Consider the following 127699-nt stretch of genomic DNA (forward strand, 5'->3'; position numbering starts at 1 on the left):
GAGCTTCCGATATTCCACCCAGAACCGGACCGACCCGTCCTTTTTGTGGACCAGCACCACCGGCGAGGCCCAAGGGCTGGCAGATGGCTGGATCACCCCCAAAGCCAGCATATCCCTGACCTCTCTTTCCAGGTCCTGAGCAGTTTTCCTTGTGACTCGGAAGGGGGAGCATCTTATCGGCAGGTGCGACCCTGTCTGCACCCGGTGGACAGTCAGATTAGTGCGTCCAGGCTGGTTGGAAAACAGCTGTCGGTAGGGATGCAGCACCCCCCTGACCTCAGCTTGCTGGGCAGGGGTTAGCTGATCCGAGAGGGGAATTGTTTCCAGGGGGGAACCAGCTCTGGTCCCAGGGAATAGATCTACTAAAGGGTCATCTCCCTGCTCCTCCCAATGTCCACACACAGCTAACACCACATTCCCCCTGGCATAATATGGCTTCATCATATTCACATGGTACACCCGGCGGTGGTGCGCCCGGTTTGACAGCTCCACCACATAGTTTACCTCATTGAGCTGCTTGACGACCTTGAAAGGGCCCTCCCAGGCGGCCTGTAGTTTGTTCTTTCTCACGGGGATGAGAACCATCACCTGATCCCTGGTGGCGTAGGCACGGGCCCGCGCCGTGTGGTCATACCAGACCTTCTGCTTCTTCTGGGTTCTGGCCAGATTCTCCCTGGCCAGGCCCATGAGTTCAGCCAGTCTGTCTCGGAAGATCAGGACATACTCCACCACTGACTCTCCATCGGGAGTGGCCTTCCCCTCCCACTCGTCTCTCATCAGGTCCAGGGGGCCCCTCACCCTCCTGCCATATAACAGTTCGAAAGGCGAAAATCCAGTAGACTCCTGGGGCACCTCCCTGTACGCGAACACCAGGTGAGGTAAGTACTTGTCCCAATCCTGCGGGTGCTGGTTCATAAAGGTTTTCAGCATCATCTTTAGCGTCCCGTTGAACCTCTCCACCAGCCCATTGGACTGGGGGTGATAAGCTGAGGCCCAGTCGTGCCGGACCCCACATTTCTCCCACAAGCACCGGAGCAGGGCCGACATGAAGTTGGAGCCTTGGTCTGTCAAGACTTCCTTGGGGAACCCCACTCGGCTGAAAATGGTCAGGAGCGCATCGGCCACGGTGTCTGCTTCAATGGAAGCTAAGGGCACGGCCTCGGGGTAGCGGGTGGCAAAATCTACCACCACCGGAATGTATTTCTTCCCCAACCGGGTTGTCTTGCTGAGAGGCCCCACGATGTCCATGGCCACCTTCTGGAAAGGCTCCTCTATGATGGGCAAAGGTCTCAAAGCCGCTTTCCCCTTGTCCCGGGCCTTCCCCACCCTCTGACAGGGGTCACAGGATCGGCAATACTGCCGGACCGTGGTAAAGACCCCAGGCCAGTAAAAGTTCTGTAGCAACCTCTGCCAGGTGCGCCGGATTCCCTGGTGCCCTGCGAGGGGGATGTCATGGGCCAGGTACAGTAGCTTGCGGCGATATTTCTGGGGGACCACCAGCTACCTCCTGATCCCACAGGACTCTACTTCCCTTGTGGGAGCCCATTCTCGGTACAGGAACCCCTTCTCCCACAGGAACCTCTCCTGGCAGCCTCTCCTCATGGTCCGTAGCACCCTGAGGTCGGCCAGGTCCCTGAGCTTCTGCAAGGAGGGATCTTTCCTCAACTCGGCCTGGAACTCAGCGGCTGGGGAAGGGATGGGGACCGGTTCCCTCTCATTGGCCGGGTCTGAGGCCTCCGCCTCTCTGAGCCGTGCCCCTCGGCACTCCCTCCCCACCAGGGTAGGGTCCTGCGCCTCCGGTGTGGTACCCTCCCCAAGGTCGGGGCGCAGTGCCCCTCCCTGGCTCTGGCTACGGGTCACAACCAGGGTGGTCTGGGGCTTGCTTGGCCAGTCCTCTAGGTCCCCCCCCATCAAAACCTCAGTGGGCAAATGGTGGTGCACCCCCACGTCCTTGGGGCCCTCCTTGGCCCCCCATTTCAGGTGTACCCTTGCCACAGGCACCTTGAATGGGGTCCCACCCACCCCCGTCAGGGTCAGGTAGGTGTTGGACCCCACCCGATCTGGGGCCACCACCTCGGGCCAGGCCAGCGTCACCTCCGCGCCCGTATCCCAGTACCCATTGACCTTCCTCCCATCCACCTCCAGGGGAACAAGGCACTCTCTCCGGAGGGACAGCCCCGCGCCCACCCTGTAAACCGAGAACCCTGAGTCCAGAGCCTCCAGCCCTCTGGCGGAGCTGGCCTGGGGTACTCTTCCCTCCCGAGCAGGTAGTAAGCTGGCAGCCCCCCTTGCCTGGGCCGTCTGCCCCTCATCCAGCTGGGTCCCTCCCCAGTTAACCCAGGGTAGGTTGGGTCTGCTCAGTCTGTCCCTGAGCCTGGGGCACTGGGTCCGTATGTGGCCTCTCTGGCCACAGTGATAGCAGCTCAGGTCACGTTGGTCCCCTCGAGTGGGTTGGAGGGTCCCGACGCCAGGCGTTCCCCTTGGAAGGGGGTTCTCCCTATTTCCCCGCTGGGAGGTCCCAGGGTGACTCTCTCTCTGCATCGTGGGGGACCTGTTATTTTGGGACTCCTCCCTGCTACCCCCTGACCGACTGTTCACAAACTCGTCGGCCAGCTGCCCTGCGTGCTGGGGGTTCTCGAGCTGTTTGTCCACCAGCCACAGCCTCAGGTCGGACGGGCACTGATCATACAGTTGCTCCAGTACGATTAGGCCAAGCAGGTCCTCTCTAGCTTGGGCCCCAGCTGTCCACTTGCGGGCATATCCCTGCATCCGGTTGACCAGTTGTAGGTAGGTGACCTCAGGCATTTTACGCTGACTCCAGAACCTTCTCCAGTACATCTCGGGGGTCAGCCCAAACTCAAGGAGCAGGGCCTGTTTGAACAGTTCATAGTCCCCTGCCTCCGGCCCTTTCATCCGGCTGTACACCTCCACGGCTTTGGGATCCAGTAAGGGGGTGAGGAACTGGAGCCTGTCTGCAGGGTCAACCCTGTGCATCTCGCAGGCATTCTCAAAGGCCGTCAGGAAGCTATCCATGTCTTCCCCCTCCTTCCGCTGGGCCAGGAAGCACTTATCAAAGCTCCTTGCAGTCTTGGGTCCCCCCGCACTCACCGCAGCCGGGGCCCCACTGCTCCTCAACATGGCCAGCTCCAGTTCATGCTGTCTTTGTTTCTCCTTCTCCTGATGTTCCCTCTCCTTCCCTCCTGCTCATGCCGACGTTGTTTCTCCTCATGCTGACGCTGCTTTTCACAGTCCTCCAGCTTCCTCATTTTCATCTCCCTCTCCCATTCCTTCCACCTCCGCTCCAGGGATGGGGAGCTCCGCCGGGAGGATCCCCTGCTGGCTGCCGGGGTCAGGGTGCCTTCGGTCTTCACTGGGCTTCCCCCAACCCCTCCCCCAGGCATAGGTAGGAAGGGTCTCGGGATGTCCTCGGCAGCAGTCTGAGGTGAGGCTGACTGGCCTGTAGTTTCCAGGATCCTCCTTCTTCCCTTTTTTAAAGATGGGCACTACATTAGCCTTTTTCCAGTCATCCGGGACTTCCCCCGTTCGCCACGAGTTTTCAAAGATAATGGCCAATGGCTCTGCAATCACAGCCGCCAATTCCTTCAGCACTCTCGGATGCAACTCGTCCGGCCCCATGGACTTGTGCTCGTCCAGCTTTTCTAAATAGTCCCTAACCACCTCTATCTCCACAGAGGGCTGGCCATCTCTTCCCCATTTTGTGATGCCCAGCGCAGCAGTCTGGGAGCTGACCTTGTTAGCCCTGGTCTACACTAGGACTTTAGGTCGAATTTAGCAGCATTAAATCGATGTAAACCTGCACCCGTCCACACAATGAAGCCCTTTATATCGACTTAAAGGGCTCTTAAAATCGATTTCCTTACTCCACCCCTGACAAGTGGATTAGCGCTTAAATCGACGTTGCCGGCTCAAATTTGGGGTACTGTGGACACAATTCGATGGTATTGGCCTCCGGGAGCTATCCCAGAGTGCTCCATTATGACCGCTCTGGACAGCACTCTCAACTCAGATGCACTGGCCAGGTAGACAGGAAAAGAACCGCGAACTTTTGAATCTCATTTCCTGTTTGGCCAGCGTGGCAAGCTGCAGGTGACCATGCAGAGCTCATCAGCACAGGTGACCATGATGGAGTCCCAGAATCGCAAAAGAGCTCCAGCATGGACCAAACGGGAGGTACGGGATCTGATCGCTGTTTGGGGAGAGGAATCCGTGCTATCAGAACTCCATTCCAGTTTTCGAAATGCCAAAACCTTTGTCAAAATCTCCCAGGGCATGAAGGACAGAGGCCATAACAGGGACCCGAAGCAGTGCCGCGTGAAACTGAAGGAGCTGAGGCAAGCCTACCAGAAAACCAGAGAGGCGAACAGCCGCTCTGGGTCAGAGCCCCAAACATGCCGCTTCTATGATGAGCTGCATGCCATTTTAGGGGGTTCAGCCACCACTACCCCAGCCGTGTTGTTTGACTCCTTCAATGGAGATGGAGGCAATACGGAAGCAGGTTTTGGGGATGAAGAAGATGATGATGAGGAGGAGGTTGTAGATAGCTCACAGCAAGCAAGCAGAGAAACCGGTTTTCTCGACAGCCAGGAACTGTTTCTCACCCTAGACCTGGAGCCAGTACCCCCTGAACCCACCCAAGGCTGCCTCCTGGACCCAGCAGGCGGAGAAGGGACCTCTGGTGAGTGTACCTTTTAAAATACTATACATGGTTTAAAAGCAAGCATGTGAAAGGATTACTTTGCCCTGGCATTTGCAGTTCTCCTAGATGTAGTCCTAAAGCCTTTGCAAAAGGTTTCTGGGGAGGGCAGCCTTATTGCGTCCTTCATGGTAGGACACTTTACCACTCCAGGCCAGTAACACGTACTCGGGAATCATTGTAGAACAAAGCATTGCAGTGTATGTTTGCTGGCATTCAAACAACATCCGTTCTTTATCTCTCTGTGTTATCCTCAGGAGAGTGAGATATAATTCATGGTCACCTGGTTGAAATAGAGTGCTTTTCTTCAGGGGACACTCAGAGGAGCCCATTCCTGCTGGGCTGTTTGCCTGTGGCTAAACAGAAATGTTCCCCGCTGTTAGCCACAGGGAGGGGGGAAGGTTGAGGGGGTAGTCACGCGGTGGGAGGAGGCAAAATGTGACCTTGTAACGAAAGCACATGTGCTATGTATGTAATGTTAACAGCAAGGTTTACCCTGAAAGAGTGTAGCCACTGTTTTATAAAATGTGTCTTTTTAAATACCGCTGTCCCTTTTTTTTTCTCCACCAGCTGCATGTGTTTCAATGATCACAGGATCTTCTCCTTCCCAGAGGCTAGTGAAGCTTAGAAAGAAAAAAAAACGCGATGAAATGTTCTCCGAGCTCATGCTGTCCTCCCACACTGACAGAGCACAGACGAATGCGTGGAGGCAAATAATGTCAGAGTGCAGGAAAGCACAAAATGACCGGGAGGAGAGGTGGCGGGCTGAAGAGAGTAAGTGACGGGCTGAAGAGAGTAAGTGGCGGGCTGAAGAGAGGGCTGAAGCTCAAATGTGGCGGCAGCGTGATGAGAGGAGGCAGGATTCAATGCTGAGGCTGCTGCAGGACCAAACCAGTATGCTCCAGTGTATGGTTGAGCTGCAGCAAAGGCAGCTGGAGCACAGACTGCCACTGCAGCCCCTCTGTAACCAACCACCCTCCTCCCCAAGTTCCATAGCCTCCACACCCAGACGCCCAAGAACGCGGTGGGGGGGCCTCCGGCCAAGCAGCCACTCCACCACAGAGGATTGCCCAAAAAAAGAAGGCTGTCATTCAATAAATTTTAAAGTTGTAAACTTTTAAAGTGCTGTGCTTAAAGTGCTGTGTGGCATTTTCCTTCCCTCCTCCACCACCCCTCCTGGGCTACCTTGGTAGTCATCCCCCTATTTGTGTGATGAATGAATAACGAATGCATGAATGTGAAGCAACAATGACTTTATTGCCTCTGCAAGCGGTGATTGAAGGGAGGAGGGGCGGGTGGTTAGCTTACAGGGAAGTAGAGTGAACCAAGGGGTGGGGGGTTTCATCAAGGAGAAACAAACAGAACTTTCACACCGTAGCCTGGCCAGTCATGAAACTGGTTTTCAAAGCTTCTCTGATGCGTACCGCGCCCTCCTGTGCTCTTCTAACCGCCCTGGTGTCTGGCTGCACGTAACCAGCAGCCAGGCGATTTGCCTCAACCTCCCACCCCGCCATAAACGTCTCCCCCTTACTCTCACAGATATTGTGGAACACACAGCAAGCAGTAATAACAGTGGGAATATTGGTTTCGCTGAGGTCTAAGCGAGTCAGTAAACTGCGCCAGCGCGCCTTTAAACGTCCAAATGCACATTCTACCACCATTCTGCACTTGCTCAGCCTGTAGTTGAACAGCTCCTGACCACTGTCCAGGCTGCCTGTGTACGGCTACATGAGCCATGGCATTAAGGGGTAGGCTGGGTCCCCAAGGATAACTATAGGCATTTCAACATCCCCAACAGTTATTTTCTGGTCTGGGGATAAAGTCCCTTCCTGCAGCTTTTGAAACAGACCAGAGTTCCTGAAGATGCGAGCGTCGTGTACCTTTCCCGGCCATCCCACGTTGATGTTGGTGAAACGTCCCTTGTGATCCACCAGTGCTTGCAGCACTATTGAAAAGTACCCCTTGCGGTTTATGTACTCGGCGGCTTGGTGCTCCGGTGCCAAGATAGGGATATGGATTCCGTCTATGGCCCCACCACAGTTAGGGAATCCCATTGCAGCAAAGCCATCCACTATGACCTGCACATTTCCCAGGGTCACTACCCTTGATATCAGCAGATCTTTGATTGCGTGGGCTACTTGCATCACAGCAGCCCCCACAGTAGATTTGCCCACTCCAAATTGATTCCCAACTGACCGGTAGCTGTCTGGCGTTGCAAGCTTCCACAGGGCTATCGTCACTCGCTTCTCAACTGTGAGAGCTGCTCTCATCTTGGTATTCATGCGCCTCAGGGCAGGGGAAAGCAAGTCGCAAAGTTCCATGAAAGTGCCCTTACGCATGCGAAAGTTTCGCAGCCACTGGGAATCGTCCCAGACCTGCAACACTATGCGATCCCACCAGTCTGTGCTTGTTTCCCGAGCCCAGAATCGGCATTCCACAGCATGAACCTGCCCCATTAGCACCATGATGCATGCATTGGCAGGGCCCATGCTTTCAGAGAAATCTGTGTCCATGTCCTGATCACTCACGTGACCACGCTGACGTCGCCTCCTCGCCCGGTATCGCTTTGCCAGGTTCTGGTGATGCATATATTGCTGCATAATGCGTGTGGTGTTTAATGTGCTCCTAATTGCCAAAGTGAGCTGAGCGGCCTCCATGCTTGCCTTGGTATGGCGTCCGCACAGAAAAAAGGCGCGGAACAATTGTCTGCCATTGCTCTGACAGAGGGAGGGGCGACTGACGACACAGCTTACAGGGTTGGCTTCAGGGAGCTAAAATCAACAAAGGGGGTGTCTTTACATCAAGGAGTATTTCAGGCAGGACTTCACGGAGGGTTCCAATAAGAAATGGTGCACCTAAGTTATCGTTCTTATTGGAACAAGGAGGTTAGCCTGGCCTCTGATTGATACATGGCTAGATTTACCTTGCTGCACCTTCTCTGTGAGTGACTGCAGTGTGACCTAGAGGAATGAGTCCCCTAGACAGGGGAGGAGGCAAATGAGTACAAAACAAATCTGGTCTATTTCTTGTTTTGACCCACTCCATCTATCTTTTACATCTTTGGCTGGCAGCAGACGGTGCAGAAGGACTGCATGCCATCCACATCTCATGGCTGCTCGGCAGAAGATGGTACAGTACGACTGCTAGCCATCCTCATCTCTTGCCTGCCTGGCATAAGATGGTACAATACGACTACTAGCAATCCTCATCTCTTGCCTGCGTGGCAGAAGATGGTACAGTACGACTGCTAGCAGTCCGTATCGCCTGCCCGCTCACCATAAGACGGTTCAATAGGACTGACTGCAGGACTAAAGAGAATGACCTGGTCAAGTCACTCCAAATTTAGTCCCTGCGCCCATGTCTGCCCAGGCGCTCCCAGCCGACGTGGCCAGGAGCACCTCAGACATGACGATAACGGCTACCAGTCGTACTGTACCGTCTGCTGCCACAAGGCAAGGGGTTGCTGCTACTGTGCAGCAAAGCCGTACCACATCTGCCAGCACCCAGGAGACATAGGGTGACGGTTACCTGAGCGGGCTCCATGCTTGCCGTGGTATGGCGTCTGCACAGGTAACTCAGGAAAAAAGGCGCGAAATGATTGTCTGCCCTTGCTTTCACGGAGGGAGGGAGGGAACGGGGGCCTGACGATATGCACCCAGAACCACCCGCGACAATGTTTTAGCCCCATCAGGCATTGGGATCTCAACCCAGAATTCCAATGGGCAGCGGAGCCTGGGGGAACTGTGGGATAGCTACCCACAGTGCAACGCTCCGGAAGTCGACTCTAGCCTCGGTACTGTGGAAGCGCTCCACCGAGTTAATGCACTTAGAGCATTTTCTGTGGGGACACACACACTCGAATATATAAAACCGATTTCTAAAAAACCGACTTCTATAAATTCAACCTTATTCCGTAGTGTAGACATACCCTTAGTGAAAACAGAGGCAAAAAAAGCATTGAGTACATTAGCTTTTTCCACATCCTCTGTCACTAGGTTGCCTCCCTCATTCAGTAAGGGGCCCACACTTTCCTTGGCTTTCTTCTTGTTGCCAACATACCTGAAGAAACCCTTCTTGTTACTCTTAACGTCTCTGGCTAGCTGCAGCTCCAGGTGCGATTTGGCCCTCCTGATATCATTCCTACATGCCCGAGCAATATTTTTATACTCTTCCCTGGTCATATGTCCAACCTTCCACTTCTTGTAAGCTTCTTTTTTATGTTTAAGATCCGCTAGGAAAATGTTCCCAGAACCCCAATCCCCCACGGATACTCACGTCCCGAAACCCCACTCTGCCCAGGCAGCCAGCAGCCTGGAGAGGAGACGGCTTGTTAGGGACCAAATCCCAGAGCAACTGGATCCTACACCCTGGTCTCAGATCCCCTCCCCCATGGACACACACCCTGGTCTCAGATCCCCCCATCATGGACACATGCCCTGGTCTCAAATCTCCCCCATGGAAAACATGCCCTGGTCTCAGATCCTCCCCCATGGACACCCACCCTGGTCTCAACCCCCACCCCCAATGGGCACACGCCCTGATCTCAGATCCCCCCGCCCCCGCGACGGGCACACACCCTGGTTCTCTCCGATACTGACTGAGGAGGAGGATGGTGAGAGCAGACGCCATGATGGGGCCAGTGGGGGGCCCCTCAGCGCTGCCACCAACGCCCCAGTGCCCAGCTCCACCCATCCAGATGCCCGAGTGGGAGCAGAATGAGGCACTGAGCCAGGGGCTGCAGCCGCGGGAAGCCGGCGATGGCTTGTCTCTTACTGTGTCCTCACACCTTTGTTCTCTCATCTGCCAGCAACGTCTACATCGGTCAAAATAGCCCCAGCAAACCACGTTCTTGCCCCCACGCTGGGCAGGGGGCTCTCTGGAGATGTGGGGTCACTGTCACCAACACCCCCCTGCACATCAGGGCAGAGTGATGGGCCCTCCTGTCCTGTGTCTCCCTCCCTGCTTGTTGGGGGTCTCAGTGGTGAGAGTGGGGTCTGGGAGCCAGGACTCCTGGGTTCCACTCCTGGCTCTGGGAGGGGAGCAGGGTCTCTCCTAGTCCTAGGGCAGAGACCGACTGGTTCAGTGGGGTGGGGAATGGGACGTGGGACCTCTCCCCTCTCAGGGGCGCCGGCTCCGATCCTCAAGGCAGGGGCACAAGAAGACTCAAGTATCCTTTCTCCAGTGGGTGTGGGTCCCGTATCCCTTTGATCCCCACAGCCCATGTCCCCTCCTGACCCGCAATCCCATCCGCGTTCTGCCCCCTCCATGTCCCCTCTGCCCACCGTCCCATATCCTCTCACACCCCTGTCCCCTCCCCTGTTCTTCCCCCCAGCCCATGTCCCCTCATGTCCATTCCCCCTCTCTGACCCCCTGGCCCACGTCCCCTCACACGCTTTGTTCAGCTCCCGAGCCTGTCGCCCCCACACCCCCGCTAGCCATGGCCACCGTCTCCCATTGCTCCCCAAGGGAAGGAAGCCCGCGGGTGCTCTCAGTTAACGTGGCCGCCCCCTCGCCCCCTGAAGCCCTGGCAGGGCGGCCATGCTGCCCCAAGCTAAGATGACCGATGCCTCAGCCTGGGGGTGGGCCTGGTGGGGGACAAACCTGCCCCACCCGGACTGTCGGGGTGGGGTGATGGCTGCCTGGGAAGGAGCCCCCCGGCTTCTCTGACTCTAGACTGACCCCCAGCTCATGCCCCCCCAATTCCCATCTCTTGATCCTGCCCCATGGCCATGGGGGGTTGTTGCCTCCCCCCCGACACCTCCCCCTGGCTTGAGCTGCCCCATCTCAAATGGGGGTTAGTGTGAAAACAATCCTGCCCCTTACACTGAACAGGGTTAAACACGGGCCGGGGGCGGGGTCCAGAGCCCGCAGCCTGCTCAGCCCCACGGCAAACCCCCCAGTGACCCCTGGGACCGGCTGTGACAGACCCAGCAGAGCAGGAACCAGGGAGCCGTGGCAGGCGCCATGTGAAACGAGGGGTTTGTTCTGGCCCCAGCCCCGTTCGCTGGAGTGAGTCTCTAGCTGGAAAATCCCCCGGGTTTGGGCGTCTCCCCACTGGCCCCGGAGACGCTAGCGACTGTCCTGGGGGGCAGAGGAGCCGGCGGAGCTGGGCTGGAGCCGGCATCGCCGCGGCTGCTGTGAAAGTCCGACCCCGTTTCCTCCCGGGTTGGGGGTTCAGCCGGGGGAGGGGCGATGGCGTTGGAGTCCCTCTCTCCGGCCGCTCTGCTCAGGACGTCTCCGCGGAGCAGGGTCCGGAGGGCCCGGGGGGCCCAGGAGACGGGGGGTGGCAGCCGGGAGGGCGAAGCGAGTCTCTTTCTTTAAGGCCCCAAAAGGAGGTGGGCGGCACAGCCCGTCCCCCCAATATTTTATCCACCAATGAGGCCTCGTTTCCGACACCCCAATTTTGGGTCACGGATTTCTGCTCCCCCCCTTCTCCCATGTCCCAGGTGGGCCCCAGCCCGGCCCGTGGGGTCCGTCCTGCAGCCGGTCGGGTTGGACGAATCCCATCTTTGTGTCTCGCCGACTTTCCCCCCAACGTTCAATTGTCCAGGTTCTCGTGAAGCTGTCTGAACTTCTCACTCGCCTTCGTCGGCTGAACCCACCACGGGGGGGACATTGGGAGGCTCTGGTATCACAGCCCCCCCTGGGGTGGGGAGATTTGGGGGGCAGGGGAGCAGGAAACTCTGGGGGTTTGTACAATAGAAATGCAGGCAGGGGAGGTCTAGGGAGAAAGGGGGAGAGAAAAGGGGCTGGGGGACCCCGCTGCAGAGAGAGGAGGGGGACAGACCCTTGGGGGCAGTAAGTGCCATTAGTACAGCGCCAGGGTCAGACGCAGCGTCCCCACACACAGGGGGCCAAGGGCTCTGTCTCAGGGCACTGGAGTGTGTGCGATTCTGCGGGTTGAGGGGCCTGGCTCGGGGCTGGGCAATGAGCCCTGGTGGTCCTGTGGGATTTAACTACCCAGCCGCCGGTTGGAAAAGCGCGAGGGCCAAATGCACGCTGCCCAGTGAGATCCTGGATGCCATGATGGGGCCCCGGGAAGGGGGGGCCGGTGCTGCTGCCAACACCCTGGTGCCCAGCTCCACCCAGCCCTGAATGAGGCACTGAGCCAGGGTTGCAGCTACAGGAAGCCAGCGCTGTCTCATCTCTTCCTGTATCTCTTACACATTGTCTCTAATCTGCGGGCCAAATCTACCTCGACCAAAGCAAGCAGAGGTCCCTGCAACACCCAGGAAACCTTGGGACCATCAGCCTGGCCAGGCATCATGCCACTTGCAGCTTGTCTGTGTCTCTGTGCGGAGAAGGGGACAGCTCACCCTCAATGTACCCTGCAGCCTTGGGGATGGTGAGGTGGGCTGGAAGCCAGGAGACCACAGGGGCTGGTCTTCAATCTTTGACTGACCACTATTTCCATGCAGATTCCCACCCCATCAGCTGGTGACCCATGTAGGTAAAATTAGTACATGATCATGCAATTAAACGATGTGTGGCACATGGCCAAGTGGGCAGAGTTAAGGTTGTTCAGGAAACTTTAACTCTGGCAATTGCTGATTCTGGAAAGTATGATGTTGCACCTTTCTCTCTCAGCCTGCCAACCTGCCCACGTGCGACACAAGCCGTGGCACCGTGTGAGGAGCGGGCGCGATGGGGGACGCCTGGGTTTGCCTCCCCTTCTGCCATAGCTGAGCGGTGATGATGGGTATACACTGTAATGCCTGATTCTAAGGGGCTTTTCTCAGTGTGTGAACTAAATAAACCAGATTCAGAAAAAAATTGGAGAAAGAGAAATTCCATCCCGGGCCCCCCAACGGGTCACCAGCCGGGAGAGACTATCGATATTAGGCATCAAAACGACAGAAAAAAAACCACATTAATTTCCGCCCCACCTGTGCGCACTGAACGTCGCCGGAACTGCTCCGGTGTCCCCCTCTGGACACTCACTCTGCATCCCGCAGCGTTTTAAGATACCCCAGTAGCTTAAACCGCCCCTTTCCCCGTATCTCACCGAAGGCAGCCGTCTGGGAGACAGCTTAGCACTCTCCGGAGGCAGGGGTACGACGCACGCAGAGGCTTCGCCCGGCGCCGGGGCTCTGCCTGGAATTACGCGACAAACGCACCGGTCCGTACAGAACCAAGAAACCCTGCCTGCGTTTCCCCGCTCCTGCTCGCCCGTCCTTGAGGGACGGTGATCAATGGCTAGTGATCAATGGCTCCATGTCTAGTTGGCAGCCGGTATCAAGTGGAGTGCCCCAAGGGTCGGTCCTGGGGCCGGTTTTATTCAATATCTTCATAAATGATCTGGAGGATAGTGTGGATTGCACTCAGCAAATTTGCGGATGATACTAAACTGGGAGGAGTGGTAGATACGCTGGAGGGCAGGGATAGGATACAGAGGGACCTAGACAAATTGGAGGATTGGGCCAAAAGAAATCTGATGAGGTTCAATAAGGATAAGTGCAGGGTCCTGCACTTAGGACGGAAGAACCCAATGCACACTACAGACTAGGGACCGAATGGCTAGGCAGCAGTTCTGCGGAAAAGGACCTAGGGGTGACAGTGGACAAGAAGCTGGATATGAGTCAGCAGTGTGCCCTTGTTGCCAAGAAGGCCAATGGCATTTTAGGATGTATAAGTAGGGGCATAGCGAGCAGATCGAGGGACATGATCGTCCCCCTCTATTCGACATTGGTGAGGCCTCATCTGGAGTACTGTGTCCAGTTTTGGGCCCCACACTTCAAGAAGGATGTGGATAAATTGGAGAGAGTCCAGCGAAGGGCAACAAAAATGATGAGGGGACTGGAACACATGAGTTATGAGGAGAGGCTGAGGGAGCTGGGATTGTTTAGCCTGCAGAAGAGAAGAATGAGGGGGGATTTGATAGCTGCTTTCAACTACCTGAAAGGGGGGTCCAAAGAGGATGGCTCTAGACTGTTCTCAGTGGTAGCAGATGACAGAACGAGGAGTAATGGTCTCAAGTTGCAGTGGGGGAGGTTTAGGTTGGATATTAGGAAAAACTTTTTCACTAGGAGGGTGGTGAAACACTGGAATGCGTTACCTAGGGAGGTGGTGGAATCTCCTTCCTTAGAGGTTTTTAAGGTCAGGCTTGACAAAGCCCTGGCTGGGATGATTTAACTGGGGATGGGTCCTGCTCTGAGCAGGGGGTTGGACTAGATGACCTTCTGGGGTCCCTTCCAACCCTGAGATTCTATGTTTCTATGATTGATTCTATGACCATCTGCGCCCAGGGGACGGACGCTTAGGGCCCCTCCACCACTGGTTTATCGCCGCGTCCGGGGCGATTCCATTGCAATGGGTGGACACTTTAAGTCAACTACCCTCTTTTGTTAGCCCTTTGACACCCGCATTAAAGCCCAGCCTGGATGCCCGGTGTGACAGGGCCGCCAATCTTAGTCAGTGGGGGGGTCTGTGCAACGCCCGGCACGATGGGGACACTTACTCTGTCCCAGTGGCGGCCCTTTGCACTAACACTGGTAGTGTAAGAACAGGGTGTGAGGGAGGAAGGGGCCGGGGAGACACAAGCTGCCAATCACCAGACACCCCCCCCCTGGGGGGGGGCATCACACTTTCTTTATTGAGGCCCGGTCCCTGGTCCGTATAACCAGGGCGGGGCTGTATAAATACAGGAGGTGCCGGGCAGCGGTGAAGCCCAGCGCTCGCGGCTCCAGAGGGGGGGCGACGTGTGGTACCATCCCTCAGCCCCCTCCCGCCAGCAGCTCCCCTGCCCACCTTGTGGGGGGGCTTGACCGACCATTCCAGGGACCAGGCGGGCTCCCCCAGGGCTGCCCCCGCTCCGAAACGTCCGCTCTCCCTTTGCCAGGGCGATGGGGGACCCACCCTGGAATCTGGGGCGGCCATCGGCTGGGATGGGGGCAGAGCGGGGAGCTGGTGGGAGGGGCTGAGATAGCCCAGGGTGAAGAGGATGTTGGGGGGGCTAATGGGGGAGGGGGAACAGAGAGGACTGGGTTGGACAGGATGAAGGGGTGGTTGGCAGGTGGGGGCTAGGGGGTTGGAATGGATGGGGTGGGATAGACCAGGCGGGGGGCGAGGTGGAGTGGGGGGGTGAATCCCAGCAGAGGGGGCTGCATGGAGTGGGGGGGGGCTATTCCTTCCCTTAGTTGCCTGCGAGCCCGTGACGGCCTGTGAGGGGAGAGAGAACCCCGTTAGCTGCACTCCTGAGACCCCCCTTCCTGGACAGAGGGGCCTCCCCAGCCCCCCCGGGACAGATGGGGTCTCAGTCCCGCTCCTCCCACCCCAAACCCCAGCCTTTCCCCTGAGTGTGGGGAGACGCAGGAGAGTGTCAAGTGTGAAACAGACTTGGGGGGGGCAACTTCACCCCAAATCCCCCCTGAGAGCTGGGCTGTAGCGGGAAATCGAGGTGGTTGTGCTGGGGAGGGGGCGCAGGCACCTGTCAGGACTCCTGGGTTCTCTCCCCGGCTCTGGGCAGGCAGTGGGGTTTAGTGGTTAGAGCAGAGGGGGGCTAGGAGCCAGGACTCCTTGGTTCTCTCCCCAGTTCTGGGAGGGGAGTGGGGACTAGTGGTTAAAGAGGGGGAGGGGGGCTGGGATTCAGGAATCTCCAGCATGGCCTCGTCCCCACCTCCCCCAGGACCAACTCACTGGCCTCAGCCTTGCAGGTGTCTCTCCTCCCAGCAGGCCTGGGCTACAAAGAGCAGAGCCAGCAGCAGGACGGCGGCCCCCAGGCCCAGCCGCAGTGCATTGGTCTGGCTGTAGTTGGTGCCCTCAGAGCACGAGCCTGTGGGGGGGCAGGAAGGAGACAATGGAAAAAAAATACACGGTTAGAGATCGGCCCTCGCAGCTAACAGCTTATGGGGAGAAGGGGGAGAAAATCCACCCGCACTGCTCCCGCCCCCGCCGTGAGAGGAGAGAACCCAGGAGTCCTGATCCCCACCCCTGGGCTCTAACCGCTGGACCCCACACTCCTCCCAGAGCTCGAAATACTCACCCATCCGTCCATCCCTCCCCCACAACCCTCCATCCCTCTGCGTACACACCCCTCTATCCCTCCATCCCTCCCCATACACACCCCTCCGTCCATCTGCCCCCAACCCTCCATCCATACATCCCCATACACACCCCTCCGTCCATACATCCCTCCATCCATCCATCCCTCTGCGTACACACCCCTCTATCCCTCTGTCCATGCCCATACACACCTCTCCATCCATCCATCCCTCCGCATACACACCCCTCCGTCCATCTGCCCCCAACCCTCCATCCATCCATCCCTCCACGTACACACCCCTCTATCCCTCCATCCATGCCCATACACACCTCTCCGTCTATCCATCCCTCCGCGTACACACTCCTCCATCCATCCATCCCCCCAACCCTCCATCCATCCCTCCCATACACACCCCTCCATCCATCCCCCCAACCCTCCATCCATATATCCCCATACACACTCCTCTATCCCTCCATCGCTCCCCATACACACCCCTCCATCCATCCATCCCCCATCCCTCCGTGTACACACTCCTCCATCCATCCCCCCAACCCTCTATCCATCCGTCCGCGTACTCACCCCTCTCTCCCCCCACACCCCTCCATCCATCCACCCATCCCCACACACCTTCTCCATCTGTCCATCCATGCCCAGACCCCATGGTCCCTGGCCAGTTCCCAGGCAGGACTGTAGCCAGTCCACATCCAGCGCCCCACTTCCCCCCGACTTAGCCCAGCGCACATATGGCCAGACTGATTAACCCTTGAACTGCTGGATGCCCCCGGCCGCGCACTCACCTTGGGTCTGCACCTCCGTGTCATTGAGATCCAGGTTGAAATGGGGGCCCGGTTCCTCCGGCCCGTAAAGGCAGCTGAAGATCCCGCTGGGGCCCAGGGCCTGCTCCTCCGGGAGATTGAAGCCGGCCGGCCCATTGTCCCCATCGGCTGCGATCCAGGCCAAGGGCTCGGGATCCCCGTCTCGGTACAGGAAGAACCAGCCACCCGGGGCATCGGGGACAGAGCAATTCACCCGGAGCTTCCCGCCCACATCCACGAACCTCTCCCGGGCGCTGGGAACGTCTGGAAGAGCGAAGAGCCCCCATGAGATGCTGCTCCGGCCCCGCATGGCCCCGGTTGTACCCGTGCCGGGGCAGGGTCGTCGGCCTGCAGGGGGCGCTTCCACCCACGGACCCTATGGCACCACCCCACAATGCACTGGGGTGCATTACCCACCAGCCCTACACACACCTCTATCCATCCCTCCCCATAGACAACCCTCCATCCATCCCTCCCTCCCCAGACACCCCCCTCCATCTCTCCCCCATTCCTCCATCCCTTCCTCCCTCAATCCTCCCATCCCTCCCCATACACACCCTTCCATCCTTCCCTTCCTCCCTCCCCAGACACTCCCTTTCATCCGTCCCCCATTCCTCCATCCCTGCCCAGACACACCCCTCCATCCATCCCTTCCTCCATCCATCCCTACAGACAACCACCCACCCCTCCATCAACCCTCCAGCCATCCCTCCTTCTACCCTTCCATCCCCACACATGGCTCTCCGTCCATCCAGCCGCCCCCATACACCGCCAGCCAGCCGCTGCCATAGACCTCCAGCCGTCCCCATACCCGCCCCCCGTGACACGGAGCCAGAAAGGGCTAAGCACCTAGCAGGCTACATGACCCAAGTTCAGCCTTTAGGGACATATTAGTGCCAATGTCAATGGGGATTGGGGCCATTCCACGTGAGATACACTAGAGCTTCGAAACGTGGCCTTGTCAGAGAGTTAGAAGAAGCTAGTGAGTGTCTTTGGCTACGGTTTCCCAGAGCAGCAGTTCTCACCCTGCTGTCCATGGCCCACTTGCAGCCCAATCAGCACACAGCTCCGGGGCTGGAGCACCCACGGTGGGGAAAAGTGGGGGGTACGGAGCACCCACCGGCAGCCCCCCATCAGCTCCCCACCAATGTCCCCTCTGGTTTTTGACGGGCCGGGCGTGCAAAAAATTGCTTCTCTGCCAGTTGTTAGGCGCGCGGTGTTTCGCCGTGTGCGTGGGGTTTAGGATCTGTGTGCGCGCCCAGCTTAGAGGGACCAGTGCTCCCCATCACCACCACCCCAGCGCCTCCGGCCCTGCGGATCAGCACCTCCCCTTCCCTCCCCGCGCCTCCCACCTGCTGCCATCAGCTGTTTCTCGGCATGCAGGAGGCTTGGGGGGGGGAAGAGCGAGGACGCACCATGCTCGGGGGAGGGGGGAGAACTGGCCGGGAAGAGGTGGGGCGGGGGTGGAGAGGGGGCAGGAAGAGGCAGGGGTGGAGTGGGGGCAGGGCCTGTCGCAGAGCTGGGGGTCGAAGACCCCTCGGCACTTTGGAAAATCAGCACCTGTGCATATAACACATTGCAGCCCACCGTGGTCAATAGGTTGAGAACCACTGGCCTCTATCTTGTTAGGTGTTAGCAGCTGTGACGAAGCAGGACTGTTCTTAATGTTTCCTCTGAATAGTGTGGGGGTGCCTCAGTTTCCCCTAGGCAGTTCTTAAGTATCTGGGTGGTGGGGTAAGGGTGTATGATCCTTGCAGAGCCCTAGAGGGCAGGTGTGTGCAGGGGTCTGGACACAGAGAATGGCCAACACCCTGTTTCCTGGCCACTGATGGCCTGGGCCCTTCCCCCCTGCAAGGTGAGAGCTAAAGGGCTGGAGAACAAAGGAATCTGATGACCCCCTAGCCCGGGAAAAGGACAAAGCCCGGGGGGATGGTGGGGGGGGCTGGAGAGAGTTTCAGTTTGGGGCTGGCTGGGGACATGGAGTGAAGGGCAGACGGGGTTGTCTGGCTCACTGCCCCCCAAAATGGACCCTGCTGAGGCGTCCTGTTCTCTGCACCCACAAGCTCTGTGTTAGACCATGTCCCTGTCGTCTAATAAACCTTCTGTTTTACTGGCTGGCTGAGAGTCACGTCTGACTGCGGAGTTGGGGGGCAGGACCCTCTGGCTTCCCCAGGACCCCGCCTGGGCGGACTCGCTGGGGGAAGCGCACGGAGGGGCAGAGGAGGCTGAATGCTCCGAGGTCAGACCCAGGAAGGTGGAGCCAGGGGAGCTGTGTGTCCTGCAGACAGCCTGCTCCCAGAGAGGAGACTTCCCCAGAGTCCTGCCTGGCTTCGTAGGAAGCAGTTCCAGAGCATCGCCCAGGGACTCCGTGACAGCAGTGTAACCAGCCGGTTCCTGTCCGTCTCTATGCTCTACTGATTCAAAGAGCAAACGGAAATATTAACATTTAGATGGAACTTGGCTGTAAAAATGTCCTTGTCTATATTTCTCTTTGAAACTCGTAATAGATCATCTAGGAACCGCTTTAGGGATAATTACCTTATACTGCTGAATGCACCTAGTGACCTGGGTCTACTGAGTCCAGGACATCTACATAGAAAACAGGTGATTCTACTTCAAAGCCACCATACTTCCCCAAGGACTGCAGGCCGCTAAGAGGCTCCCAGAGAGCTAGGAAAGGACTTGTGGGCCCTGATCCTGTCGTCTCAGATCTGCTTAAGCTTCATCAGGGGAAGTTCGAGCCGCCAGGCTGGGGTCTCCAGCTCCAGTCAGGGGCACCCGGGCATTGGACTGAACCAACGGACTAATTCCAAAAGAACGTTTTGTGACTCTAAAGCTCACATCTCTCCTATGAACCTGACCTAAGAACTGTATTCGGGTCTGTACGGATACCGATCTTTGAACCCATGCGCTCGCTCGCTCTCTCTTTTCTTTTTTAGTAAGTTTGAGTTTAGTTAACAGGAATTGGCTGTGAGCGTGTATCTGGGCAAGAGCTGAGATATTCAGAGACCTGGGGCTGATGTGTCCCATCCTTTGGTATCGGTAGAACTTTTTATATGAGGAACAAGATTTTCAGTCATCCTCATCATACGTGAGTGGGAGCCCAAGGCTGGGTGGCTTTAAGGGAGCTCTGTTTTGGCATCTGGGTAACCAGGAAGGTGTTGGAGAAGCTCTGGGTGAATCAAAGTAGTTGAATAACCACCAGCTTTGGGGGCTTGTCTGCCGCATTCTTTGCAAGTTGCCCTGATTGAGCAATCTCAGTGTGGCCCCCCAGGAACTCAGTCACCACCCTGCCATCCATCCCCCCATCCCCCCACACCCTTCCTCTATCCTGCCATCCCTCCATCCATCCCTCGCACCCTCCTCTATCCCCCATCTCCCCATCCATCCCCCCACACCCTCCCTCTATCCCCCATCCCCCCATCCATCCATCCCCCCACACCCTTCCTCTATCCCCCGTCTCTCCATCCCCCCACACCCTCCCTCTATCCATCCATCCCCCCAGATCCTACCTCTATCCCCCATCCCCCCATCCATCCCTCATCCCCTCACACCCTCCCTCTATCTCCCATCTCCCCATCCATCCCCCCACACCCTCCCTCCATCCCACACACCCTCACTCTATCCCCCATCCATCCATCTCCCCAGACTCTACCTCTATCCCCCACACCTTCCCTCTACCCTCTCATCCCCCCATCCATCCCGCCACACCCTCCCTCTATTCCCACATCCATCCCATAGACATTCACATCTATACAAAATGAGCTGAAAAAATTGTGCCCTAGAGGGGAGAGGCCCCAAGCCCCATTCCCCGCCCCCTGAGCCAGCCAGTCCCAGCCCTGGGGCCGGATGGGAGCCGGCGCTCCCTCGAGGGGAGAGGCCCCGTGCCCCTTTCCCCCCACCTATGACGCTGAGCTCCAGGGGGTTGCTGGCATTGGACCAGGCGAAGGGCTCGCTGGTGGTATGATAGTAACAGGTGTATCTCCCCGCGTTGGCGGCGCCGGCGTTCCCCAGGTGGAACTCGGCCGTGGGGGGGTCTCCACGAGGCGCCCGCTCAGTCCAGAACTCCCGGGCCCGGTACAGCACGAAGCTCATCCCCGCATACGGAGCCCAGCACCGGATCGTCCAGGTCTGGCCGGCCGAGACCTCCGCGCCGGGGCTGACGGCGATGGATGGCTTGGGGTAGCGATCTGGACCGGGCACAAGGGAAGCAGAGCGTTGGGGTGGGGTATTGGGTACCCCGAGCTGGGGTGGGGACTGTGTGTGTGGGGGGAACTGGGAGAGCCCAGTATCCTCCCACCTGGCTTAGACCCACGGGCCCATCTACCCCGGTATCCCGTCTCCTCCCTTCCCCCAGGATCAGACCCATGGGCCCACCTACCCCGGCATCCCGCCCCCTCCTGCCCCGCGGATCCGACCCCCGGGTCCATCTTCTGGCATCCCGCCCACTCCCTGCCCCTGGGACCAGACCCTCAGGACTCACCGCTGGTGACGTTAGCGGGGTCGCTGAGCGGGGACTCCACCCGCCCCCCGGCCGCATCCCGGTTCCAGTAGCCGCAGCGGTACCGCTCGCCAGGGCCAACGCTGGGCAGCAGGAACGTGACCTCTGAGCCCTGCGCTGGGGCCCGCTCCTTGGCCACAGGGCCCGGTGTGCCGTCCCGGTGCAGGGTGAACCAGCCGGCCCCGAGCGGCCCCAGGACAGAGCAGCGCAGCCTGATCCCCGCCTCGGCTCCTGTGGCCCGGTCCCAGACAAGGGACGGCTTCGGAAGAGCTGGAGACACAGAGTGGGGGGGGGAAGGCCTCTGGGTGACCCCCAAACAACCCTCCTTCCCTCCTCCCTTTGCCCCCCACCCTACCTGAGCCCTCCATACACACAGCCCCTCTTCTGGCCCTACCCGTCACAGCTAGCACCTTACCCTGCCCTCTCCCCTAGAGCCCCTGCCCTGCATTGCCCCACCTCACCGAGGGGTCTCCATGGGCCCCGGGGTGACCCCCTTCTTGATGGCCTGTACAGTCCTCATCTGCTCTGACAGAAATAGAACCCAGGAGTCCTGGCTCCCAGCCCCCAACCACTAGACCCCACTCCCCTCCTACAGCCGGGGAGAGAACCCAGGAGTCCTGGCTCCCAGCCCCCCTGCTCTAGCCCCCTTTCAGCTGTAGGGCGGGCAGCGACACTCACCAACCGTCAGGAGCAGGACTGGCAGAGTCACGGCCATGGTGTGCAGCCGCGCGGCCAGCAATGGGGAAGTGGCAGGGCTGGGATGGAGGCACTGGGAAAAACCCAGCTCTAGGAAATGAGCCACTGGCCACAATGGAAAATCTCCACTTCCGATTCCGATGGGGGCCCAAACGCTGCGGGGGGTAGGGGGCCTGCACCTCTGCTACATGTATTACGGTAGTGCCAACCAACCTCGGGGGGGGGCCCGTCGCGCCAGGCGCTGCACAGACCGACCCCCCCCCACACACACACGCTGAGCTCAGGACGTCACGCCATGTGCTGCATAGACACCCCCCCACACACAGATCGCCCCCCCCCCAGACTGAGATGAGGGGTCCCATGGCACCGGGTGCTGCACAGACAGGCGCCCCCTTCCCCTGACCAAGATCAGGCCCTGCCGTGCTGGGCACTGGACACAAAGTGAGGGACACTCCCTAGAGCTCACAGGTAAATAGACAAAGGAAGGACTGTTCTCCCCATTTCACAGATGGGGAAACTGAGGCACAGAGAGATTCAGTGATTTGCCCAAGACCACATAGCACAGGGGCAGGAGCGGTAGAGCCAGGAATTGGACCCAGGTGTCCTGAGCTGCAGTGCTATGCCTTACCAAGACCAGCCTTAGGCTACCTTGCACTCGCCCTGCCACCCAGCCAGCTCTGGGAGGGGAGTGGTGTCTAGTGGTTAGAGCAGGGAGGGCTGGGAGCCAGTACACCTGGGTTCTCTCCCTGGCCCTGGGAGGTTAGAGTGGTAGAGGGGCCATCTCCACCCCAGAGCCAGGAAGGGAACCCAGGAGTCCTGTGCCCACTTCCCAAGTGCTGGGGACTGAGGCCGCTGGGCAGGGAGCCTGGCTACCCCAGCGCGGTTCATCACGCCCAGGCGAGCCGTGTGCTGGGCGCTCTCTCCCTCCCGAAAGTCCCTGGTGACTCAGAGGAAGCAGATGTGTGATGGGGGGGCTGTCCCCTGGGGGTTCCCTCTGTGGTGTGGGGCGATGGGGTGGCTGGCAGGGGCACTCAGCTGCCTCTGCTGTGGGGTCTGGGGGTTTCTGGGACCCTCTCAGCCCCCCCACACTTCCAGCCCCCCCATCCCACCGGGGACGGGGGCCTCAGGACTGCCTCAGCTCCCCCTCCCCCGCCCCTCAAATCGGAGTCTGGAGCGCAGATGCCCCCAAGAGCTGTTACTGGGGTTCAAGTTTCGGGGTGGGGGGGGGAACCCAGGAGTCCTGGCTCCCGCCCCAGAGCCAGGGCTAGCGGTTCCGGAGGTGGGGGGAGGGCTGGGAGCCAGGACTCCTGGGTTCTCTCCCCGGGGGCGGGCGGGGCCAGCGGCCCCGCACTACAAGTCCCAGGCTGCCCGGCCCGGCCCGGCCCGCGGTTTCCTTCCTGTGCGGCGGGAGCGAAGATGGCGGCGTTGAGCAGTGAGCGTCTCCTTCAGGGGGTGCCCCAGCGGGGGGGGAAGGGGGATTTGCGGTGGAGGGGGCTGCCCCAGCGGGGGGGGATTTGCGGTGGGGGGGGCTGCCCCAGCGGGGGGGGAAGGGGGATTTGCGGTGGAGGGGGCTGCCCCAGCGGGGGGGGAGGGGGATCTGCGGGGGGGGGGCTGCCCCAGCTGGGGGGGGATCTGCGGTGGGGGGGCTGCCCCAGCGGGGGGGGAAGGGGGATTTGCGGTGGAGGGGGCTGCCCCAGCGGTGGGGGAGGGGGATCTGCGGTGGAGGGGGCTGCCCCAGCGGTGGGGGAGGGGGATCTGCGGTGGGGGCTGCCCCAGCGGGGGGGGAAGGGGGATCTGCGGTGGAGGGGGCTGCCCCAGCGGGGGGGGAAGGGGGATCTGCGGTGGAGGGGGCTGCCCCAGCGGGGGGGATCTGCGGTGGGGGGGGCTGCCCCAGCGGGGGGGGATTTGCGGTGGGGGGGGCTGCCCCAGCGGGGGGGGAAGGGGGATCTGCGGTGGAGGGGGCTGCCCCAGCGGGGGGGGATCTGCGGTGGGGGGGGCTGCCCCAGCGGGGGGGGAAGGGGGATCTGCGGTGGGGGGGGCTGCCCCAGCGGGGGGGGATCTGCGGTGGGGGGGGCTGCCCCAGCGGGGGGGGAAGGGGGATTTGCGGTGGAGGGGGCTGCCCCAGCGGGGGGGGAGGGGGATCTGCGGGGGGGGGGCTGCCCCAGCGGGGGGGGAGGGGGATCTGCGGTGGGGGGGGCTGCCCCAGCGGGGGGGGAAGGGGGATTTGCGGTGGGGGGGGCTGCCCCAGCGGGGGGGGAAGGGGGATTTGCGGTGGAGGGGGCTGCCCCAGCGGGGGGGGGATCTGCGGTGGGGGGGGCTGCCCCAGCGGGGGGGGAAGGAGGATTTGCGGTGGAGGGGGCTGCCCCAGCAGGGGGGGATCTGCGGTGGGGGGGGCTGCCCCAGCGGGGGGGGGGAAGGGAGATTTGCGGTGGAGGGGGCTGCCCCAGCTGGGGGGGGATCTGCGGTGGGGGGGGCTGCCCCAGCGGGGGGGGAAGGGGGATCTGCGGTGGGGGATCTGCGGTGGGGGGGGGCTGCCCCAGCGGGGGGGGGGAATCTGGTTTGGGGGGCGGGCTGCCCCAGCTGGGAGGGAGGGGGGATCTGTGCTGGGGGGGACATTAACCCTTCACGCTCCGCTCTCCTCCCCTCCCCCCAGAGATCGGCGCCTTCCTGAAGGACATGTGGGCCAAGGAACCCGTCATCACCGTCTCCTTCGCCATCGGCATCCTGGGTGAGTCGCCCCCATGACTAGGACGTGGGGAGCCCCCTGCCCCGCTCTTACACAGCGCCCCCTAGTGCTGCAAGGGGGCTGGCACTGACTGCCAGGGGAGAGCGCCCCCCGCCGAGCCCCACACACTGTTCCCCGCAGCCCAGCGCCCCTTACTGAGCCCCTGCGCGCCTCGGCATCCGTGGGGCTGCGCTGACGCTGTCCGCTGTCCGTGTCTCTCTGCCTGCAGCCACGGTGGCGCCCCTGCTCAGCCCCTACACGAAGTTCTCCGGCATGATCAACCGAGCGACGCCCTACGTCTACCCAGGTGAGGGCTCCTGGCCATGCCGCCCCCCGGGGGGCCTAGCTGAGAGAGAGGTGCCAGGCGCTGCACTGGGGCATCAGGCCTAGCCCTGACTGCCAGGGGAGAGCGCCCCCTGCTGACCCTCCCCACTCCCTGCGGCACAGCGCCCCCTAGCGCTGCCCTGGAGCAATTGGGCAATGCACTGACTGCCAGGGGAGAATGCCCCCTGCTGACCCTCCCCACTCCCTGTGGCACAGTGCCCCCTAGCGCTGCCCTGGGGCAATGCACTGACTGCCAGGGGATTGTGCCCCAACCCACCCCCTACAGCGCCCCCTAGCGCTGCCCCGGGGCAATGGGGCTAGCACTGACTGCCAGGGGAGAGCGCCCCCTACTGTGGGCCTCTCTTCCCCACACCAGGCAGCTGGATCAAGTCTCAGCTGGTTGGTTCCCCTGGCCAATCCTCATGGCAGCATCACAGTGCACCTTAGGCAGCGGGTAGCAGCTAGGCTGATGGCCGTGGGGTGCTGACCCCTGAGGGAGGGGGGTGAGCCCCAGCTGACTCTGCAGAGGTGAAGGGGTTAAAGCCACCCCTGCACTCTGTCCCCTGGGGAGAGCCCCCTCCCCCTAAGCCACCTCCACCTCTCTCTAGTGCCCGTGCGAGATGACGGCAAGATGCCCAACATCCCCTCCCACCCCTGTGATAAGGAGGGGCCCAGCCTGGACTGGCTGAAGAAGCTGTGACATGGCCGGGGCCCTGACGTGCTGGCTGCAGAGGGAGCCTTCCCCCTGGGCTGGGTCAGCGCACTGCCCCCTGCTGGCTACAGGGGGGTGTGGTTCTCTCCGCCTCCCCCCATGGATGTAATAAAGGTTTTGACTTACGGAACCAGCCTGGGTGTGTGTTAATCTGTCCCTGGTGCCCCCTACTGGCAGGATGGAGCCCTGCTGGCTGTGAGATAGTGACATTGGCGCCCCCTGCTGGCTGTTAGTGTGTTGCTGGCACCCCCGGCAGGAGGGACAGGGCTATGCTGCCTCTGTGTTAGCGTCACTGGTGCCCCCTACTGGCGGGATGGAGCCCTGCTGGCTCTGTGGGTGTCCCTGCCCCTGCCCCAGGGGGAGACCTGGAGCGTGCACAGCTGCTGCCCTCTACAGGAGGACATGGGAATTGCATGCTTGCACGCACAGTTTCATTGCACTGACCAAGGGGACCATCTACACCTGGGGGGAGAGGCAGTGCCCCGTCCCAGTGCTTACTCGCTCCACCTACCCACAGATCACGCAGTGTGAGGGGAGACATGGGGGAGACACAGGCCAGGGGGCCCAGTAGAGAATCAGGGACTAGAACACAGGCGTCCCAGACTCCATTTATTATTCATTAGGGGGGTAGCAACGATGGTCCCATCAACGCAGGGACCAGGGGGCTGTGCAAACAGCAAACAAAGACTAGACCCCACTCCCCTCCCGGAGTCAGGGAGAGAACTCAACTGTCCTATATCCCAGCCCTCCCTGCTCTAACCACTAAACCCCACTGCCCCCCCCCCCCCCCCCCAGGGACAGAACCCAGACATCCCGACCCCCTGCTCTAACTCAGTACAGCAGAGTTCACTCAGTGTTTGTGCGCTTTGGCCCAGACCAACGTCTCTATTTCCTCATCATGAGACCTGCCCTACTCTGCGGGGCTTTTAACCCTGAAAGATTCCGGCAGGAGTTTTACCCACCCTGGGAAAGCTCCTTCTCCCAGCCGGCTGGAGGCTTCCTACCCTGTCCCCGCTTAGCTGTCGGTCCCACAGCACAGGGGCCTGGTGTACAGGGGGTTAACCTCTCCCAGTCCACAGGGAGGGACCGCACCCCTCCTGGTTTAACCCCTTGAGGGCTGGAGCCAGGGGCCTGGTCAGTTTCAGAAGGGTTCAGTCGAAATCAGCGCAGGCCCCAGGGCTGGAGAACTTGGGGTAATGGATGAATTTGTCCCGGGGCTGGGGCCAGCTGACGGTGTCCTGGTCACAGGGGAACTCGTCCTCTTCTTTGAGCTGGAGGGGGGAAGAAAAGGGTCAGACCCACAAGCCCCGAGCCCATCTAGCCTGGTATCCTGCTCCTCACCCACATCAGCCCCATCTAGCTACCACCCAGGAGCAAGGGGAGTGACCGGTACCTGTGCAGGGAAGTCATCCATGGGGAGGAGGGCAGGGGCCAGCCGCCTGCCCCTCTGCTCCTTGTCCTCACGCCCATGCCGGCGACGCTTCTTCCCCATGGGGGTCTCCGCCTGGGATGGGCTCTTGGGCTCTGGACCAGCTGGCGGGGGGCCAGGGAAGCGCCGGGGGGTCTCCTTCTCTGGAGGTTCATTCTCGGTATTTCCTGGGGTGGGGGCTTCTGTGCTGGGGCTGCCTTCGTCCTGGGGACGGGGGGGGAACAGAGCCATTCAGTGGGCTCCCACCCAGGGCTCTCCGAAGTCGAGCAGGGCCACAGTAAAGGGCTGAATTCTCTTGACAGCTCCAAAACAGAATCTGCCCCACTCCAGGGAGGGACCCCCTAGTGGGGAGAGGGGCTCCTACCTCTAGGACAATGGTGAGCTGGCTCTGTCTATAGTCATCCCCATAGGAATCCAGGACCCTCATAAGGAATCTGTAGGGGGAACAAAGAGAGACACATTCTGACATCAGGGCCCCTTGGGGACGGGCGCTGCCCAGACCCAGACTCACAGAGATCGCGGCCCCGTCGCACCGGGCACTTCCCAGACTCACTGAGATTAGGCTCCCATCATGCCAGGCGCTGCCTGGCCACAGAATCACCGAAACTGGGGCCCCGTCGGGCTGGATGCTGCCCAGACACAATGTCAGTGAGATCAGGGCCCCACTGGGCTGGGTGCTCCCTGGACAGGGAGTTGCTGAGGCTGTCGCGCTAGGCCCAGCTCCCGTCCCGGAGCTCTTACCTCCTCTCTTGCTTGAGCCGCCGTGTGATCTTCTGCACGTGGTGGAGTCGGTTCAACACCCTCTCGTTGACCTGGAGCCAGGGAAACAGACGCATCAGGCCGGTAACTCACCCAGGCTGGAGCCTTCTCCCCCAGCACCTCCCGCCTCTGCCCAAGCCAAGGGGTCGTCCCCTGCATTAGATGCGTCCTGTGGGGGGTCCAGGGGTCGAGTGTTCCGCAGTGCACCCCTGTGTTCACACCCCACACCTGTGAGACTCAGACCAAAGCTTGAGAGCTGCTTTAGTGTGTCTCCTTTGCAGCATGAGATGAAAACAGGGATGTAAGGAATGGTTCTGAATGGAGACTGGTTAACCAGGCTGCTTTCGCTGTGTTGTTAACCAGTGATTAACTTGCCCTAAGTTCTTCAGAAGTATGCATCTGACAAAGTGGGTTTTTTACCCACGAAAGCTTATGCCCAAATAAATCTGTTAGTCTTTAAGGTGCTACCGGACTCCTCGTTTTTGTGGATACAGACTAACACGGCTATCCCCTGATACTTGCCCTAAGTTATTAACTTTGCTGTGAGAATTATCGATAAAACATACCGTCGTACAGTCAGTGGAACAAGGAATTCACACAAGTGTGGTTCTTTCCGCTCTGGAGATCACTAATTTGGCTCCTGAACCCCTGAGGCTGGCATATCACTGCCCTCCACCCTAGTGTAATAAGCTTGGTGCAAGGCATGGCTGGGGAGCTGAAGACTGTCTGCTTGCGAAGCAGTGATATCATGGCAAAAGGCACCTAGCAGCACTACGTGTAACGAGCTGAGATCCCGACGGACGCATTTCCCAGCTAAGTCTGGGGAGTGGCTAGGCTGGTTTCTCAAAGACAAGGGAGGCCCAGCCCGGCGGCAACGAAGCCGATGGGCCACCACCGAGCAAGCAGCCAGTCTTGGGCAAGAAAGGGGAGCAGAGACAAAGGCCGGGTCTACACTACAGACCTATATCAGTATAACTACATCGCTCAGGGGTGTGTAAGCGCGTGTCTGCGCCGGTTTGGTAGCGCCGTCTCCCCAAGCGGCTGACAGTCCTGCACGACGTAGTTAGGTAGATGCAGCATCGGCACGGACGCCGTGATATTTCTGTCGACCGATGACTTTCAGGAGCCATCCCACGCTGCCGGTACAATCAACACACCCCGAGGCACCAAGTGTGCGTGCCCGCAAACAATTGAATAACCACAGCGACCGCATGCCAATGTGATTGTGTAGCGTAAACATGGCCTTAGCAAAGAAACAATGTGAGGTCTACTTCCTCCGCCAGCCCCCTCGGCTCTCAGCTGGAAAGGTTTGTCAAATGGGGGCTGACACTATCCAAAGGAGGGACAAAGACCCCATGGGAGCTCCCTCTCCCCCTGCCCATCGCATTCGCCACACCTGAGAGGACAAAGAAACCAGCCCTGCATTCGGCGGTGGGGGTCTTGGCCTACAGAATTCGGTCAGCTGGAAGCACACGGGGAGAAACTTTGCTTTGAATCTAACCTAGCTGAAGCAGGCACTAGAGAGCATTTTGATCCCTTCAAATCTCTCTCTCCTCATAGTTAATAAACTTGTTTCATCTACTCCAGGGTGCATAAGATAAAGCATCTGGTAACTTCACTTAGCACCGTGAGCTGGTGTATGTTATTCCCTTAAAGGAATAGTGGAGGGAGTGTTTCTGGCCAGGAGAGGGCAGCGCAGCTGGGATTGGGGATGCGTCAGGGGGCACTCTGGGGTGTAATCAGGGCCGGTGAGCGCCGACTGGCTGGCCAGATGCAGCACGCGAGTGTCTGCAGGCGACCGGAATGGTGGGGGTGGGGCAGGTGAGGGGGCAGGGCCCAAGGCCCACTGAAGGGGGACAGTGGGTACCCTGGGTTGGTGGGGCAGGGACTGGTGGTTGTGAAGGAAGTGGGGTGGGATGGGGCTGGGCACGTGTGGGGTGATGACTTAGGTAGAAGGGCTGGGCCATGGCTTGGGGCACTATGGACCAGGGGGGCTGGTGGTTTACAGGGCACGGCCAGGCAGCGGCCAATGGAGGGAGTGAGTTAGGGGGCACAGCCAGGCCATGGCCAATGGAGGGAGTGGCTCAGGGGGCGGAGCCAGGCTGTGGCCAGTGGCGGGGGGGAGTGGCTCAGAGGGTGGGGCCAGCTTTGGTCCCCAGCCCTGTGTCCAGCTCCAGCCCCCCCTCCCCACCTGCTCGATCTCCTTGCAGCGCCGGGCCAGGGCCTGAATCTTCCGGCGGCCCAGCTCGCGCTGCCGCTGCTGGCTCTCCTCCTCCTCCTCGTCCTGCAGGTTGTCCCCGCTCAGCCCCCCGTCCACGAACTCCACCTCCGTCTCCAGCTCACTCTCCAGGATGTTCCCCCCGAAGAGCGGGGGCAGCGCCAGCTCCGAGCCCGGGGGCACCGAGAACTCCTCGAAGCCCACCCCGGCCATGGCGCTGCAGGGGGTGGGGGGTGAGGGCAGTGATGAGACGGGGGCAGGAAAATGGGGAAAACGGGGTCTCCCCCACCAAGCACTAAGCTGCGACCCCCCCAGCACACACACACACTTCTCTGCTGTTAACACCCCCCACTGGGGACCCATCCCCCTTACACGGACCCATCTTCCCCTTCTGCTAACACCCCCCACCAGGGACATGACCCCCCCTTACAGGGACTGACCCCTCCTGCTGCCAATACCCCCCCCCGCCCACGGGGATCCCCCCTCCTCGCTTTCCGGCCCCTCCCCCGCCCACGGGGATCCCCCCCCGCTTCGCCCCCCCTCCCGCCCACGGGGATCCCCCCTCCTCGCTTCGCCCCCCCTCCCGCCCACGGGGATCCCCCCTCGCTTCGCCCCCCCCGCCCACGGGGATCCCCCCTCCTCGCTTCGCCGCCCCCCCCCGCCCACGGGGATCCCCCCTCCTCGCTTCGCCGCCCCCCCCCGCCCACGGGGATCCCCCCTCCTCGCTTCGCCGCCCCCCCCCGCCCACGGGGATCCCCCCTCCTCGCTTCGCCGCCCCCCCCCGCCCACGGGGATCCCCCCTCCTCGCTTCGCCGCCCCCCCCCGCCCACGGGGATCCCCCCCTCGCTTCGCCGCCCCCTCCCCCGCCCACGGGGATCCCCCCTCCTCGCTTCGCCGCCCCCTCCCCCGCCCACGGGGATCCCCCCTCCTCGCTTCGCCCCCCCCCCCGCCCACGGGGATCCCCCTCCTCGCTTCGCCGCCCCCCCCCCGCCCACGGGGATCCCCCCTCCTCGCTTCGCCCCCCCCGCCCACGGGGATCCCCCCTCCTCGCTTCGCCCCCCCCGCCCACGGGGATCCCCCCTCGCTTCGCCCCCCCCGCCCACGGGGATCCCCCCTCCTCGCTTCGCCGCCCCCCCCCCGCCCACGGGGATCCCCCCTCCTCGCTTCGCCCCCCCCCGCCCACGGGGATCCCCCTCCTCGCTTCGCCGCCGCCCCCCCCCCCCGCCCACGGGGATCCCCCCCCTCACCTTCCCCCCGGGCCCCGTTCCCCGACTTCTGCCTGAAGGCGACGTCCCGTCCCGCAGGGGGGCGGGGCCAGGCCGGACGCGCGCTGATGACGCCACGAAGGGGGCGGGCGGAGGTAGCGCGAGGCGGGCTCGTTAACGGGACCGGGGTGACGCCAGCGGCGCGGGCCGGAAGCGGGGACGTGACGCGCGGAGACCGGGGAGTGGGAGGGGCGCGAGCAGGTAACGGACAGGGGGGCGGGGGCGCGGGGCAGGCAGAGGGAGGTGGGGCCCATGGGGAGGGAGGCGGGTGGGGTTGCAGGGGTGGGAGTGCAGTGGGGCACAGATACAGTGAAGGGGGGGTGGGGGTGCAGTGGGGCACAGATACGGGAGAGCAGAGGTGGGGCAGGGGTTGGGGGCAGGCAGAGGGAGGTGGGGCCCATGGGGAGGGAGGCGGGTGGGGTTGCAGGGGTGGGAGTGCAGTGGGGCACAGATACAGTGAAGGGGGGGTGGGGGTGCAGTGGGGCACAGATACGGGAGAGCAGAGGTGGGGCAGGGGTTGGGGGCAGGCTGGGGGAGGTGGGGCCCATGGGGAGGGAGGCTGGGGGGGTCGTAGGGGGCAGGGGTGCAGTGGGGCACAGATACAGTGAAGGGGGGTGGGGGTGCAGTGGGGCACAGATACGGGAGAGCAGAGGTGGGGCAGGGGTTGGGGGCAGGCTGGGGGAGGTGGGGCCCATGGGGAGGGAGGCGGGTGGGGTTGCAGGGGTGGGAGTGCAGTGGGGCACAGATACAGTGAAGGGGGGGTGGGGGTGCAGTGGGGCACAGATACGGGAGAGCAGAGGTGGGGCAGGGGTTGGGGGCAGGCTGGGGGAGGTGGGGCCCATGGGGAGGGAGGCGGGTGGGGTTGCAGGGGTGGGAGTGCAGTGGGGCACAGATACAGTGAAGGGGGGGTGGGGGTGCAGTGGGGCACAGATACGGGAGAGCAGAGGTGGGGCAGGGGTTGGGGGCAGGCTGGGGGAGGTGGGGCCCATGGGGAGGGAGGCGGGTGGGGTTGCAGGGGTGGGAGTGCAGTGGGGCACAGATACAGTGAAGGGGGGGTGGGGGTGCAGTGGGGCACAGATACGGGAGAGCAGAGGTGGGGCAGGGGTTGGGGGCAGGCTGGGGGAGGTGGGGCCCATGGGGGGGGAATGGGGTTGCAGGCAGGGAGGAGGGGTTGGGGGGCAGGGGGAGAGGTTGGCTCACAAAAGGAGGTCTGACTCCAGCCCTGCCGGGGCCCTGGGTGGGGTCGTTAGGTGGCCAGTGGGGTGGGGTAACCCCGAGGGCAGAAGGTGTCTGGGTGGGGTGTGTGGAGAAGCCTCCCCTGCTCCAGGCTCTGCTCACCTCCGCTCCCTGCTCTCCCCGCGCTGCCCCAGACCTGAAGGATGTCTCTGGCGGACGAGCTGCTGGCCGACCTGGAGGAGGCGGCGGAGGAGGAGGAGAACTTTGTAGATGAGGAAGATGAGCCGGCCATTGAGGATGTGCAGGAGGAAATGCAGCTGGACCTCAGCGTCGACTCCGTCAAGAGCATCGCCAAGCTATGGGACAGCAAGATGGTGAGAGATGGGGCCTTTCCCCTCCAGGGGGGCACTGGTTCCCATCCAGCCCCCGGGCAGGGACTGGCTGGCTTGGGGGTGGGGCATGGGGCCTCTCTCTTCTAAGGGGTGCTGGCTCCAATCTGGCCCCAGGTTGGGGACAGGCTGGCTGGCTTGGGGGCGGTGAATGAAACATGGGGCCTCTTTTCTCTAATGCCATGCTGGGGCATTGGGGTCAGCCCTGACTCAGAGGGGAGAGCACCCCCTGCTGCCTCCCTTTCCCCCACTCACTTCACCTTTTCCAAGTACAGAAGAGCCTGCTGTGTTTTCTCTTGGCAGTTTGCGGAGATCATGGTGAAGATTGAGGAGTATATCAGCAAACAGTCGAAAGCCACAGAAGGTACCGGAGCGGGGGTGGGGTGGGGTGAGAGCGAAGCTAACCTCTCTGCTCTGACTGCAAAGGTGGTACCACGAGCATCCCAGCACCTCCTAGTACTGGGGTCAGCACTGTCTGTGTGGGGAGAGCGCCCCCTATTGAGCCCCCACCTTGCTCCCTGCAGCACAGCGCCCCTTACTGCCATACAGGGCATTGGGACCAGCCCTGACTCCTAGGGGAGAGCACCCCCTAGCGCCCCAGGCAGCCCCAGGGAGATCCTTATGTGCGTTGTCTCCGCAGTGATGGGGCCGGTGGAAGCAGCTCCGGAGTACCGAGTCATCGTCGATGCCAACAATCTGACGGTGGAGATCGAGAATGAACTGAGTGAGTGGCCCGCCTTGTGGCGGGCATTGCTGAAAGAGAAGCTTGTGGGGTGGGGGTGCAGAGTGTGTTTGGGGGTATGGGAGGTGCCGTGCGAGGGACAGACTCCATCTCCTTTGGCTTGTGCTCCCCCAAGGCTCTCCATGGCGAAGTCAGGGAAGTTCTCTGGCTTGCCTTGTGCAGACGATCACGGGGGGGCCCCTTCTGTGAGCATACAGAGCACGCGCCCCAGCAGGGATGCGCTCCTGGCGTACACAGCTCTGCTCTCTGCCATGTCCGTGGCTGGAGGAGGTCCCTGGCACACAGTCGGGCAAACAGACTCTCCTTGCTCTGAGTCAGACTGAGTAACCAAAGCTTCTGATTTGGGACCTTCCGCTTGCGAGAGCAGAGAAGGGGAAGCAGAAGGGTTAATTCAGAAGGAAAGGGAGGTTGTGTGGCCTTGTGGTTAGAGCACCGCAGACTTGGGAGCTGGGTTTATTCCTAGCTGGGCTGCTGGGTGACCATTTCCCCCCCCCCCCCCCCCGTGCCTCAGTTTCCCCATCTGTGAAAATGGGAACTGCTCTGCCCTTCTTTAAGGGCTGTGAGATTGAGTTTGTGAAATAGCCAGGTGGGATAATCCCCAGCTCTTGTCTATGTGCAGCCATACAGGGCCTGGCTGGGGACACGCAGCTGCTCTAGTGTGGTCTGGGGGCTTCTGTGACAGAAGACAGAGGGCCCCCAGATGATTTCCAGGTCTGCTCCCTAGTTACTAACAGGGGTCTCGTCCCTTCCCCTCCCCCTTTGTGTCCCATCAGACATCATCCACAAATTCATCCGGGATAAATACTCCAAGCGATTCCCCGAGCTGGAGTCCCTGGTCCCCAACGCTCTGGATTACATCCGCACGGTCAAGGTGTGCGCTGTTCCCGCCTGCTGCTGCTATCGGTGGGGTAGGAGGGACAAGTGATGGGCAGTGCTGGGCGGAGGGGAGGGCAGATAAGGTGCTGGGGCTGGGCATAGGGTGGGGGGTGAAGGGCAGGAACTGAAGGGGTTGGGCAGGGGGGTGAGAAGCAAACAGTGAACATCCAGGTGCTTGGGGTGACCCAGACTTCTGTGTTGCTGGAGTTAAGTGGCAGCAGGACCAAGGGTCTGGCTGCCAAAGGGTGGGCACTGAAGGCCCAGATGGTGGGGGGGTTGGGGGGAAGCCAGGTGGGGTGGGCATTGAGGATCTGGGTGGTGATGGGGGGTGGGCACTGAGGGTCCAGGTGAGGGAGGTTGGGCACTGAAAAGCCAGACATGGGGGCAAACTGAGGGGGGCACCAGGGGTCTGGGTGATGTGGGGGGTAGCCAGGGTTGGGCAGGGGCAGCAGGCTCTGGCTGGCGACCTGCCATCTTCTGTTCTCTTCTCTCCTTCCCCCTCCCCCCCCCCCTCCTTTACGGTGCCCTTGGGGCTGGGGCTAGGCTGAGCAGGACCAGGGCTGTGTCCGTGTGTCTGTCCTAGCCCAGCTATCTCACACACACACACACCGTGTTTGTCTGTGTCGTCCCTGTGCAGGAGCTGGGCAACAGCCTGGACAAGTGCAAGAACAACGAGAACGTGCAACAGATCCTGACGAACGCCACCATCATGGTGGTGAGCGTCACGGCCTCCACCACACAAGGGTACGCTGGGCTGCGGCCCCCCACCCCTCTGATCCCTGCCATGGGGGAGGGGCGGGACACCAGGCCGCAGGAGCCCCCATCCCCAGTTCCCCCACCTGCCACTGTAGTCGGGAGGCCTGCAGCGGATCCTGCCTCCTGTGTGGGCAGTGGAGCACTGGGCCCCTCCTTCCTTCCTGTCTTCTGTTCCCGGCTGCCCCTCCCAGTGCTCCGTTTCCCATTCGCAGGGACCTGACCCCTGAGCTGGAGGGCGGGGGGAGGCAGGACTCCTAGACTCTATCCCTGGCTCCAGCTTTCAGTGGCTCCAGTCCCTGCTGCCCCTGAGCCTGCCCCGGCATAAGAGATCCCAGGGGGCTGCTTGTGAGATCTGGCAGGAGGAACCTTGGCCGGCCTTTCCCTTTTCCAGCCTATTTGTATGTTCCGCCCCAGAAGTAGCTGCATCTCGGTGGGAGGGCTTGGGCTGGGCCCATTTGAGACGTGGAATCACCTGCCCTGCATCTGGGGGCCCCTGTTGGAGCCCGAGCCGGGTGCCAGGGTATCTGTGCAGCCCCCCCCGGGGGCCGGGGCCTGAGGGTCACCTGTCATTCTCCACCCCATCCCCCCCCCCCCCCCCCACGCAGGCAGCAGCTGACAGAGGAGGAGCTGGAATGCATCGAGGAAGCCTGTGACATGGCCCTGGAGCTCAACCAATCAAAGCACCGCATCTACGAGTACGTAGAGTCCCGCATGTCCTTCATCGCCCCCAACCTGTCCATCATCGTCGGTGCTTCCACTGCTGCCAAGATCATGGGTGAGGGGCTGTGGGGCGGGGGGCGGGGCCTCTCCCTGCTAGGGAGCACCGGCTCCTATCTAGCCCAGGCAGACGGCGGGTGTCTAACGCTGCCCGTCCACCCCGCAGGCATCGCTGGCGGCCTCACCAACCTCTCAAAGATGCCGGCCTGTAACATCATGCTCCTGGGAGCCCAGCGCAAGACCCTGTCCGGCTTCTCCAGCACCTCGGTGCTGCCCCACACGGGGTACATCTACCACAGCGACATCGTGCAGTCACTGCCCCCGGTACGGACCCTCTGTCCCCTTAGGTCCCAGCGCCACATCGCCTGTCCGCTCTAGTCCCGTCGTCGTCTTTTCCCCCCCACCACACACACACATACCTGGCTTCCCCCCGCCTCCCCTCCGCTCTGTCCCCTTAGGTCCCAGCACCACATCGCCTGTCTGCTCTAGTCCCGTCGTTGTCTGTCTTCCCCCCCCCCCCCCACACACACACACACATACCTGGCTTCCCCCCGCCTCCCCTCCGCTCTGTCCCCTTAGGTCCCAGCACCACATCGCCTGTCCGCTCTAGTCCCGTCGTCGTCTTTTCCCCCCCACCACACACACACATACCTGGCTTCCCCCCGCCTCCCCTCCGCTCTATCCCCTTAGGTCCCAGCACCACATCGCCTGTCCGCTCTAGTCCCGTCGTCGTCTTTTCCCCCCCACCACACACACACATACCTGGCTTCCCCCCGCCTCCCCTCCGCTCTGTCCCCTTAGGTCCCAGCACCACATCGCCTGTCTGCTCTAGTCCCGTCGTTGTCTGTCTTCCCCCCCCCCACACACACACACACACACATACCTGGCTTCCCCCCGCCTCCCCTCCGCTCTATCCCCTTAGGTCCCAGCGCCACATCGCCTGTCCGCTCTAGTCCCGTCGTCGTCTTTTCCCCCCCACCACACACACACACACCTGGCTTCCCCCCACCTCCCCTCCGCTCTGTCCCCTTAGGTCCCAGCGCCACATCGCCTGTCCGCTCTAGTCCCGTCGTTGTCTTCCCCCCCTCCCCACACACACACACCTGGCTTCCCCCCACCTCCCCTCCGCTCTGTCCCCCCAGACCCCGCACCCCAATGTTTCTCAGTGCTCGGAGTTCTTCCCCACCCCCCGCCCCCAGCATCCTGATCCCAGTATCATGACAACCTTGTCTCCCCATCTAGCCTCCCCCGCCCCGCCCATCTCAGGACACTGATGGTCATCTGCATTTTCCTACTCTGGTCCCCTTCTCCTCCTCTTCTCCCCCCTTCCCAATCCCAGGGCCCCCAAGGCTCCTCTGCACCGCCCCGCTCTGTCCCCGTCCCCCCGGATCCCACACCCCAACGTTTCTCAGTGCGTCTGAGCTCTTCCCAGCCGACACCCCTCCACTCTATATCCCCTCCCGCACCCCAATGTTTCTCAGTGCTCCGAGCTCTTCCCCCACCCCCAGCGCCCCGATGCCCCTCCACTCTGTCCCTCTGGATCCCACACCCCGACGTTTCTCAGTGCCTCTGAGCTCTCCCCTCCCACCCAGCTCCCTGACGCCTGTCTTCCCATCGCTCCCCCCTTCCCCAGATCCCCGCATCCTGACAACCTTGTTTCCCCATTTGTTGTCCCCTTCCACTCTGATGCTCATTTGCATCTCCCCACTCTGTTCCCCCATATCTCAGCCCCTGACACCTGGCTCACCATCTGGTTCCCTTCTCCCCCCGCACTCTGATCCCAGGGCCCCGAAGCTCCTCTGCATCTCCCCGCTTTGTCCCTGGATCCGATATTTCTCTGCGCTCTCACACACACCAGGTCCCAGCGCCCTGACACTCATCTGCATCTCCCTGCTCTGCCCATCCTCCCCGCATCCCGATGCCCCTGTGCTTCATCCCCCAGGCTCTGTCTCCCAGCACCTTGACACCTCTCTCCCCAACAGGACCTGCGAAGGAAGGCGGCTCGTCTTGTTGCTGCAAAGTGCACACTGGCGGCTCGGGTTGACAGCTTCCATGAGAGCCCAGAGGGGAAGGTGGGTATCAAAAATATGAGGAGTGGGGTTTAGGAGTAAGAGCAGGGGGGCTGGAAGCTGGGACTTCTGGGTTCTCTCCCTGGCTCTGGGAGGAGAATGGGGTCTAGGGGTAAGAGCAGCCCCCTTCGTGTGTTTGATCTGGCCCCCTAGCTGGGCCCTCCTTGTGCGCAGTGGGGCGTGGCGACTGCCTGGCTAGTTCTCAGTGTCTCCCCTCCCCTGGCAGGTGGGCTACGACCTCAAGGAGGAGATTGAACGGAAGTTTGACAAATGGCAGGAGCCTCCCCCTGTGAAGCAGGTGAAGCCCCTGCCGGCCCCCCTGGATGGCCAGAGAAAGAAACGAGGAGGCCGCAGGTGAGAGGGGATTGAGTGGGGGCCTTCACGGGGCTCTGGCTCCCATCTGGCACCAGCGGGGGAGGCTGGCTGAGGGGCATGGGTAATGGGGCACAGAGCCTCTCCATGCTAGGGGGTGCTGGCTCCCATTTGGCACCAGGGCAGGCACTGGCTGGCTCAGAGGGGCAGGGAATGGGGCCCTGGGGCCTTTCCCCTCTAGAGGGCACCCCAGTCTCTTCCCAGAGCTGGGAGTAGAACCCAGGTGTCCTAGTCCCATAATTCAACCACACACACATCTCCCCCCTCCCCCGCCCGAGCGCCATGGTCAGTCCAGCACCAATCCACCAGCCGTTCCCTCCCAGGTATCGGAAGATGAAGGAGCGACTGGGGCTCACGGAGATCCGGAAACAGGCCAACAGGATGAGCTTCGGGGAGGTGAGCAGCCTCCAACCTTCGTCCCCCTCCCCACAGAGATTCTATCCCTGGCTCTGGGAGGGGAGTGGGGGCTAGCGGTTAGAGCAGTGGGGGCTGGGAGCCAGGACTCCTGGGTTCCTTTCCCCCAGTTGTGGTTGTTCAGGCTGGTCTGTGCATGAAGCAGAGTGTGAATGAAGGTCGGGAGTGAGCTGGCAGCTGCCCCTGGTGAATTCCTTGTGGATGCTGATTTTGGAGTTAATCCAGAGCCGCACTCTGTGTAGACCAGCACTCGCTAGAGATGTGCAAGTTGTTCCCTACCCCCACCCCAAAATAGAACTTGTACCCTCCACTCCAAAGCAGGTACTTGGTGCTAGTCAGGGCCAGTCTCTAGGGTGCTTTGAGCTCTCACCACTTGCCTTCCCCATGTGACTCCTGGAATCTGCCCCTGCCACCGCAGATCGAGGAAGACGCCTACCAAGAGGACTTGGGCTTCAGCCTGGGCCACCTGGGCAAGTCGGGCAGCGGCCGGGTGCGGCAGACGCAGGTCAACGAGGCTACCAAAGCCAGGATCTCAAAGACCTTACAGGTAGCAAGGGAGACGGGATGGAGTCATGCGGGCCGGGTCCTCCTTCACGCCTTGGGGTCCCATAGTGCCATGACACTGGAGCCGATCCCACCGCCCCACCCCAGTGGCGGCCACTCTCTGCGCCAAGCAAGTATGGCGGATCAGAGCCCTTCCTCCCATGACGGACCAGTAGAGACCCCCTCCTCTCAGGAGCAATGGGGTTCCCTTTCCCCACCACAGAGGCAGTCGGGCTCCCCCCAGTACTTGCCCACTGAGAGCTCCCCACTCTGAGCGATGGGCTCAGGTTCCTTGCAGACTTGGACTGTGTTGGAAACAAAGCCATGATTCCGATCGCAGCCCCGCTCCCTGCTGGCATTCCCCTTCCCAGTCTAGGTCGTCCCCCCGTACCATCCTTATGCTAACCCCGCGTCCCTCCATCCCCGCCCAGCGCACGCTCCAGAAGCAGAGCATGGTGTACGGCGGGAAATCAACAATCCGGGACCGCTCCTCAGGCACAGCCTCCAGCGTGGCCTTCACTCCGCTCCAGGTAAGCCCCATGGCTGCCAGAGATCTGGGCTCGTGAAGGATGCGGCACCTCCAAGAGCAGTTGGGGAGGTGATATTGATGTGGCCTTTGACCCTCTCCTGCCCTGAACAGCCCTTCATGAATGAGGGGTAGGAAATTTCCTTCAAGTGGGTGTGGGGCGTTTCTGGCCCCTTCCTGAGGCAGCTGGCTACAGGCAGGTGGCAGACAAGGGATCTTTCAGCTCTTGTCCCAGCTGGAAAATTCTTTACCGATGTCTCCCATAAGGACCCCTTCCTGTCCTAAACTGACATGCAGTGCAGCTGTTAAAAGCCTCCCACCCCAGCACTGGGCAAAGGGTCCCTGTATAAACACCCCCCATGCCTCACCCCACAGGGGCCATGTCTCGGGATCAGGCACGCATGGCAAATCCAAGTCCCCTGTCTCTCTGTCTCAGGGTCTGGAGATAGTTAACCCACAAGCGGCAGAGAAGAAGGTGGCGGAGGCCAATCAGAAATACTTCTCCAGCATGGCGGAGTTCCTAAAGGTGAAGAGCGAGAAAAGCGGCATTATGTCTAGCACATGAGCCTCTTCCCCACAGACTCCCCCCTCGCCTGGAGCCCTGCCACGCCGGGAAGCATCGGGGAACTTCTGGGGCTTTCACTCTAGCTCCCCCGCTCAGCGGGACTGGGCCCTTCCACCTCCCAGCTGCCAAGAAGCTGGGCAGAGCCAAGCATCTTTCTGTTCCCACGGGGACCCACACCTGAGCTCCACACAGGCTTGGGAGCTCTGAGGGTGTCTGGGGAGGGGTGCGAATTGTGTGGGGAGCCCTAGCCCTGTTCTCTGTATAAGGTGTGTAGGGGTGTGTGTGAGAGAGAGAGAGACCCTTGTTACCTGTATAAATTAGCGGGCGTGTGCATGAGATGAATGCAGAATGGCTGGTGCATTGATTTCTCAGTGCTCGTGTTGAAATCTCCCTTGGCTTGTGCCTGAGGGCAGAGGCAGGGAGCGGGCTGGTGAAGGGCGGGGTAGAGGGATGTTTTGTGGGAGCAAACATGCGGGCTGAATCGGTGTCTCTCTTTTTAACTTTGTTTTTTGGAAGAAATATAACAGGCTGGAGGCGAGTATCTCTGGTTTTTGTCCAGGGCGATTCTCTGAAAGGGAGAGGGAGGGAATGCGTTATGAGGGAATTAGCACGCTCGTGGCAGCCCGCTGTGCAAGGTGTTGTCCAGCTGCAGAGCAGCAGCGGCTGGGGGGCTCCGGGTGGGGTATGAGGTCCCTTTGTGCTAGGAGCTCTACATGTTAATGGCATGAATGACCCTGCAGCCCCTCCCAGAGCGGCTGGACTCTACAACGCTGGATGCTGCTCAACAGTCACTACGATGGAGGGGCCCCTTGCACGGTGTGCTTAAACACTGTCACTGAAATTGGGGCCCCAGTGTGGCAGCAAGAGTGACCAAGAGGGTGAACCAGCAGGCTGGGTGCCTGACCTAAAAAGCTTAGTCTAAATAGCTCTAGAATAGGAGAAACTGAGGCCAGGGGTGGATGCCACTTGGGGTGGCTGAGCTGGGACTACCAGGTCTCAGGAGCCCTGGGCCGGAGCACTAGCCCACAGGGCCTCACCGGGGCCAGGGGAAATAAGGGTGGTGACTCACACCGCACCTGCTGTTCTCTGTTGTCTTATACCTTTTTCTGGATCGCTCTGATTTGCTCGTCTCCTTGCTGCCATGACCTGGGTGCAGGAACGGGTATTCATCTGGCTGGCTCCTACCCCTAGCTCTGGGAAAGGAGTGGGGGCTACTGGTTAGAGTAGGGGGTATGGGAGTCAGGCTGGGGCCCCCTTTAGGGCAGGGAAGGGGCATCGGTCCTTGATGTTAGCCCCTCCCCCAGTCAACTGAGGCCTAGGCCCTCTTGGGGGTAGGTGCAGTGGCCCTGTCTTGTTCTGTGGGCCCTGGACCAGGCTGGAGCTGTCCCAGCCTAAGCACCATCATCCAGTCCTCTTGCAGGTGGGTGCTCTCCTGGGTACAGGGTCTGTCCCCACTGTGTGGAAACTCCACCACCCCCACATTCTGCTGCCCCAGCCCCCCTCCCAGGGGCTGGATCCCCCCACACACACACTGCTGCCCTAGGGCTGGGGGGTTCTTCAGGCCTAGGCTGCTCCAGGCTCCCCCTACCCTTGTTGGTTGGATTCCCTCAGGGGCCAGGGTTCTCCTATGCTCCTTCCCCTGCTGCCTCGGTGGGGTCACTTTGCACCCTGGCCCTGCTGGGGCCCAGCTGCCCTTTAAGGCCTGGGGCATATAACGCAATATTGCCCTGAGTACCCAGGGGGCGGGCCCTTCCTGTGGTCTTCAATCCTATTGGGCCTTAGGGGTTTGAGTGAGAACCTCAGTGGGCAATAGCTATCACCAATATGTTTTAAGTCCACCTCCTCGTTGCACGCTACAACTATTGGTCTTTCGTCCATCGTCTCAGCCAATCAGTGTCTGGCGAATCCATCAACCCGCCTCCCCTACTTCAACTAATCGTTGCGATCGAGCTATCCACTGCCTCCGGGCTGGGAGCCAATCAGCTGCAAGAGTGGTTTCATGAGCGGCTCCCCCGACCACTGGGGGAGACCGAGCTGTGACGGGTGTCGCCCCTTCCTTCCTTCTCTCATGTGGGCGAGCCTCCTTTATACTCCGTCCTTCTCGGCCAATAAACGCTGAGGATTGCTGACGGATGTGTGCTGAGGCTAATAAGAAGGAAGTTGGGCGTTGATTGACATATAAAGGGATAGGCGGGTCCCCTGGCTTGCCCCGCCTATATCTAATGTAGCCAATAGGAGAACAAAGTGACTTAAGGGGCGTGCGGCAAACCCAATGGGGTGCAGGCGGGGGGGCGGGGCCCTGCCCCGGGGCGGAGAGGCGGACGGAGGCAGCCGGCCGCCATCTTGGATGCCGCGGAGCCCGAGAGGCGGCGGCGGCGGCGGCGGCGAGTTGGGGGGGGGAGGGGGTCGCGACCCGGCTGAGCGGCGCCAGCATCGCGACAGTCGGCCCGCGAGCGGGGGGGGAGGGGACCGATCCCCGGGGCCCGACCGGCCCGCAGGAGCTTCCGGTGAGGGGGGGCCCGGGGGGAGGGGCCGGGGGAGGGGGTACGGGGACGCCCTAGGGGGAGGGCGCACGCGGGGGCCCTCTGCCGCGGGGGGCTGTAGCGGCTGCAGGAGGCCCCCAGGGGAAAGGGGGATCGGTGCGGGGGCTGCGGGGTGTCAAGCGGGAGGAGCCTTTATTCCCGGAGCCCCGTGAGCTGCCGAGCGGGCTCCCGGGGCGGGACATGGGGCGAGTGCTGCGGGGGGGGGGGGAGCACAGGGGGGCATGAGGGGGGCAGGGGTTGTGCGGGGGGGGAGAGGCCCCCGTGTCCCCCTTCTCCCCTTATTCAGTTGTGTGGTGTTTCAGCGCAGGCGGGGAGCTAGCAGCGGGAGCAAGGACACCTGGGTGTCCCCCCCCCCCCAACTTAGGGGGCAGGCAGGCAGCCTAGTGGCTAGAGCAGTAGATCCGGCAGCAGGACGCCTGGGTTCTCTTCCCACCACTCCACAAAAGGGCTGGTTACTGGATGCCCTCTGGGGGCACAGCCCCCTCCCTGGGCATGGATGGGGTCTGGGTGGGGGGGGGCAGCAGGGCTCTGGCCATGATCCCTGGTGGGTATGCTGCCCATGGGATGTCTCCCTAAACCCTTCTATTGTCCCTCTCTGCCAGCAGCTCTGCCTCCACGCACTCCCCAGAGAGCTGGGCCCTAGTGCCAGCTGGTACCAAGACAGCCGGGCCACGGCTGCGGGCGGGGGGGGGGGGGGTTGGAAAACAGACAACTGCTCACAACTGCTACTAGCCAGGTAAAGAATCTATTTGCCTTAGGTGAAGCCCCCTATCCCATTCCTCCCCCCAGAGCTGGCCAGACCCCTGCCCTGCAGCCGGATCAGAGCTGCTGCCCCCTAGAAGGGTAAGGCCTCGTCCTGTTCCCTACCCTAAGCCAACCATTCCCCCCTGCTCTGGGGCCAGATCAGAGTCGTGCCCCCCAGAGCGGGAAAGTGTCCCGTTCCCCAACCTTTACAAAATTTATAAGGCCCAATCTTCCCGTCCACATCTGTGTCCGGGGATTTGATTTGGGGATCCCTGCTCCTCAGTCTTCTCAGGGGAGGTAATCAGCAGAAGCAGTAGCATCCCCAGGCCTTTGCATCTCTGTTGATCCACAGGAGACAGGACCAGCTCAGAAATGGATTTAGCCATCGCTTTTGTTTGTGGACAGTCTCTGGTTTTTTGGCTTTCAGACATTGCTGGGCAACAGTCTCTTCTAAAAGCTGCACACTTCCCTTTGGGGAAGCTTGTCCATTGATCTTCCGGTGGATTAAAACAAGTTGCTGATTTCCAGAATGTTTTGATCCAAATTTAAAGGGGCAGCCTCAATCTGATCAATTTCAGGGCTTGCCTGGCCACGGGGAAATTGACCAGGTCGCTCAATTGTATTGGAATTACTCTGCAGGTCCCTTTCACCCTGACATAGCCGAGTCTCAGAAGGATCCAAGTCATTTCCAGGTGCACCACTTTACTCCCACTCCCCCTAGTTTCTGGCTGTACAGTTATGGGATTAATCATGGGTTTTGCTCATGCCAGTCACAGAGCATGGCCCCCACTGTGCCAGGCCCTGTACGGACACAGGACAGTCGCTGCCTCACAGGGCAGGGAGCTTTACAAGCTGATTGTGGGGGGTGCTTGTGGGCAAGGCAGGGGATTGGGACGCCAGAGAGCCCCATTCAGCCACAGACTCCCTTTGCTCCCTCGCTCACTATGATTTTTTCAGGGGCACGGAGGTGTTTAGCAGGATATGGGGGGCTTGGGTTCTCCCTAGATCATTGTGTTTATTGCCAGTCTCACAAGAAAAGTAGTGACACGTACTCATCCGACAGAAAACCAAGCAGGTGCCCACGCTGTACCATTCAGACAGCTCCCCACAACCACCCCCCTTCCGGCATAGTCCACAAGCCCAATTCACTATCTTAAGCAATTGGTGGCAGGTTGGAATCTAAAATGATCAAATCAGTTCACACTACTTGGTGTGTAATGGCCAACATGTGTTTTAACTGGAGAAAATGTAGGCGATTGGTTAGAGCGTGGGGGCTGGGAGCCAGGACTCTTGGGTTCTCTCCCTAACTCTGGGAGGGGAGTGGTGTCTAGTGGTTAGAGCAGGAGGAAATTGGCATGAACTCACGGGTTCTACTCCAGCCTGCTGCGTGACCCAAGGTACATCACAGCCCCATTTTGTGCCTCAGTTTCCCCACCTGCAAAGCAGGCTTAGCGACACTCACCTCTCTCTGTAAGCCCTGTACAAAGGGGGCCACCACGTGCTGCAGGTCTCCTCCCCCAAGTGTGGCACTTACACCCCAGAGCCCAGTCTTCGGCCACTGAGTCTTTATAGCCCCAGTCCTTTCCCATCATCCCATGCTTCAGCACAGGCTGGGGGGGGAGGGGCTCTCAACCTTCCTCCCAGTCATGTGCCTCTTTCACCTGTGTAGGAGCCTCCCACTTGCAGGCCCTAAACAGCCAGGCCACCTCTAGGTAAGCCAGAGCCCTTTGGCCTCTCGCAAAGCACTTGGGGGGCATGGCAGCTATTCAGTAGACACTGGGGTCATGTGGGCTAATAGGATTGTGGGGGGCACAGTGAGGGGCCCTGAGGTGAGACTGCTGGGATCCTGGGGGCAGCTTGGGGTCCCCCATCCCAGCCAGGGGTTGATCAGTCACAGAGGGTCAGGAGAGCCCTGCCTGTGTAGCTGAACAAAGAGAAGGTTCAGGGGTGACAGTTCCCTGCCTACAAGCCCCCGCATGGGGAGCAAACAGCTGCCTGGGGACTCCCTGGGCTGGTAGGCACTGGTCTTACCAGGGCCACTGGCTGGGAGGGGAAGCTTGGCCAGTTCAGATTGGAAATAAGGGGCAGGTTTTTAATGGGGGCGGGGGGGCGGGTAATTAACATCTGGAAGGGTTGGCTGGGTGTGGCTTCTCCATCAGTGGCAATTAGCCAATCCTGCTGGGCTGTGTACCCCCGGGGGGCAGACGAGATGATCGCTGTGGGGAGCTGGCTGAGAATCCTCCCTTAGGCCTCTTGGGGGGGCAGATTAAAGGGACATGGCCAGCTTCCTGAGGCCTCCAGTATATTGTTCGGAAGCAAGGGGGTTCCCCCCATGCCTAAGGGGGGAAAGTTCTTTGGCGTATGACCTGACCTCCCCATCCCTTACGGTTTGCTTCCTGGGGAACCAGGAAGTGAAACTGAGCAAACAGCCCTTAGCCGGTAAAGCCCAGACCCCTTGGAGAGGACAAAGGGGGTGGAAACAGTCTCCTGCGAATCACTTTTCCCTGGGGTGGTGCATTGCTGGGGTGAGGGGGCAGATCAGGGGCCTGGCTGGGCACAGTTCACTGGAGCTATTTTCTACCCTCCCCTCCCACCCCAGGCCCATAAGGGGTGAATCAGGGGTGGCTGGGGCACACTGCACTGGTGCTATTCCCTGCCCCCCAAAGCCCATAGGGAGCAGATCAGGGGCCTGGCCAGGGCATCCTTGGCTGTGGCTTTTCTCTGTCTCCCAGAGACCGGAGTATACACTTGAGCTGCCCTGATTCGCACCGGGGGCTGCACTACAGAATCCAGGGCGGCCCCTCCTGAGAATCAGCCCTTCGGTGTGAAGCAGCCCAGGGAAGCACCATCTCTGCCCCCTCCAAGGAAATAACAAACAGGATCCGGACTAGCCCGGTGGCTGAACCAGCTCCGGTCCAGGCGGCATCTGAACACATAGGCTGAGGTCTCCTCCCCACGCTCCCGTCGCCCACAGTCCTCCGGCCCGGGGTTGCCGGTCCCGAGTCGCTGAGAACCGAGCTGGCTCCGCTCAGACTCCAGGCGCGGTCGGCTTCGGGGTTAACGCCCAGCCACACCTGAATCCTGCCTGTCTCCCCAGCCCTGGCCCATGCTGGCAGCTTCTGCGCCACACCCCCGGGGAGCCAGCCTCAGGGCCACCGGCAGCAATGCTCTGGCAAGGGGCCACGCGGCCAGCGTCCCGTCAGCCGGGCCCCTTCTGGGCCAGCCGCCCGGCCCGCTAAACCTGCTGTTTCATGGTTTGACTTGAAGGCTGGGTGGGTGTGTGCTGCCCTGCCCCCTGCTGCTGGGGTGGGTATGTGGCTGTGTCCCAGCGCTGCCCCCTGCTGGGGGTATGTGAATGAACAGTCTTGGCACAACTGATCAAAGAATATGATGAGAGACTGGCTGACTGAGGTGGGGGGGAAAGAGGCCCGGGGCCTCTCCCCTGTAGGGGGTGCCGGCTCCCATCTGACCCCAAGACAGGGACTGGCTGGCTCAGGGGCTCTTCCCAGTGGGTTGGGAGGGTGCATTACCGTAACCTTCTTTTGCTGTCCCCTGCAGCGTTGGAGCTTTCTGAAGCATGAGGAGAGCCCCCCGCCAGTGACCGAAACATGGCTGACAAGAGGAAATTGCAAGGTAGGGCGGCTCCTCCTGCAGGCTGCCCCCCGCCTTTCCCGGGGTGCATGGCTGGGGGCATGTATGGGGGGGTGGGCAAAGAGAGGGGCCTCTTCCCCTTCCCCCGTGTGTGTTCCCTGCTTTGTGAGAGCTGGAGCGATGGAGTTTGTCACGGCTGCATTTAGAGTCAGGGGGCTGCGAGCCAGGACTGCTGGGTTCTCTCCCTGGCTCTGGGAGGGGAGTAGAGTCTAGTGGTTAGAGCGAGGTGGTTGGGGGAGGTCTGGGAGCTAGGACTCCTGAGTTCTATTTGAGGTTCATTGTGTGACCTCAGGCCCGTCCCTTCTCCCTCCCCTGTACCTCACACTGGGCTCAGTGGGGGTGGGGGGGGCGGCAGGTGGCAGTAATTAGCCCTGTCGGAGGTTGGGGCTGACCCTCGCCCCTCTGCTCCTCCAGGTGAGATCGATCGGTGTCTGAAGAAGGTCTCCGAGGGGGTGGAACAGTTTGAGGATATTTGGCAGAAGGTAAGAGCTCCCCCTTCGGCCTCAAACACCCCCACCCCGCCCCTGGCTTGCTGCTCTACTCTCTCATCCTCCCCCACGTTGCTCTCTCCCTGTCCCTAAACTTTTCTGCTTTTCTCTCCTGTATCAATTCTCTTCTCTCCCCCGGCCTCACTGCCCCCCACACCACCCCAAGAGCTATTTGTGTCCCTGCCCCCATACCCTACATCACGCCAGAGCAGGCAGCCCCCTCCCCCCACCCCACATCTCACTGTGGATAGGGCAGCCCAGCCTTCTGGGCCTCACCCCACATTGGATCCCCCCAGACCCTCCTCTCTGGCTGTTGTAGCCCCCCAACTGATTCCACACCGGATCAGGGCGCCACCCCCAGCCTGCCAAAGGCACTCTGTCCCATCCCCCTACACACTGTCTCACCCATTGTCTCTCGCCTGCAGCTCCACAATGCAGCAAACGCCAACCAGAAGGAGAAGTATGAAGCTGACCTGAAGAAGGAGATCAAGAAGCTCCAGGTAGGGCCCAGCACTTCGGCCATCTGTCCGGCTGGAGCCCTCGGGATACGTGGTCTCAGCCGTGGCTGTCGGGAAAACACCCGCCGCTGGAGTTCTGACTCCCAGCCACCTGTGCTCTCAACCACGGGACACCACTCCCCTCCCAGGGCTGGGGAGAGAACCCAGCCTGGCTCCTAGCCCCTTCTTTAACCACTAGACCCCACTCCCTTCTCAGAGCTGGGGATAGAACCCAGGACTCCTGGCTCCCTTCCCCCCTGCTTTAACCTCTAGGCCCACTCCCCTTCCACAACCAGGAATAGAACCCTGGCCTCGTGACCCCCAGTCTCTCCTTGTCTCGCCTTTCTACCTCCCCTTATTGTCCAGCGAGATCTTTGTGCTCCCTGTTAAACCAGAGCTTGCGATTCTCACCCCACTCTGCAGAGGGCGTCCTCCCAGCTGGTGGGGGCTCATTGGGGGCAGGGGGGACTTTTTAGTGGCTGGGTGTCCTCGTTACCTCTCCCACGTCCAGACCAAGGCAGTGTTGGCTGTTGCCTCTACGGGTCTAAGTGAGGCGGGTGGGTGGGTGCTATGGGCCCGTCTCTCTGCTGACCCTTCCCCTCTCTTCACCCCATCTCTGCAGAGGCTGAGGGACCAGATCAAGACGTGGGTAGCTTCAAATGAGATCAAGGACAAGAGGCAGCTGATAGACAACCGGAAACTCATTGAGACGGTAGGAGGCCAAAGGGGGTAATGGCCAGGCTTCAGGGCGGCAGCCTCTCAGGGTCAGGAAGGAAGTTTTGCCCCCGATCCAGAGCTGTAACTGGCGGGTTTTTCCTCCGTGGGCAGAGATGCTTCGATCTGGTGAAGGTCTCCAGGCGCTGGGGGAAAGCAAATGGCGGGAAGGGCCGGCCAGTTGATCTGCTGGGACTGGTGGGTGAGAGCAGGGGAAGGGGTTTTTGTGCTCTGCTTCTCGACCGTCATGGGGGTCGTGCTGACTGGCTGTGTCTGGGGTTGGTGGATCACGGGCCTGGTAGGGCCGGCCCTAGCAACACTGCACTGAGAAGGCTCCTGTGCGCTCAACCACTCTGCACTCGCAGGAGGAAGCAGTGGGGGAGTTGGAGGAGTGCCGGGACTCCTGGGTCCTCTCCCCAGCTCTGAGAGGGGAGTGGAGTTTGGGGGGGGGCTGGGAGCCAGGACTCCTTTGTTCTTTCCCTGGCTCTGGGGCGGGGAGTGAGGTCTAGTGGTTAGAGCAGGGTGCTGGGAGCCAGGACTCCTGCACGCCAGATGTCCCAGCACCAGGGCTCAGCTCCCCCTGCCAGTGGCGTAGTGTCACTCCCATCCTGGCACAGCCATTGCGCAATCCTCTTGGCAGCCTCTGTGGGGCCAGCGTCCCCGACCCACACCCCCGACAGCAGGTCTCCATGCACTGCGAGGGGATCGGTGTATCGGTCACCTCCAGTGATGCCCAGGCCCAGTCTCTGGGATCCTGGAGCCCCCCCATGAGCAGCTGTGCCCAGCTCTGGGCCCTTCTCTCCCAGCACAGCCCCCATGGGGATCCGTTCGGGGCAGTCCCAGCCATGGAGAGAACGGCACACAGAGGGTTTAAAGCTCGGGGGCTGAGTGAGAGCAGCTGGGATCATGCCTCCCCTATGGGCACTGGGGGTGCTTTCCACTCCAGGGAAGGGGGGGATCCACCCACACACTCATCTGAGCCCCACCCTCCTCTCCAATAAGCCACTCCTCCCTCTGCTGTGATTGGCTGATGGGGCAGTGTGACATCACAGAGGGCAGCCAGCTGGCAGGGCAGGGACAGGTGGAGTCAGATCTGGAAGGGGTAGGGCCGGACTGGGGCCATTTGGGCATGAGGCTGGGTCCTGAATGACAGCAGGCGGCACGGGAGAGCGGTGGGGGCAGGGAGCTAGGATTCCGGGGTTCTGTGTCTGGCGAGGGGAGGGGGGTCTAGTAGTTAGAGCAGAGAGGGGCTGGGAGCCAGGTGCAGCTGAGAGGCTGCCAGGCATGGCCAACCAGGGCTATATTTGCCATGCCCCTGGACAGGATTGGGGTGGGGGGAGCCCCTATGTCTCTTGGGGTCTCTTGATCCCCTGTGTGGGGGTGGGGGACACCCCCCCTTGTTTCCCCAGACACTGAGCCCGCCCCCACCTCCCTCTCTCCTGTTCCAGCAAATGGAGCGGTTCAAGGTGGTGGAGCGGGAGACCAAGACCAAAGCCTACTCCAAGGAGGGGCTGGGCCTGGCGCAGAAAGTCGACCCTGCCCAGAAGGAGAAGGAAGAGGTCGGCCAGTGGTTAACGGTGAGGCTGGGGGCAGGGGTCTCCTGATCAGCTAAGCAGGGGTCAGTCTGATGGGGGCATGGGGCAAGGCCAAAGCTGTGAGAAAAAACAGGGCTCTCTCTCCTGCTGTCTCCAGGGCAGCCTTAGGGGGCGCTATGCTGCGGGAGGTTCGTGGGGGTGCTCTCCCTTCACAGTCACTGCTGGTCCCAAAGCCCCAGTGTGGCGCTTCGTCCTGAACAGCCTCGGCACCCCACCCCAGAGAGCTCGTGTCTCAGTGCCCATGAGGGCTCCCTGGATAACTAGCCCCTGTACCACACCCCAGAAGAGGTCGCATCCCAGCACCAGGCGCGGGGCCCCTGTATGGATTACCACCTTTCTGCAGGGCAGTTGGAGGCTTTATATTGGCCTGCGATCTTCAGTGAGGAAGCACCAGGGAAGGCCCCAGGTAGTGGTGGGGAGCGGCTGCCAAGTGTCTCGGGGGGGTTGCGGGCTGGCAGCAGCTGGCGTGTGGGAGCCCCTGGGGACTGCACTGGGGATGACAGTGTGCGGCTCTCCCCCCTTCCCCCCCCAGAACACCATCGACACGCTGAACATGCAGGTGGATCAGTTTGAGAGCGAGGTGGAGTCACTCTCTGTGCAGACACGCAAGAAGAAGGGGGACAAGGATGTGAGTCACTGCCTGCCTGGGACACAGGGAGGATGTGTGGGGTGGCACCGTGGCGGGGGGCAAGAGTGCGGGGAGCTAGGACTCCTGGGTTCTATCCCCGGCACTGCGAGGGGAGTGGAGGCTAGTGGTTAGAGGGGGGAGGGGGCAGGGAGCCAGGACTCCCGGGTTCTCTCCTGGCTCTGGGCAGGGAGTGGGGGCTAGTGAAGGGGTGCTGTGCGCTGTGGCTGGAGAGGCGGGGTGTGGGCAGAGGGGGCCGTTTCTCGGCGTGTGTCCATCTGCCCATGCCCCTTCCCCGCAGAAGCAGGACCGGATCGAGGGGCTGAAGCGGCACATCGAAAAGCACCGATACCACATCCGCATGCTGGAGACCATCCTGCGCATGCTGGACAATGACTCCATCCAGGTGGACTCGATCCGCAAGATCAAGGACGACGTGGAGTATTACGTGGACTCCTCGCAGGACCCCGACTTCGAGGAGAACGAGTTTCTCTACGATGACCTCGACTTAGAAGACATTCGTAAGTGTCCCGGCTCCCGCGGGGCAGAGACAGGGGTCGAGTTCCCCGCCCCCGGTCACCGTCTGTGTTCCGCTGATCAGGTCTCTCGCGGGAGGGCAGGTTTTTCCAACCGCTTCAGCATCCGCCTGGCTGGTCGCTGGGCCCTCTCCAGCTGATCGGCGTCCTGCTTGGGTTAGGGACCCCAGAACCAGAGCGGGGATTGGAGCAGCCAAACCCAGAGGTAACCCAGACCGGGAAGGGACCCCCTCGCTTAGCCGAACCGCCCGCCCTGCCGTGAGGAGGGTTGGCTGAGGGCTTCCCAGTGGAATCCAGGCTCCCCTCGCCTTGCTGCAGATGCCTCCCGAGGTCTCGCTGGCTTTTTTCACAACCGTGTCCCAGCTGCAGCAACCGGGGGAACCGTCCCTGTCTTACAGCTGAAATAGTCGGGGGAGGAGGGCCCGTGCAATTTGTATGGTTAAATCTCATCCCATTTCTATGACTCGGGTCCTGCAGGTCATCCCGTCCTGCCTGTGGAAAGCACCACTCCTCTGGAGTCACGCTGCCCCCAAAGACTGTGTGTCTTCAGCCGATTTCGCTCGCGCCTTCCTGCTCTCCGTGTCTCATTCCCCTCCCGCCCCCGCAATCCCTTGTGCGATCGCTGGGGAGGGCACGCCTTGGCTGTCAAGGGGGCACAAGGAGGGGGCCACTGCTCAGAAATCCTGGCGCAGATTCCCCCAGGAGCCAGGGCTACTATAGGGCTTTGCCTTTAGATCGATCAAAGGAGAGATTCTCTCTGCAGAAGCCAGGAGCCCCCGCGGTTCCAATTGCCCCAAGTGTGGTTTTGTGAGGCCCCCGAATCCAGCAACAGCGTGTTTCATTTCCTTGCATCTTTCTGGAAAGGCCTGGAAATGTTCCTCTTCGGCTTTTCCTGGATTACGTCTGGAGGAGCTGGGGAGGTGGAGCCGTGGCGCTTTGCAGCCTGTTAATCACCTGGCTAGAGGCGTTGGGGTTTTATCCCAGAACAGTTTTCTCCAAAGTGTGTTCAGGCCATTGGTGTTTACAGAGAGTTTAGAAGAAATTGCTCCCGTCCGTTCCTGAATTGGAACGCTACCCTCCATCCAAAGCGTCCCCCCGGGCAAGCAGGGCGACAAGACCACAGCTGGGAGATCTCAGCTCCCTGGGTACGTGGCCTGGGAGAACTCTGGTTGGAACAGATCTCCGGTTTTCTCCCCGGGAAAGCAGGGCAGACCGGATGCAGGCGCAGGGCGGGATGCCGGCATCTTTGACTCCCAGCCCGGCTGCCTAACTGCGTCTTGTTCTGCTCCCCGCCCCCTTCCAGCGCAGGCTCTGGTAGCCACCTCCCCGCCCAGCCACAGCCACCTGGAGGACGAGATCTTCAACCAGTCCAGCAGCACTCCCACGTCCACCACTTCCAGCTCGCCCATCCCGCCCAGCCCTGCCAACGGCACGGCGGTAAGGAGCCCCGCCCCCACCTGGCACAGCCCTGCCGCTCGAGTCCTGCCCCAGCGGGATCCGTCGCCCAGCCCTGTGCAAAGTGGGACAGTCGGAGGCCTGCGCAGGCAGGCTCCCAGACAGCCAGGGTAACCCAGCGGTAGGGGTGCTGGGTCAGTGTCCCTTAAGGAAGGCAGCATTACCTAGTGAGGGGGGCGGGGAGCCAGGACATCTGGGTTCTCTCCTGGCTCTGGGAGGGGAGCGGAGTCTAGTGGTTAGAGTGGGGGGGCTGGGAGTCAGGACCCCCTGGTTCTATCGTGGCTGTTAGAGAGGAGTGGAATCTAGTAGTTAGAGCGGGGGGGGGGGGCGGGGAGGGGCTGGGAACCAGGACACCTGGGCTCTCCTGGCTTAGGGAAATGGGAGGAGGGAACTAGGGGTGAGAACAAAGGGGCACTGCCTCATGGCAGCGATGTCCAGTGCATGTGCCCCCGATAACAGTGACCATGGCCCAGCCACACCAGGCCTTCAGTGCCATGGGTAGGACAGAGTCAACCGGCAGAGTGACCCCAATAACGAGGGAGACATCAGTGTGTCGTGTGCTGGCTGCCCCGCGGCAGGGCTGGTCCCCCCATCTCCACAGGGAGTGGCAGGGCGAGCACTGACTGTCCCCCCCACCCCCAGGAGAATTCGGAAGATGACAAGAAGAGGGGGCGGTCGACAGACAGCGAGGTCAGTCAGGTGAGTGACTTGGCGGGCGCCTGCCCTTATGCTGGGGGGTGGGGTGGGGTGGGGTGTTGGCTACTGATCGGAGCTTGGGGATTTCACCAGGACTCCTGGGTTCTATCCCCGGCTCTGGGAAGGGAGTGGGGGCGAGTGGGTTAGAGCAGGGAGCTGGAAGCCAGGACTCCTGGGTTCTCTCCGGCTCTCGGAGGGGAGGGGAGCGCGGCTGGGACCCAGGACTCCTGGGTTCTCTCCCCTGCTCTGGGGGGTGAGTGGTTAGAGCTGGGGGGGGGTCGCTGGGAGCCAAGACTCCTGGGTTCCCTCGGCTGGGGGGCGGGTCTAATACAGGGTTTGGTGAGGACTTCGTGGGGAAGCCTGGGAACATGGCCGCCCCAGCCACTTGAGCTGCGAGTGGGTGGGGCTGCCTTAGCCCCGCCCCCTCCTGCTCCTTGTTGGGGGGCTGGGATCACATGGGCTCTTAGCCCCGCCCTCTCCCAGCCTCCTTCCAGTGAGGCGCAGGGCGGGGCCGCCGTGGCCTGGGCTGGCCCTGGGAGGCTGCTGGGATGGCTGCCGTGGGGCCAGGCTACCCACCTGCAGTGAGCTGGGGAGCTCGAGTGGGGTGTGGTCAGAGTGGGGCGGGGCTCAGCTTCTGGGGTCAGAGTGGGAGGTCACGGGGCTCTATGAGTGGGGCTGTGGGGACTCATGGTGGGGGCTATGGGGCTCAGGTGGGGAGGGGCAGAATGGGGGAGATATGGGGACTCAGCAGGGGGGCTGTGGGGCTCAGGTGAGTAGGGGTCAGAGTTGGGGGGCTGTGGGGCTCAGGTGGGGAGGGGTCAGAGTGGGGGGCTGTGGGGCTCAGTTGTGGGCTATGGGGCTCAGTTGTGGAGGGGTCAGAGTGGGGGCTGTGGGGCTCAGGTGGAGCCTATGGGGGTCTCAGTGGGGGGGCTGTGGGGCTCAGGTGAGGAGGGCTCAGAGTGGGGGGCTGTGGGGACTCAGGTGGGGTCAGAATGGGGGAGATATGGGGACTCAGTGAGGGGGCTGTGGGGCTCAGGTGGGGAGGGCTCAGAGTGGGGGGGCTGTGGGGACTATGGGGTCTCAGAGTGGGGGCTATGGGGGTCTCAGTGGGGGGGCTGTGGGGCTCAGGTGGGGAGGAGTCAGTGGGGGGCAGTGGGGAGGGGTCTCAGTGGGGGGGCTGTGGGGACTCAGGTGGGGTCAGAATGGGGGAGATACGGGGACTTGGGGGGCTGTGAGGCTAAGGTGGGCTGGGCTAATAATGTGGCGGCTATTGGAGTCAGAATGCGGGGCTATGGTGACACAGATGGGGCGGGCTCAGAGTGGGGGGCCCATGGAGCTTGGGGGGAGGGGTCAGAGTGAGGGGGCTGTGGGGAGCAATGTGCCTCTGAGCGGGGACTCAGGTGCAGGGAGAGATCAGCAGTGGGGGGTCCAAGTGAGTTCCCCGCCACAGCCCCACACAGGTGGGGGAGCAGAGAAAGGGCCTCGGGGGCAGAGCACTCTCAAACGCTCACAGACAGCAAACCGGACAGAGAGACACACACACCCCCAAGCCTGGCTCGGTTGCACAGAGAGGGCAGTGCCCGTGGCTCTCAGCTGCTGGTGTGGGGCCCATCAGCGCTGAGACGTTGTGCAGGCTCCCGGCGCGTCCCTCGCACGGCAGGCTCGGTGCCGCTGGGGACCAGCCAGTGCCATCTTGCAGCAGCGAGTTCCATGCTTCCTGATGCTTTGGCCCAGTGTGTTTGGGCAGCAGCGGGGCCAGGTCCCTCACCATAGCACGTAACGCTTGTAGAGCTGGGGCAGAGGCTCACTGCCTCGCCCAGGGTTGCCCTGGCCCACTGTGGCAGAGTGGGGTGTGGAGCCCGGCTCTGCCACGGCCCTGGGTAGGGTCCTGCCTGCTCAGCAAGTCTGCCTGCCTTATCCAGGGGTGGGAGCACATGGATACCGGGAGCCAGGACTCCTAGATTCCCCCCGCAGAGCTGTGGAGGGAGTGGGATCTAGTGATTAAAGCGGGGTGTGGTCCAGGAGCCAAGACTCTTGGGTTCCATTGATGGCTCTGGGGCAGGGAGTGAGGGCTAGTGGTTAGAGCGGGGGGGAGCTGGGAGCCAGGACTCCTGGGTTCTCTCCCAGCTCTGGGAGGGGAATGGGGTCTAGTGGTTAGAGCAGGGGGGCTGGGAGCCAGGACTCTTGGATTCCATTGACGGCTCTGGGGCGGGGGGGGAGCAGGACTAATCCTTGTCTGTCCACAGTCTCCCGCGAAGAACGGTTCGAAAAGCGTCCACAACAACCACCCCCCGCCCTCACCGGCCGTCACACCCAGCTACCAGCTGGGCAGCAGCTCCAGCACCTCTTCCTCGCTGGGCAACGGCCCGGGCTCCAGCAGCAACGGAGCCGTGTCCAACAGCAGCGGGAGCGGTGGGGCCAAGGCCGTCCCAGTCGCCGGCCACACGCCCAGCACCCCCACCCCCTACGCCCAGGCCGTCGCGCCCCCGCCCCCCGGTGCCAACGCCTCGCAGCCCCGGCCTCCCAGCGCCCAGCAGAACGCCAGCAAGCAGAACGGGGCCACCAGTGAGTGCCGGGAGGAGGCACGGTTCAAGGGTCAGCACAGAGAACGAGTCCCTGGTCTGTTGCCAGGCTCTGGAGGGTGGGAGTGGGATCTAGTGGTTAGAGCGGCGGCTGGGAGCCAGGACTCCTGGCTTCTGTCCCCAGCTGAGGCAGGGGAGTGGGGTCTCGTGGTTGAGGTGGAGAGGCTGGGAAGCAGGATTCCTGGGTTCTGAACCTGGTTGGGAAGGGGGGTGTCTCATTGGCCTGATTGCCTAGGACTTTTCAAACTCGGCCATGGGGTGCTCTAAACAATGGGGTGCTCTCCTACCCTGCCCCCCACACCCTGAGCTGCATCTCCGCCCTCAGGTTACAGCTCCGTGGTGGCTGACAGCACATCGGACTCCGTTCTCGGCAGCAGCGGGCCAGCGCTCCCCAGCCAGCCAGTGGCCCACAACCCACCCAGCAGCGCTGCGTGAGTACCCGCCTGGCGGCTGCGCCCCCCACAGCCCCACCAGCCACTCACTGACGCTCTCTCCTCTCCCCCAGGAAAGAGCCCCAGCGGAGCCCCTGCGCCCCCCAGTGCCAGCTCTGGCCTGCTAGTCCCCATGACGGTGAATACCCCAAGCTCCCCGACCCCGTCCTTCTCCGAAGCCAAGCCGAGCCAGCCACTGCTCAACGGGCCACCCCAGTTCAGCTCCACGCCAGAAATCAAGGTGAGCCTGCCCCGTCCGTGTGGGGGATGGGGGGGGGCACCTCGGGGGATGGGAGGGCACAGCCACAGGACTCCCTTCCACCCACCCTGTCTGTCACTTCCAGGCGCCCGAGCCCCTGAGCAGCTTGAAATCCATGGCAGAGCGAGCAGCCATTGGATCCAGTATAGAGGACCCAGTGCCATCTCTCCACCTGGCTGAAAGGGGTGAGGATTCCTGGGTTCTCTCCCCAGCCCTGGGGGGGGAGTGGGGTCTAGTGGTTAGAGCGGGGGGGACTGGGAGCCAGGACTCCTGGGTTCAATCTTCAGCAGGCTCTCAGGCTTTTGGGCCTCGCTGGAGCACAGGAAGGGATTCCACCCATGCACATGGTGTCCCAGCACAGCTGACTGCAGTGTGAAGCACGCAGAGTTCCAGATGAGGGGGTCTCTGTAGGACCAGCCCCTGCGTCCCACCCGAGAGGTGGCTGCATCTCAGCACCGGGCGAGGGATTGTTGCATAAACTGGTTTTAAAGCTTTGTGCTCCCAACACTCTCTGAGGAATCTAACAGGCTGTCTGTTGTCTGTCCCCCCAGCAGACATTTTAATTAGTAGTACGACCTCGCAGCCGGCCTCCAGCCAGCCGCCTATCCAGCTGTCGGAGGTGAACATCCCTCTCTCCCTGGGGGTCTGCCCCCTGGGACCGGTGCCCCTCACCAAGGAGCAGCTCTACCAGCAGGCCATGGAGGAGGCAGCCTGGCATCACATGCCTCACCCCTCGGACTCTGAGAGGATCCGGTAAGGCACAGTCCCTAGGATGTTGGGGGCTTGGAGAGAACAGGACTCCTGGATTCAGTCCTTGCCTTTGAGCAGGGAGTAGGGTCTAGTGGTTAGATCCGGGGGGATGTGGGTGGGAGTTGGGACAGCTGGGTTATCTCCCCAGCTCTGGCAGGGGAGTGGGGGCTAGTGGTTAGAGCGGGGAGGGCTGGGAGCCAGGACAGCTGGATTGTATCTCCAGCCTCGGGGGACAGTGGGGAGGGGATTGGGAGCCAGGACTGCTCTGTTCTGTTCCCAGTAGACACTGTGCTGCTCCCCCACCCATCAGGCTGTCTAATCCCCTCCCCCCACCCCCGCAGGCAGTACCTGCCCCGGAACCCCTGCCCGACCCCCCCTTACCACCACCAGATGCCTCCACTGCACTCGGACACCGTGGAGTTCTACCAGCGGCTCTCGACGGAGACGCTCTTCTTCATCTTCTACTATCTGGAGGTACAGAAGGGCCCCCTCTGCAGGCTAGAGCGCTCTATAGTCCCGCCCTGTCTGGCCGCCGCTGCCGCCTTTCCCTCGGGCAGGAGGGGCGAGGTGGGTGACTGCTGCCAACGTGCCCCCCCCCCCACCACTGCTGGCTTTGCGCATCGGCCACCTGACACTCCCCTCCCTGCAGGTGTGGATGGTATGCTCCATCCCTCCCCCTCCCCCATTGGTACCTCACACCCCTCCTTGGCCACCTGCAGTTGGTATGTGCAAGGGGAACTCCCCTCCCTGCAGGTGTGAATGGTACATTTCCCTTCCCTGCCATTGGCAGGTGCCAAGATCCCCCCCCCCCCTCTCTCTCTCTCTCTCACTCACTCCACCTGCCTCTGGTATGTGGGAGGGGATCCTCCCCACAGGTGCTGATGGTACAGTCCCCCTTGACCATCCCTGTGGTTGGTACATGAGACATACAACAGGGGACAAGGGGTGTGTATGTCAATAGTTCCCCCCCCCATGCCCAGAGCATTTGGTACATGCTGAATGGTGCTATCGCTCTATTTGCAATGTAGCTAGTCTTTATGTAGCTAGTCTGCCTCCCCCAAAAGAAGAGCTAATGGTACATTCCCCTTCTCCCCTGCTGCCTTTGGTACTTACCAAGCCATTGCCCACCCCCACGCTGGTGGTATGGGCTCAGCCATGCCCCCAGGTCCTGTGGTCTGGTCCCAGTTGCCTCCTGTGTCAGTGGTACAGGCCAAGTCACTCCCCATTTCTCCCCGGTCCAATGGTACGTGCCCAGCTACCCCCGAGCCAGTGGCACATGCCATCTGCTCCCCCCCCCCAACCCAGGCCCCATGGTGGCGGGGTGTCCCAGCTGCCCCCCAGCCCCGTGGGAGGCTCCCAGCTGCCCCAAGTGCTGCCCCCCACTGGCCAGCGGTGTGACGCACCTGGTTCTCTCTCCAGGGTACCAAGGCGCAGTACCTGGCGGCCAAAGCCCTGAAGAAGCAGTCGTGGCGATTCCACACCAAGTACATGATGTGGTTCCAGCGGCACGAGGAGCCCAAGACCATCACGGATGAGTTTGAGCAGGTGAGTGCCTCCCCCTCCCTCCGGGACCCCCTCCGGGCTGCTGCCCCACAGGGCAATGCAGCCACCTCTGGGGTGGGGCCACTACCATGGGGGAAGGGATTCAGTCCGAGACCCTGCTATCGCAAGTCACTCCGCTCCCCACAGCAGACTCCTCCATATCAAAGCCAGCCCTCTCAGCCCTAGCACCCAGGGGGAGACCCTACAATAACAAACCTGCATGTACCGCACTCCAGAACAGCCCTGCGTGTGCAGGCCCGAAATCAGGCAGTGGTACATGCAGCACCGTAGGCTCTGCCCATCCGCTGATGCCTCCCCCCCATGTTCCCCCCTCAGGGCACGTACATCTACTTCGACTATGAGAAATGGGGCCAGCGGAAGAAGGAAGGGTTCACTTTCGAGTACCGGTATCTAGAAGACCGTGACCTGCAGTGACGCCTGCTCACCCCCCAGGGGGCGCCAGCCTTCCAGAGTCACGCGGGCGAGACATTGGGGTGTGGGGGAGGGAAGGAGAGGCCAAGCTCACCTCCCCCACCTCCATTCCACCTCCCCCACCCAACCCCCCCCAGGCGGGGGCCCCCTCCGGCCATCTGAACCCTTTAAATGCATGCAGTTTTAAAAGACATGGGTGGGGGGGCTGTGGCTGTGAAGGGAGGGGACTCAGCCATTCCCCAGCCCCCCTTCCTGGGTGAGTGTTGGCGGGGGGGGGGGCGGGCAGAGGGACATGCGCAGGCCAAAAAAAAAGTGAACAAAGATGATCTTGGAGGAGTGTTGCAGGAGGGGAATGAAATCATTTGGCTTTTTTTAAAAAAAAAAAAAATTAAAGCAGCAAAAAATCCAGCAGAATTATTGTTACCCCCCCCACACACACACAAATTCCTCCGGGGGGGCCCAAACCCCACCTCCCCCTCAGTTCTCCCCCTCCCATTTTTCGTCTCCTCCCCACTCCCATGAGATCCAGCCCCAGAGCAGATCGGCTGGGTTTTCCTTGGGGGAGGGACGGACAGGAATTCAAAAGGGGAGGCTGTTTTTCTGATTGCTTTCCCCCCTTCTCCCGAGGTGCTATGCAGCCGCTGAGGGCCGGGTGTTTAAAATATTTTTCGTAACCCTATTTTCATTTTGGAAAATATTTATGAATAAATAGTTTTATATGATGTCTTCTCACGCAAGAAATGGGGGGGAGGTCACCGGCAACTGGCAGCTTTCTGCGCCGTGGACAGCATCGGAGAGGTAAGGGCGGGGGGCAGGAATGAGATACAGTCCTTGCTGTGGGGTTAGCTTAGAGACGCAGAGCCAGGACTCCTGGGTTCTGTCCCTAGCTTGGGGAGGGAAGGGGAGTTGGGTGGTTAGAGCGAAGGGGGCTGAGAGCCAGGACTCCTGGGTTCTCTCCCTGGCTCGGGGAGGGGAGTGGGGTGGTTAGTGCAACGGGGGCTAGGAGCCAGCAGTCTGCCCCTCCCCTAGTCCTGTGCCATTTTTTCCTTGTGGATCTAGTGCCCCCACACACACACACACACTCACTCACTCATCCCAGACCTTATTTTGGTGTCACTTTATGCTGAAAATATCTTGGTGAGTGGAGTGGGGAGGGGGAGATTTCACATGACTATGTGCCAGAGTCCCAGCCAGCTCTTTCGCCGCCCCCCGCCCAGACAGTGAGTGGCTGGGATGGGGGATCCCCAGCCCACTGCAGGAGGTGACTGCATGGTATATTCAGGGGGAGGAGATGCAGCCCCCTCTGCAGGAGCTGATGGGTGGTATGTTCCATGGGGGACCTTGCCTGGCTCTGGGGTCAAGCTCCGCCCCTCCCTGCCCTCAGGCCCAGAGCAGGATCTTCCCTGCTGCCTGCTCTGCTTTAGGTTTAAAAGCCCCCCACCCCTCTCCCTGGAGCCCCCCCTCCCACCTGGCATTGGTAACCCCAATGCCTGCTGGGAAAGTCCTTCTGTGGGGTGGGCATGGCCTAGCAATGGGGCTGATGCAACCATCCCCCCTGCTGCAGGCTGGTTGGTGAGGGAGAGACAGACACCCCCACCCCATAAGGAACCCCAGAAGAGACTGGACTGTCCATGCCTCAGTTTCCCACGTCAGATAAGGGCCCTGTGGAAGGCACAGGGAGCTGGCCTTGTGCATTTGCCCTGCACAAGGAGACCAGCCACAATCCTCTGCTGGGAGCTGGGCCCTACCAGCCAGGTGTGAGTCGCGAATGATTCCAGTGGGGCCTGGGTGGGGGTTCAGCAGAGGGGCAGGCACACCCCGCAGCAGGTGCTTTTCATCGCCATGGCTAAAGGGCTGGGCCTCCCCAGCAGCCGAGGTACAGTGAGCACTGTGGGGGGGAGCTGTTGAGGTATAGAAGAAATCAGAGGCAGAAGTGGAAATTATAACTCTGGAGTCCTGATATCTTCCCCCCAAAGAGCCAGCTGGCAAACTCAGGAGTCCCCTCCACTCAACTCCACTCTGACAAGGGGCTGGGCCTCCCTGCCCCCACTGAACCCACTGGCTCCTGCTCCCCAAGCCAGGGATAAAACCCAGCTGTCCTGACTCCCAGCACGCAGCTGGAACCCAGAAGTCTGGGACTGGGTTTCCCCTTCTGGGCTTGCTCCTATCCAAGCTTTCCCCGCTCCTGTGCGTGAGTGAGCGAAGACAGATGCCTTTTATTAGCAGATAAGCCCCTGCCTTGTGGGGCATTCAGATAACCCCTGGTACCCGCTGCTGCTAATAACGCCAGGCACTAAGAGGTGAGTGTCCAGCCTGGGGCCCCAGTGGGGCAGCCAGCACCCTCCTATGAGAGCAAGGAGGGTTGTGGCTCCCCGAGTATGACCCCCATGCCAACCTTCATGGCCAGGAGGGTGGCAGAGAGGACAGCACTCGGTGTCATCCCGCCCCCCCTCCCCCAAGTCTGCAGAGTGATACCACGCGCTGGCTGCCTTGCTGTGATGCCAATGTCCCTGTTCCACGTGCCGTGTGACCCCTGGTACAGGAGTGTCTGTGCCCAGGGCCTGCTGTTTTCAGGGGGCACTGGGAGGGCTCAGTGCTGCTCCCTCTCGTCCCAGCTGCGGGGCCTGCGTGCCAGCTGCGGGTTGAACTGGGAGTTGTAGCGGCGTTTCCTGTCATCCGGCTCCTCCTCCTCCTCCCCACGCTGGGGCTCCCGCAGCCGCCCAGCCAACAGGGCTTCGGTCCTGGCTCGCTCGGCCTGCTCCCGCTGCAGCCGCTCCCGCCGCAGCTGCTCCAGGGAGAGGGGGGCAGAGCTGCAAGGACAAGCAGAAGGGAACCATTGAGTTCCTACAACCCTGCGCCAGGTGGTCTCTAGATGTGTGTTCCAGGAGGACTACAACTCCCAGGATGCAATCGTCCCTCCTAGGGGGAGGTGATGCATGCTGGGACAAGTAAGCCAGGCTACTGCCCAGGAACAAGTACATGCTGAGACTCATAGTTTCAGTAACACACCCACACCCGTGCAGCTGAGAACAAAGGAAGTAAATTGCAAGCTGGTAATTGTAGTCCTTGTGGACTGGGACATTGCATGCTGGGGACTTGTGATCCCTGTGCATAGGAAACAGGCTGGAGCAGTGGATGCTGGGACTTGTAGTCCCTGACTCCCATCCAGCGCTGCTCTCTAGCCCTGCCCCACATTCAGCTCACCCCACTGCTTTCTTCTCGCCTGCTGGCTTCTCCTTCTCCTTCTTGCGCTTCTTCCCCTCCCCTTTCTTCTTGCGCAGGTGCCTCTCCATCTCCCGCAGGGGGTCCAGTCTGCCCTTCAGCTGCTCCTGCGTGGTCACCGTGGCTGCCTCGCGGCTGCGGTTGGGGGCTTCCTGGTACCACGGCCGGCTGGTCTGGGCCTCGGCCGCACTCTGCCCCAGATAGGTCAGCAGCCCGATAGCCTTCTCCTGCCGCTCCTGGTTGGGGCAAAGCAGGGAGGGGAGCGTGCTGAACTGAATCACCTTGAAGAAGTGGGGGAGAGGGCGGGACTGATCGTAGAAGAGGGCACGGGGGGAGGTTTTTGCCTTATGGGTACAGGAGCCGCGGGGCAGCTCATGGGAGTGGGGAGAGAGCTTGAGAGGGGACCCAGCCTGCAGGGCAGCTGAGCTATAAAAGGTGTCAGAGCACCTGCATGTGTTGAGGGGGAACCCCCAATTCTGTACATAGCCTCCTCCAACAGGGGTGTGTGAATCCCCACCCTTGTCCCTTCTACGCCGAGATGCCAGGATCTGAGGCTTGGCTGTACCCCATCTCCTGTAACAGGGGGGGCGGTAGATACCCCACCCCCCTGCACCAGCCCCCTCCCATCAGTGCACCAACGTAGGGGCAACCTAACCCCAGCAAGCAACCCAGGGGGTTGGACTAGATGACCTTCTGGGGTCCCTTCCAACCCTGATATTCTATGATTCTATGATTCAAGCTGGGGGGGGGGCTTACCATGCCCAAGGAATGCAGGTGCCCCCCCCCCTCTCCAAATTCAAACTCACACCCCCCACACACACACCTTTTCCCTGCGTTTCTCCTCCTCATACTCCTTGTTCCCAGTCTTGGAGCCCTTGCCCTCCTCCAGGTCCCGGAAGAGGTCAACATGGCGCGGCTCCTCGCCACTCGGGGCCAGCGCCGAGCCGCCATCGGGTCCTGGCAGGGCAGACACCCGAGCCTTCTTCCTCAGGAACTCGGTCCGCGCCTGCAGGGGGAGACGGGGGCTGGTTGTGGGGCCGGCTCTGACGCAGGTGGCAGGAGCCAGGGCAGCCCGTGGGCTCTGTGCTGGGGGGCGATGGGGTGGGGCGAGGGCAGCATGGCATCAGGCTGAGGCCTAAGAAACTCATTTCATCTGGGGCGAGGGCATGGTGATGGTAACAGTGCAGCATGTGCCATACCAGCCACCCCACGGGGGCAGGTGGGGTTAGAAAACTACCCGCTTTGGAAATGGTTCAGCCCAGCTCATTTCTCTGCTTCCCTCCCTACTTTGGAAATGTTCAGCCCTGCACCCTTTTCCCCAACTTTGGAAATGGTTCAGCCCAGCTCCCTTCTCTGATTCCACCCCTTTGGAAATGGTTCAGCCCGGCTCCCTTCTCTCCCCCTTTGGAAATGGTTCAGCCCAACTCTCCTTTCCTCCCTTTGGAAATGGTTCACCCCAGTTCCCTTCTGCTCTACTTCCCCCCTGTTGTGGGTCACCTAACTACCATTTCTTTTTCTTCCCCTCCCCCATTTGAAAATAGTAAATCCCAGCGCTCTCCGCCTCCTCCCCCCCATTTAGAAATGGTTCAGCCCAGCTCCCTTTTGCTTTCCCCCGATTTGGAAATGGTTCAACCCACATTTCACCCCCAATTTGACAATGGTTCATTCCGTGCCCCCGTCACATGGTGTAGGACGCGCTCCCATTGTTACGCATGCGCACTCGCTACACCCGCGTTGCCGTCTGCGCATGCCCGGTAACTCGCCTCCTGTTCGGCCAGCAGGGCCCGAGCCTCCCGCTGTCGCTGCTCGTCCTGCGCCTGCGCCTCGTCCCGCCGCACGCGGGCTACATTGTCCTTGTTCCGCACGTGCCACGACTTCTTGGGCAGGATGTTCATGGTCCCGCCTCAGGTCCGTACTGCACGGCGCCGCTTCCGCTTCCGGGTCAGCGCCCTGCCGGTGCGCTGATTGGCACGCCCCGGTATCTCCCTGATTGGCGCGTTCCAGACCCACCTCCCGCTCTGAATTCTCATTGGCGGACCCTAGTCCGGCCCTCGCTTTCTGATTGGATTAGTCTGGCCAAACCCTCCGCAGTTCGCTCTTTTCTGATTGGAGAACACTGTGGCCGCCCTCGTGCCCTGATTGGCCTATTGGCGACTCCCCACTCCCCCCAGCTTTAACCAATTGGTTCCTATCCAACCTCCCCCCTCCCTCTTCTCTCATTGGTGCACTGTAGTCAGCCCCCCCCCTCCCGGCCCACAAAGCACTGATTGGTCCAAGCTGGCCTCACACCCCCCACTGCGCCTGTAGCCGATTGGTTGGGACGAGGCCCCACCCCTTCTTCACACTTCCCCTCCCCCACCCCAGGGCTGGCGCCACCCAGAGGGGAGCGGCCCACTGTCCCATCCCCCATCCCCACCCCACTGCTGCCGGGACCCCCCCACCCCGAGACTCCCCCACCCTCGCCTGAGCTGCATGGCCCACGCCCCGAGCCTGCGGAACTCCCCGCCACAGGACGTGGGGCCGGGCCAGGCGCTGGCTACATGCAGGTGCTGGCTACATCCTTCCCTCCCCGGGTCCCGACCCCTCCCCCCCGCCCGCCAGCTTGGGGCCTCCCCACACCTCCGACTGCGGGCGGGGAAGACTGGCCTGCGTCTGTCCCCAGCTGCCCTGCGCCGTGCACCGCCCCGGAGATGGGATACTGGGCTACATGGACCATTGCTCTCACCCCCCTGTGGCCGATCTTGTGCACCCTGCGTGCACGGAAGTACACGGCCTCCCATGCAGCCCGGGTGGAGGGCACGGAGCAGACGCGGAGATAATGGAGGTGGCTGTGGGGGCACAAACCCACTGCTGTTTGCTTCCAGCCCTGCACACCAGCTCCCCCCACACCCTTCACCGCCCCCTGGATTACTTACACGTGGGCCTGGCAGAATTCAATTTTTATTGTATCATTTCAAACCAAAACTAGCATTTTATTTTTAAGCTTTTTTTTTTTGCTTTTTTTTTTTTCAGACTTAAAATTTTCCCAATTGCAGAAAATCACAGGAGAGTCAAAGAACGGGGGGAGTCAGCCAATGATTTATCGACAGCAGGTGTTAGAGACTCAAAAAGTCACAGCTTTAAAAGCCGTTAAATTGTCAACATCGCGTCTCAAAATACACCCAGGAAATCAAACGCTGTTAAGTTTCCGAGCAGGGTTTCCTTGGCTTGGCCGAGCGGTAAATGGCGATTATTGTCGATGGCAATCGCTCTTTGCGGGTTTGTGTGTGTGTGGTGAAATCAGAGCCTGGACAAGGAGGGAGGGAGAGACGCGGGTCTCCGCCTAAGAGGGGTGGCAGCTGCAGACCGGTGGATAGGGAATACAAATGCAGCTGCCCTGGAGTGCGACAATGGAGTTCTGCTGCCAGCCGGCAACAAGAGATTCACTCCGGTTCACCTGCTATCTACTCCGTTCGGAGGGCGGGGGGCTAGGCTGGGATAGGATGGAGAGTGTGAGAAGTGGGGCCTGAAGGCCAGCAGCCTCGCCCGTTTTGGACACAGGTAATTCTACCTCCTCTTCCTGCAAAGCCCCCTGGGACGTCCGTCACACGCAGGGTTCTGCTTCACTTCCTGTCCAAAACTGAACAGCGTCACTGGGCGGCGGTAAAGAGCAGCTGCCGGCAAGGGGTCCCTGTATAACCAAACCCCACCCCCCACCCCAGAGAGGTCATGTCTCCGTGCCAGGCGAGGGGTCCCCATATACCCAGCCCCTACACCCCACTCCAGAGGGGCCACGTCTCAGCACCAGGTGAGAGGTATCTGTATAAACAGCCCCCGCACCCCATCCCAGAGGGGCCACGTCTCAGCACCAGACGAGTGATTCTTACACACAGTCCATGAACGAGCTCCGGGTTCTTTGGAGGTTATTGTAGTTTTCTTCCAGCAGGGGGCGGGTTTGGCACACAGGCAAATCGCTGACACTGGCAGGGGCGGGACAGGTCCGACAAGGCAGGGCCAAGAGTCATCCTCAAATCAACTGGACGGGAGTTGTGGGTGGCGCTCTCCTTAGCTGAGCTCTGTGATCTGAGTCACTAAGAAGACCTTATCCTGCCCCTCCTGTGGGAAAAAGAAGGGTTGAAAAGAGGTGGGAACCCTGGAGGGTAAGTACAGCCATCTGGGGCCAGCCCAGGGGCCCATCTACCCCGGTATCCCGGCTCTGCCTCCACCCACCTCCCACCTACTTCAGAGGAGGGAGACATGGCAGCCTCTAGTGGCCAAAGCAGGGAGTACGCCGTTCCTCATTTCTCCCTATCAATAACCCACCCCGCCAGGCCCAGGATCGTCTTGTGGCAAGGAGTCCCACCGGCTAACGGCGATCCCAGATGGGAGCCGGCTCCCCCCAGTGGCAAAAAGCCCCATGGCTCCGGGACATCACTCACCAGGCGCAGCTGCCCTTTGAGTTCCTTCACCAGGCAGCTGTAGGAATGATCCAGGGCCATCAGGTAGAACATGAGGATGCTGCGGTTGTGGGATGGGAAGAGAAAAGCCAGGAGGGGGTTAGACAGTGAGTGAGAGGTGGGGTCAGGGGCAGCCCGGAAGTTGTGTGCGTGCGTGTCTGTCCGTCCCTGCTGCCCCCTGCTGGCGGGGACAAGCTCTGCTCTGCGTCCGTCCATCCTCCCCTCTCGCCCCCGCATGGAGGGGATGGGCCCCTGCTCTCTGTGTGTCTCCATGTCCCTGCTGCCTGGCATCAGACCCCCCCTCCATGTGTCCTATCCCCTCTAGCGCCCCCCAGCCCAGGGGGATTCCCCGGAGGCCCCTCACCACAGCAGCAGGAATAGCGGCACAGCGAAGGCCAGCGAGCCCACAAACTGCAGGAACTCCCTGGCCACGAGGGGCAGGGTGTCGATGGCCACCCAGAGGGTGCTCCACATGGTCGGCTCACCCCGGAACGGGCCACAGGCCTGGGAGGGCTGGAGGCTGTGGGGGGGAGAGAGAGTGAGTTGGGGGGCGGGGAACCAAGTCCAAGTCAGGGAAGCAGACACAGCGCCCCGGGCGGGGGACGGGGAGGGAGGAGGATAAGGGGGTTTGTCATGCTGGGGGGGAGGACCCTGGAGGGCTGGGTGAGGTGCGGCAGCAGACCCCAAGGAGCTAGAGGTGTGGGCGAGGAGGGCTGGGGAGGTGGGAGAAGGGGACAGGGGACCCCAGGGGAACTGAGTGAGAGCGGTGGGGCACCCTGGGAATGGACGAGGGGTGGGGGATACCAGGGGCCTGGGTGAAGGGGGCAGGAGACCCTGGGGGGGCTGGGGGAAGGGGGAAGGGAACCCCAGGAGCTGGGGGGCTGGGAGGCTGGGTGAGGGGACCAGGGGAACCCAGGGGGCTGGGTGAGGGAACCCGGGAGGTGATGGGCTGGGTGAGGAGGGCAGGGGACCCTGGGGGACCGGGGGAAGGGGGAAGGGAACCCCAGGAGCCGGGGGGCTGGGCAAGGGGAGGCTGGGGGCCAGGCCGGGGTGGAATCCAGAGGAGCTGGGAGGCTGGCTGAGGGGAGCAGGGGACCCCAGGGGGCTGGGGGAGGGGGGCAGGGGACCCTGGGGGAGGGGGCCCAGGCGGGGGGGATCCAGGGGGCAGGGGGGCACTCACACAAAGACGCTGTACAGCAGGGGCACCCAGGCGATGGCCAGGCCCAGCAGCAGAACCAGCAGGAAGAAGAAGCTGGAGATAGAGGCGCGGAAGGTGCGGTCGGCCGGGCGGCAGTTCGAGAACAGGGTGAGCTGGGGGGTGACGAGACAGACGTGAACCCGGGGCGCTGAGCCACCAGACAGCCCCCCCTCCCCATCCCGGGAGAGGACCCAGGCGTCCGAGCTCCCAGTCCCTCCACCCCTCCGCGCTCACCACTTGCCCCCCTCCCGGGAGAGGACCCAGGCGTCCGAGCTCCCAGTCCCTCCACCCCTCCGCGCTCACCACTTGCCCCCCTCCCGGGAGAGGACCCAGGCGTCCGAGCTCCCAGTCCCTCCCCCGCCAACTAGGCCCCCTCAGGAGAGGACCCAGGTGTCCGAGCTCCCAGTCCCGCCCGCCCCTTCTCCCCCGCTCTCACCACTAGACCCCCCTCCCCGAGGCGGGGAGAGGACCCAGGCATCCGGGCTCTCACCTTCTTGAGGTAGAAAAACAGGATGAATTTGGCGGCGTGGAGCAGGGGCAGCAGGGGGGAGAAGGCGGTGCCGACCCAGCACACGGTCTGGCTGTACACCAGGTCCAGCACGTTGGGGGGCACCAGGAACTCCTGCTGCCCCAACAGCCGGGCCAGGGGGGCAGGGCCGTGGGTCACCAGCAGCCTGGGGGGAGCAGGAGGGGGTGAAGGGTGGAGGAGACTGCTCTGAGCCCAGCTCCCCCCACCCCAGCACTAGCCCTGCCTCCAACCCCAGTCGTTGTCCCCCAGCTCCCCACTCCTGTGACGAAGTGGGACTGTTCTTGATGTTTCCTCCGAGTGGTGTGGGGGTGCCTCGGTTTCCCCTGGGTTCAAATTCAAACCCTTGGCAGTTACAGGAACAGGGCCTGGATCCTGTCCCAAAGAGACACAGTCACCCCACAACAGGGTCTCGCAGCTGGTATCCTGGTGCACCCCAACGGCCAGCCAGCCCCACCCCTCCTGGGTCTGCACAGGGATCTGGGCCATAGGCAGGGCGAGGGGCTTCATCCCTGGGACCCTCACCCAGCTCACCCAGCCCCTCAGCCTCTGAGGCTGCACCACCCAGGGCCTGACAACAGTTCTCTCTGTCCCCGGATCTCGCCACCCCAGGAATGTCTCCCCATTGACCATCACCTTCCGCTCCCACTGGGGGTCCCAGGGGCCTGGCCCCAGGAAACTCCACACAGACATATAGGTTGGGGTCAGGAGTGGGAGCCTGTCCACCACCCCACCCATCTGGCTGACGGAGTCGATGGCCTTGGGGCCCAGCAAGGGAGCTAGACACCGGGGCTTTTCCGCAGGGTCCCCTGGTTCAAATCTCCAGCCTGCTCAAAGGCAGTGAGGTGGCATCCACATCCCCCGCCTCCTTAACCAGGGGCAGCAATTTACTCTCGAGGTTCCCTGCGGAACTGGCCCCCCGGGGTCTATCCCCACTCACCCCTGGGGGGTCCCCTAGGCCTCTCTGCTCCCCCACCGCCAGTTCATGCTGCTGCTGCTTCTGCAGCTCTTTCTCGGGCTCTCGCTGTCTCCCACAGTCCTCTTGCTCTCTCGGACTCAGCTCCAATCCCGTCCGTCTCCGATCCCCCGATGGGGAAGCCGATCGTGAAGACCCTCGTCTGGTCGGGGACAGGAGTCTTGGGGATGCCTGGCTCCCACTCCAGCTGCTCCCAGATCCTGCTATAGCCCCATTTGGGGTCAGAAATCTGCTCCTTAGAGCGGTCATCCTCCTCCAGCTGCACGATTAACTGTGCTTTGGTGAACTTTCCAGTGCTCAACCCTCTCTTTCTGCACAGGGTTACAATGTCCTTCTTAAGGAGACAGTGACAGGCCGTCACTCCGCTCTTCCCAAGTTGTTGTGGACTCACAGGCCTGTGTGCTCTCAGCTCCCCACGGTTTCCAGGAAAAACCCCGAGGGTGCCAGCCCTTCTCGAGGTCACCACCTCTTTGCCAGGGTCGAGCTGCAGACTCCTCCGCCCCTGGGACCGCTCGCTGCAATCCCCCGGGGGACCCTGTTACTGCAAAAGTCCTTCTCTCTGGTCACACACTTCCAGGAGTTAACCGCCCCCTGAAACCGTCTCTCTCTGAATCTTCAGCACACCTGGTCCCCGTCAATCCCCCTTCGTTTTACTGCTCCCCAGTCACTTACTGCAGGAAGCGCCGTCCACGGGGTGCAGTAGATCCCACCGCTGCCACCAGTTGTCACGGAGTCCCTGGGCGATGCTCTGGACCTGCTCCCCATGAAGCCAGTCAGGACTCTGGGGCAGTCGCCTTCCTGTGAGCAGCCTGTCTGCAGGACACACAGCTCACCCGGCTTCCACCTTCCTGGGTCTGACCTCGGAGCATTCAGCCTCCTCTGCCCCTCCGTGCGCTTCCCCCAGCGAGTCCGCTCAGGCAGGTATCCTGGGGAAGCCAGAGGGTCCTGCCCCCCAACTCCGCAGTCAGACGTGACTCTCAGCCAGCCAGTAAAACAGAAGGTTTATTAGACGACAGGAACATGGTCTAACACAGAGCTTGTAGGTGCAGAGAACAGGACCCCTCAGCTGGGTCCATTTTGGGGGGCAGGGAGCCAGACAACCATGTCTGCCCTTCACTCCATGTCCCCAGCCAGCCCCAAACTGAAACTCCCTCCAGCCCCTCCTCCTCTGGGCTTTGTCCCTTTCCCGGGCCAGGAGGCCACCTGATTCCTTTGTTCTCCAACCCTTTAGCTCTCACCTTGCAGGGGGGAAGGGCCCAGGCCATCAGTGGCCAGGAAACAGGGTGTCGGCCCTTCTCTGTGTCCAGACCCCTGCACACACCTGCCCTCTAGGGCTCTGCAACGATCATACACCCTTACCCCACCCCCTAGACACCCAAGGACTGCCTAGGGGAAACCGAGGCACCCCCACACCACTCGGAGGAAACATCAAGAACAGTCCCACTTCGTCACAACTCCCCTCTGGCCTGAGCCCCAAACCCCAGAGCCAACCCACTCGCCCCGGGACCCCCCTTATATGGCCACTGATTCCCATCCACCCCTAGAACAGATCCCACCCCCACCCCCCCGCAGTGCGGATCCCACCTCCCCGCCAGCCCACTGACCCCCCCACCCCCACCCCAGTGCGGATCCCACCTCCCCCCAGTCCACTGACCCCCCACCCCAGTGCGGATCCCACCTCCCCCCCAGCCCACCGACCCCCCACCCCAGTGCGGATCCCACCCCCCCCAGCCCACCGACCACCCCACCCCCACCCCAGTGCGGATCCCACCCCCCCAGCCCACCGACCCCCCACCCCCACCCCAGTGCGGATCCCACCTCCCCCCAGCCCCACCCCCACCCCAGTGCGGATCCCGCCCCCCCAGCCCATCTCTCACTTGCGGGGGAACTCCACCAGCAGCAGCACCAACAGCAGCACAAGCAGGTCGAACACCAGCAGCTTGTACATCTCCTGCCCCACGCTCGTCTCCCAGCACTGCGGGGGGGACGGGACGGGACGTGTCAGCACCCCACACGGCCACAGGACCCAGGCGTCCGGGCTCCCGGCTCCCCCACTGCGCTCCAGCCGCCAGACCCCACTGCCCCCCCCCCGAGCTGGGAGAGAACCCAGGCGTCCGGGCTCCCGGCTCCCCCGCCGCGCTCCAGCCACCAGACCCCACTGCCCCCCCCGAGCCGGGAGAGAACCCAGGCGTCCTGCGCTGACCGGGTGCTGCTGGTGGTTGTAGTGGCAGATCCTGCAGGAATCGGCAGCGGGGTCCCCGTGGCAGGTGATCTGGGTCCAGAGGGAGAAGAGGAGAACGAGGAGGCTGGAGAGACGCAGGAACACGGTCCTGCCACAGGGAGGGGGGGGGCTGGTTAGAAGGGGACCCCTCGCCCAGCGCTGCCCACGGGGGCTGGGGGCTGGTACACGGGGACCCCTCGCCCGGCGCTGCCCACGGGGGCTGGGGGCTGGTACACGGGGACCCCTCGCCCGGCGCTGCCCACGGGGGATGGGGGCTGGTACACGGGGACCCCTCGCCCGGCGCTGCCCACGGGGGATGGGGGCTGGTACACGGGGACCCCTCGCCCGGCGCTGCCCACAGGGGATGGGGGCTGGTACACGGGGACCCCTCGCCCGGCGCTGCCCACGGGGGATGGGGGCTGGTACACGGGGACCCCTCGCCCGGGGCTGCCCACGGGGGATGGGGGCTGGTACACGGGGACCCCTCGCCCGGCGCTGCCCACGGGGGCTGGGGGCTGGTACACGGGGACCCCTCGCCCGGGGCTGCCCACGGGGGATGGGGGCTGGTACACGGGGACCCCTCGCCCGGCGCTGCCCACGGGGGATGGGGGCTGGTACACGGGGACCCCTCGCCCGGCGCTGCCCACGGGGGTGGGGCGGGGGCTGGTACACGGGGACCCCTCGCCCGGCGCTGCCCACGGGGGATGGGGGCTGGTACACAGGGACCCCTCGCCCAGCGCTGTCCCTGGGGGTGGGGCGGGGGCTGGTACACGGCGACCCCTCGCCCAGCGCTGTCCCTGGGGGTGGGGCGGGGGCTGGTACACGGGGACCCCTCGCCTGGCGCTGCCCACGGGGGTGGGGCGGGGGCTGGTACACGGGGACCCCTCACCCGGGGCTGCCCACGGGGGATGGGGGCTGGTACACGGGGACCCCTCGCCCGGCACTGCCCACGGGGGATGGGGGCTGGTACACGGGGACCCCTCGCCCAGCGCTGTCCCTGGGGGTGGGGCGGGGGCTGGTACACGGGGACCCCTCGCCCGGCGCTGCCCACGGGGGTGGGGCGGGGGCTGGTACACGGCGACCCCTCGCCTGGCGCTGCCCACGGGGGTGGGGCGGGGGCTGGTACACGGGGACCCCTCACCCGGGGCTGCCCACGGGGGTGGGGCGGGGGCTGGTACACGGGGACCCCTCACCCGGGGCTGCCCACGGGGGTGGGGCGGGGGCTGGTACACGGGGACCCCTCACCCGGCGCTGCCCACGGGGGTGGGGCGGGGGCTGGTACACGGGGACCCCTCACCCGGGGCTGCCCACGGGGGATGGGGGCTGGTACACGGGGACCCCTCGCCCGGCGCTGCCCACGGGGGATGGGGGCTGGTACACGGGGACCCCTCGCCCAGCGCTGTCCCTGGGGGTGGGGCGGGGGCTGGTACACGGGGACCCCTCGCCCGGCGCTGCCCATGGGGGTGGGGCGGGGGCTGGTACACGGCGACCCCTCGCCCAGCGCTGTCCCTGGGGGTGGGGCGGGGGCTGGTACACGGGGACCCCTCGCCCGGCGCTGCCCACGGGGGCTGGTACACGGGGACCCCTCACCCGGCGCTGCCCACGGGGGTGGGGCGGGGGCTGGTACACAGCGACCCCTCGCCCAGCGCTGTCCCTGGGGGTGGGGCGGGGGCTGGTACACGGGGACCCCTCGCCCGGCGCTGCCCACGGGGGCTGGTACACGGGGACCCCTCACCCGGCGCTGCCCACGGGGGTGGGGCGGGGGCTGGTACACGGGGACCCCTCGCCCGGCGCTGCCCACGGGGGATGGGGGCTGGTACACGGGGACCCCTCGCCCGGCGCTGCCCACGGGGGATGGGGGCTGGTACACGGGGATCCCTCGCCCAGCGCTGTCCCTGGGGGTGGGGCGGGGGCTGGTACACGGGGACCCCTCGCCCGGCGCTGCCCATGGGGGTGGGGCGGGGGCTGGTACACGGCGACCCCTCGCCCAGCGCTGTCCCTGGGGGTGGGGCGGGCGCTGGTACACGGGGACCCCTCGCCCAGCGCTGCCCACAGGGGATGGGGGCTGGTACACAGGGACCCCTCGCCCAGCGCTGCCCACGGGGGATGGGGGCTGGTACACGGGGACCCCTCGCCCGGCGCTGTCCCTGGGGGTGGGGCGGGGGCTGGTACACGGGGACCCCTCGCCCGGCGCTGCCCACGGGGGTGGGGCGGGGGCTGGTACACGGCGACCCCTCGCCTGGCGCTGCCCACGGGGGTGGGGCGGGGGCTGGTACACGGGGACCCCTCACCCGGGGCTGCCCACGGGGGATGGGGGCTGGTACACGGGGACCCCTCGCCCGGCACTGCCCACGGGGGATGGGGGCTGGTACACGGGGACCCCTCGCCCAGCGCTGTCCCTGGGGGTGGGGCGGGGGCTGGTACACGGGGACCCCTCGCCCGGCGCTGCCCACGGGGGTGGGGCGGGGGCTGGTACACGGCGACCCCTCGCCTGGCGCTGCCCACGGGGGTGGGGCGGGGGCTGGTACACGGGGACCCCTCACCCGGGGCTGCCCACGGGGGTGGGGCGGGGACTGGTACACGGGGACCCCTCACCCGGGGCTGCCCACGGGGGTGGGGCGGGGGCTGGTACACGGGGACCCCTCACCCGGCGCTGCCCACGGGGGTGGGGCGGGGGCTGGTACACGGGGACCCCTCACCCGGGGCTGCCCACGGGGGATGGGGGCTGGTACACGGGGACCCCTCGCCCGGCGCTGCCCACGGGGATGGGGGCTGGTACACGGGGACCCCTCGCCCAGCGCTGTCCCTGGGGGTGGGGCGGGGGCTGGTACACGGGGACCCCTCGCCCGGCGCTGCCCATGGGGGTGGGGCGGGGGCTGGTACACGGCGACCCCTCGCCCAGCGCTGTCCCTGGGGGTGGGGCGGGGGCTGGTACACGGGGACCCCTCGCCCGGCGCTGCCCACGGGGGCTGGTACACGGGGACCCCTCACCCGGCGCTGCCCACGGGGGTGGGGCGGGGGCTGGTACACAGCGACCCCTCGCCCAGCGCTGTCCCTGGGGGTGGGGCGGGGGCTGGTACACGGGGACCCCTCGCCCGGCGCTGCCCACGGGGGCTGGTACACGGGGACCCCTCACCCGGCGCTGCCCACGGGGGTGGGGCGGGGGCTGGTACACGGGGACCCCTCGCCCGGCGCTGCCCACGGGGGATGGGGGCTGGTACACGGGGACCCCTCGCCCGGCGCTGCCCACGGGGGATGGGGGCTGGTACACGGGGATCCCTCGCCCAGCGCTGTCCCTGGTGGTGGGGCGGGGGCTGGTACACGGGGACCCCTCGCCCAGCGCTGTCCCTGGGGGTGGGGCGGGGGCTGGTACACGGGGACCCCTCGCCCAGCGCTGCCCACAGGGGATGGGGGCTGGTACACGGGGACCCCTCGCCCAGCGCTGCCCACGGGGGATGGGGGCTGGTACACGGGGACCCCTCGCCCGGCGCTGTCCCTGGGGGTGGGGCGGGGGCTGGTACACAGGGACCCCTCGCCCGGCGCTGCCCACGGGGGCTGGGGGCTGGTACACGGGGACCCCTCGCCCGGCGCTGCCCACGGGGGCTGGGGGCTGGTACACGGGGACCCCTCGCCCGGCGCTGCCCACGGGGGCTGGGGGCTGGTACACGGGGACCCCTCGCCAGGCGCTGCCCACGGGGGATGGGGGCTGGTACACGGGGACCCCTCGCCCGGCGCTGCCCACGGGGGTTGGGGGCTGGTACACGGGGACCCCTCGCCCGGCGCTGCCCACGGGGGTTGGGGGCTGGTACACGGGGACCCCTCGCCAGGCGCTGCCCACGGGGGATGGGGGCTGGTACACGGGGACCCCTCGCCCGGCGCTGCCCACGGGGGTTGGGGGCTGGTACACGGGGACCCCTCGCCCGGCGCTGTCCCTGGGGGTGGGGCGGGGGCGGTTACACGGGGACCCCTCGCCCGGCGCTGCCCACGGGGGTTGGGGGCTGGTATACGGGGACCCCTCGCCCGGCGCTGTCCCTGGGGGTGGGGCAGGGGCGGTTACACGGGGACCCCTCGCCCGGCGCTGCCCACGGGGGTTGGGGGCTGGTACACGGGGACCCCTCGCCCGGCGCTGCCCACGGGGGTTGGGGGCTGGTACACGGGGACCCCTCGCCCGGCGCTGCCCCTGGGGGTGGGGCGGGGGCGGTTACACGGGGACCCCTCGCCCGGCGCTGCCCACGGGGGCTGGGGGCTGGTACACGGGGACCCCTCGCCCGGCGCTGCCCATGGGGGTGGGGCGGGGGCTGGTACACGGGGACCCCTCCCCCAGAGCTGCCCCTGGGGTAGGGCACAGCCCTGGCTGCCCCCCGGTACCTCAGCAGGGTGAGCCGGATCTCCAGGCTGAGCGGGTATCTCTCCAGGCGCACCAGCAGCCCGAAGGCCAGCGGCACCAGCTGGTTGGCGGCCGTGATCACTATGGAGGGCAGATAGGCCACCAGCAGCCCCAAGACCAGTCCTTGCTGCCCCGGGCTGGTGTCCTGCTGCGGAGGGGGGGGAGGGGTCACCAGGGGTCAGAGCAGAATCCCCTCCCCCCAAGTCCCTTGTGGGGAGCCGAGCAGCTGAAGGGCTGGCAGCTGGGATAGCACCACTGCCCCCCATGGAAGGGGACACGGGCGACCGCAGGAGCGAGGGGTGTGGGGGCCGCGGGTCGGGAGCGAGGGGCACGGAGGCCAGGGGTCGGGAGCGAGGGGCGTGGGGGCCGCGGGCGAGGGGCGCAGGGGCCCCAGGTCAGGAGCGAGGGGCGCGGGCCGCACAGGGGCCGCGGGTCGGGAGCGAGGGGCGCGGGGGACCCAAGTCGGAAGCGAGGGGCGCGGGGGCCCTGGGTCGGGAGCGAGGGGCGCGGGGGCCGCGGGTCGGGAGCGAGGGGCGCGGGGGCCCTGGGTCGGGAGCGAGGGGCGCGGGGGCCGCGGGTCGGGAGCGAGGGGCGCGGGGGCCGCGGGTCGGGAGCGAGGGGCGCGGGGGCCGCGGGCGAGGGGCGTGGGGGCCCCGGGGCGGGAGCGAGGGGCGCGGGGGCCGCGGGCGAGGGGCGTGGGGGCCCCGGGGCGGGAGCGAGGGGCGCGGGGGCCGCGGGCGAGGGGCGCGGGGACCGCGGGTCGGGAGCGAGGGGCGCGGGGGCCGCGGGTCGGAAGCGAGGGGCGCGGGGGCCGCGGGCGAGGGGCGCGGGGGCCGCGGGTCGGGAGCGAGGGGCGGGGGCCGCGGGCGAGGGGCGCGGAGGCCCGGGGTCGGGAGCGAGGGGCGCGGGGGCCGCGGGTCGGGAGCGAGGGGCGCGGGGGTCGGGAGCGAGGGGCGCGGGGGCCGCGGGTCGGGAGCGAGGGGCGCGGGGGCCGCGGGCGAGGGGCGCGGGGGCCCCGGGTCGGGAGCGAGGGGCGGGGGCCGCGGGCGAGGGGCGCGGGGACCGCGGGTCGGGAGCGAGGGGCGCGGGGGCCGCGGGCGAGGAGCGCGGGGGCCCCGGGTCGGGAGCGAGGGGCGGGGGCCGCGGGCGAGGGGCGCGGGGACCGCGGGTCGGGAGCGAGGGGCGCGGGGGCCGCGGGTCGGGAGCGAGGGGCGCGGGGGCCGCGGGCGAGGGGCGTGGGGGCCCCGGGGCGGGAGCGAGGGGCGCGGGGGGCCGCGGGTCGGGAGCGAGGGGCGCGGGGGCCGCGGGTCGGGAGCGAGGGGCGGGGGCCGCGGGTCGGAAGCGAGGGGCGCGGGGGCCGCGGGCGAGGGGCGTGGGGGCCCCGGGGCGGGAGCGAGGGGCGCGGGGGCCGCGGGTCGGGAGCGAGGGGCGCGGGGGCCGCGGGCGAGGGGCGTGGGGGCCCCGGGGCGGGAGCGAGGGGCGCGGGGGCCGCGAGTCGGGAGCGAGGGGCGCGGGGGCCGCGGGTCGGGAGCGAGGGGCGGGGGCCGCGGGTCGGAAGCGAGGGGCGCGGGGGCCGCGGGCGAGGGGCGTGGGGGCCCCGGGGCGGGAGCGAGGGGCGCGGGCCGCACGGGGGCTGCGGGTGGGAGCCAGGGGCCGGGTACCTGGGCCCGCTGCGAGTACTCGGTGGCCCGGTAGACGCCGTAGAAAGCCGCCCCCAGCAGCCCCAGCACCAGCAGGTTGAGGGCCCCGCGCAGGCTGAAGAGGGCGAGTCGCTGGCCCGGGCTGCGCTGGGCCATGAGCCGCCGCAGGGTCTGTTCCTCCAGGTCCATCTGGGAGAGACGCGCGTCAGGGCAGCCCCCCACCCCAGCCAGGCCCCTCTCCACCCCCCCCAGCCGTGCCTCTCACTCCACACAGCGGCCCCCCTTCCTGCCCCAGCCCCCCCCTTCTCCCGCAATCCACCCATCCGCCCCATGCAGTCCCCCAGCCCCCCACCCCATCTCCCTCCCCACCAGCCCCCAATCACACCCTCCAGCCCCGCACCCCAGAGCCCCTGTCCATTCCCAGCCTGCCTGTACCTCAGTGTCCCCCCCCACTCGCCCCCCGACCCGGCTGCCCCGCACCCCAGCCCTGCGCCCCCTGCTGGCCTCACCCGCAGCTCGTAGCGGAGGCTGTTGTGTTTCATGGCCGCTGCGGTGCCTGGCGCCAGGCAGAAATCCCAGCCGGCGAAGACCTTGTGGCTGTAGGTGCTGAGCTCCCAGTTCTCACCGACCAGGCTGCGCTTCAGGAGGTGGACGGCCCTGGGGGGAGAGCGCAGGGTGACGGCCCCCCAGAGATGGCAAAGTGCAGCCAGCTCTGGGGTGGGGCGCAGGGGCTGGTTACACAGGGACCCCTCGCCCGGCGCTGGGACGCGGCCCCTCTGGGGCGGGGCGGGGGCTGGGTATACGGGGACCCCTCGCCCGGCGTTGGGACGCGGCCCCTCTGGGGCGGGGCGGGGGCTGGGTATACGGGGACCCCTCACCCGGCGCTGGGACGCGACCCCTCTGGGACGGGGCGGGAGGTGGGGTATACGGGGACCCTCGCCCGGCGCTGGGACGCGGCCCCTCTGGGGCGGGGCGGGGGCTGGGTATACGGGGACCCTCGCCCGGCGCTGGGACAAGGCCCCTGTGGGGCGGGGCGGAGGCTGGGTATACGGGGACCCTCGCCCGGCGCTGGGACGCGGCCCCTCTGGGGCGGGGCGGGGGCTGGGTATACGGGGACCCCTCGCCCGGCGCTGGGACGCGGCCCCTCTGGGGCGGGGCGGGGGCTGGGTATACGGGGACCCCTCACCCGGCGCTGGGACGCGACCCCTCTGGGACGGGGCGGGAGGTGGGGTATACGGGGACCCTCGCCCGGCGCTGGGACGCGGCCCCTCTGGGGCGGGGCGGGGGCTGGGTATACGGGGACCCTCGCCCGGCGCTGGGACAAGGCCCCTCTGGGGCGGGGCAGAGGCTGGGTATACGGGGACCCTCGCCCGGCGCTGGGACGCGGCCCCTCTGGGGCGGGGCGGGGGCTGGGTATACGGGGACCCTCGCCCGGCGCTGGGACAAGGCCCCTCTGGGGCGGGGCGGAGGCTGGGTATACGGGGACCCTCGCCCGGCGCTGGGACGCGGCCCCTCTGGGGCGGGGCAGGGGCTGGTTACCCGGGGACCCCTCACCCGGCGCTGGGACGCGGCCCCTCTGGGGCGGGGCGGAGGCTGGGTATACGGGGACCCCTCGCCCGGCGTTGGGACGCGGCCCCTCTGGGGCGGGGCGGGGGCTGGGTATACGGGGACCCCTCGCCCGGCGTTGGGACGCGGCCCCTCTGGGGCGGGGCGGGGGCTGGGTATACGGGGACCCCTCGCCCGGCGCTGGGACGCGGCCCCTCTGGGGCGGGGCGGGGGCTGGGTACCCGGGGACCCCCTCGCCCGGCGTTGGGACGCGGCCCCTCTGGGGCGGGGCAGGGGCTGGTTACACAGGGACCCCTCGCCCGGCGCTGGGACGCGGCCCCTCTGGGGCGGGGCGGGGGCTGGGTATACGGGGACCCTCGCCCGGCGCTGGGACAAGGCCCCTCTGGGGCGGGGCGGAGGCTGGGTATACGGGGACCCTCGCCCGGCGCTGGGACGCGGCCCCTCTGGGGCGGGGCAGGGGCTGGTTACCCGGGGACCCCTCACCCGGCGCTGGGACGCAGCCCCTCTGGGGCGGGGCGGGGGCTGGGTATACGGGGACCCTCGCCCGGCGCTGGGACAAGGCCCCTCTGGGGCGGGGCGGAGGCTGGGTATACGGGGACCCTCGCCCGGCGCTGGGACGCGGCCCCTCTGGGGCGGGGCAGGGGCTGGTTACCCGGGGACCCCTCGCCCGGCGCTGGGACGCGGCCCCTCTGGGGCGGGGTGGGGGCTGGGTATACGGGGACCCCTCGCCCGGCACTGGGACGCGGCCCCTCTGGGGCGGGGCGGGGGCTGGGTACCCGGGGACCCCCTCGCCCGGCGTTGGGACGCGGCCCCTCTGGGGCGGGGTGGGGGCTGGCCCCCCGCGGGGGCACCTGGGAAGTGACTCACCGGTGGACGATCCAGAGGAGGCAGACGGAGAAGTAGCCCAAGACGCTCAGCAGATAGGCCAGGGGGATGTTATAGGAGAAGCCCACGAAATCCACGGCCGAGTTTTGGTAATAACCGTAGAACAGGTGTGTGAGCTCCATGAACCCCTGAAAGAGACACAGCCTCAGCGGGGGGGGGGGGGTCTCCTCCAGGGGGCGCCGGCTCCCATCCGGCCCCAGGGCTGGGACTGGGAATGTGACAAACTGATCTGGGGAATTGGGGCCAGCTTCGATTTGTAGGGGACACATGAAGGGGGCTGGGGAGGAGCTGATGGCATGGGGGGGCAGGGGGCAGAGGTGGGGGACTGGGGGGTGGAGCTCAGGTGCGGGGGGCTGGGGGCGGAGCTGAGGACACAGGGGGCTGGGGGCGGAGCTGAGGGGCCTGGGGGGTGGAGCTCAGGTGCGGGGGGCTGGGGGCGGAGCTGAGGACACAGGGGGCAGGGGGCGGAGCTGGGGGACTGGGGGGTGGAGCTCAGGTGCGGGGGGCTGGGGGCGGAGCTGAGGACACAGGGGGCTGGGGGCGGAGCTGAGGGGCCTGGGGGGTGGAGCTCAGGTGCGGGGGGCTGGGGGCGGAGCTGAGGACACAGGGGGCAGGGGGCGGAGCTGGGGGACTTGGGGGCGGAGCTCAGGTGCGGGGGGCTGGGGGCGGAGCTGAGGACACAGGGGGCTGGGGGCGGAGCTGAGGGGCCTGGGGGGTGGAGCTCAGGTGCGGGGGGCTGGGGGCGGAGCTGAGGACACAGGGGGCAGGGGGCGGAGCTGGGGGACGGAGCTCAGGTGCGGGGGGCTGGGGGCGGAGCTGAGGACACAGGGGGCTGGGGGCGGAGCTGAGGGGCCTGGGGAGAAGAACTGAGGCCTGGGGGGCTGGGGGCAGAGCTGGTGGGGCTAGGGGTGGAGCTGGGGGGGCTGGGGGCGGAGCTGAGGTGCAGGGGCGGAGCAGGGGGGCTGAGGGCGGAGCTGGGGGACTGGGGGGTGGAGCTCAGGTGCGGGGGGCTGGGGGCGGAGCTGAGGGGCCTGGGGAGAAGAACTGAGGCCCGGGGGGCTGGGGGCAGAGCTGGTGGGGCTAGGGGTGGAGCTGGGGGGGCTGGGGGCGGAGCTGAGACATGGGGGCTGGGGGGGAGCTGGGGAGGAGCTGATGGTGTGGGGGCTGGGGGGCAGAGCTAGGGGACTGGGGGGTGGAGCTGAGGTGCGGGGGCTGGGGGCGGAGCTGAGGCATGGAGGGCAGGAGGCAGAGCTGGGGGACTGAGGGGTGGAGCTGAGGTGCAGGGGGCTGGGGGCAGAGCTGGGGGGGCTGGGAAGGAGCTCGGGGTGGGGGACAGAGCTGGGGGCTGGAGCTGAGGTGTGGGGGGCAGGGGGCAGAGCTGAGGTACTGGGGAGGTGGAGCTGAGGTGCGGGGGGCTGGAACAGAGCTGTGGGTGCAAGGGGCTGGGGCGGAGCTGAGGGGGCTGGGGGGAGGAACTGAGGCATGGGGGGCTGGGGGCGGAGCTGAGGCGCTTGGGGCTGGGGGGCCACGAGCCGGGCTCTCACCGTCCCAGAGAGCAGGTCCATGAGGTAGGTGAAGTAGCTGACCAGGCCCCGCTCAGTGGGGTCGTACTGCAGGCAGCTTCTGTTCACTGTGAGTGGGGGGGAGAAAAGGGGTGAGACCCTGTGACGTTATTGACATAATCTGGGACCGTACAGAACATTGTTGCAACCAAGGACCTGTAGTGGCACCAAATCTTGTATAAAGGGAGTCAAGTAAGGTGTCTAAGACAAGGTTGGGGTTTACTGGTTATGAGTATGAGGTCTATATGTGTGTATCATTTTTGTAAAGTGATGAATATTGGCTCTACACTGTCTAAAGAACAGGAGGACTTGTGGCACCTGAGAGACTAACACATTTATTTGAGTTTAAGCTTTCGTGGGCTAAAACCCACTTCATCAGATGCATAGAATGGAACATGTAGTCAGAAGATATATATACATACAGAGAGCATGAAAAGGTGGAAGTACCCAGACCAACTGAAAGAGGCAAATTAATTAAGAGGAGCGATTATCAGCAGGGGAAAATAAACTTTTGAAGTGATAATCAAGATGGCCCATTTCGGACAGCTGACCCAAAGGTGTGAGGATACTTAACATGGGGGAAAGATTCAATTAGTGTCATGACTGAGCCATTCCCAGTCTCTGTCATTACACATATTGAATCTTTCCCCCATGTTAAGTATCCTCACACGTCGGGTCAACTGTCCGAAATGGGCCATCTTGATTATCACTTCAAAAGTTTATTTTCCCCTGCTGATAATCGCTCCTCTTAATTATTTAGCCTCTTTCAGTTGGTCTGGGTACTTCCACCTTTTCATGCTCTCTGCGTGTATACATATCTTCTGACTATATGTTCCATTCTATGCATCTGATGAAGTGGGTTTTAGCCCACGAAAGCTTAAGCTCAAATAAATTTGTTAGTCTCTAAGGTGCCACAAGTCCTCCTGTTCTTTTTGAGGATACAGACTAACAGGGCTGCTGTTCTGAAATCTATCCTGTCTGTATTTCACACTTATGCTGTGCTTCTGGGTGACGCCCCAGACAAGCTGGTGTCAGCTCTGCCTAGCCTGCGGGATGGCCCATTAAGGACCATCAGCGACACAAGTGACCCATTGAGAGAAGGCAGACACACCTTGGGACTCAGCAAGGTAGGCCGGGACTTGCCCATGTGACGCCAAACTCCATTTTGCTGTAATTTTCCACAGTAAGAACAAAGAGGGGTTCTTACACGTGGAAAAGACTCTAAAGGGCTGATGTCTCCATCTTGTCTTCAGTCCTGCTTCACACCTCTGGCGGGACTTTGCTACACTGAAGCTTTGAACCAAGGACCGATGACCCATCCCAGCTGGGGATGTTCTCCAGAGACTTGCTTTGAACCTGCAGTTTCTGCCATCACTGCAACAAGCCTGAACCAAGAACTTTGCCATCACTGGATGTCATTGACTCCATTTAACCACTTCTCGCTCTCAGCTCTTTCTTTCTCCTTTTATGAATAAACCTTTAGATTTTAGATTCTGAAGGGTTGGCAACAGTGTGATTTGTGGGTAAGATCTGCTTTGTATATTGACCGGGCTCTGCGGCTCGGTCCTTTGGGATCGAGAGAACCTCTTTTCTTTCACTGGGGTCTTGGTTTTCATAACCATTCGCCCCCATAACGAGTGGCGCTGGTGAGGATACTGGGAAACTGGAGCGTCTAAGGGAATTGCTGGTGTGACTTGTGGTTAGCCAGTGGGGCAAACCCGAAGTCCGCTCTGGCTGGCTGGTTCGGTTTGCCTTGGTGTGCACAGAAACCCCAGCCCTGGGCTGTAACGGCCCTGCTTGAAGCAATTCGTCCTGACTTGGCACGCTCCATTGGGTCCCACCAGAATCAGCCTCGTTACAGACCCCCTCAAACCAAACCTCGTGGGTCACACACACACCCCGACATAGGACCTGGGCTGCCACTCTGGGGGCGATTCCCTTCTCCCCCATCTCCTTTGATAGGGATGGGATCCAGGCTGCCGTTCTGGGGGCTCTCGCCCCCTTTCTCTCACTGGAGACGGGACCCAGGCATCCGGGCCGGCCATACCCATGGAGTTCTGCCCCCGCTGGGTCTGGTTCAGCTGCAGCCCCTCGAAGGCGGCGTTGGGGGCCACCACGAACCCCACCATGAGCAGGGCCCCCCCCAGGTTCAGCAGCACCAGGAAGCGCAGAAAGTTGAAATACGACTGGATCCCGGTTCCAAAGTGACCTGGGGGGAAAGGGCAGCGTCACCCCGACAGTGAGTCTGAACCCGCAGGCAGAGGCTGACCACAGGGCTCGGTGTGTGGGGGGGTCACTCAGCAGGGAGGGGGGACCACAGGGCTCAGAGGGGGGTTGATCTCAGCAGGGAGGGGGAGCCTGGGACTCGGGGGGGGGAGTCAATCTCAGCGGGGGAGGGGGGGACCCTGGGACTCAGAGTGGAGGGTCGCTCTCAGCAGGGAGGGGGGACCACAGGACTCGGGGGGGTTGATCTCAGCAGGGAGGGGGGACCCTGGGACTCAGAGTGGAGGGTCGCTCTCAGCAGGGAGGGGGGACCACAGGACTCGGGGGGGTTGATCTCAGCAGGGAGGGGGGACCCTGGGACTCAGAGTGGAGGGTCGCTCTCAGCAGGGAGGGGGGACCCTGGGACTCGGGGGGGGGGAGTCGATCTCAGCAGGGAGCGGGGACCCTGGGACTCAGAGTGGAGGGTCGCTCTCAGCAGGGAGGGGGGGACCACAGGACTCGGGGGGGGGGGGGGGGGTCGATCTCAGCGGGGGAGGTGGGACCCTGGGACTCAGAGTGGAGGGTCGCTCTCAGCAGGGAGGGGGGACCACAGGACTCGGGGGGGGGAGTCGATCTCAGCGGGGGAGGTGGGACCCTGGGACTCAGAGTGGAGGGTTGCTCTCAGCAGGGAGGGGGGACCCTGGGACTCGGGGGGGGGAGTCGATCTCAGCAGGGAGGGGGGACCCTGGGACTCGGGGGGGGGAGTCGATCTCAGCAGGGAGGGGGGACCCTGGGACTCAGAGTGGAGGGTCGCTCTCAGCAGGGAGGGGGACCTGGGCCGCAGGGAAAGGGGTCCTACCTTCGATGCGGTGCAGCGAGCCCCTCCACACCTGGGCGTACAGCAGGGCGCCCCTCACCTGTCCCCACAGGTGCCGCATCCCCACCTGCCACTGCTCCCAGCGGCTCCGTTTCCAGGCGACCCGCTGCTCCCGGAGCCTGGTGGGGAGAGGGATGGGGGTGAGACCTCAGCCCCCCCCAAACCCCTGTGGCCCTCCCAGAGCTGGGGAGAGAACCCAGGAGTCCTGGCTCCCAGTCCCCCCCTCTAACCACTAGCCCCCCTCCCCTCCCAGAGCCAGAAAGGAACCCAGGCGTCCTGCCCTGTGCAGGGGGGTTACCTGAGTATTCGTTTCTCCGCCATGCAGAGCGGCAGCTGTTTCAGGGGAACCGACTCCTGCTCCCTGGCTCCTTCCCCATCCCGCTCCTGGGGGGCCCCTGGGGGCTCTCCCTCATCCAGCGCAGCCCCCCAGGCCTTGGCCACGTTGCCACGGAAACGCAGGGTCGCGTTGCTTGGCAGCTGGAGGAAGAGGGATGAGGGGGGCTGCTGCTGGCCCCAGTCATCATCATCTGGGGAGGGAGCAAGTGGGGTGAGCGGGGGAGAGATTCAGCACCCTCCCTCCCCGCACTTACTGACCCAGGGATGGGAGGGGACCCAGGAGTCCGGGCTACTGTCTGGGGTAGCCCTAGCTTCAGGAGATGGGACCCAGGAGTCTGAGTAACTGGTCGGGGGCTGCCTGCTGGGATGGGACCCTGGAGTCCAGATTATTTGGGGGGAGGGGTGGGGCTGCACACTGGGGATGGGACACAGGAATCCGGGTGATGGGCGTGGGGAGGGGCTGTGTCTTTTGGAGATGGGACCCAGGAGTCCAGGTTACTGCAGGGGGAGCACTGCTGGGGACGGGACCCAGGAGTCCAGGTGACTCCGGGGGGAGGGGCTGGACCCAGGAATCCGGGTGAGTCGTGGGGTGGGGCTGCTGGGGACGGGACCCAGGAGTCCGGGTGACACCAGAGGAGGGAGGGGCAGGGACCCAGGAGTCCGGGTGACTCGGGGGCGGGGACCCAGGAATCCGGGTTATGGGGTGTTTGGGGGGGGACCCAGGAGTCCGGGTGACTCGGGACGGTGGTTGGGGGGGGGGGAGAGGCTCCTCACCTGGGCCATCCCGGCCAGTCTGCGCCCAGCGCGGCTCCATGGTCCGGCCGCTCCGGGAAGGAGGAAACGCGTCGCCCGGCCCGGCCCGGCCCGGTTAATCATTGGCCCCGCGGTGACCTGGCGACGGGGCGCGGCTCAGCCGTGGGGGGCGCGGCGGCTGGCCCCAGGTAACCCCCCCAACACAGCTGCCCCCCCCGCCCCGCTGGGGACAGACTTCTCGCAGGGAGGATGGGGGTCAATGGGGGCCCCCAGGGGCTGGGAAATGGGGGTGAAGGGCGGCGGGGGAATGGGGGCCCCCGGGGGCTGGGAAATGGGGGTCAAGGGCGGCGGGGGAATGAGGGTCCCCGGGGGCTGGGAAATGGGGGTCAAGGGCAGCGGGGGAATGAGGGTCCCCGGGGGCTGGGAAATGGGGGTCAAGGGCGGCGGGGGAATGAGGGTCCCCGGGGGCTGGGAAATGGGGGTCAAGGGCAGCGGGGGAATGGGGGCTCCCAGGGGCTGGGGAATGGGGGTGAAGGGCGACGGGGGAATGGGGGCCCCCGGGGGCTGGGAAATGGGGGTCAAGGGCGGCGGGGGAATGGGGGCCCCCGGGGCTTGGGAAATGGGGGTCAAGGGGGCTGGGGAATGGGGCTTAATGGAGGGGGGTTCCTGGGGGGGGCGCGCGAGACACTCAGACCCGGGGTTGTTTTCAAGTCTTTATTTGCTGCAGCTGCCGCCCCCGCGGCATGGAAATACAACCCAGCGGGGGGGGGGGTGCGGTGGTAAAGGAGACCCCCCCCACCCTGAGCCCTCCTGTCACCCCGAGCCCTCCTGTCACCCCAGATTCCCCCCCTCATCTTCATCCCCTTCCACCCCCCCTCCCCCAGGGGTTAATAGCATAGGAAAGGGAAAGAGACCTCCGAGCGGGAGGGGGGCTTTCTACCAGCGACCCCCCGCCGCACCCCCAGCTAAGCACAGACCAGCTGCCTATGCTGCGGGACGTTCTCCCCCCAACCCCCCCAGCTGCTGGGGGGGAGGGGAGTTATGTGGCCCGTTCAAGGCTCTGCCTGAGAACGGTGCCAATTTGTTTCACACAAGATGGGGGCGGGGGGCTGCCTGGCTTAAAATTGGGGGGAACCATCTCCCCCCCCACTTGGAGGCTGGTCCCCAAGGCAGCGGTTCTCATACTTTTGTACGGGTGACCCCTTTCCCACAGCAGATCGCTGAGAGCGACCCCCCCCATCAATTAATAACAAATGTTGATATATTAAACACCATTATAAATGCTGGGAGGCCAAGCAGGGTTTGGTGTGGAGGGTGACAGCTCGCAACCCCCCCGCATGTAATAACCTCACGACCCCCTGAGGAGTCCCAACCCCCCCTTTGAGAACCCCCCTTTTAAAGCCACAGTGTAGCATCGGCTGGGGGGAGGGGGTAGAAACCACCCTCTTATTTGGGGATCTTGCGGGGCCGGGGGGGGAAGGGCTCCCACCCCCTCAGGAGTGCGGGGGGGGGGGCAGGCCTGCCAGACCCCTTACGGGAAGCCTGGTAGCAGCTCCGGCTCTCCCCCCGCCATGGAGGTCTGGAGCAGGTTCCCCCTCCCAGCCAGCCAGAAGGAGAGGTGGGGGCCTGCAAAGAGGGGACGATCGGGGGGGGGGGCACCCCCATTTGCCTCGGCCCTCCCCCCTCCATGGCCAGCACAGAGCCGCTGTGTGGGTCCTGTTCCCAGCCCCTGGGGGGAGGCGCCCCCCCTCGCCCTGGCTATTCCCCGCCCCCCAGCGGCCCCGCTCGGCGCGGCCCCTCGGCGGCGCGGGGGGCAGAGCGGGGCAGGGCGCGGCCCCAGCAGCAGCAGGCCCAGGGCCCCGAGGTGGACGCAGAAGTAGACGGCCCACCAGTAGCGCAGGGTGGGGCCCAGCTCCCGCAGAACGAAGCCCATGCACATGTAGTCGTAGGCCCGCATCTTGAGGAACCAGTGCAGCCAGGCGCCCCCCGAGCGGTCCGGCTCCGGCTCGGGCGCCGCCCTCCGGCGCCCCCGCAGCCCGGCCTCCAGCGCCCCCTCGGCCGCCAGGCACAGCGGGATGGTCAGGAAGCTGAGGTAGTAGCCGGGGTGCAGGCCGTGCCAATTAGGCCGAAATCAGCATGGTCCAGCCGCTCCTGGGGGGGTGGGAGGGGGGGCAGGGTTAGTGGGGGAGGGGGCCCCCCCCCCCATGTTTGCCTCCTTCCCCCCCTTCCTAGTCTTGAGCCACCCCCAGCCTCTTGTGAGTCCCCCTCCCCCACCCCGTTTGACGCCCCCAGAGATTTCACCTCTAATCCCTATGAGCCCCCCCCACATGACTCCCCCTGCCCTCCAGTATCCACGCCCCCTCCCCATGTGACACCCCCCACCCACGATTTCCCCTTCATGCCCCATATTGGGACCCTCAGCCTCCCCCCTGCCACAAGGCCCCCCCTTCACAGGACCCCCCAGATCTGAGCCCCCCCATCTGACCCCCCCCTTTCCCCGGGATCTCCAAGCCCCCCCCCCCCCCCCGTGAGCCACCTGATCAGCGAGCATCCCCACGAGACCCCCCACCCCAGATTTCCGAGTTCTCCCCATATGACCCCCCCCAGGATCTTCGAGGCCCCCCACACACACACACAATGGTCTCCCCCTCATGGCTCCCCGTGTCCCCCACCTCATGACGTAGGAGCGGAAGGGGGCGTTCTTGTAGATGTACTGGGCCAGCCACCACTGCACGGTCATGTTCCAGTACCGCATGCCGTCCCGCACCCGCACGCAGAAGTCGGTGCCGTACGGGTCGATGTTCTTGATGGTCTCGTAGTCGTACTCAGGGGGCGCCGCCCCTGGAGCCCCCTCCTCCGCTCTGGGGTGGGGGAGAGCAGTCAGTGAGAGGGAATGAGACCTCGCCCTGGGGCCGGATGGGAGCCGGCGCCCCCTACAGGGGAAAGGCCAGCCCCATTCCCCGCCCCCTGAGCCAGCCTGTCCCTGCCCTGGGGCCGGGGTGGGAGCCGGCGCCCCCTACAGGGGAAAGGCCAGCCCCATTCCCCGCCCCCCTGAGCCAGCCTGTCCCTGCCCTGGGGCCGGGTGGGAGCCAGCGCCCCCTACAGGGGAAAGGCCAGCCCCATTCCCTGCCCCCCTGAGCCAGCCTGTCCCTGCCCTGGGGCCGGGTGGGAGCCGGCGCCCCCTAGAGGGGAAAGGCCCTGCTCCCCATTCCCCGCTCCCCTGAGCCAGCCTGTCCCTGCCCTGGGGCCGGATGGAGCCGGCGCCCCCTAGAGGGGAAAGGCCCCGCTCCCCATTCCCTGCCCACCTGAGCCAGCCAGTCCCTTCCCTGGGGCCAGATGGGAGCCGGCGCACCCTAGAGGGGAAAGGCCCTGCTCCCCATTCCCCGCTCCCCTGAGCCAGCCAGACCCCGCCCTGGGGCCGGATGGGAGCCGGCGCCCCCTACAGGGGGAAAGGCCCCGGGCCCCATTCCCCGCCCCCCTGAGCCAGCCTGTCCCTGCCCTGGGGCTGGGTGGGAGCTGGCGCCCCCTAGAGGGGAAAGGCCCCGGGCCCCATTCCCCGCCCCCCTGAGCCAGCCTGTCCCTGCCCTGGGGCCGGGTGGGAGCCGGCGCCCCCTAGAGGGGAAAGGCCCTGCTCCCCATTCCCCGCTCCCCTGAGCCAGCCAGACCCCGCCCTGGGGCCGGATGGGAGCCGGCGCCCCCTACAGGGGAAAGGCCCCCGGGCCCCATTCCCCGCCCCCCTGAGCCAGCCTGTCCCTGCCCTGGGGCTGGGTGGGAGCTGGCGCCCCCTACAGGGGAAAGGCCCTGGGCCCCACTCCCAACCCCCTGAGCCAGCCTGTCCCTGCCCTGGGGCCAGGTGAGAGCTGGCGCCCCAGAGGGGCAGGCCCGCGGGCGCACCTGGGGCAGTGGGCGGTGGGGCCCCCCGCCGGGGCGGGAGCGGGCGGCCGTGGGGTAGGCCCCAAAGGCAGCCGCGATGCAGCCGCACTCCGCGCAGAGCCAGGCCACGTAGAAGCGCATGCGGAAGACGAGAAGATGGGCACCATGTAGAAGAGGCGGAAGGGCAGCGCCCGGGCGTCGAAGGCCTCGGTCCGCACGTAGTCCAGCGGGAAGAGCCGCGCGGCCCCCAGGAAGAGCAGCCCGTAGACCGGGACCAGCCGGGCCCGCGCCAGCAGGGGGCGCCAGCTGGGGATGGCCTGGGAGTCCGGCTGCTGCAGCCAGTCCAGGTAGGTCCTGTAGCGGTAGAAGGGGCCTGGCGGGGGATGGAGGGTGGCAGGAAAGGGGGGGGAGGTGTGTGTGTGTGGGGGGGGGGAGTATGGTGGAGGAGGGGCAGATGAGGAAGGAGGCCAGGATGGGGAAAAGGGGGGGAAATGCAGTTAAAGGTAACAGTGGGAAAGACTCCGGCTGGACCCCGTCCCCCCACAGAGCAGGGGAGCGAACCCAGGAGTCCTGGCTCCCAGCCCCCCCCACCCCACCTCTAACCACTAGCCCCACTCCCTTCCCAGAGCCAGGGAGCGAACCCAGGAGTCCTGGTTCCCTGCAGCCCCCCCCCCCCCCCAACCACTAGCCCCCGCTCCCCTCCCAGAGCCGGGGAGAGGACCCAGGTGTCCGGCCGCCCGCCGCGTACCTGTCATGAGCCCCACGTAGCAGTAACCGTAGCAGAGGGTCGGGCCCAGCCCCGGCACGCTGGGGATCAGCCCAAGGGCGGGGACCTTGGTGAACGAGGTCACGTCCTGCTTCTTGGCCTGGCCGATCTCCTGCACCTCATTGGCCAGGCTCACCATCTAGGGCAGGGGGCGCGACCCACAGGGTGAGCGCCCCCTAGGGGACCACTGCTGCGGCACCGCGCCCCCCCGGGCCTCACCACCACACCACAGGGCTCCCCCCGCGCCCCGCGACACAGCGCCCCCCCGGGCCTCACCACCACACCACGGGGCCCCCCCATGCCCCGCGACACAGCGCCCCCCAGTGCCTCCCCACCACACCACAGGGCCCCCCCCGCGCCCCATGACACAGCGCCCCCCGGGCCTCACCACCACACCACAGGGCTCCCCCCGCGCCCCGCGACACAGCGCCCCCCCGGGCCTCACCACCACACCACGGGGCCCCCCCACGCCCCGCGACACAGCGCCCCCCCGGGCCTCACCACCACACCACGGGGCCCCCCCACGCCCCGCGACACAGCGCCCCCCCAGTGCCTCCCCACCACACCACAGGGCTCCCCCACGCCCCGCGACACAGGGCCCCCCAGTGCCTCCCCACCACACCACGGGGCTCCCCCACGCCCTGCGACACAGGGCCCCCCAGTGCCTCCCCACCACGGGGCCCCCCCCGCGCCCCACAACATAGGGCCCCCCAGTGCCTCCCCACCACACCACGGGGCTCCCCCACGCCCCACGACACAGGGCCCCCCAGTGCCTCCCCACCACACCACGGGGCTCCCCCACGCCCCGCGACACAGGGCCCCCCAGTGCCTCCCCACCACGGGGCCCCCCCCGCGCCCCACGACACAGGGCCCCCCAGTGCCTCCCCACCACACCACGGGGCTCCCCCGCGCCCCACGACACAGGGCCCCCCAGTGCCTCCCCACCACACCACGGGGCTCCCCCGCGCCCCGCGACACAGGGCCCCCCAGTGCCTCCCCACCACACCACGGGGCTCCCCCGCGCCCCGCGACACAGGGCCCCCCAGTGCCTCCCCACCACACCACGGGGCCCCCCCCACGCCCCGCGACACAGGGCCCCCCAGTGCCTCACCACCACACCACGGGGCCCCCCCACGCCCCGCGACACAGCGCCCCCCAGTGCCTCACCACCACACCACGGGGCTCCCCCACGCCCCGTGACACAGGGCCCCCCTGTGCCTCCCCACCACACCAGGGGCCCCCCCCCGCGCCCCACGACACAGGGCCCCCCAGTGCCACCACACCACGGGGCCCCCCCCACGCCCCACGACACAGCGCCCCCCCGGGCCTCCCCACCACACCACGGGGCCCCCCCCACGCCCCACGACACAGCGCCCCCCCGGGCCTCCCCACCACACCACGGGGCCCCCCCACGCCCCGCGACACAGGGCCCCCCAGTGCCTCCCCACCACACCACGGGGCCCCCCCACGCCCCGCAACACAGCGCCCCCCAGTGCCTCACCACCACACCACGGGGCCCCCCCCGCGCCCCACAACACAGCACCCCCCAGTGCCTCACCACCACACCACGGGGCCCCCCCCGCGCCCCACGACACAGCGCCCCCCAGTGCCTCCCCACCACACCACGGGGCCCCCCCCACGCCCCGCGACACAGCGCCCCCCCGGGCCTCCCCACCACACCACGGGGCCCCCCCGCGCCCCACGACACAGGGCCCCCCAGTGCCTCACCACACCATGGGGCCCCCCCCCGCGCCCCACGACACAGCGCCCCCCAGTGCCTCCCCACCACACCACAGCGCCCCCCCCGCGACACAGCGCCCCCCAGTGCCTCACCACCACACCACGGGGCCCCCCCCACACCCCACGACACAGCACCCCCCAGTGCCTCACCACCACACCACGGGCCCCCCCCCCCACGCCCCGCGACACAGCACCCCCCAGTGCCTCACCACCACACCACGGGGCCCCCCCCCCACGCCCCACGACACAGGGCCCCCCCGGGCCTCACCACCACACCACAGGGCCCCCCCACGCCCCGCGACACAGCACAGCGCCCCCTACGGGACCACTGCCACGGCACCACGCCCCCCCCCGACCCCCGCCACCATGGCGCAGCGCCCCCTAGCGCCCCAGAGGGGCCAACAGTGACCGGGAGGCCAGAGCGCCCCCTGCTGAGCCTCCCTGCCCCGCCCCCTGCAGCACCTTGAGGGTCAGCAGCAGCTGCACGGCGTTGGTGAAGGGGGTGGGGGCCGGCAGCCCGACGAAAGTCACCATCCGGAAGAAGAGTAGATAGGAGAAGGTCCAGCCCAGGGTCAGGTAGTGACAGGACCTGGGGCAGAGGGCGGGTTCATTGGCCACACTCCCAGAATCCCCTGCTCCCGTCACCCCCCCATCCCCTCCCAGCTCCCAGAATCCCCTGCTTAGCTCCAGGCCCCCCCATCTCGCCACAGCTCCCAAAATCGCCCCCCACACACACACACTCTACCCAGTAGACCCCACTCCTCTCCCAGAGCCGGGGATAGAACCCAGGTGTCCTGGCTCCTTCCATACCGGGGGGAGAGGCTGAGGATGACCCATGTGCCCAGGATGGTGACCAGGGAGTGCAAGGTGTGGATGTTGCAGGTGATCAGCGTCAGGAGCAGCCCCACGGCTGCCCCCCCAAACTGCTTCACTCGGTGTCCTGGCGGGGGGAGGGGAGGAAAGAGACACAGATCAGATCCCAGCTCCCTTGCCACCGAGATCCCCCGGCAGCAAAGTCAGCTGGGACTTAGGGCGACCCTGGGCGGGGAATGGGGCACAGGGCCTCTCCTCTCTAGGGGGCGCTGGCTCCCACCCAGCCCTGGGGAGGGGGGTTGGTTGGCTCATGGGGCAGGGAATGGGGCACAAGGGAGTTCAGGAGGTGGGGATCCTGTACCCCCAAACACGCATCCCCTATCGATGGGACCCCAGAGTCCAGCAGCTTCTACTACAAGACTGGCAGGGGGAAGCTAGTGCCAGGGTTCCCTGCCCACACACACCAGCCCCCCTAAAATACCTCCAAACCCATTCTAACTCGAGACACAACCCAACCCCCCACCCCACCCCCAAGAGCTCAACCGGAGTGGAGAGAGGAAATCTTGCAAGAGGAAGCTGATGTGAGGAAACCGCAGATGCGGCTGGGTGGGGCATACCGGAGGGAATGTGGGGAAGGGCCCTTGTTGGAGGGAAAGGGGGGGGGGTCTCTTTGGTGGGATTTTTTCTAGCCCCAATCCCTGTCCCCCCCAGCCATGGCACGAAGGGGAGGGGCCAGAGTTCCCCCCCCCCAGCTGGAGTCACTCACCCCCTCTCTTGAAGACAAAGCCGATGGGGATAGAGAAAAGCAGCACGGTCAGGTAGGTCCACTCCTCCGGGGTCATCCCAGTTCTGCTGCAGGAGGAAAAACAGCGTCGGGCAGTTCCACAGGCCACCCACCCCACCGGAGCGGGGAGCAGCAGCTGCAGGGGGGGCTGACAGCTCAGCTCCTCTGTAGGTGGTAGGGGAAGAGCAGGGAGGGGAGATCCGGCCCCAGGGCAGGGACTGGCTGGCTCAGGGGGGCAGGGAATGGGGCACGGGCCTCTCCCCTGTCCATTGCTCTCATTCCATGGCCTGGGGGTGTATCGAGTTTGCCAGGTCTCGATCCCGCTCCCAGGAGCCCCCATCGCCCAGCCCATCCAGGTGCCCCCTGGCCCCCCTGCAGCTGAGTGGCCATGGGCTGGACGAGCCACAGAGACCCAGCCTTGGGGGTGGGCGCTAAGGCAGTATAGTCGGGGGCTGCGTGGGGGGGGAGGGGGGGCTCAGTGCGTATGTGAGGTAGAATGGGGAGCTGTGGGGGAGGGAAGTTGCAGGGTGTCCTCTGCCGGGCCAGTATCTCTGCCCTAGTTCATCCACCAGGGACGATCAAGCTGCCTTGTTGCCCCCAGTGGCCACTGCCCAGCCCCCCACCCCCCCCAAAACTCCCCCCCACACCCGGCAGCACAAACCCCTCAGCAAGTGGGGTCTAGTGGTTAGACTGGGGGGGGGGTGAGGGCTGGGCTCCTGAGATCTATCCCACATGGGCTCCCTGCTCCTTCCACCTCCAGCTAAACCCTGGGCCGCAAGCTGCCTTAATCCCTTCCAGTCTCTAATCCACGCAGTTCACCCCCCACATTAGCCATTGCTGGTGCTGGGGAGAGAGGGGTACATGCCCCACGCAGTTTAATCTCACCCATTAATCCTCTCCATTAGGGGAACTCCTAGGGTCCCTAGTCCCAGACCAGGTCCTCATTGTGCCAGGCGCTGTACATTATTTATTAGGTGGATTACGGTAGCTCGCAGCCCCGCACCCATTGCGCCAGGGGCTGTACGTTATTTATTAGGTGTATTACAGTAGCTCCTTGCCCCACCCCCTTGTGCCAGGCGCTGTACAAACACAGGACAAACACCCAGCTCCCCCCCGCTGCAGCTCACCCCCAGATTAGCAGTCCGGCTAGGGGGGACAGGCGGGGGGCTGAGAAGCAGTGGGAACCCCACATCAGGTGGGGATGGAAAACACCCTGGAACTTCTCCCCCCTCCCCACAATTCAAGTGCAGCCCCACACGCCTCAAGTTCACAGCGTTACTCACCAGCACCCGACACCAACTTCTTCCGATGGGGTCAGTACAGAATTCGCACCCGGGGGTGCCTTTGCACGGATTCACACCCCTGGGGGCTCCTTTGCACAGAGTCACACCCAGGGGGGCTCCTGTGCACGGATTCACACCCCTGCGGGACCCGGTGCACGGATTCACACCCCTGCGAGCGATTCCCTCCCCCACCCACCCACCCACCCAGCCCCTCACTTTGCAGCCGCGCTGCCTGCCCGTCCGCCCGCCCCCTGCTCACTTCCTCCACGCCCTGCACCCATTGGGCCCTGCAATTTTCAACCCCCCCCCACCAACTCTCCGCCCCTCCTCGGGTATTGGCCAATGGGGCCGTCGCTCAGCTGCAAGAACCCCGCCCCCCCCGCCTTGCAGCAGCAGGGAGAGGGACCGGCCAGTTTGCTTTGCAAACAGCCCCAGGCCCACCCCAGAGCTGGGTGCAGGGGAGCCCAGGGGTGAAGGTGAGTGAACTACGGAAGGGGGGTGTGGAGGGGGGGGTCGCCCTTGGAGAAGAGAGTACCCACAATCCCCTGGGGGAAAGAAGCAGCGTTTGGTATAGGTGCGTGTGGCTCTTTAAGAATTTCCCAGAATTCCTTTTGGGGGGGGGTGGCCCTTTAAGAAAGGGTTACCCGGAATACCTTGCGGGGAAGGGGCAGCGGTTTTTTATTTTTAGTGTGTGGCCCTTTAACAAACTGTTCCCAGAATCCTTTCTGTGTGTGGGTGGGGGGTGTCAATGGAGGGATTTTAAGAATGGGACTCCCAGAATGCCTTGGGGCAGGGGGCGGGGCTTGGTGTGGGTGGGTGTGGCCATTTAAAGGGGTCACCACCATGTGGCCAGAACCAGGCGACCTGAAAAGGGCTTTCCCAGCATCCTCTGGGGCATCAGCAGGGCTTGGCCACCCTAGCCCCAGGGCATGATGGGATTGAAGTGCGCCCCCTCCATCCCAACTTGGGACCCCTAGCCCCAGGGCATGATGGGATTGAAGTGCGCCCCCTCCATCCCAACTTGGACCCCTAGCCCCAGGGCATGATGGGATTGAAGTGCACCCCCTCCATCCCAACTTGGGACCCCTAGCCCCAGGGCATGATGGGATTGAAGTGCGCCCCCTCCATCCCAACTTGGACCCCTAGCCCCAGGGCATGATGGGATTGCCCCCCACCCACGCTGGGGGCCTGGCCCTGGCAGTGGGGCATGCTGGGATTGTGGCACCCCCTGCCCCAGAGCATGCTGGGATTGTTGTGCCCTGCCTCAGAAGTGGCTGCATCTCCACGCTGGGCGAGGTGTCCCCATGTAACCAGCCCCCGTGCCCTGCCCCAGAGGGGCTACACCCCCCACCCTTGCCGCTCCCCTCTCTGCAGCTGGCGTGGCGCCATGATCCGGATCCACGTGCTGGAGGGGGCGGCTCTCGTGTGGAGCGTGGAGGACGCCCGGGAGATCCGTGAGCGGTTCCGGCTGGTGGGGACCCTGGTGGGGGCGCTGGCCCGCAAGCCCCGGCAGAACGCCCGCCTGGGCCTCCCCCTGCAGCTGCTCCCCGAGGAGGCCCGGCTGCTTGCCGAGCTGGGCGCAGCCGTCCTGGTGAGGGGCAGCGAGATCCAGCCCCCGGCGGAGGGGGAGGAACCGACCCAGGTGAGGGACCTGGGGCCTTGCTCCTCCAGGGGGTGCTGATCCAGCCCCAGGGCAGGGACTGGCTGGCTCAGGGGGGCAGGGAATGGGGCACCAGCTCGGGCACAGGGCAAGGTGCAGCGGCAGGGGGGCGGAGCATGTTTGGGGGCGGGGATGCTGTGGGGAGATGGCTGTGCCGCGCACCCCATCCCGGAGCTAACCCCCTCTCCCCCGAACCCAGGCGTCCGAGGTGGAGGCCTACCAGCGGGAGCTGGAGGAGAGCTACCAGGAGCAGCAGCGCCTGGCTGGGGCAGAGAGGGGGGCCCTGCTGGCCCGGCTGGCCGAGCGCATCGCCCAGGGCCGAGCCCGTCGCAGAGAGCAGCGCGGGGAGACGCCAGGTGGGGCTGGGGCTCGGAGGGGAGACCTGCTGCGGAAACCCAGGGACTGCAGAGAAAGGGGGGCTCTCCTCTGTTTGTCAGTGCTGGGCCCAGGGGGCCCGTGCTGGGGCTCAGTTGGGGGGACTCATTTGTGGATCAGTGCCAGGCCCCCATATACCCGGCCCCTGCGCCCCACCCCAGAGGGACCGCATCTCAGTGGTGGGTGAGGGGTCCCTGTATAACCAGCCCCTGTATCCCACCCCAGATGCAGCTGCACCCCGGCCCCGGCTTCTCCTAGCCTGTTGCTCTCTTTGCTCTCAGACACTGCGGAGGATTCGGGGCTCCTGGATTCGCCCTTCGTCCTGCCCCGTGGCTCCATGATGGTCCAGCTGCCCACGGCCCGGCGGCACCCGGGGCGGGTCGAGCGGGTGGACTGGACCTCCCCCTCCCCGGACTGGCCTCACGCCGGCTGCCCGGCCCACGAGGCCCGGTACCGCGTCTTCCGCGAGCTGTGGGGCAGGGGCTACTATCTGTCCGGAGGGAGCAAGTTTGGGGGAGACTTCCTTGTGTACCCAGGTAGGTGTGTGGGGGGCTGGGCCACAGCCTGGGGGAAATGGGGCAGGGGATGCTGGCCAGCCCTGGGGAGGGGCGCATGGAGGTGGGTGGGGACATTGTTGGTCCCAGAAGTGGGGGAGGGGATGGGTTTGGGGGGGGGTGCTCGGGGGAGGGAATGGGGCAGGGGGCATCTGGCCTGACTCCTTCCCCTTCGGCCTCTCCCCTGCAGGCGACCCCCTGCGGTTCCATGCCCACTACATCGCGCTGTGCTGCCCCCAGGGGGCCCCCCTCCCGCTCCGCACCCTGGTGGCAGCCGCCCGCCTGGGCACCGGCGTCAAGAAGACCCTGCTGCTCTGCTCGCCGGGCCCGAGTGGCACCCTTGCCTTCACCTCTCTGCAGTGGAGCAGGCTGCAGTGACCCCCCCGTGGGACAGCCAGGAACTGGACGGGTGGGGGGGGCACAATCTGCTCCCAACCAGGCACTGAGCACCCCTCCCCCGGAACAAAGCCAGCCGGGGCAGGAGGGGACGCTGCTGGGGGGGGCTGCCGGCTCGGGACTGAGCAGTGAACAAGGGATGTTAATAAAGACGAGGCAGCAGCAGAACTGGAAGGGTGGGGGAGCCTAGTGCCGGGCTAGCAGGGGGCTGGGGGTCGGGAGTGAGGGGCACCAGCAGGGCTGGGGGGGAGCCTAGTGCGGGCTAGCAGTCGGGAGTGAGGGGCACCGGCAGGGCTGGGGGGGAGCCTAGTGCGGGCTAGCAGGGGGCTGGGGGTCGGGAGTGAGAGACACCGGCAGGGCTGGGGGGGGCAGGGCAGCAATAAGGAGGGGCTGTGGAGCGGGGGAGGCCTCAGGCAGAGCTGGGTCCCCCCCAGATTGACCAGACCCCCCAGTAGGTTATAAACTTTTTTTCTTTAATTAAAACTGAACTTGCCAGAAAATAGGTATTATGTACTAACCTGCCCCCCCAGGCAGGGCCCATGGGGGGGGGGGGGGGAAAGAGACAGTGGATCCCTCCCCCAATCTGGGGTTAAAGTGGGAGGGACCTGACTGTGACACTCTCATGCCCCCCTCTGTATTTTGGGGTCTGTCTCCTATCCCTCTACCCCAGGGATTTGTGCACCCCCTGGAAGCGAGCTCCCCCCCCATCACTGTATGGTGGCAGCACCCAAAAATATAGTTGGAGTGAACCAACTCTTCCCCCTCCACCTATGCAAAATTGGTAGCCTCTGGAGTAATCACAATAAAATGGAGATGATGACCCCCCCCATCCCAAGTAGTAGCAACCAAATTCAGACCAAGCCATGTACAATGGAGGGGGAAATTAGCTTGAAATCAGCCCCTCCCATTTCCACATTAGATGGTAGCTCCCAAAAACAAGCTGCAGAACAGTGCATTTTCTAGAGGGGTGTTCCCCCCCATGTAGAATGGAAAGGTCCAGGTCCAGCCACCACCAACCCCCAAATTCTGACCAATGGTAGCAGTTGGCATACTCTATCTGCAAGGAGGTGTATAACACTGTCGTCGTCCCCCCCCATTTCATGCAATGGTAGCAGCCACTAACTGGAACAGTCCAACTGCATGGAGCAAGGAGGGGGAAAGCTTGTGTTGAGGCTTCTTGTCTGGGGAATCCCCCCTTGTTGCCAGTGCAATGGTAGCAGCCGATATATGGAACAGACCAAGTCCTCCAACCCCCAAGCTTTCTCCCCATTCTGTGCAATGGGAGCACCCCACTTGGAATGGTCCATCTGCAAGGGGGAGGCTCCAGGCTCTCGCCCCCCCGCCTGCACCCCGTCAGACGCTGATGGTGCGGAAGACGGTGAAGCCGGACAGGGCGGTGGTGATCAGGACCCCCGGGCACTGGGGCTGCCAGTGCAGCTCCTTGATGTCGGTCTCTCCCTGGTGCACGAAGAGCAGCTGGGGGGGGATGGAGGCCAGGGCCGGGTCATCCTCGCTCTCCCCCTCCCCCTCCTGGTCCCGCTCCACCGCCAGGTCCCACTGGGTCACCTGGTTGTCCGCACCGGCGGCCGCGAACACCCCCCCGTCCGCGGGGTGCCACTCCACCGAGGTGATGGGCGCTGTGTGCTGCTTGAAGGTCGCCACGCTCGTGCCCGTCTGTGGGGGGAGAGGGCAGCGGTGAGGGGGGCTGCGGGTCGGGAGTGAGGGGCACTGGCAGAGCCTGGGGGGAAGCCCAGGGCTGGGCTAGCAGGGGGCTGCGGGTCGGGAGTGAGGGGCAACGGCAGAGCCTGGGGGGGAGCCCAGGGCTGGGCTAGCAGGGGGCTGCGGGTCGGGAGTGAGGGGCACCAGCAGAGCCTGGGGGGAAGCCAAGGGCTGGGCTAGCAGCGGGTCGGGAGTGAGGGGCACTGTCAGAGCCGGGGCGGGAGCCCAGGGCTGGGCTAGCAGCGGGTTGCGGGTCGGGAGTGAGGGGCACCGGCACAGCCTGGGGATGGGGGAGCCCAGGGCTGGGCTAGCAGGGGGCTGCGGGTTGGGAGTGAGGGGCACCGGCAGAGCCTGGGGGGGAGCCCAGGGCTGGGCTAGCAGCGGGCCGGGAGTGAGGGGCACCGGCACAGCCGGGGCGGGAGCCCATGGCTGGGCTAGCAGGGGGCTGCGGGTCGGGAGTGAGGGGCACCGGCAGAGCCTGGGGGGGAGCCCAGGGCTGGGCTAGCAGCGGGCTGCGGGTCGGGAGTGAGGGGCACCAGCAGAGCTGAGGGGAGCCCCCGAGAGACCTGGGGGAGCCCGGGGGGCACCGACCTGGAAGAGGCGCAGGTCCCAGACGCGCAGGGCCCCGTCGTCCCCCCCGCTGAGGAGGAAGGGCTCGTGGCGGTTCCAGCTGATGACGTTGATGTCGCTGGCATGGGCCCGGCTGGCCGTCAGCATGCAGGCCCGGCCCGGCGCCGCCCGCACGTCCCACACCCGGATGGACCCGTCCGCCGAGCACGAGGCGAACACCTGGGCGAGAGGGGGTCAGGGCAGCGTGGCCACCTGCCAGGGGCCCATCTACCCCGGTGTCCCCACCGCCCTGCCCCTCCAGATCAGCCCATGGGCCCATCTACCCTAGTACCGTGCCCTGCCCCCAGGATCAGCCCCATGGGGCCGTCTACCCTGGTGTCCCCCCCGCCCCGCCCCCAGGATCAGCCCCACAGGCCCATCTACCCCAGTGCCCCGCCCCGCCCCCAGGATCAGCCCCACGGGCCCATCTACCCCAGTGCCCTGTTTCTCCTGGCAGGACTGCCACTCACTGTGGCTTCTGTCGGCGACCACTGCAGGTCCTCCACGGAGGCGGTGTGGGCGGTGAAGGGGCGCTGGTCCACGTGCCACGTCCCGTCCGCCTTGGGGCTCCACAGGTGAATGTTCTTGTTTGAGTCACCAGTCACGAGACGCCCTGCGGGTGGGGGCAGAGCTGGGGTCACAGGGAGCTCCCACAGCTAGCGCCCCTCACTCCCAACCCATAGCCCCGTCACCCCCAGCTCTGCCGGTGCCCCTCACTCCCGACCCGCAGCCCCCTGCCACCCGGCGACCCTCGGCTCACCGGGCACCATGGGGGACCAGTCCATGGCAAAGCCCTCGGTCATGTGTCCGGCAAAGGAGAAGAGGGGTTTGATTTTGGCCTGCTCCTCCCGCAGAAAGGTGGCCATGGCCTGAGGGTCTGAGATGGCCACCAGGGGGCGCTGTAGGTCGTAAATCTCCACCTGCCCCTTCTCCGACCAGACGGCAGCCACCTGCATCCCGCCCAGCTGGGTGACCTGCCAGGAAGGAAAGGGTTAACCCCAGCATGGGGGAAGGGGGCACTGTGCTGTTGGGGCGGGGGAAGGGTGCTGTGCTGAGGGGACGCTAGGCAGGAGGGGGAGGCTCGCTTGGGGGCGCGGGCCCCAATGCCCCCTGTGCTGCTGGGAGCAGGGGATGCTGCACTGGGGGCGGGGGGGAGCTCGGCGGGGGGCGCTGCGCTGGTGGGGACTCTGCTCAGGGGGGTACGGTGCTGGGGGGGGCTCGGCGCTGGGGGGGCCGTACCCGAACGCGGTTGATGCCCCCGTAGTGGGGGATCATGGCCAGCTCCAGCTGCGGCTTCTTCTCCTCCTCCTCGTCGTCCTCCTCGTCGCTGTTGCTGCTCTCGGCACCCGCCCCCGTGCGGTGCAGATTGTGCATCTTCATCACCAGCAACCTGGCGGAGAGAGGGACCCCCTGAGCCCTGCCCCCAGCCAGGGGCCCCACCAGCCCCTGCGCCCCGCGGAATGGGGCCCAGGGCCTCTCCCCTCTAGGGGGCGCTGGCCTGAACCCTGTCACCGGCTCAGCATGGAGGTCAAGGGCCACAGGGAGCCAGCCCCCCCTCTGTGGGTCAGGCAGGGGGTTTCTGGGGGACACCAGGGGTGGCCGCGGGTGACCGCCCAGGGCTCTGTGCTCAGGGGGGTGCCAGCGCCCGGGCAGGGGAAGAGGCGCGCGCTCCCCGCTCGCGGGCGGGTCGGGCCGGCTCCCAGCCTGGGGTGGGGCTGAAGTTGGGGGGTGTTTGTTGCAAGTTGCGGCTGGGGCGCCCTGCGGGGCGGGCTGGGGCCAGGCCTGGCCGTGCCCCTGGGGACGGAGCTACTTCCGCTCGGGGTCTCCTGCCCTCACCCCGGGCAGCCGCTCACCCCCCCGCAGTGCCCGGGCAGACGGGGCGCGCCCGGGCGAGCAGCGAGCGCTCCTGGGGGTGCCCCGCAGTGCCCGACCTGGGGCAGCACTGAGAAACGGGGCTCCCTGGGCAGGGATCTTGGAGAGCACACGGGGGTCTCTCCCTCTCTGGGGAGAAGCAGGGTGGGGGGCTGGGTCTCTGCCCCACGGCCGCCCCCCGGGGCTGACCTGTTGGCCTGGGCGCTCTCGGCCTGGGTGCCGGCACAGAGCTGCAGGCTGAGCGGGAAGCAGCCAAGCTCCGGGCCCAGCGGGTCGGGCACCACGTCGAAACTCAGACAGGGGGCACCTGTGGGGAGAAAAGGGGTGAGCCCCACTGCTGGGCATGTGCCCCGCACCCCTGGCCTGTCACCCCCTGCGCCCGTCCAGTGCCCCCCTGACTGCCCCATACCCTCCTGGCCCATGGCCTGTCCTCAACCCATGCCCTCCTGTCTGCCCCACAGTGCAGCCCCACGTCTCTGTGCCCGCCCCACCCCCTGCCCGCCCCATGTCTCTGTGCCCACCCCACCCCCTGCCCGCCCCACAGTGCAGCCCCACGTCTCTGTGCCCGCCCCACGTCTCTGTGCCCACCCCACCCCCTGCCCGCCCCACACTGCAGCCCCACGTCTCTGTGCCCGCCCCACACTGCAGCCCCACGTCTCTGTGCCCCCCGCCGGCGCTGACCCGTGCCCGCCCGGTGGTACAGCACATAGGCCTCCTCGTCCATCACCAGCTCCTCGCCCGGTCCCGGCGGGGGGCCCCGGCCCGGCAAATAGACCCGCCGCGGGGGAGCCCCCTGCCCCTCCCCCTCCTCTTCGTCCCCGCTGCTGCTGCTGCTCGCCCCGTCCCCGGCCCAGCGCCACGCCGCCTCCGCCATCTTGGGACAGGGCAGCGCACCCTGCGCGGCGGCCTCACGCACTTCCGCCCTCAGGCTGCGAGACGCCATCTTGGGGGAGGAGAAGCCGCGAAGCCGCGGCCATATTGGAAAAGGGCAACGGCCACCATCTTGGAACGACGCTGGGCACCGCCCTCTTGGAAACGGGCCTGAGTGATCCCAGCGCCGCCATTTTGACAAAGGGACAGGAGGAGCCGGCCGCCATCTTAGAAAGGGCGCAGCGGGGGCCGCCATGTTGGCAAAGGGCAACAGCGGCGCCATATTGACTGAGGGTAAATCTCGTCCGAGCCGCGGCCAGCGCCATTTTCAGAAAGGGAAAATCCCCAGCACCGCCCGGACGCCATCTTAACTGAGGGCACATGAAGTCCCCCGCCCCCATCCTGGCCCCACGGGCGCCATATTGAATAAGGGCATCTGGGTGACCCCCCTCACACACACATATCCCATAATCACCATGGCGACCTAAATCTCCCTCACACCCTTACACCTCACTGAACTGTCACATGGGGTAAAAGGCCGTCACCTTGGCAACACGGGCGCCATCACTGGGGACATTCCTAATATGACATCACCACATCCGCTTGTGACATCATTGCTCCAGGTCATGGCACAGCTGCCTGGGAGTCAATGATGACGTCATCATTCCCCGCGGCCATGGAAACCAACATGGGGTCATCATGGCACCAGCGACATCACAAGAGACTGCCTCACAACCTGGTGCAATGATGTCACGGGGAAGTGATGACATCATCAGAAGCAGTGATGTCACCGGGAACATGATGTAGCCACAAAAGTTGGTAAACGGGGGAGACGTTCCAAAGTATCGCCCAGGCCCCTCCCTGAACCCCCCGTCCTGCAGCCCAGCACCCCCCAGCACCACCCTGGGGCATTGGGCCCAGCCCTGACTGCCAGGGAGAACGTCCCGTGCTGAGACCCCATCCCACACACTGCAGATCAGCGCCCCCACTGAGCCTCCTGCAGCCCAGCGCCCCCCACTGAGCCCCCTGCCCCACCCTCTGCAGCCCAGCGCCCCATGCTAAGCACCCGCCGCACCCCCTGCAGCCCAGTGCCCCCCACTGAGCCCCCTGCCCCACCCCCTGCAGCCCAGTGCCCCATACTAAGCACCCGCCGCACCCCCTGCAGCCCAGTGCCCCCCACTGAGCCCCCACCCTGCTCCCTGCAGCCCAGCACCCCCTGCTGAGCCTCCTGACCTGCTTCCCACAGCACAGGGCCCCTTGCTGAGCCCCCCGCCCCACAGCCCAGTGCCCCGCACTGAGCCCCCACCCTTCAGCCCAGCACCCCCTGCTGAGCCCCCTGCCCTGCTCCCTGCAGCACAGTGCCCCTTGCTGAAACCCCGCCCCACAGCCCAGCACCCCCTGCTGAGCCCCCTGTCCTGCACCCTGCAGCCCAGCACCCCCTGCTGAGCCCCCGCCCCACTTCCTGCAGCCCAGCGCCCCCCACTGAGCCCCCACCCTGCTCTCTGCAGCCCAGCGCCCCCTCCTGAGTCCCCTGCCCCACTCCCTTCAGCATGGCGCCCCATCGCTCTGCTCTGGGGCATTGGGGCCAGCACTGACTGCCAGGGCAGTGACCACCACCTGTGGACCCCCCTCCAGTGCCCCCCCAACCAGTCTCCCCCACCCAGAGCTGGCCCAGCGGCCCCCAGCTCAGTGCTAAGTGCCATGAGTGATGGCACTGGCTGCAGCGGCCACGACCCTCCTGCTCCAATGAGCACAGCAAATTTCACAGCTAAGCGGCCCCAGCTGGAGGCCTTCAGGCCGCACTCATTGGGGATTTATGATCCCAGCGAGGACGATAGGACAGAGGAAAACTGGCCTAGTCGGGCTCGAAGGGCCCTGGCAGATTGAGATGAGGGGAGCTAAGGCTGGGCTGGCAGTGGCTGCGGGCTGGGAGTGAGGGGCACCAGTGGAGCTGGGGGGAGCCCAGGGCTGGGCTCGGAGGGGGCTGCGGGTCAGGAGTGAGGGGCACCAGCAGAGCTGGGGGGAGCCCAGGGCTGGGCTTGGAGGGGGCTGCGGGTCGGGAGTGAGGGGCACCGGCAGAGCTGGGGGGAGCCCAGGGCTGGGCTTGGAGTGGGCTGCGGGTCGGGAGTGAGGGGCACCGGCAGAGGGTGGGGTGGGGAGCCTAGGGAGCTGTGGGTCGGGATAGAATCGCCATCACAAGAGACACTGCATTGCAGCGAGCGCCCACCAGGGGCCGCTGTGAGTTCACACCCACTGCACGTGGGGCTGAGCCCTGGGCAGCTCAGTGCACTGAGGGCGAAGGGGCCCCAGGGGTGAAGCCAGCAGCGGGGGTGGGGGGGGTTAACTGGTCTCTGGACATCCCCCAGGCTGGGGCAGTGCCAGAGATACCCCACACCCCAGCACACATAACACGCCCCGTTAGGGGACCCCTGGGCATCTCCCTCAATGTGCCCCTCACTCCCGACCCGCAGCCCCCTGCCAGCCCTGCCCTGGGCTCCCCCCAGCTCCGCCGGTGCCCCTCACTCCCGACCCACAGCCCCCTGCCAGGCCGGGCCTGGGCTCCCCAGGGCAGGGCCGGGGGTTCCCCAGGGAGGAGCCAGGCTGAGCTGTCGGGGCTCCCTGCTGGGCTGTGTGTAGGGGGGGGGTGGATTTCAGAGCAGCCCAGACAGCTCAGTGGGGGGGTCGGGGGAGGACATGGAGGACAGAGGAGCGGGAAGGAGATGGCAGAGGAGGAGGGAGAGGGGGCTGGGGCAGGCAGACACAGGGGTGCTGGGACTGTAAGGTTCCCAGCCCGTGGGTGGGTTTGGCTGAGGCAGAAGGTCTCGTCCCGCCCCCCACAGCCCTGCTGGTGCCCCTCACTCCCGACCCCCAGCCCCCTGCTAGCCCAGCCCTGTGCTGCCCCCAGGTGCTGTGGTTAGGGGGTGCTGGGGGGGGCTCTGTTTTCAATGTCCCCAGGGCCTGCTCCATCCCTCGCCTGAACCCAGACATTCTGGCAGGCTGAGGCCGCGCGGGGCTCCTGGCAAAGAAGAAATGCAAACCAGAAACACCAGCCAGGATGGGAGAAAGCCAGGGCCTGTCCCCTTGATGGGGCTCCAGTCCCCCATGCGGGGGGGGGGGGGGCTGGCTGGCTCAGGGGGGCGGGGAATGGGGCGCGGGGCCTTTCCCCTCTAGGGGGCGCTGGCTCCCATCCAGCCTCAGGGCAGGGCCTGGCTGGCTTGGGGGTGTGGGCGTTAAATCCTCTCTCCGCCGGCTCATCCAGCTGCCGCCCCAGGGCCGCCCGGGCCGAATGTCTGCCCCACACTGTCCATGGGCCCCACACAATCTGCCCCTGCGCCCCCCTGTCCCTGACCTGCCGCGGCTCTGCTTTTCCACACTTTGAGGCAGCCTGTTCCCAGCCCCACGCACTGCCAGGATCCCTGGAGAACCAGCCCTCCAGCCCAACCCCAGAGGGGCCACGCCCCAGTGCCGGGCAAGGGGTCCCTGTGTAAACACCACCACAATGCGCCGCAACGCAACACAGACAGCAATACACAACTGCAACATGACAGCACACACAAAGAGCTACCCCTTACAGTGTGCGTACACACACCCTAGCAAGGGGGGTCACACCCACATACGGAGCAGGGCCCAGCCCCTCCAGCAGGGGGCAGCAGGGACACACACACACAGAGCAGGGCCCAGCCCCTCCAGCAGGGGGCAGCACACGGACACACACACACACAAAATACAGCTGCGCTGGGGGCCCAAGGCTGGGGCAGCCCGATGGGTCCACCTCTATCCCCAGCTCTGGGAGGGGAGCGGGGGCCAGTGGTTAGAGCTGGGGGGCTGGGAGCCAGGACTCCTGGGTTCTCTCCCTCCTTGGCCCCGATGTGTGCCCAGTAACCTCCCCGCACTCTCCCCTGCCTCTCCACAGGGACCAGCTCTCCTGGCCCATCTGCTCAGCTTGTCTGGCTGCTAACGAACCAGTAATTACCTGTGGTGTGTGTCCAGGCCGGGCTGACAGCAAGGCAGGGTGTGTGTGTGTGAGCTCTGATAACCAGGGAATGGGGCTTGGGGCCTGTCCCCTCTAGGGGGCGCCGGCTCCCATCTGGCCCCAGTTTGGGGACTGGCTGGCTCAGAGGGGCAGGGAATGGGGTGCAGGACCTTTCCCTCTAGGGGCGCCGGCTCCCATCCGGCCCCAGGGCAAGGACTGCTTGGCTCAGGGGGGCGGGGAATGGGGTATGGGGCCGGGGCTCCCATCCGGCCCAATGGTGGGTGGGGCCTGGCTCTCCCTCCCCCCCTGCAACATCTTGATCCAAAGGGATTGTGCTAATGGCGTTTTTAATTAATAATGAACTTCTGGGGCCTCAAGGATCCAGGCGTCTGACCTGATCCCGCCTCAGAGCTGACGCCCCCTAGAGGGGAGAGGCCCCGTGCCACACTCCCCTGGGGCCGGATCATGGCCGGTGCCCCCTATCAGGGCTGGTGCCCCTTTCACCCCCACCCCAGCCAGGGCCAAAGGTCCCCCGATGGGGCTCGTACCCCAGGCCCATGGCCCGGCACTGAAACCCGGGGGCGTCTTGCCTGGGGCTGCTCCACGGCTGGACAAGCCAGGGCAGTTTCCCCGCTGGGGTGCGGGAACAATCTGCACGGGGGGGGGGGTGCAGAGAGCCAACTTGCAAACCCTGTGTAGGCGGGATACCACTTCAATGGGGGGCAGCCCCCCAGGCAGCCCTAGTTCCAGCCTTGACTCCTTATCCAGCCAGCCAGGGGCTAGAGGGACTGGGGGGGGAAGGGGCGGGCGGGGGGGTAGACACAGAGGGAGTGCAGTTAGCAAGACGGGAGGGGGGACTGGGGCGGGGGAGGGGGTCTATTGGGGTAGGAAGATGGGGAAGGGGAAAAGGAGAAGGGGAAAGAAGGAAAGGCGGGGGTGGAAAACAGAGAGGGAAAGGGGAGGACGCAAAAGAAAGCAGAGGGGGGGTCTCGTGGTTAGACCAGTGGGGGCCAGGAGCCAGGATGCCTGGGTTCTCTGCCCAGCTCTGGAAGGGGAGTGGGGTCTAGTGGGTAGAGCAGGGCAGCATGGTTTGGGTGAGAGGTTCATCTGAAGGTTTGGGGCACTGGGGTGAGTTTGAGGGGTAGATTCAGGGGTGAGTTTGAGAGGGAGGTTCAGGGGTGAGTTTACGGGGCTGGGGGTGAGTTTGAGGGGAAGGTTCAGGGGGTGAATTTGGGGGGCTGGGGTGAGTTTGAGGGGAAGGTTCAGGGGGTGAGTTTGGGGGGCTGGGGTGAGTTTGAGGGGAAGGTTCAGGGGGTGAGTTTGGGGGGCTGGGGTGAGTTTGAGGGGAAGGTTCAGGGGGTGAGTTTGGAGTCTGCCTCTTAAGAGGTTTGTGCACGTTTTTTAGTTCGCTGGTGGCAAAAGCTGATTTCTTTTCTCCCCCCCCCCCCCCCCCGCCTTTCCTTTCTCAGCTCTTCCCCGGAGCGGGGGTGAAAGGCCTTGAGGGTACCCAAGGAATTCCCAAGTGCGCCTTCCTGGGCTCTCAAAAGGTTTTTGGGTTTTTTTTTCACTTGGGTGGTGGCAGCATCTACCCATCCAAGGTCAGAGAGAAGCTGTAACCTTGGGGGTTTAATACAAGTCCAGAGAGGTCAGTGTTAATTTTTAGAGTCCTTGCGGCCCCCACCTTCTGCACGCGAAGTGCCAGGGTGGGGAATCTGCCTTGGCATGGTGGCAGAGCAGTGGGATCATTCTGAACCAGAGGCAAAGACCTCAGGATTTTAAAACGACACATTTTTCCTTTCGGTCGCCTGCAAAGCCAGGGAGGTTTTTTCCTCTCTTTCTTTTCTTTGTTGCCTGAGGGGGAACAGGCCAAGGGTTCAGCCTGCAAAGCCAGGGAGTCCAACGAGCGGTTCATTTTTTTTCATTTCTAGCTTCGTGGCAATGAAATAGTGAGTAGGGCAGCCCTGTGCTCGAGCTTGTGGTCCGGCACCAAGGCCCGAGAGCAACCAGTCTTCCCAAAGCAGCCCGCTGCGGAGAAGACAGACCCAGATCCAGCCCAGACATCCAGCTCCATGACAGAAATGCAGGGAGGGGATGGGGGACCAGAGACTTCCCAGGAGGGAAGGGTCAGCCCTCCCTGACCCGAGATGCCAAGATGGAGGGATGCCCCTTACCCCAGGCCGAGTTCTAACTGCAGAAGACAGGAATTTTCTTCCTAGAGATGAAGCGCTTGGAGGAGGAGGCGGAGGAGAAGAGAGAGGCGAAGTGCTTGGAGCTGGAAAGGGCTAAGCTGGGTCAAGCAGGTAGCCTGAACAGTCCTCCTCCAGGTACCGCTCCCCATTCCAAGACATTCCCCACATACAAGGCAGGCCATGATACCGAGGCCTTCTTGGTAAACTTCGAAAGGGCCTGCCTTGGGTACAGCATCTCTGCAGACCAGTACATGGTACAGCTGAGACCACAGCTCCGTGGTCCCTTAGGAGAGGTGGCAGTTGAAATGCCTAAAGAACACATGAACGAGTATGAACTTTTTAAACAAAAGGCCAGAATTAGAATGGGACTAACCCCTGAGCATGCCCGTCAGCGGTTCAGAGCCCTACGGTGGAAACCAGCCCTGGCATTTTCCCGACACACCCACCGCATTGTATAAAATCGGGATGCCTGGCTATCAGGAGCAAATGTTAAGTCTCTGGAAGATCTGTCTGTCCTACTGCAAACGGAGCAGTTCTCAGAGGTCGTTCCTGGGGAAATAGAAAAGTATATCCTCGATGGGAAGCCCCAAACTGTAACCGAGGCAGGGGAGGTCGGAGCCAAATGGATGGAGGTGGCGGAGAAGAAGAAGGCAGTTGGTGGGGATACCAGAAGGGGAAACCCGAGGCAACACCACATCATTGGGGTCAGCCCACGGCCCCGCCTTGCAAGGAGGAGCCCTCCACACAGCCAGGGAGACCCCAGATCCCCTCTCATCCCACCACCCCACGCTCCAACCACCCACCTCGCCCTAGCCCACAGTCAGCTGGGCGATGCTTTAAGTGTAATGAGCTGGGGCACGTGAAGGCCAACTGTCCCAGGAGCACCAGCCAACCGCAACTTAGCGCCCCGGGGTCCCACCAAGAGCCTTCAGGCCCAGATGTCTCACAAATGCCCCCAGAGCAAAGGGAAACTGTGAGTGTGGGCAGGAGGCAGATTATTGCGTGGAGAGACACTGGAGCACAGGTGTCAGGTATACACCAATCCCTGGTGGACCCCAGGTTCATCAACCCAGAGGCCCACGTGACGGAGCAACCCTTTAAGGCCAACTCTTTTAACTTGCCTACAGCCAAGTTGCCTGTCCAGTACAAGGGCTGGTCAGGAATATGGACTTTTGCCGTCTATGACGATTACTCCATTCCCACGCTGCTGGGAGAAGACTTAGCCGACCATGTGAGGCTAACCAAAAGGGTGCGGATGGTCACCCGCAGCCAGGCTAAACAGGCCTCCACATCTAACCCCATTCCTGAGCCTCCTACAAGGGCCCCGTCTATGTCCCCAGATACCACAGGCCCGGGGACCCAGCCAGAGGTGGTGGAAGCAGACCCCAGACGAGAGTCTACGGCAGCTGGTGTAGATCCAGTTCCTGGGACCCAGCCAGAACCAGCCCAAGGATCGGAACTGGCGCAGCAGTCAGCCCCAGAGCCCGTGCCTGCAACCCCACCAGAGTCAGGGGAGCCAGCACCAAAGGGCGCCACGGAGTCTTCACCTGCAGCAGCAGCTAAACCGGCGCAAGAGGCTCAACCGGATCCTGACATACCTCCTAGTGCCCCAGCGGAGAGCGGTTCACAGTCAACGGAGACACCCCCATCACCTCCATCGCTTCCAGTGGGACCCAGCCCCAGCCCACAACCCAGCGAGGAACTAATGTCTCCAGCATCAAGGGAGCGGTTCCAGGCAGAGCAGGAAGCAGATCAGAGCCTCAAGGGAGCTTGGACGGCGGCACGGAGCAACCCACCGTCTCTCAGCTCTTCCAATAGGTCCAGGTTTGTTATAGAAGGAGGACTCTTATACAAGGAGACCCTTTCGGGTGGACACAAGGAGGACTGGCATCCTCAGAGACAGTTGGTAGTTCCAACTAAGTATAGGGAAAAGCTCTTGAGCTTCGCCCGTGATCACACAAGTGGCCATGCTGGGGTGAACAGGACCAAGGACCGTTTGGGGAGGCCATTCCACTGGGAGGGAATGGGCAAGGACGTTTCTACCTATGTCTGGTCTTGTGAGGTGTGCCAGAGGGTGGGAAAACTCCAAGACCAGGTCAAGGCCCCTCTCTAGCCACTCCCCATCACTGAGGTTCCATTTCAGCGAGTAGCTGTGGATATTCTGGGTCCTTTCCCTAAGAAGACACCCAGAGGAAAGCTGTACATACTGATCTCCATGGATTTTGCCACCCGATGGCCAGAAGCAGTAGCTCTAAGCAACACCAGGGCTAACCGCGTGAGCCAGGCATTGGCAGATGTTTTTGCCAGGGTAGGTTGGCCCTCAGAATCCTTATGGATTCAGGAACTGACTTCCTGGCAGGAAACATCTGTAGGGAGCTCCTGGGGTGAACCACTTGGTGGCCACCCCTTATCACCATCAAACAAATGGCCTGGTGGAGAAGTTTAATGGAACTTTGGGGGCCATGATACGTAATTTTGTGAATGAGCACTCCAATGACTGGGACCTAGCGTTGCGGCAGTTGCTCTTTGCCTACAGAGCCGTACCACACCCCAGTTTGGGCTTTTCACCCGTTGAACTCGTTTATGGCCACGAAGTTAAGGGGCCATGACAGTAGGTGAAGCAGCAATGGGAGGGGATTACATCTTCTCCGGGAACGAACATTTTGGACTTTATAACCAACCTGCAAAACACCCTCTCTAGCCCTTGTTGTGCGTCTTGCAGGTTTTATCGAGCAAGAGCAAAAGGACTGGTATGATAAACATGCCAGAGAGCATTCCTTTCAGAGTAGGTGACCAAGTCATGGTCCCGGAAGTGCTCCAGGCTAATAAGATGGAAGCATCATGGGAGGGGCCGTTTCTGGTCTGAGAGTGCCTGGGAGCTGTTAATTACCTCATAGAGTTCCCAGACCCTACCCTAAAACCTAAAGTATACCACGTTAATTCTCTAAAGCCCTTTTATTCCCGAGAAGTCAAGGTTCTCCAGTTTACATCCCAGGAGAGAGATGACGCTGAGTGGCCTGAAGGTGTCTACTATGAAAGAAAAAGCAACGGTGGAGGAGAAGAAGTGAGCCCTTCCATCACGCTTGGGCATAAGCAGCGACAGCAAACCCGGGACCTGTGCGTCAGCTTCACGACAATGTTCTCAGCCACCCCAGGATGGACAGAACGGGAGTGCCACTCCTCCGACACAGGCGATGCTCACCCAATTAGAGCCCAGCCCTACCGGATGGCTCCTCAAGCCAAAATCACGATAGAACGGGAGATCAAGGACATGTTACAGATGGGTGTAATCCGCCCCTCTGAGAGTGCATGGGCCTCTCCAGTGGTTCTAGTTCCCAAAGCAGATGGTGAAATCTGCTTTTGTGTGGACTGCCGTAAGCTAAATGCTGTAACTCGCCCAGACAACTATCCAATACCACGCACAGATGAGCTACCAGAGGAACTGGGACGGGCCCAGTTCATCTCCACCTTAAACTTAACTAAGGGGTACTGGCAAGTGCCGCTAGATGAATCTGCCAAGGAAAGGTCAGCCCTCACCACCCATGTAGGGCTGTATGAATTGAATGTGCTCCCTTATGGACTGCGATATGCACCCACCACCTTCCAGAGACCGGTAAATAACCTTCTGGCTGGATTTGGGGAATTTGCCGTTGCCTGCCTCGACAATGTGGCCATATTCTCAGATTCATGGGAAGAACACCTGGAACACCTCCAAGCTGTCTTCCAGTGCATAAGGGAGGCAGGATTAATGGTTAAGGCCAAGAAGTGTCAAATAGGCCTAAACAGGGTAACGTACCTTGGGCACCAGGTGAGTCAAGGTACTATCAACCCCCTACAGGCTAAGGTAAATGCTATCCAAAATTGGCCTGACCCTAAGTCAAAGAAACAGGTCCAATCCTTCTTGGGCTTGGCCAGGTATTACCGATGATTTGTACCACACTATAGCCAAATTGCCACCCTACTGACAGACCTAACCAGGAAAAAACAACCAAACGCAGTTCAGTGGACTGAGAAGTGTCAGAAAGCCTTTAGCCAGCTTAAGGTGGCCCTTACGTCTGACCCTTTACTGAGGGCCCCGAACTTCAACCAACCGTTTGTTGTAACCACAGATGCATCCGAGCGTGGTGTGGGAGCAGTTTTAATGCAGGAAGGACCGGATCAAGAATTCCATCCTGTCGTGTTCCTCAGCAAAAAACTTTCCGAGAGGGAAAGCCACTGGTCAGTCAGTGAAAAAGAATGTTAACGCCATTGTCTACGCTCTGGAGAAGCTACGGCTATACCTTTGGGGACGGCGTTTCCACCTGCAGACTGGCCCTGCTGCCCTGAAGTGGCTTCACACAGTCAGAGAGACCAACAAAAACCGTCTTGGGTGGAGTTGAGCTCTCCAAGACTTTGATTTTGAAATACAGCACATCTCAGGAGCCTCTAACAAAGTGGCTTATGCCCTCTCCCGGGCAGGTTTCCCAGAATCAACCAGGTGAAAATGTCCCTGTATTCGAAGTCATTGTAGTCCTTAAAATGTGGAAAATACTGTTTAGTTCTTTGTGTAATTATTAGTAAAATTAGAGGTGCATGTATCTTACGAACTCTGTTTCCTAAACCTCCAGGAAGAAATCCCAGCCGGTGTGGACCTGACCTGAACCAGGCTGGCCAGTCTGTGATTTGGGGGGGCATGTGATAAATGAAGGGGGGGGAAGCTCCCTTTTCTGGACACCCAGCCAGCCAGAAGCTATAAAATCCCTCTTAGTAGCCGTTCTCTAATTGCCCTACCTGTTAAAGAGTCTCACTGCTCTGCACAGGTAAACGGAAGTGAGGGGGCACCTGGCCCAAAGAGCCACTGGGAGGCCAGAACCTCTTTAAATTGAGAGAAAACTTCCCCTTTGTCTGTCTGGGGTTGTTCTCTGGGCAGAGGCGGACAGGGCAGAGCGCTGCAGTAAGAGGCTTGGAACCGGGCATGAAAAATCACCTGTATCATACCGAGAAACGACTCGTCTGGACCCCCAGAGATGTGAGGAGACCAGGGAATGTCGAGGACGACGCGATCAGGTTTATCCCTGTTTATTTCTTCATGCCTTGTGGACTCCTCTGGGCTAACCAGGTGCTTTTGTTTTGCTTTAAGCTGGACCCCAGGAAAGCCCTTCTGGATGCTTAATCCTTGGAATTACTCTTTTAAAATCTAGCAATAGTCTGAGTCTCCAGATGTATTTTCTTTCTTTTTAAAAAAATAAAATGGACCTTTTTAAGAACAGGGTTTGGATTTCTGCAAAGGGGGGTTTATGGGGTTTGTGCACGTTTTTTAGTTAGCTGGTGGCAAAAGCTGATTTCTTTTCTCTTCTTTTTTTCCTCCGCTCTTCCCCAGAGTAGGGGTGAAAGGGCTTGAGGGGGCCCCACAGGGACGAATTCCCACATGCACCTTCTTGTCAAAGGAGTTCTGCACTTGGGGGGTGGCAGCATCTACCCAGCCAAGGTCAGAGAGAAGCTGTGACCCTGGGAGTTAAATACAAGCCTGGAGTGTTAATTTTTAGAGTCCTTGTGGGCCCCCACCTTCTGCACTCAAAGTGCCAGAGTGGGGAATCAGCTTTGACAGGGGGGCTGAGGGTGAGTTGGAGGGGAAGGTTCGGGGGGTGAGTGTGGGAGGCTGGGAGTGAGTTGGAGGGGAAGGTTAGTTTGAGGGGGAGGTTCACAGGGTGAGTTTAGGGAGCTGGGGGTGAGTTTGAGGGGAAGGTTCAGGGGTGAGTTTGGGGTGGCTGGGGGGTGAGTTTGAGGGGAAATTCAGGGGGTGAGTTTGGGGGGCTGGGGGGAGTTTGAGGGGAAGGTTCAGGGGTGAGTTTGGGGTGGGGTTGGGGGTTTCTGTCTGACTTTGGGATGTTGCTATACCTGGCATGGCTCACATTTAGGAGGTTACATCCCAGGGGGTCACTCTGCTTTGGCCCCCCCTTGGGTGGAGTGTGGGGGTCTCCGGCCCTGATTTCAACCCCAGCTGGGGATGCCCCCCAGCCTAGCTGGGGCTGGGTGTTACCCTTTGGAGGGTGTGGGGGAGTCAGCTCCTCCTTTCACTTTGCTCCCAGTCCCATCCCCTGAGGCTCATGGTGAGTGTCGCTGTCCCCCCAACCCCCCCGCTAACTAGCTACAGCCGCCCGGCAGGAGACAAGCCTGGAACACCGCGCCGAGGGTGATGGATGGACTCATCTCGTGGGCAATGCTACGGCTGGCCCACCCCCCGACCCCGTCCGTCGCATCAAGCCACCTACCCACCTGATGCCCCGACACAGCGGAGCAATGGGGCCAGCAGGGGGAGCTCTCCCCCAGCAACCAGCGCGGGGGGGGGCATTTCTCTCTCTAACGCCCCCCGACCCCCGCTGACAGGTGGTACAGTTGCCATGACACGGCTTCCCGGGCCTGCGCTCACGGGTGTGCCAGCCCCCCAGCCTGCTCTAACCACTAGCCCCCACTGCCCTCCCTGAGCCAGGTAGAGAACCCAGGAGTCCTGGCTCCCACCCTCCCTCCAATGCCCCCCTGTTCTGGGGAGGAGTGGGCAGGGGTGAAGCTGCTGGTGTCCCAAGGGGCAGGATAGAGCTGGAATCCGGCTCCTCCTGATCCCCACGCACCCCACATGGAGCCGCAATCGGCTTCACAAGGCTCACCAGCCGGGGCTCGGCGCTGCGAGCTTCCCTGCAACAGTGCCCCCACCAGGGCCCCATCCCTCTCCATTCCCTGTCTTCCTTTCTGCACTTTGTCACTCCCCCCTTCCCCTGCCCCCCTTCCCCAGGGATGCCACACGTCCCCCTGAACCCCCACCCTCCTCACTTCAGCTCTCATGTTGGGGGGCAACAGGGTCTTGTTTATTCCTCAGGGACCATCTGGAGAGACGGAGCTGATAATTACAGGCCTGTCACTGCCGGCTGGGCTGGCGTCAGCCGCGGATCCGGGGCGCGGACACGGAGGGGGAAGGGGGGAGGGAGGGGGAGAGAGAGAGATGAATGAGGGAATAAGAAAGAAAGAAGGAAAAACAACAAATGAATGAGTCCCCGGAGGGCCCAGATGGGAGCTGGCGCCCCCTAGAGGGGAAAGGCCCCGGGCCCCATTCCCAGGCCCCGGAAGGCGACTGGGTCTGCGGTTTGGAGCAGCTGCTGCCCCAGGAGGCGCTGGGGGCTCGTGGGCTAGAAGCCACATCTCTGCGGGGGCTGCGGGGCAGAGGCTGAGCACAAGAGGACCCGGGCAGAAAGGAAAGGAGAGATCCCCGGATACCCAGCCCCCGCACCCCACCCCAGAGGGGGCTGCATCTCAGCACCGGGGGAGGGGTCCCCATATACCCAGCCCCCCCCCACCCCCGAGGGGCCGCGTCCCAGCACCAGACAATGGGGCCCCGGATACCTGGCCCCTGCACCCCACCCCAGAGGGGGCTGCATCTCAGCACCGGGGGAGGGGTCCCCATATACCCAGCCCCCCCACCCCCGAGGAGCCGCGTCCCAGCACCAGACAATGGGGCCCCGGATACCTGGCCCCTGCACCCCACCCCAGAGGGGGCTGCATCTCAGCACCGGGGGAGGGGTCCCCGTATACCCAGCCCCCCCCCCAGAGGGGCCGCGTCCCAGCACCAGGCAATGGGGCCCCGGATACCCGGCCCCCCTCCCACCCCAGAGGCGGTTGCGTCTCAGTGCTGGGGGGGGGCCTCTCCTCCTCCTCCCAGCTTCGCGGCGCGGATTTGTTTGTTTGTTCCCTGTTATAAATAAACCCTGTTAATTAGGATTCTCGCCGCGTGAGGCCAGCGGCTCCTGTCAGGCCGCCTGCGATCCCGTCCCTGGGGGGGAGCTGATAAGGGGAGGCGGACGCGGGGGGGGCACCCTGGCGCCGAGCCAGCGGCGGAGGTGGGGGGGGGAGCTGGTGGAAGGAACAGGTGTCGTCTGAACCCAGGGAAGCTGTAGAGGGACTGGGGGGAGTGCAGGTGGGGAGGGGATACCCCAGCATGGCGCTAGGGGGCGCTGTGCTGCGGGGAGCAGGGGGGTGCTCTCCCCTGGAGGTCAGTGCTGGCCCCATGGAGGTGCTAGGGGGCGCTGTGGGGCAGGGAGCAGGGCAGGAGGGTCTGTAGGGGCCGCTGTGCTGTGGGGAGCGGGGGGGGCTCTCCCCTGGAGGTCTGTGTTGGCCCCATTGGGGCGCTAGGGGGCGCTGTGGGGCAGGGAGCGGTGCAGGAGGGTCTGTAGGGAGCGCTGTGCTGCGGAGAGCGGGGGGGGGCTCTCCCCTGGAGGTCTGTATTGGCCCCATTGGGGCGCTAGGGGGCGCTGTGGGGCAGGGAGCGGTGCAGGAGGGTCTGTAGGGGGCGCTGTGCTGCGGAGAGCAGCAGGGTGCTCTCCCCTGGAGGTCTGTGTTGGCCCCATGGAGGCGCTAGGGGGCGCTGTGGGGCAGGGAGCGGTGCAGGAGGGTCTGTAGGGGACGCTGTGCTGTGGGGAGCGGGGGTGCTCTCCCCTGGAGGTCTGTGTTGGCCCCATTGGGGCGCTAGGGGGCGCTGTGGGGCAGGGGGGTCTGTAGGGGGCGCTGTGCTGCGGAGAGCGGGGGGGGGCTCTCCCCTGGAGGTCAGTGCTGGCCCCATGGAGGCGCTAGGGGGTGCTGTGGGGCAGGGAGCGGGGCAGGAGGGTCCGTAGGGGGCGCTCTCCCCTGGCCGTCAGCACTGGCTGCACCCTAGATGGCGTGTGGCGAGGTGGGGGGACGCTGTGCTTGTTACCCGACTAAGCGATAGTTCACCTCCGGCGAGAAGGCCGCGCTTATAAACGAGCCTCGGTCACGGTAAGTGCCGGCCTAAATTATTCACCGGGCCGGCTTCCCTCGGGGAGCGCGTGATGGATGGGTGCCAGGGAGCGGGGGGCAGGGAGCTGCTGGATTTTGCCGCCTGCGGAGAAAAGGCTCACTCGAGTCTACATCGCGGGAAAGTCTAGATCGCGCCCCGCAGTTCTAGGTCAGCGAAAGCCAGAACTGCCCCCCATGTGCTAGATGGAGGGGTGGGAAAAAAACCAGCCCCTTCGGTCTAGACCTGGGGAGAGACCCTGCCCCTAAGTTCTTCAACAAGTGAGAGGGAGGCAAAGCAGCCCCGATGGTCTAGATCTGTGGATGGGGGGGAGCCCAGTGGTATCTAGATCCCCAAAAGGGAAAATCCACCATAAGTTCTAGAACCGTGGGCGAGGGAACCCCTTGCGTTCTAGATCCAATGAGGGGAACCACACCCTGTGGTGCTAGAGCCATGGGTGAGGGGAACCCCCCAGTTCTAGATCCGGAGAGGGGAAAATCTGCCCCGAAGTTCCTGCTCCAATGAGGGGTGAAGCTGCCTGCGTTTCTAGATCTCCGGATGAAGGAACGCGCCCTGAAGTTCTAGACCCCGGCAGAGGGGGAATCTGCTGTTAAGTTCTAGATGATGGGAGGGGAAAGCTGCCCGGCTGTCCTAGATCCCGGGAGGGGAGACTTTACCCTGAGGTTCTAGATCTTGCGGGGGTGGTTTGAGTGGCCTGACGCCTCACTCCAGCCCCAGGTCAGAGCCGCGCGATTCAGGCTGCAGACGCCTGGGTCCCGGGGAAACCCTGGCACCAGGGCCCGGGAGCCTGTGCCAAGGGGCCCAGCGCGAGGAAGCTGGCGGGGCTGCGGAAACCCCCAACGCCTAGAAGCTAAACCTACAGGGGTCCCGTGTTCAGTCCTGGCCTCCTGAGCTAAAGGAGAATCCCCCTCAGCCGCGTCAGTACGGGGGCTCTGACACAGAGTAGGCAGCGCACACACACAGAGCGGGGCCGCTCCCCTCCAGCAGAGGGCGGCAGAGACAGGCAGACACACACACGGGGCAGGGCCCGTCCCTTCCAACAGGGGGCAGTGCACACACGCACACACACTCTCTCTCTCCTGCTCTCTCTCACACACAGCTTCCGAACCCTGAATGAAGAGCTACCCAGGGTGCGGGGGCCGCCGGACTCCCCTGCCTCTCCCCTGCCGCCCCCATGTCTCCGTGTTACCACAGCCCGGCCCGGCCCAGCTGTACCACACGGCCGGGCGCTGAGCCAGGGCCCCGCAGTGACAGGGACCTTGGGGGCCTCATGCGGAACCGGGCGGCTGAGATGCTCTGACAGCTGAGGTCACAAAGGACGTGAACGGACGAGAAAACAACTGAACAACTCAGGGACCCCCTTGCCTGGCACAGAGACGTAGCCACCTCTGGGGTGGGGCCCAGGGGCTGGCTATCGGGGGGCCCTTGCCCGGCGCTGGGCTGCGGACCCCTCTGGAGTGGGGCCTGTGGGCTGGTTATACAGGGACTCCTCGCCCAGCGCTGGGATGCGGCCCCTCTGGGGTGGAACACGGCAGCTATTTAACACCCAGGTGGCATTTGAAGACAGCGAGGGACGGGGGATCATGCAGCCTGGGTTCTATCCCCTGCTCTGGGAGGGGAATAGGGTCCAGGGGCTAGGGCGGGGGTGAGGGGGCCTGGAAGCCAGGACTCCTGGGTTCTCTCCCCAGATGCAGTGACTGGGGCATGAAGCAGCAGCTGGCTGAGTGTGTGTGTGACGCCCCCCCCAGGCCCGATTCCTTCACATAACACCCCCCCCCGCCCCCAGTTCCTTCACCCTCCATCTCTCTCCCCTCAGGTTCGAGGCTCCAAGCTAAAGAATTTTCCAGCTAAGCTAATTAAAATCCCAGACAGCCCCCCGCCCTCACCCCCCGGCTCTCAGCCTCCCGCCCCGCGCTGGTCTCCCGGGAACTAAATCCTGTGTCCCGGAGCCGAGCATTTAGCGTGGAAATAATTACAGAGCTAACACGGGCATCTGGGGGACGGAGCCCGGCAAGGGTGGGGAGAGAACAGAGACATGCCGCACACTGCAACACACGGAAACACGACAAGGCACCCGGTGACACGCAGACACGCGACACACGCCAAGACACAGGGTGACATGCAGAGACACATGGGACACGCAGACACGCGACACACGCCAAGACACAGGGTGACATGCAGAGACACATGGGACACGCAGACACGCGACACATGCCAAGACACAGGGCGACATGCAGAGACACATGGGACATGCAGACACGCGACACATGCCAAGACACAGGGTGACATGCAGAGACACATGGGACACGCAGACACGCGACACATGCCAAGACACAGGGTGACATGCAGAGACACATGGGACACGCAGACACGCGACACATGCCAAGACACAGGGCGACATGCAGAGACACATGGGACATGCAGACACGCTACACACGCCAAGACACAAGGTGACATGCAGAGACACATGGGACACGCAGACACGCGACACACGCCAAGACACAGGGTGACATGCAGAGACACATGGTGACACGCAGACACACACGGCTCATGCTATACAAGCCCAGAGGCACATAGGGGACATGGCGCAATACGCACCAGCCTACAGACACACGCTACACGTCTGCCACGTGCTGCACATGCCGAGACACACGTAGACGTGTCTCAATCACATGTAAACGTTCTGATCCGGCCCCAGGGCGGGGACCGGCTGGCTCGGGGGGCAGGGAAGGGGGCACGGGGCCTTTCCCCTCTAGGGGGCACCGTCTCCCACTGTACCCTGCGGGGGCTGTGGGGGTGCCCAATCCCTGTGACAGCCAGCCAGGCTCTGGCGGGAGGGATGAGGAGGCCGGGGCAGGGCCGGAAAAGGGGGCTGGGAACAGGGGGGAAGGGAGGGGAGAAGAGGTTGAAGGGGGCACTGGCTCTGTGTGTGTGTGTGGGGGGGGGCTCTCAGCTACCCAGCCCCAGCCTTGCTCAGCGGAGGTGGGGGCGCTGTCGGGAGCGGGCAGGGGGCGCTGGCTATGGGGGCGGGGGGCTCCCGGCGACCCAGCCCCGGCCTCGCCCAGTGGCTCTTGGACCCCAGCCCTGGATCTGACTGTGAAAAGGGCGAAATGAAATGAGGTGCCCATTACACCCTGGGGTGCATTCAGAGAGACGGAGGAAGGAGACAGTGGGGGCTAGTGGTTGGGGGGGGCTGGGGGCTGGGACTCCTGGGTTCTCTCCCCGGCTCTGGGAGGGAAGTGGGGTCTAGTGGTTACAGCAGGGGGGGCTAGCAGCTGGGACTCCTGGGTTCTATTCCCATTATTTTAGTTCCCCCCCCGCAACTCATGTGTGCCTCAGTTTCCCCAGTCGGTGCCAACAGCAGGGTGGAGGCCGCGAGCTGTAAATACCTGGGCGGGGGGGGGCACCCAGCGAGAAGCAGGAGACGGAGCGTGAAGAGCCGAGCGGGCAGCGAGCCAGGGACGTATCAGTGCGGCCCCCCCCCGGGAGCGTCCCTGTGCTAATGTCAGGGCCAGGCGATGTTCCCATCTGCACCACGGCCCGCCCACCGCGGGGGGTACACAGCTCCCAGCCCCCCCCCCAACACAGCCACAGGGACTATTTGCTGAGGCAGAAGGAGACCGCTGCGGTGGGGTTCCGGGGACGGAGAATCTCGCTGGGGGGCTAGGGGGGTTCCTGGTGCTGTGCCCTGGGGCAGGAATCTTGCTGGGGGGCTGGGGGGGTTCCTGGTGCTGTGCCTCGGGGGGGATCTCGCTGGGCTGGGGAGGTTCCTGGTGCTGTGCCCCGGGGGGGGGATCTCGCTGGGCGGCTGGGGGGGGATCCTGGTGCTGTGCCCCGGGGGGGGATCTCGCTGGGCGGCTGGGGAGGATCCTGGTGCTGTGCCCCGGGGGGGGATCTCTCTGGGCGGCTGGGGGGGGTTCCTGTGCTGTGCCCCAGGGGGGGATCTCGCTGGGCGGCTGGGGGGGTTCCTGGTGCTGTGCCCCGGGGGGGGGGATCTCGCTGGGGGGCTGGGGGGTTCCTGGTGCTGTGCCCTGGGGCAGGAATCTTGCTGGGGGGCTGGGGGGGTTCCTGGTGCTGTGCCCCGGGGGGGATCTCGCTGGGCTGGGGAGGTTCCTGGTGCTGTGCCCGGGGGGGGATTTCGCTGGGCGGCTGGGGGGGATCCTGGTGCTGTGCCCCGGGGGGGGATCTCGCTGGGCGGCTGGGGGGGGGTTCCTGGTGCTGTGCCCCGGGGTGGGATCTCGCTGGGCGGCTGGGGGGGGTTCCTGTGCTGTGCCCCGGGGGGGGGATCTCGCTGGGCGGCTGGGGGGGTTCCTGGTGCTGTGCCCCGGGGGGGGGATCTCGCTGGGGGGCTGGGGGGTTCCTGGTGCTGTGCCCCGGGGGGGGATCTCGCTGGGAGGCTGGGGGGTTTCCTGGTGCTGTGCCCCGGGGGGGGATCTCGCTGAGGGGCTGGGGGGTTCCTGGTGCTGTGCCCAGCGGGGGTATCCCGCTGGGGGGGCTGGGGGGTTCCTGGTGCTGTGCCCCGGGGGGGATCTCGCTGGGGGGCTGTGGGGGGGTTCCTGGTGCAATGCCCTGGGGCAGGGATCTCGCTGGGGGGCTTGGGGGGGTTCCTGGTGCTGTTCTCTGGGGGGGATCTCGCTGGGGGGGTCGCTAGTGCAGTTCCCTGGGGGGCTCTCGCGCGGGGGACGACTCCTGGCCGAGCCCTGGCTGGTCGCAGCGGCTCTAATGAGGCGGGTTTTGCTATTTGCACTCGCGGCTGCTGTGAAGAGAAACACACGCGGGCGGGGGGCGGCTGCCAGCCTGCCCCCACGGATGGTGTTTACCGTCAGCCAGGGTGTGTGTGGGGGGGGGGGCGCGCCCCACTGCTCCTGCTGGGGTGTGGGGGGGGGCGCCGCACTGCTCCTGCTGGGGGGGATGTGTGTGTGGGGGGGGCGCCGCACTGCTCCTGCTGGGGGGGGTGTGGGGGGGGGCGCCGCACTGCTCCTGCTGGGGGGATGTGTGTGGGGGGGGGCGCCGCACTGCTCCTGCTGGGGGGGATGTGTGGGGGGGGGGCGCCGCACTGCTCCTGCTGGGGGGTGTGTGTGTGGGGGGGCGCCGCACTGCTCCTGCTGGGGGGGATGTGTGTGTGGGGGGGGCGCCGCACTGCTCCTGCTGGGGGGGATGTGTGTGGGGGGGGGCGCCGCACTGCTCCTGCTGGGGGGGATGTGTGGGGGGGGGCGCCGCACTGCTCCTGCTGGGGGGTGTGGGGGGGGTTGGGGTGAGGCTCCAACTCTGAGCTCAGGTGCAGGTGATGGAGCCGAGCTAGAGAATTGCCTGAGGGGGATGACGCGGAGCCGCCCCCCCCCACCCCCCAGCCCTGCCAGTGCCCCTCACTCCTGACCTGCAGCCCCCGGCTAGCCCAGCCCTGGGATCTCCCAGGGAATATGGGTGGGGGGCAGCTCTGTGGGGTGCTCTGTGCCCCTATGGGGGCGTGGGAGGGGTACAGCAGCAATGGGGGTCAGGCCGGGGGGGGTGCAGGTGGGCAGCTGTAGCCTATGTGGGTGCGTGGCTGTCCGGGTGCAGGCTGGCGGGCCTCGACATACCACTACCTAGCACCCTCTCCGGACACAGCGGGGTGTGGTAGGAACCCTGCCTTAGTTTCCCTTTGGCCTGCTGCAGCCTGAGCAGTGACTTGACCCGCCGTCGAAGCCTTTCACCCCTTGGAGGGTGATGGCCACCCTTGGGTGGGGTCCAACACAAGCAAGAACTGACTGATCCTTTGGCCCAGCTGGGCTCTTCACCCGCCTCCTTGGATGGGGCCAAGTTGGTCCCCTCACCTCTAAGGCTCCCCCCGCCGCCACCTCCCGAGAAGCAGCCATAGGTTCAGCATTCACCTCCCAGCTCCCCCACCCCACAAGATAGCATCTAGCTGCTGGTATGCAGGGGTGTGATTGTGTGTGTGTTGCTGTGTGGGTGTAGTCCGGGGGATGGTGGTGTCCTTGTGTGTGATAGCCTGCAGGTGTGGTCTAGGCGCTGGGGTGTGGTGATCTCATTGTGTGTGTTGCTGGGCAGCTGTAGTCTAGGTGTTGGTGTACTTGTGGGTGTTGCTGGGTGGGTGGTGTGTAGGGGTGTAATTGTGAGTGTTGCTGGATGGGTGCAGTCTAGGTGTTGGTATGTAGCGGTGTGATTGTGGGCATTGTTGGACGGGTGCAGTCTAGGTGTTGTGTGTAGTGGTGTGATTGTGGGTGTTGCTGGACGGGTGTAGTCTAGGTGTTGTCTGTAGTGGTGTGATTGTGGGCATTGTTGGACGGGTGCAGTCTAGGTGTTGTGTGTGGTGGTGTCATTGTGGGCGTTGTTGGATGGGTGCAGTCTAGGTGTTGGCTGTAGTGGTGTGATTGTGGGCATTGTTGGACGGGTGCAGTCTAGGTGTTGTGTGTGGTGGTGTCATTGTGGGCATTGTTGGACGGGTGTAGTCTAGGTGTTGGTATGTAGTGGTGTGATTGTGGGCATTGTTGGACGGGTGCAGTCTAGGTGTTGTGTGTAGTGGTGTGATTGTGGGCGTTGTTGGACGGGTGCAGTCTAGGTGTTGTGTGTAGTGGTGTGATTGTGGGCATTGTTGGACGGGTGCAGTCTAGGTGTTGTGTGTGGTGGTGTCATTGTGGGCGTTGTTGGACGGGTGCAGTCTAGGTGTTGTGTGTAGTGGTGTGATTGTGGGCGTTGCTGGACGGGTGCAGTCTAGGTGTTGTGTGTAGTGGTGTCATTGTGGGCGTTGTTGGACGAGTGCAGTCTAGGTGTTGTGTGTAGTGGTGTGATTGTGGGCGTTGCTGGACGGGTGTAGTCTAGGTGTTGTGTGTAGTGGTGTCATTGTGGACGTTGTTGGACGGGTGCAGTCTAGGTGTTGTGTGTAGTGGTGTGATTGTGGGTGTTGCTGGACGGGTGTAGTCTAGGTGTTGTGTGTAGTGGTGTCATTGTGGACGTTGTTGGACGGGTGCAGTCTAGGTGTTGTGTGTAGTGGTGTGATTGTGGGTGTTGCTGGACGGGTGTAGTCTAGGTGTTGTGTGTAGTGGTGTGATTGTGGGTGTTGCTGCATGGTTGCAGTCTAGGTGTTGGTGTGGTGGTGATTGTGTATGTTTTGTGCTTGTGTAGTCTAGGTTTTGGTGGCTGTGGCTGTGCAGGGTTAGTCTGGGTCTTGTGTGGTGGTGTGACTCTTCACGTGTTGCTGTGCGACTGTGGTCTGGGGGGTCGGTGTGCGTGACGCTGGTCTGCCTGCCTGAGGCTGTCCTCTTTTCACGCTGCGGTTGTGCAAGTGTCGGGGTGTTGGATGTGGATGACGGTTGGTGTGAACACACAGCTGGGCCTTCTTGTAAGGCGGGTGTGTGTGTGTGGGGGGTGCTGCCGCAGCTGGCTTGCCCGGGGGTGCTGAGCCACGTGCGTCTCCCGCCCCCTGCTGCCTCGGCGCCGGGGCCCTGGTCCCACTGTAATTACATTTTCCAGCTGAATTACAGATTTTCTCACTAATTTAATTTTTAATTTCTATGTAAATGAACTTTCCCCACAAAGCGCCAGCCAATCATGGCAGCGTCCAAACGCCTGCCCCCACCCCCGCTCTAACCACTCGGCCCCACTCCCCTCCCAGAGCCGAGGAGAGAACCCAGGAGTCCTGGCACCCAGCCCCACCTTGCTCTAACCACTAGACCCCACTCCCCTCCCAGAGCCCGGATAGAACCCAGGAGTCCTGGCTCCCAGCTCCTCCCCCCAGGATCTCTGCAGATTCAGGCAGGTGCCTGGCCTCCGGCCAGCCCCCCCCCCACCCCACAGTGCCCCCTGCTGGCAGAGGTGGGGCTGGGGTAGCCGGGAGCTCCCCCTTTGCAACACACAGGACACGGGGCTGTGGCCCAGCGGGAATAGAAAAGCCTTTATTAGGAACGTTCAGACATTGCTGGACACCCTCCCGCTCCTGGCCTCACCCCATATGCAGCACAGCTCGGGGGGGGGACTAAGCCCGGACCCCCAGCTAAACTGACAGCTCCCCCCCCCGCTCTCCCAGGACACCTGAGTCTGACAAATTCAGGGCTCATGGCCCCTGTTTCCCCTCCCCCCGCCCCACACACACCTCAGTCCACTGCTTTGGCTGGAGAGCTCCCCACTGACCTCCCCACACCTCAGGCCCCAGACCCTGCCCCCTCCAGCCAGACCCCACCCCTCTGGTATCCAGATGCCCCAGCCCACTCTGCTCCTTCCCCTCCTCCCCAGACACCCCCAAGCAGTTAGCATGGCCCACAGACAGCCCCTTCCCCACCCCCCAACCGCCCCCATGGCTGAAAAGAAACAACAGCCGAGAAAATAACTGGGGTGAAGGGAACCAAAACCAGATGGACATAAGGGAGTGGATAGATGCGGGGGGGGGGCTTGTGTGGGGATGGATAGAGGGGTGGGGGGTATGGATGGATGGGGGGGTTGGGGCATTGGATGGATGGAGAGGGATGTGGGGGGATGGATGGATAGAGGGGGGTGGGGGTGTTGGATGGATGGAGAGGGGGGTGGGGGTTGGATGGATGGAAAGGGGTGGGGGGGATGGATGGAGAGGGGTGGGGGGATGGGGGATAGAGGGGTGTGTGGCGGTGGATGGATGGAGGGGGGGGTGGGGGGGTTGGATGGATAGAGGGGGTTGGGGGGATGGATGGATAGAGGGGTGTTGGGCCGATGGATGGAGAGGGGGTGGGGGGTTTGGATGGATGGAGAAAGGTGAGGGGATGGATGCATGGATAGAGGGGTGTGTGGGGGTGGATGGATGGAGAGGGGGGTGGGGGCGTTGGATGGATGGACAGGGGTGGAG

General features: G+C 63.9%; 11 protein-coding genes across 15 annotated transcripts; 5 read left to right on the forward strand and 6 right to left on the reverse strand.

Annotated features, from left to right (window-relative positions):
* The first annotated feature begins 3910 nt into the window (after positions 1-3910).
* Positions 3911-5910, forward strand: LOC144929736 (uncharacterized). Its single transcript, XM_078850197.1, has 2 exons — positions 3911-4696; positions 5285-5910. Exons 1-2 carry the CDS (start codon positions 4114-4116, stop codon positions 5494-5496), a joined length of 795 nt encoding a protein of 264 aa, XP_078706323.1. The 5' UTR covers positions 3911-4113; the 3' UTR covers positions 5497-5910.
* A 9110-nt stretch (positions 5911-15020) lies between these two features.
* On the reverse strand, positions 15021-21726 carry LOC140902229 (T-cell-interacting, activating receptor on myeloid cells protein 1). The gene is made up of 5 exons (XM_073322095.2): positions 21690-21726; positions 20994-21281; positions 20413-20700; positions 16493-16774; positions 15021-15485 (listed from the first exon to the last, which is right to left on the reverse strand). Exons 1-5 carry the CDS (start codon positions 21724-21726, stop codon positions 15355-15357), a joined length of 1026 nt encoding a protein of 341 aa, XP_073178196.1. The 3' UTR covers positions 15021-15354.
* Positions 21727-23044: 1318 nt separating this feature from the next.
* NDUFA3 (NADH:ubiquinone oxidoreductase subunit A3) lies at positions 23045-25598 on the forward strand. Its single transcript, XM_073322200.1, has 4 exons — positions 23045-23139; positions 24361-24435; positions 24662-24739; positions 25365-25598. The coding sequence occupies exons 1-4, from the start codon at positions 23124-23126 to the stop codon at positions 25454-25456; spliced, it is 261 nt and encodes an 86-aa protein (XP_073178301.1). The 5' UTR covers positions 23045-23123; the 3' UTR covers positions 25457-25598.
* A 660-nt stretch (positions 25599-26258) lies between these two features.
* Positions 26259-31227, reverse strand: TFPT (TCF3 fusion partner). The gene is made up of 6 exons (XM_073322154.1): positions 31122-31227; positions 29848-30091; positions 27639-27709; positions 27262-27331; positions 26862-27101; positions 26259-26739 (listed from the first exon to the last, which is right to left on the reverse strand). The coding sequence occupies exons 2-6, from the start codon at positions 30085-30087 to the stop codon at positions 26620-26622; spliced, it is 741 nt and encodes a 246-aa protein (XP_073178255.1). The 5' UTR covers positions 30088-30091; positions 31122-31227; the 3' UTR covers positions 26259-26619.
* A 1-nt stretch (position 31228) lies between these two features.
* PRPF31 (pre-mRNA processing factor 31) lies at positions 31229-40831 on the forward strand. 2 transcript variants are annotated; one of them, XM_078850186.1, is made up of 14 exons: positions 31229-31340; positions 32510-32689; positions 33008-33068; positions 33345-33428; positions 34220-34317; positions 34960-35066; positions 35684-35853; positions 35962-36119; positions 37778-37867; positions 38091-38218; positions 38560-38632; positions 39069-39197; positions 39625-39723; positions 40156-40831. In XM_078850186.1, the coding sequence occupies exons 2-14, from the start codon at positions 32519-32521 to the stop codon at positions 40282-40284; spliced, it is 1497 nt and encodes a 498-aa protein (XP_078706312.1). In that variant the 5' UTR covers positions 31229-31340; positions 32510-32518; the 3' UTR covers positions 40285-40831. The 2 variants fall into 2 exon arrangements, with proteins under 2 accessions (XP_078706312.1, XP_078706313.1); XM_078850187.1 differs by lacking the exons at positions 31229-31340; positions 33008-33068 and having other exon boundaries at positions 32574-32689.
* Positions 40832-42635: 1804 nt separating this feature from the next.
* Positions 42636-60546, forward strand: CNOT3 (CCR4-NOT transcription complex subunit 3). Its single transcript, XM_078850179.1, is given in 17 exon segments — positions 42636-42791; positions 47130-47204; positions 47637-47704; positions 48136-48210; positions 48830-48919; positions 50370-50498; positions 51049-51144; positions 51443-51662; positions 52981-53114; positions 53775-53831; positions 56075-56393; positions 56736-57082; positions 57186-57285; positions 57655-57853; positions 58192-58324; positions 59270-59395; positions 59729-60546. Coding segments are annotated over 16 exon segments (2217 nt in total). The 5' UTR covers positions 42636-42791; positions 47130-47179; the 3' UTR covers positions 59828-60546.
* LENG1 (leukocyte receptor cluster member 1) lies at positions 59158-64986 on the reverse strand. Its single transcript, XM_073322145.2, has 4 exons — positions 64810-64986; positions 63870-64052; positions 63029-63282; positions 59158-62634 (listed from the first exon to the last, which is right to left on the reverse strand). Exons 1-4 carry the CDS (start codon positions 64939-64941, stop codon positions 62415-62417), a joined length of 789 nt encoding a protein of 262 aa, XP_073178246.1. The 5' UTR covers positions 64942-64986; the 3' UTR covers positions 59158-62414.
* A 983-nt stretch (positions 64987-65969) lies between these two features.
* TMC4 (transmembrane channel like 4) lies at positions 65970-86944 on the reverse strand. Of its 2 annotated transcripts, none has more exons than XM_073322009.2 (16): positions 86633-86944; positions 85821-86049; positions 85505-85641; positions 84491-84652; positions 82426-82511; positions 80864-81009; positions 78940-79087; positions 78452-78619; positions 76772-76935; positions 72386-72512; positions 72060-72157; positions 69171-69354; positions 68663-68793; positions 67847-68002; positions 67465-67543; positions 65970-67141 (listed from the first exon to the last, which is right to left on the reverse strand). In XM_073322009.2, the coding sequence occupies exons 1-16, from the start codon at positions 86670-86672 to the stop codon at positions 67091-67093; spliced, it is 2106 nt and encodes a 701-aa protein (XP_073178110.1). In that variant the 5' UTR covers positions 86673-86944; the 3' UTR covers positions 65970-67090. The 2 variants fall into 2 exon arrangements, with proteins under 2 accessions (XP_073178110.1, XP_073178109.1); XM_073322008.2 differs by having other exon boundaries at positions 76772-76938; positions 86633-86943.
* Positions 86945-87461: 517 nt separating this feature from the next.
* On the reverse strand, positions 87462-96070 carry MBOAT7 (membrane bound acylglycerophosphatidylinositol O-acyltransferase MBOAT7). The gene is given in 10 exon segments (XM_078850215.1): positions 87462-88733; positions 88735-88762; positions 89284-89462; positions 90506-90636; positions 90639-90857; positions 91233-91389; positions 93453-93579; positions 93801-93930; positions 94570-94655; positions 95871-96070. Coding segments are annotated over 9 exon segments (1638 nt in total). The 5' UTR covers positions 94646-94655; positions 95871-96070; the 3' UTR covers positions 87462-88142.
* On the forward strand, positions 94517-99062 carry TSEN34 (tRNA splicing endonuclease subunit 34). Of its 3 annotated transcripts, none has more exons than XM_073322045.2 (5): positions 94517-94621; positions 97245-97512; positions 97730-97886; positions 98187-98441; positions 98650-99062. In XM_073322045.2, the coding sequence occupies exons 1-5, from the start codon at positions 94593-94595 to the stop codon at positions 98835-98837; spliced, it is 897 nt and encodes a 298-aa protein (XP_073178146.1). In that variant the 5' UTR covers positions 94517-94592; the 3' UTR covers positions 98838-99062. The 3 variants fall into 3 exon arrangements, with proteins under 3 accessions (XP_073178146.1, XP_073178145.1, XP_073178147.1); XM_073322044.2 differs by lacking the exon at positions 94517-94621 and adding an exon at positions 96231-96346 and having other exon boundaries at positions 97204-97512; XM_073322046.2 differs by lacking the exon at positions 94517-94621 and adding an exon at positions 96231-96346.
* Positions 99063-99795: 733 nt separating this feature from the next.
* On the reverse strand, positions 99796-103966 carry GRWD1 (glutamate rich WD repeat containing 1). Its single transcript, XM_073322066.2, has 7 exons — positions 103737-103966; positions 103245-103362; positions 102423-102573; positions 101944-102157; positions 101654-101796; positions 101166-101363; positions 99796-100529 (listed from the first exon to the last, which is right to left on the reverse strand). Exons 1-7 carry the CDS (start codon positions 103927-103929, stop codon positions 100209-100211), a joined length of 1338 nt encoding a protein of 445 aa, XP_073178167.2. The 5' UTR covers positions 103930-103966; the 3' UTR covers positions 99796-100208.
* Positions 103967-127699: the final 23733 nt, after the last annotated feature.

This window comes from Lepidochelys kempii, chromosome 23, assembly GCF_965140285.1.
Source record: "Lepidochelys kempii isolate rLepKem1 chromosome 23, rLepKem1.hap1, whole genome shotgun sequence".
Classification (NCBI taxonomy): Eukaryota; Metazoa; Chordata; order Testudines; family Cheloniidae; genus Lepidochelys; species Lepidochelys kempii.

Bases quoted from the DNA above. Each gene is read 5' to 3' on its own strand.
- LOC144929736 (XM_078850197.1), top strand. From the start codon at position 4,114: ATGCAGAGCTCATCAGCACAGGTGACCATGATGGAGTCCCAGAATCGC. The intron at 4,697-5,284 runs GTGAGTGTACCT...TTTCTCCACCAG, and splicing joins AGGCGGAGAAGGGACCTCTG to CTGCATGTGTTTCAATGATC.
- LOC140902229 (XM_073322095.2), bottom strand. From the start codon at position 21,726: ATGGCCGTGACTCTGCCAGTCCTGCTCCTGACGGTTG. The intron at 21,282-21,689 runs GTGAGTGTCGCT...CTGTGTCTCCAG, and splicing joins AGTCCTGCTCCTGACGGTTG to CTCTTCCGAAGCCGTCCCTT. The intron at 16,775-20,412 runs GTGGGGGGAAAG...TCGCTCTTCCAG, and splicing joins CCTGGAGCTCAGCGTCATAG to ACGTTCCCAGCGCCCGGGAG.
- NDUFA3 (XM_073322200.1), top strand. The intron at 24,436-24,661 runs GTGAGTCGCCCC...CTCTGCCTGCAG, and splicing joins CTTCGCCATCGGCATCCTGG to CCACGGTGGCGCCCCTGCTC. The intron at 24,740-25,364 runs GTGAGGGCTCCT...ACCTCTCTCTAG, and splicing joins GACGCCCTACGTCTACCCAG to TGCCCGTGCGAGATGACGGC.
- TFPT (XM_073322154.1), bottom strand. From the start codon at position 30,087: ATGGCCGGGGTGGGCTTCGAGGAGTTCTCGGTGCCCCCGGGCTCGGAG. The intron at 27,710-29,847 runs GTGGGGAGGGGG...CCCTGGCTCCAG, and splicing joins GCTGCAAGGAGATCGAGCAG to GTCAACGAGAGGGTGTTGAA. The intron at 27,332-27,638 runs GTAAGAGCTCCG...TTCCCCCTACAG, and splicing joins CGGCTCAAGCAAGAGAGGAG to ATTCCTTATGAGGGTCCTGG.
- PRPF31 (XM_078850186.1), top strand. From the start codon at position 32,519: ATGTCTCTGGCGGACGAGCTGCTGGCCGACCTGGAGGAGGCGGCGGAG. The intron at 33,069-33,344 runs GTACCGGAGCGG...TTGTCTCCGCAG, and splicing joins ACAGTCGAAAGCCACAGAAG to TGATGGGGCCGGTGGAAGCA. The intron at 39,724-40,155 runs GTAAGCCCCATG...TCTCTGTCTCAG, and splicing joins TGGCCTTCACTCCGCTCCAG to GGTCTGGAGATAGTTAACCC.
- LENG1 (XM_073322145.2), bottom strand. From the start codon at position 64,941: ATGAACATCCTGCCCAAGAAGTCGTGGCACGTGCGGAACAAGGACAAT. The intron at 63,283-63,869 runs GTGTGTGTGTGG...TGCCCCAACCAG, and splicing joins AGGAGAAACGCAGGGAAAAG to GAGCGGCAGGAGAAGGCTAT. The intron at 62,635-63,028 runs GTGAGCTGAATG...TTGTCCTTGCAG, and splicing joins GGCGAGAAGAAAGCAGTGGG to CTCTGCCCCCCTCTCCCTGG.
- TMC4 (XM_073322008.2), bottom strand. From the start codon at position 86,672: ATGGAGCCGCGCTGGGCGCAGACTGGCCGGGATGGCCCAG. The intron at 86,050-86,632 runs GTGAGGAGCCTC...CTCCCTCCCCAG, and splicing joins GACTGGCCGGGATGGCCCAG to ATGATGATGACTGGGGCCAG. The intron at 79,088-80,863 runs GTGAGTCACTTC...CTCTCCCCCCAG, and splicing joins CTCCTCTGGATCGTCCACCG to GGCCGTCCACCTCCTGAAGC.
- TSEN34 (XM_073322045.2), top strand. From the start codon at position 94,593: ATGGGGATAGAGAAAAGCAGCACGGTCAG. The intron at 97,513-97,729 runs GTGAGGGACCTG...CCCCGAACCCAG, and splicing joins AGGGGGAGGAACCGACCCAG to GCGTCCGAGGTGGAGGCCTA. The intron at 97,887-98,186 runs GTGGGGCTGGGG...CTTTGCTCTCAG, and splicing joins GCAGCGCGGGGAGACGCCAG to ACACTGCGGAGGATTCGGGG.
- GRWD1 (XM_073322066.2), bottom strand. From the start codon at position 103,929: ATGGCGGAGGCGGCGTGGCGCTGGGCCGGGGACGGGGCGAGCAGCAGC. The intron at 102,158-102,422 runs GTACGGCCCCCC...CCTTCCTGGCAG, and splicing joins GGGGCATCAACCGCGTTCGG to GTCACCCAGCTGGGCGGGAT. The intron at 101,797-101,943 runs GTGAGCCGAGGG...CCCCACCCGCAG, and splicing joins CTGGTCCCCCATGGTGCCCG to GGCGTCTCGTGACTGGTGAC.